We start from the raw sequence: 144,179 nt of genomic DNA, 5'->3' as shown, positions 1-144,179 counted from the left end.
ATTTATGAATATTGACACCATGAAATATAGTACCAAAATCACAATAAATACTAAGGAAGAAGATCCCTTCAAGAATTATGAAACACATATTGTTGAAAATTTGGTCAGTTATACTAATTCCAAATATGATGAAGATGAAAACAAGCAAAAGGAAGAAGAGGAAAAGAAAAGAAGAGAGGATGAGGAGAGAAAGAAGAAAGAACATGACGAGAAAAAGAAAAAGGAAGAAGGATTAGCAAGGACACTGCGATCATTATCCTTTCATTGTAGATATTTATCAATACTGACACCATGAAATATAGTACCAAAATCACAATAAATTCTAAGGAAGAAGATCCCTTCAAGAATTATGAAACACATATTGTTGAAAATTTGGTCAGTTATACTAGTTCCAAATATGATGAAGAGGAAAACAAGCAAAAGGAAGAAGAGGAAAAGAAAAGAAGAGAGGATGAGGAGAGAAAGAAGAAAGAACATGACAAGAAAAAGAAAAAGGAATAAGGAGAGAAAAACAAGAAGGACAAAGAGGAAGAGAAGAAGGTAAAAGAAGAAAAGAAGATAGAAGAAGAGAAAAAGAAAGAACAATAAGAGGAGAAAAAGAAAAAGGAAGAAGAGAAAAAGAGAAAGGAAGAACAGGAAGAGAAGAAGAAGAAGGTAGAAAAAGAGAAGAAGGAAGAAGAAGAGAAAAAGAGAAAGGAAGAAGAAGAAGAAAAGAAGAAGAAGGAGGAAGAAAGGAAGAAGAAAGGGGAAGAGGACAAGAGGAAATGTGAAGAAGATGAGAAAAAGATAAGTGTACCTAGTTCTTCTAGGAAACTCATTACATTAGTAACATTGACAGGAACATATGATGATGATTAGACTAAAATGATCTCATCCCTTAGCAAAATCATAGAGAAAAATAGGAAGGTGAAGAGTCTACAAATCAATTTGATGGAAGCAAATCAAAGACTTGAGAAAACATTGCCTATAAAGATGACATAATCGTATACCCAAGATAGAGTAAAAGATGTGATACAAGCCTTTGATATAGAATTTACCAAGCTATTAGACATTATAGAGATACAAGCACATGCTAACCATGATGCATAAATGTTCAACTCTATTTGTCAGAACATCAAAAATTATTTGGGAAATCTTGATGTATGCATCAAAGAACTAAGAAAATGTGAACCAAAAGGAAACATAGTGTATGCTAAGTGTGCACTAACATTAGGTTCACTAAAGACAAAGATGATGAGCTAAAGAAGAAAAATCAAGAACTTGAGGCACTAGTGAGTCAAATTCAACAACCAAACCCAAAGATTTAAGATTTTGAGGCACAAATTGAGAAGATTTATGATGAGATAAGGCTCATTGAGATGGACAAAGAAATAATTTCTAAGGTATTCTAACTTTTTAGATAAAATCTATCTCTAAAAATTGGAACTTTGGAGCAACAAATAGAAGAATGTCTTAAGGCTAAGACATCATTTGAGAAATTTGTCTATTTAGACTTAAATGTAGTTGAGATTGCATCATATGAAATTTGTGCCTTTCTTAACATATCTAAAGGAATTAGAGATTCATGGTAGAAAAAAATCAAGAGTATAAAGACAAGCTTTGATGACTATATGCTATGACTATCATCCTAATGCAAAGGTATAGATCCAAATTTTGACTTGTAAACATGTTTTTGACATCTTTGTCATTGATGTTAAAGGGAAGAAAAGGTATGGACAATTGTATAGACAAGTAATACATGTATTTAATGAAATATTAGTCAAAGGAGGAGAAATATAATGTATTTAGGAGTTATAAGGATAGATGATTGATATAATGATCCACAATTTTGCAGTTTTGAAATTTTTGACAAGGCCATTTTTGTAATAGTTTTTTTTTTTTTTGAAATTTTGAAGTGATAAGTTTCTGTTTGAGAGTTATCCAATTTTCCCTCATGTTGCCATCAATGAAAAAGGGGGAGATTGTTGACAAATTGTCTAAGGTAATCAATTGATGTTGTCATTTATGGCAACATGACTTTAGTTCATGAAAAAAGTAGACCATAAAAATAAAGTTTGTTGGAATACTTTAGAATAATTAAGAGGTGTGGGGGGTGGGGTTGGGTTGGGGGGGGGGGGGGGGGTGAATCAGTTACCCAAGGTCCAAATGTACAAATAAAACTTTTTAGTGCTTCAACTTATCCTTATGCATGCATTGACCATTCAATATCTTAAAAATATGCATATTGCTATCCCATGACAATAATTTTGTAGAAATGTAAACATGCAAAACCAAAAAATCAATCACATATTTTGACACAAGGTTTTTATGTGGAAACCCAGTTAGAAAAAAACTACCAAATATGCTACCAATTTTTACTCTTCTGAAGTGAGCCCTATGAGGAGCCAACCCTGTTAAAGGTTACAATGCACACTATTAAATGTGACTTGGTTAAAGGATTTCAACCACCTTATTAGGAGTGAGCCTTATTAGAGTACTTTAGAACATTCTATTAGAATATCACCCTGTTAAAGGATTTACTAATTACTATTAGCTCAATCTTAATCCAAAGGATTTATCTAGATTGATATAATTTTTAGAGAGTAATAATGGGACTTGATTTGATAACAATCACATATCACTTGCAAATTATAGATCTCTCATTTAGTCCTCCATTCTACTTGGCATTCATCTGCTTCATCTCTAAAAACTTGTTCATCCTTCAAGCATTCATCCTCTTAAGCCTTCTTGCTTTGCATGCCAATTGTAGACTCTTCTATTCAACCACCATATGAAGCAACACCCTAGACTTCTTGTCTTCTTTAAGTTCTCACACATGAAAACTATTACTTCTAGCCTACTATCTCTATAAATAGAGAATTTAGGTATTTTTCCACTTAACCACAATCGTCCATTCTAGGGTTAGGTAAGATTCACTGAATCTACCCACTTTTCCATTTTATCCCTTTTAGAAATTTCCTCCACAATCCTCTTTGAATTTTCCTCAAAATGGTTTATCTTGAATTCTATGCCACCAACTCATCATAGAAATCTTCCACACACTTCACACAATTCAAGAAATCAACTTAGTTGGATCAGATTCATTAAATCTTTGATCTAACACTTTTTATTGGCACTTGACAATTACAATTTGTTTGCTCGACCAACACTAGTTTGTTCGACATCTTCTTGGTTTTTATTGGTGCTCGATAGATACAGAACTTTCTTTACTCAACACCAACTAGATTCCTCTGCTTGGCTCATACTAACTTTCTTCACTCGACTTCAACTATTTTGTACTCAACTTGCACTAACTTTGCTAAGCTTGCACTATTTTCTCATTCAAGCTTGGCAAACACTTTTCTTTACTTAGCCTCCTTCTAGTGTTTGATCAAGTATACTTTCATTATAGAATTAAGTAGATAGACAATACACTATATCATCAATGTATTTCTTGGTCTTAGTTTTCCTTTTATACACCAAATAACTCAACCCTTCTTTAGGTTATCTTGTTATCACGATTTTCAAATCCTCTTAATCAATCAAATAAATGATAACATTCAGACCAAAGTCATAAATTGTCTCATCAAAAAGTAGTAGGTTTGACATCAGTGACAAAATAATATTTTTTCCATGATATTTTCATCAATATTCTTTACTTCAACAATCTCATTAAAATAAAGGTAGTTGGACTTAGTAAATTGTTTAAGTATTATGAATTTTATTTGGTAGAGTAGATAGAATTTTATTGGAAAGACTTATTGGTTAAACTGTGAAACATGCATAGTTAGGTATGTAAAGTACAAAGTGTCATGATGATGTGTTTAAGTGAGTGTGATAGTATAGATACTATGACAAGTTTTATGGTCAACTTACTAGACAAATAGTTTACAGGAAAGACTAGAGAATGATAGAGAAATATGAATGACAGGTTAAATAATTATTTTGTTTATGAAATAATTATTTAACATCCTAGATGTTAACCCTAAGTTAGCAAGAATTAGTTTTGTATTTTATCAAGTGTGTGAAATCTTGAAGGCCAACAAGGAAAGTTTTTGTAAAATGAAAGATTATATTATGTGTTGTAGTGAGCAAGTTATATGTGTTATGTGAAGTATTACATGAAAGTATGATGACAATTTTGATGTATGATTAGAGTTATGCAAAGAGGAGCAAAACTAATATAAGATATTGAAGATATAAATAGTAAGAGGTTTTTGTATCTATCACTTTTGTACAAAGGAACTATATTGTATAATTGCATGTTTGGCCAATGGGCTCATCTTGCACACATTTTGTAATTGTATTTACCAACTCCTAATAAGGCTGAAGCAACTTTGAACAAAGTTGAGGCTTTTAATAGGGCCTAGTCCTCTAATAAGGACTAAGAAACTATATGTACTCAATAGGCTCTTAACAGGGTCAACATCCTTAACAAGATACTTTTGTTTAGTGGATCATTTTATGGGTACCATCCCTACTAGGGTTTACCTAGTTAAAAAATATGGTGTTATGAGTTCTCTTTGTGTATGGTTTTTAATACTATTCAACACTATTAATTTACTTTCATATGTATGTTATAAAGTAATTAACAATATTCAGTTGTTGGAAAAGTTTGTAGAATACTGATTCACCCCCCCTCTCAGTATTAGCTATTTCTAATAGTTCTATCACAAGATTCATATTTAAAAAGATCTCATGAGCTAACTTGGATGGTAGATCTTCATCCCTCTTCTCCAGCTTGGTCAACATATGACTATCACTTTTGTTCTTAGTTTTAGCCATGAAATTTTCTTCATGTGATACATCCTTCACTAGGATAACCTATGGTTCATATTCAATCATAACTATGTTTTTTTGTCATTCATTCTATTGAACAATTTTATCATTAATGTCTTATGTATTATCCAATTCTATATTTTCTGGTTCAACACCCTCATATTTCTTTTCATCATCTGGCATCAAGCCATATATTTTCTCCCATTTAACCTTGCTTTCTTCCACTACATTTTCTATTTTACTTTTCAAAATCATAAATGCTCTTCTTTTAGGAAAAAAATTATTATTGTAGTCACTGAAAGCTTTAGAAATTTGTTTCTTTTTTAGTTTTGGCATAGTATGGGCAAGTGTGCCTTCTCTAATTTGTTTCTTAGTCTTTACTGTGTACTTCCATTTTTCATCTATCTTTCCATATGGTTCATCAGGTATATAGTTATCTAATTCCAATGGCATATACTTGAATTTTTTTGTCATATAAAGAACTAAATATTCAACCTTAGCCTTATCTACTTTTTCCAATTTATCATACTTCACAAAATTAAATCCTTCCATACCTACACCCCCTAATATTTTCACAAAACTCATCAATTTTATGGGGTGGATTATGCACTATAATTATCAAGTGACCAGTGTCATCTAACTCAATCTTTTCTTCTTCTTCTTCTTCATCATCATCATCATCATCATCATCATCATCTTTTAGCATTATAATCTTTCTTCTTTCCTTCTTTGTATCTTTTCTCAACTCAACCTCTTCTGCTATGTTCTTCCTCTTTGTCAGGATCTTTTCTTGAGAATGCTTAGTTACTTTTGCAACTCCTTTCTAAGGCTCAACTATCCCTACAATAGATGCTCTTGTCCTTATCCTTGTAATGCTTTGGGTTGTAGGGATAGGTTTTGTGACCTTCTTCACAATTTTTTATTCCCTAAGGATCACTACAAACTATTTATTTTTCTTTACTTTCAACCTCTTCTTCTTCATTTCCTTCTTTTTCATCATTAGACACATCTTCTCCTTTTCCCTTGGTGATCTATAATGGCTGTTCTTTTCTTTCTCCTTCCCCCAATGCTCTTTCCAGATTTTCTATCATGCATTTTCTATTATTTATCTTGGGAGCATTTAAATCCATTGTGATCTTTACCTTAGCAGTCTCATATATGACAAATAGCTTGACATCTTTATCAATGGGTTCATCCAATAAATATATAATAGGTGCAATAGAATCATCAATTTTGATTTCATATGCTAATGGTCTTAACCATGAAATTCTAGGGATGACTTCCTATATGTATGATCTGCCTGTGTCCACTAAGAAATAAATTTCATCATAGTACTTGTCCACTAAGGATTTGGGGATCCTTGTCCTATCCTTCATTTTTTTCTTAAATTCCTCAAAATACCCATCCATGACCTTTTCAAAATTGTCATCCAATTAATTAATAAAATCATTGATTTCTTGTGTGACAAGTTTCCTTTTTCTCTAGGTCACATCTGCTATGTTAGGGAAAAAATTTTGAACATAAAAGAAAACATAGAAAAGTAGAGATCAAAACTTACACATACTATTCTTTGCCTTCCTTATGCTCTCTAGGTTCTCAGCTGATTGTTTCAATTGTAGGCAAGAAAGGCATAACTATGAACCTACTTTACAATATTCCACACAACATCTACAACCACACAAGGAATGTTGTCTAGTTGGCTAGATTGGTCAAACTTATGTGCAATTACCCTAATGTCAAATTTAGTCTCTGCATCTGAAATGGTTCAAATTGTCATTTCATGCTTGTTCTATTGTGCCAATATCTTATTATCAATAAACTTCTTTCTCTGGCATCAAATGGTTTTGACCTTGTTTTTAATAGGATACTCAATAACATGGTGAATGATCTTCCTATTGGTTCTCATTCTAACCACAACTTCATATCATGTACTCAACTCAACACAATCTTAATCCAATCAATCTTGAAAACCTTGGGGAAGTTTAGGGCATGTGTAAGCCCTTTCTTGACAATATGTTTGTGTTAATCCTTCAATATTCCATCTACACATAGCTTCTCATTTGAACTTCTCAATTAAAAATCACCAATCTCACCAATATTGTACATGTAGCATGATCACATATCATGGATCAAAATAACTCTCAGTGAGATCTAAGGTAGGGAAATAGAAGAATTTCCCTTTGTTTCAATATCAGGATATGCCTTAAATCTTGGTGGCTTACATACTTAGTTTCTAACCAATTAAACATTACTAACCTTTTCTACCTTTGATTCTATCATCTTCTTTAAAATTGATGAGATGGATGTCATAATATTGATTAGGGTTTGATCACAAGAAATTCTATGTTACTTGGCTATTGCACAATTGCTTACAAATTTGCTTCCAATGTTGATGACAAACACTAAAATCTTCTCAGACTCTCTCAACCACACACAAAAATTGCTTAGGTTCAATTCACTCTTCAAAGATTGAATGCAAAGTGATCAAAATTAATTAAAAAATTTAATTTATGGGTAAAAAATGTGATTTTAGGGCCTCATTAATGTTTTTTATCGAGAGTTGGTACATGATAGGCTATCCCAGCCACTACTATGAAACTTGACAATAACACTTTTCAAACTTCAATAGTGACACTCGACCATTACTAAGTTTAAAAATTAGTACCCAAATACATTCACTTAGTTGATACTACAAATCTATCCTTATGCATCTAATCTTATGCTTATTTTGATTTTTTTTCTTACAATCTTAGAAACTGATGTATAATTTGACAATTTGAAATATAGTTCCATACTTACTTCTTTATTTTAGTTTGTGGTGCTGGAATCAATCGATCCATTGGATTGGGTGATCACAAATGCTTTATTTGAACTATTGTTTCCTTCATATTTCTTTCTAGGTTTGATTCATCTGGCTTCTTACTTCTTCACTGCTAACTTTTCCTTTTCCTTTGTTCTCTTCGTCATTTGGTGCTAATGTTTGGTTCCTATAGTCTCTTCTTAGGTGACTGACCTTCTGAAAGTGAAAGCATACCAAACAAAATTTCTTCTGATTTCCATATCTTCCTCTGAAATGTGTTGTTGCACAATTTGTTGCAATATTCCCATTCATAACTGATAAGTAACCTAAGTATTGTAGTCCCAATTTATTGCATTTCCTCAAATTTTAGGTGTCCACCTATTATTTGCATTAGATCTGCAATATTGCACCTTGTGACCATACTTCTAACATGTATAAAAATCAACTTCAAATCTAGATATAATTGGTGTCTTATTGATTTTTAATTTGCAACCATATGCTTGGTTTCCATACTTTTTTCAATTAAAGAAATAACCATCTAATTTAGGTTTAGGATTGGACTTGCCAATTTTTCTCTTGCAAACATTTGCTATATGACCTAGCTTTCCATAGTGACAACATGTAGGCTTCATGCTCTTTTGTTTCCCATTCTTTTTTTCTCCATGATTTGTTGACTCACCTTGCTTGAAAAACGATATGAACTTGTTATAACTTAATCTAGTAGAATTGGTTAAGAGGGATATTGTTGAAAATAGATTGATAGAAGTATGATAAATGTGTTTCAATCATTATTTTGTCACTGATGTCAAAATGACTATTTTTCTGTTAAGACAACTACTTATATGATTTAAGTATTATCACTTATTTGATTGATGAAGATGATTTGATCAAATGATGTAACAATAGAACCTAGAGAAAAGTTTGAGTTATGGTATGAAAAGGAGTACAAGAATAAAGTAAGATAGTGATATCATAGTGCATTGATAATCTACTTAAGGTTGCAAAGGTTGGTTACACTAAGCAAGTTCAGAAGAACAAGTTAAAAAATATTTGTCTACAAAGCTTGACTGAATGGATAATAGGTGCCAAGAAAAGTTAGTGCAAGCCAAGTAGAAAATTAGTTTGAGCCAAATTAAAATCTATTTTAGTGTATGCCGAGAAAAATATAGGGTGTCGAGTAAATTTTAGTTGATGCTGAGCACCATTAAAATTCAATTCGTGCAGAGTGATTTTTTAGAGGATGCCGAGCAATGCAGTTTGTGCCGAGCATTAGAAAAAAGTTAATGCCTAGATTCAACATTATTAGAAAGATTGTGAATTTGATGGATCTGAGTTGATGAGTTTGTAATCTTGGATTGTGTGAACCAGGTGGAAGATAAAATTGATGAGCTAGTGGCACAAAATTCATGGTAAACCATTTTAAGGTAAATTCAAAGAGGATTGAAGGATAATTTTCAAGAAATAAAATGGAATGAGGGGTAGATTCATTGAATCCTACCTAATCTATCCTAACCCTAAATTGGATGATGGAGAATGAACGAAAAAATATCTTAGTTCTCTATTTATAGGGATGGCTGGTCAAAAGCAAGGGTTATCACGTGTGAGAACCTAAGGATGACAAGGAGTCTAGGGTATTTTCTTCATTCATTGACCTAAACGAAGAGTCTACATTGGTAATTTAAGAAAGAAGGCTTAAGGGTATGGATGCTTGAAGGGTGAAAACAAACTATCAGAGCTGAAATGTGTGAAAGCCAAGAAAAATGGAGGATTCAAATAGAGATCTATAATTTGAAAATGGAGTTGTAAGTTGTTATTAGATCAAGCCTTACTATTACTCTCTAATAACTATATCAGTCTAGGGTAAATTCTTTGGATTAAGGTTGAATTAACATTCATTTGTAAATATTTAACCAGGTGACATTCTGAGTGAATGGTCTAAAGTCCTCTAACAAGGGTCACTCCTAATAGGGTGATTGAAATCCTTTAACATGGTCACATTTAACAATGTGCATTGTAACCTTTAATAGCGTTGGCCTTTCATAGGGCATCACTTCAAAAGAGTGAGAAAGAGTAGCATGTTATTGGTGGTTTTTCCCAAATTGGGTTTCCACATAAATCATTGTGTCAAGGGTGTTGTTGAATTTATTATGTTTCATATTTACATTTCTAAAAATTGATTTCACAGTAACCTACAAGTTTTAAGTGATTGCATAATCTTATGGATGCATGCATGATGATAAGTGTTTTATGGGTTCACTAAGCCATAAGAAGTTTTATTTATACATCTGGACATTGGATAACTTATTCAACCCCCCTTAGTTATTCTAAAAGAATTCAAACAATTGGTATCAGAGCCATCTGCTTATGAGGACTAGTTTGAAGGTATTAGAAGCACAAAGATCAAGATGTCAAAAAGAGAAGTACCCAAGCTTAATAGAGATAAATTTCTTGAATGAAAAAGTCTAATGAAGCTACACCTTGGAGGACTTTGATATCATGCACAATCTACCATTACTATTGAGCATGTTGATCTTGTTGGAGCCCTAACTATTGAGGATTTGAAAAAGAAGAAAGAACACAACCAAACAATGTTGGAGATTGCCTCTACCCTAAGCTATGCTAAGTTTGATGCTATCAACAGTCTTGATAGTGTAAAAAAAATGTGGGATGCTTTACACACCATCTATAGAGGAGACAAGAACGTTCTAAGAGCCAAATCTGAAAGTCTCAGAGGAAAGTTTGATGATATGAGAATGCAAGAAGGTGAAAATATTGCTCAATATTGCTCAAGGATAAAAGATGTTGTTAATGCAATAAGAGGAGCTACAAGTAAAATAGATGATGATACTATACTAAGAATTTTTTTAAGAATACTACTGTCTATATATGCTTTTAGAGTTTCTCATGCAATTCAAGAACTAAGATGTATACTAGGGAATGATCTAACTCTTGAAGGTTTGGTAGGTAGACTCACTACTTTTGAGCTATCTAAATTTGATAATTACAAACCTAAAAATATTGATTCTACTTTCAAAGCTAAGCTATCATTGAAAGAACCTAGTGTGAAGAAGAAAAAGAAAAACCATGTGCCGAGTGATAGTGACACATATGAGAAAGATGTAGATAAACTTGAAGCATTATTGGAAAGGAAATTTCATGGAGGTAAAGGTAAGTTTAAAGGTAAAATGCCTATCATTTGTTTTAATTGCAATGAGATCGATCATATTGCTACTAGATGTTTAGAGAAGAAGAACTACAGAGGTAGTGACAAGTACAAAAGTAGAAGAGATGAAGACAACATAGATTACAAAGAAAAAGGAAAGAAGTCTTGCTACATCACTAAAGAGGAAACAAGAGATGAATCTAATGAACATGATGATGAAGTGGTGTATGTTGCAATGAAGGATGAATCTGATGAAGATAAGGAAACTCCACTTGTATCTTGTGTGAACAAGAATGTTAGATGGATAATTGACAGTGGGTGTTCACATCACATGACTAGAGATAAAAGTAAGTTCATTACCTTAAATTGTTACGATGAAAATAGTGCAAGGTTTGGTAATGATGCACCATATTTGAGAAAAGAAAAAGGTTCTGTAAAACTCATAAAAAATATTTTATGTGACAATGCTTACTATGTTGAAGGACTTAAATATAATCTGTTGAATGTGTCACAAGTGAATAATTTAGGATGTAAGGGTGAGTTTGAAAATAATATTGCTAAGATATATGATAATAATAAAAAATTGATTGGAAAGGCTGATCAAACTAGGAGTAATATATTCTATCTTGATATAGAGAATGATACTTGTTTAGTTGCAAAATTTGATGATGTATGGCTATGGAACAAGAGTTAATGTCATGTTAATTTTGATAACTTGGTTAGTATTAGTAACATGAGAAAAGTTAGAGGTTTTCCTAAGTTGAAAAAGCCTAATAATATAATGTGCAAATAATGTTAGTTAGGCAAAATGAAAAAGTCAAGTTTTAACAGTAAAACTCATACCTCTAAAGGAATACTAGAGATTGTTCATACTAACTTGTGTGGACCAACTAAAGTGCAAAGCTACAAAGGAGATAAGTGCATTATGCTGCTTGTTGATGATTATTCTAGAATGATGATAGTTATGTTTCTAAAATAGAAATTTGATGCTTTCTAAATGTTTAAATAGTAATTAGCAAGAGTTGAGAAGGAAATAGGTAAAAGTATAAAATGTTTGAGATCTTATAAAGGAGGATAATTTACATCAAAAGAGTTTGAGATGTTTTGTAATGACAGAGGAATCAAAAGACAAACATCTACCCCTAGAACCCCTCCACAAATGGAATTTTTGAAAGGAGGAACAAGTTTGTAATGGATTGTGCTAGGACACTCATGATGGAGAAAGATGTGGCTTTAAAATATTGGAGAGAAGCTATAAGTACAACTGTCTATAGCTTGAATTCTGTACAAGTCAAGAAAAGTACTCATTCAACACCTTTTGAACTATGGTATGGATACTCACCCAATGTAAAATATTTTAAGGTATTTGGAAGCAAATGCTTTATTCTCAAAGATTTTAGGAATGGTAAACTAGATGCAAAAAGTGAAGAAGGTATATTTCTAGGTTATTCCACCAGAAATAAAGCTTATAAGTGTTTAAATACTAACACTAACAAAGTTGTGGAAAGTGCAAATATGAAATTTTATGAATATACACAAGTCTATGAGGCTGAATGTATGAAGGAACTAGAAGAATACAAATCATTTGTATAATTTTATGAAGGAATGAATACTAAAGAAGATGCTTCAAATCAAGTTACAAACCAACAACAAGTTTAAGTAACTATCGACTCACATACTATGAATGTAGAATTACATTAAGGAACTAAGCTGCATTTAGGTACCAATTTATAGAATGAAGTTGAGGCACATTCTGATTCTAAGGTTTGTGTACATGAGAGAGATGCTAAACTATCTAATAGAGATGTAAATAGTGACTCTTAAGTTGAAAGACCAAATGAAAAAACCAAAGCTGAACCAAGATTGTCCAAATATGTGAAGAGACATCATTCTACTGTGTAAATCATTGGAGATAAAGATGATAGGAATAAGTTGAGAAGTGATACATGTTTTTTGAGCATGAAAGAACCCAAAATAGTGAAATATGCCTTAGAAGATGTAGACTGGTGTAAATCCATGGAAGAAGAAATTGAACAAATTGAGAAAAACAAGACATGGACTCTAGTTCCTAGACTAGAAGACAAAAATATGATTGACACCAAGTGGGGATACAGAAATAAGCTAGATGAAAATGGTGAAGTCACAAGAAACAAGGCAAGATTAGTTTGCAAATGATATGCACAAGAAGAAGGAATTAACTATGGAGAAACATTCACCCTTGTTGTTAGATTGGAAAGAGCAAGAACTCTACTTGCTTATTCCACATACAAAGGTTTCAAAGTTTATCAAATGGATGTTAAATCTGCATTTTTGAATGGTATATTAGAGGAAGAAGTTTATATAGAACAACTAGAAGGATTTGTTGATGTTAACAATAAAAACATGGTATGTAGATTACACAGATTTATATGGTTTAAAGCAAGTGCTTTATATGGTTTAAAGGAAGCACCAAGAGCATGGTATGAGAGAATTCATAAATATCTTGTGAAGATTGGATTTGAAAGGACTAATGATAACAACAATCTATACTTGAAGATAGAGAAAGGAAAAGGTATTTTGTTATCTAAATTTTTTGTTGATGATATCATATTTGGAGATCAAGATGCTCTATGTAAGGCTTTTGCAAATGAAATGAAGCAAGAATTTGAGATGTCTATGTTTGGAGAGATCAAGTTCTTTTTGGGTTTGCAAGTACACTAGATGGAATATGGTATATACATCACTCAGTCAAAGTATGTCAAGGAGATACTAATTTTTTTTTTGGATTGGAAGATTCCAAATAGTAAGTACACCTATGGTGATAGGACATAAATTGTCAAAGAATGATGATTCAATTGAGGTGAATCAAACATTATATAGGTCTATGATTGGAAAATTATAATATGTAGTACGTAACATACCTGATATTACATTATCTATAGGGATAGTTGCAAGATTATTTGCTAATCCTAGGGAGAACCATTTGATGGATATATAGAGAATAATGAGATATCTAAAAGGAACAAAGAAATATGGTCTATACTACAAGAAAAATAAGAAATTTGAATTAAGAGCCTGTACTGATGTTGATTAGGCTAGGATAATTGATGATGAAAAGAACACCAGTGGAGGAGCATTTTTATTAGGCAAGAGGCTAGTTACATGGACTAGAAAGAGAAAAAATTGTACTTTGCAATGTACTGCTGAAGCTGAATATGTTGCTGCTGTTGTAAATTGTACAAACATTGTATGGATCAAACAACTACTCAAAGGTATGAAGGAAGAGATCACTAAGCCAGTGAGACTTTATTATGATAATACAAGTTCTATAAATATATTAAAGAATTCTATGATGCACACAAAGACTCAACACATTGTAATCAAGTATCATTACATGAGAGAATTAGTTCAAGATAAAGAGGTGAAGATGGAATATGTTAACACAAAAGAGAAATTTTTGATATATTCACAAAAGAATTATCTAAGGATACTCATGAGTATCTAAGAGGTAAGCTAGGAGTGATACCCCAATCAAAAGCTATCTAAGAAACAAAAGGAGTGCCCTACATCAAATAAGTTGATTGACATATGTTACAAATTGATGTAGTGGATCTTACTTTAGGGGATACCTAAAGTAATCAAAGAGATAAAATTACAAATTAGTCATAAGAAAGGTGACTAAAAGAGAAACTAAAGAAGTTCATATCTACATATTAAGATGACCAGTCTTTGGCATTGTTTTCAAAGAGGGAGATAGTAATTGATCAGAAGATATATAGAGGATAAGGGTGATTGAAATTGATCAAAAGAGATATTGCAGATATACATAAAGGAACTAAACAAAGAGGGAGAAATCCTACAACATAGTATGAGGGAGGAATTCTGATTGTTGAGAAAGTAATTGTATCTGCTAATTATATCTACCTAGTAAGAGGAAGATAATGTAGAGGGATTCAAAAGATGAAAGATGTTGATAGAGGGAGATATTTTAATACAAGGAATATTTTTTTTTGGTATTGCATTGGTCTTACTATTTTAACCAAGTTAGTTTGGTTTTCCTTCAATGAAAAAGAGGGAGATTGTTGAAAATAGATTGATACAAGTATGATAAATGTGTTCCAATCATTATTTTGTCATTGATGTCAAACTTACTATTTTTTTGGTAATACAACTGCTTATATGATTTAAGTACTATCACTTATTTGATTGATGAAGAGGATTTGATCAAATGATGTAACAATAGCACCTAGAGGAAAGGTTGGGTTATAATATGAAAAGGAGTACAATAATTAGCTGATACTATTGAAAATATTCAATATATGATAAGTTACTAAGAAGGGAGGGGTGAATCAGTAACTTTAAAACTTTCCTTGAAATTTACCACACATCCATCTATACTAATATATACATTAGTATTGAAAGGTAAGACATTCATCACACAAAAGAACACAATATTTTGGTGACCCAAAAACCTTCCAAATAGAAAGTAAAATTGGGGTGGGGATGATACCCACAAAACTTCAATACTGTAGCATAAAGTTGGCCTGTTAAGGCTTACATTGATCACTTTTGGTGATCTACCCTATTAGGAGCACAAAGGACTGCTAGGTCCACCTTGTTAAAGGATTTACAAACATACAATGAAGTATGCACTCGGTTAAGAGATTTATACAAAGAATGTTAATTCTACCTTGTTAGAGGATTTAGAAAACTAATTCACTTGTTAAGATGAAGCAATTGATCTACTTACAACTAATTACTGATAAGATCATTTATGCACTAATCACCTTATGTGATAGATATAACTTTTTTGCCTCTATATTGACCTTGCTATATTCTTTGAATAGCTGTTGAAAAATCCTTCGCATATCCTTCTCATTACTTTGCTATTTCTTCATACATGTGATATATTGCAATACACCTTACATATATATCTTTCAAATTTACAAAACTGAAAGGTCAGCCAAAACATAAGTGAACAAACACATTACAAAGTTAGCCCAATAGTAAATAACTCAGGCTCGGTGACCTTCTAATACACGACGTCCACTGCATTACTTGGCATCATCATGCACTCAGAAGAAGTGAAGGCTCGGTCCATACCAATCACTCAATGTAGTTCTGAACTCGATAACCACTGATAACTTGGTAGATGTAGTGTCACTTAGTAGATACTACACACTAAGTTTACCTTGTTTCAGTTGATAAACACTACTTCTTCCAATGCTCGATTTACACTCAATATCCATGACACAAACTTACTGCTTGGTAGACACTGCAGAGCATGGTAGATACTGAGAAGCTCAGTAGAAACTACTAGTTTTCACATTGCCTATATTTACTCAGTAGCTTTAGGAATGCTCGGTGTAAATTGCTTAATTGCTAAGCTCACAAGGTAACCACTGAATGCTTGGTATAAATTGTAGACTGAGTGATGAGCTCAGTAAGCATTCAAAATTGAATAAGTGTTGTCACTAATGAAAAATACAACATAATGCTAATAGAGACAATGATATCATAGTACACTAATTATCTACTTAAGGTTGGTTACATTAAGAAAGTTTTGAAAAATAAGTTAAATAATATTTGTCTACCAAGCTTGACTGAATGAATAGTAGGTGCCAAGAAAAGTTAGTACAAGCTGAGAAAAAAATTATTTGGAGCCAAGTAAAATTCTATTTTAGTGTATGGTGAGAAAAATAGAGCATGCTAAGTAAATTTTAGTTGATGCTGAGAACTAGTAATCTTTAGTTCATGCCGAGTGATTTTTCAGAGAATGTCGAGCAATGTAGTTTGTATCGAGCATTAGAAGCAAGTTAATGAAAAGTGTCAAAATTATTAGAAAGATCATAAATTCAATGGATCTAAGCTGACAACTTTGTTTTCTTGGATTATGTGAACCAGGTCAAAGATAAGAATTATGAGCTAGTGGCACAAAATTCATGGTAAATCATTTTAAGGTGAATTCAAAGATGATTAAAGGAGAAGTTTGTAGAAATGATATGGGATGAGGGGTAGATTCATTGAATTCTACCTAATCTATCCTAACCCTAAATTGAATGATGGAGAATGGACAAAAAAATTCTTAATTCTCTATTTATAGGGATGGTTGGTTAGAAGCAAGGGTTGTCATGTGCGAGAGCCTAAGGAAGACAAGGAGTCTAGGGTACTTGCTTCATTCAATGACCTAAGTAAAGAATCTACATTGGAAAGTTAAGCAAAAAGGCTTAAGAGTATGAATTCTTGAAGGGTGAACAAGATATTAGAGCTCAAATGTGTGAAAGCCAAGCATAATGGAGGATTGAAAAAAAGATTTGTAATCTTCAAATGGAGTTGTAAGTTGTTATCAGATCAAGCCTTACTGTTACTCTTTAATAATTGTATCAGTCTAGGGTAAATCCTTTGGATTAAGGTTGACCTAACATTCATTTGTAAATCCTTTAACTGGGTTACATTCCAAGGGGACGGTCTAAACTCCTCTAACAAGGTTCACTCCTAACAAGGTGATTGAAATCCTTTAACAGGGTCACATTTAACAATGTACATTGTAACCTTTAATAGGGTTGGCCTTTCATTAGGCATAACTTCAGAAGAGTGAGAAAGAATAGCATGTTACTAGTGGTTTTTCCCAAATTGGGTTTCTATGTAAATAATTATGTCAAGTGTGTTGTTGAATTTGTTATGTTTCATGTTTACATTTCTGTAAATTGATTTCATAGTAACCTATAAGTTTTAAGTGATTGCATAATCTTATGGATGCATGCATGATGATAAATATTTTATGGGTTCACTAAGCCATGAAAAAGTTTTATTTATACATCTAGACCTTGGATGATTGATTCACCCCCCCCTCAATTATTCTCAAGAATTCCAATAGTATCATGAGGCCTTCTTTTTACTTTTAACTATGCATAAAGTATTCTCACGCTTTATTCAAATCTCTTTAGTCTTTCATTGACTTCTTTTTCATATCTCAATTAAGGTTTCAATTGATTATTTCTGATCTAACATCTGTAGTCTCTTCCACCTTCCTAGCAATTTCAAGACTGACACTTAATATTTGATTGACCATATCAAATTTATTCTGTGTCATCCATTTTATTTAATTGACCCTTTCAATAAAGTCTTGTAGCTATTTGCCTCTTATCTTTATTAGCCATTGCCTTATCATCTTCAACTTTTGTCTTTTGTTCCATGACTTCACATAGCCTTAATGAGTGCATTTGATGTTCTCTCTTTAGTGCTCTTCCTTCTTCATTTAGATTATTGTTCTTCTCCAATATATATGTTGTTTTTGCATCAGATTCACTAGGTCTTCCTTCATCACATAATTCTTCAATGCTTTCTTTCTTGTATTGTGTGTCATTTTTCTGGATTGCCATCTCCTTCCTTGTTTTCAAGGATTTCCTTAGTTCCTCTTTTGAAACCTTAACTTATTCTAATATAATCTAAAAATTAGGATTTTGATTTTCAATCACCTTTCCTAGTTTGTAGGCTTCCATCTCCAAGACCTTTTACTCTCAAGTGGTTAGACTTCTTACTTAGAGACCTGGTCTTTAATACCAATTGTTGGAATTATAATGGGAAAGTGAGATGCTGGCAGGGGGAGGGGGGGTGGGTGGGTGGGGGAAAATCAAAATCTCCAAATTTTTTTATGAAACAAGATATAGTAATGCAAGAACCCTCTAATGTGAAGGTAAAACTGTGACAGGGATGACACCCACAAAATCTTCACTACTGTAATAACAAATTGCCTATTAGGGCTACAATTTGATCACTTATGATCATTTAATCTATGAGAGGTCTATTGAAAACTATAATTGGAACAACTGTTATGTTGTCATTAATGTCAAACCTTATTGGTAAGACAATTTTCTATCTAATTTGAGTGTTATATCTATTTGATTGATGAGGATGATTTGAGAAGTTGCTAAAAACAAAAGAACCTATAGGAAAGGTTGAGTTATGATGGAGAAAATATAAATGAATACTTGATTAGTATGAATTTGACAAGATATACTGATTAATTAAATCATACTACAAGTTGAAAAGATAGTTGTACTAAAGCCTTGAAGAAGTGATCAAAGGCTAACCAAATACATAGGGTTAACCAAGTAATAGAGTAGAAGATTAAGGAACTTAAAGTTTGTGCTGAGTGATGCTAGTGTCAATTGAGTGCTAGTATAATTCGAGAAGAAATAGTGTTGATCGAGCATCAATATTGACTAAGTGTCAATATATGTGTTAAATAAAAAATTTAATAGTGACTGAGTAACATAGTGATGATCGAGTGTTAGAACATAGTGTTGGTTGAGGGACAAATTTTTCACAGTTTATGAGAAATCATAATTTCTAGCTGATAGAGTTGATTTATTGGAATATGTAAAGAATGTTGAAGATAAGGATGGATGACCTAGAATATTTAAATCAAGGGAAATTGTGGTTGTGTATTTATATAAAAGGATTCATGAAGAAGTTTCTAGAAAAGGAGAGGATAAAAAAGAAGGTGGAAAAATTCATTTTATGTGTTGAATCTAATTGTAACCCTAAGATCTAAAGTGGTGTTTAAGCAATAAAAGATCAAAATTACCTATTTTAGGAGGTACAAGGGCTAACCTTAAGGTGTGTTGAGGGTTGGAGTAGTTATTGATGTTATTGATTGGAAAACTTAAGGAGAAGGCTAAGAAGAGTCAAGAAGAGAAGAAGAGTGATTTCTTGAAGGGTTGCCAAGAGAATCAGAGACTAAGACAAAAATGAAGGACTATCAATGAATCAACTTTTGAGCTGAATTGAGATCTCTATTTGAAAAGTGAGTTGTACTTGTCAGATCAAAATCTGTTGTTACTTTCTAACCATTGTATTTATTTTAAAGTCCTTTTATCAAGGTTGACCTAATAGTCATATGCAAATCCTTTAATCAATGTGACATCCTAATAGAATGTTCTAAATTCTTCTAACAATGCCACTTCTAATAGAGAAATTAAATTCTTTAACAAGGTTACATTTAATAGTGTGTTTTGTAACCTTTAATAAGGTTGGCTCCTAATAGAGCTCACTTTAGAAGAGTGAAATAATCGGTGACACGTTACTGGTGGTTTTTCCCAATTTGGGTTTCCATGTTAAATCCCAGTGTAAAATTAATGTGTGTTGGAATACTTTAGAATAACTGAGAGGGGGCATGAATCAATTATCCAAAGTCCAAATGTAGAAATAAAACTTTTCAGTATTACAACTTATGCTTATGCATTCATCGATCATTCAATATCTTAAACATATGCAGATTGCTATCCTATGCCAAAAATATTTTGCAGAAATGTAAACATGCAATACCACAAAATCAATCACACATTTTGACACAAGGATTTTACATGGAAAACTAACTTGGGAAAAAACACTAGTAACATGCTACCATTTTTTACTCTTCTGAAGTGAACTCTGTGAGGAGCCAACCCTATTAAAGGTTACAATGCACAATATTAATTGTGACATGGTTAAAGGATTTCAATCACCCTGTTAGGAGTGAGCCTTGTTAGAGGACTTTTAAACACTCCATTAGAATTTTACCCTATTAAAGGATTTGTTAATGAATGTTAGGTTAACCTTAATCCAAAGGATTTATCTAGACTGGTACAATTATTAGAGAGTAACAACAAGACTTGATCTAATAATAATAAGTCACTTGTAGATTAAAAATATTATATTCAGTCCTCCATTTTGCTTGGCATTCATCCTCTTCATCTATGACAACTTGTTCACTGTTTAAGCCTTCATCACCTTAAGCCTGCTTACTTTATATACCAATTACAAACTCTTCTATTCGACACCATATGAAGCAAGACCCTAGACTTCTTGTCTTCCTTAGGTTCTCACACATGAAAACTTTTTCTTCTAGCTTTCTATCTCCTTATATAGATAATTTAGTTCTTTTTTCACTTAACCACAATCATCCATTCTAGGGTTAGGTAAGATTCAATGAATCTAACCACTTTTTCATTTTATCCCTTTCTATAAACTTCCTCTATAATCCTATTTGAATTCACCTCAAAATGTTTTATCTTGAATTTTGTGCCACCAACTCATCATAGTAATATTCCACACACTTCACAGAATCCAAGAAATCAACTTTGTTAGCTTAGACTCATTAAATCTTAAATCTAACTCATTTTCTTGGCACTTAGTTATAACACTTTGTTTGCTTAGACAACACTATGTTTTGATGCTCGTCCAACACTGGGTTACTTGGCATCCACCAAGTCTTTACTGGTACTCAACACATACTAACTGTCTTCACTCAAAACCAACTAGATTTCTCTTGCTCAGCTCATACTAACTTTCTTCACTCATCACATACTAAAATTATTGCTCAATTTCAACTATTATCTAATTGGCCTGTACTAACTTTTCTTGGCTTGCACTATTTGTTTGATCAAGCTTAGCAGACACATTTCTTTACTTAGCCTTCTACTAGTCTTTTCCCAAGTATCCTTTCATTATAGCCTTAATTTGATAAATAATATATGATATCATCAATGTCTTGCTTGCTCTTAGTGCTCATTTTATACACCAAAATAACTCAACCTTTCTTTAGATTCTTTTGCTATCCTTTCTTTTTAGATCCTCTTCATCAATCAAACAATTGATATCATTCATACCAAATTAAGCAACTGTCTTACCAAAAAGTAGTAGATTTGATGTCATTGACAAAATAATGTTTTTTCCATGAAAGGTTTCATCAATCTTCTTCACTTAAATAGTCTCTATCTTTGGCATTGATGACAAACCAATACCAACAACAATACCAAAAAGAAAATTAATACCTTTTATTGAAATCTCCCCCTCTATCAATATGTGTGCCTCTCTATCAATATGTGTGATTTCTCCCTCATCTGATCATGTCCCTCTTTTACAATCTTTCACCTTCCTTCTTTGATCTAATCTATCTCTGATATCTCCTTGATTCTCTTATATCTCCCTCTTACTTGTATATTCTCCATATCTCCTTGATTCTCTTATATCCCCCTCTTACTTGTATATTCTCCATATCTCCTTGATTCTCTTATATCTCCCTCTTACTTCTATATTCTCCCTTGCTCTTATATCTCCCTCTTTGACAACAATGCCAAAGACTTGTCATCTATACATGCATATATAATAAATTTAGGTTCTTGCTTTGTTACCTTGTATGTGACTATAAATCTTCTATTTTCAGCTCCTTCCTTACTTCAGTCAAGTCCTAAAGTAAGATCCACTACATCAATTTGTAAAATATGTCATTCAACTTAGCTAATGTAGGAAACCACTTTGGCTTCTTAAATATCTTTGGATAGGGGTATCACCCCTAGTTTACCTCTAAGATATTCATGTGCATCCTTAGGAAATGCCTTTGTGAATATATCAGTTATGTTCTTTTGTATTCACATATTCCATTCTCACTTTTTTTTATCTTGAACCAATTCTCTCAAGTAATGATACTTGATTGCAATGTGTTTTGTCTTTGTATGCATCACAAGATTCTATGATATGTTTATAGCACTTTTATTGTTACAGTAGAGTACCATAGGTTCAGTAATTTTCTCCTTTATTCCTTTGAGTAACTATTTGATACATACCACATTTATGCAATTCACTGCATCAACCACATATTCAACTTCAGTAGTAGATTGTGATATACAATTTTATTTCTTACTTGTCCATGTGACCAATCTTTTCCTAAGAAAAATGCTCCACCACTTATACTCTTTTTGTCATCAATGTTTCTAGCCTAATCAACATTTGCATAGGATCTTAATTCAAACTTGAAATTTTTCTTGTAGTATAGACCATAGTTTTCTGTTCCTTTCAAGTATCTCATGATCCTTTTAACAACCATTAAATGATTTTCCTTCACTAGTACAAAAAACACAATCTATTACTAAATAAACTACTAAAAATTGTAGATATGTGACTAATTTTGATTATGTGACCAATGGTAGTTGATTGCGAGACATTTATCTTCCAACCAAATTTATGACTAAACTATTTTAATCATTGATTTAGTCATTTATTATTGTTACTTGGTAGTTTTTTGGGTAGTATATATGGTAGTTGATTTGGTAGTATATTTGGTAGTTGATTTGGTAGTTGATTTAGTAGTATATTTGGTGATTGATTTGTTAGTATATTTGGTAGTTTTTTGCAAAGTATATATGGTAGTATATATGGTAATATTTGGTAGTTTATTTAATCATTAATTTAGTCATATTAGGGCACAATGGAATTGAACCACCATCCTCCTACTTATAAAGCAGGTGCTCTTCCATTGAGCTAGTACCCTTGAAAGAATAATGCAAAAAATTGACAAAGTTGTCTTCCCAAAATTAGATCTACCATGATCATAGTCATTGTAACATGATATACTCTCCTCAAAGAACACAAATTTTAGTTATTATGAAAAACAATAATCTAAATGTTTATCAATAACAATTCAATAATTTTAAATTATTTTGCTCAAGCATTTTACAATTACATTTCATGTCAATTACACTTCTCTAAATTATTGTAGTGATAGACTCTTATAAAATATAATTTGGAGTACTTTGGCCACACACAAGTATTGTTCCTTATGCTTAGGTGGGTGCTAAAAGTGTTCATTACACCTGATGTTGGCATTTATTATATTGAACCTTAGTTTACAAACAACATAAACATAGGAATTTTTTATAAATAAGATAAATGAAAAGAAATTTTTTATCAATGATCTATAATTAAGTTATTCCTACTAATAGGGAAAGTGATGCAAATTCATAAATGTAACAAAGCACTAAATAATATTGTTAGATTTTTCTTAATTCAACTATTGTTTTAATATATTATTTTAGTAGCTAACCCCTAGCCACACCCATAATCAAGAAATAGGCTGGCCATTTGCACACACCCATCTATCTAATCAAATATTTAAGAAACACAATAAAACATTTCTAAATGATGCAAAATAGGTTTGGATTAGAAAATAGCATTACTGGTAGCCCAACTAGGTCTCCCAACCCAAAGAAACCCTTACTATTCACTAAACTATATTATCAATTTATTTATCAGGGCTGATTTCTTACTCCTGAGTTTCAAGTTGTCATGCCCAAACTACGAGGGCAAAAACACACAAATCTTTTTTTTTTAATTTTAAAATTATAATAATTAGAGTGCTCAACATTTTAATCCAATCTCTACAAGAGAAGTAAAAGTTCACTACAATACATCTTAAGTTTAAAACTCTAGTGGAGGAATACATCGTTAAGATTGATATCGATCATAAGATACGTTATTTTATTAGCTTACAATAATATGAAACAATTATTTAAATGATAATGTAAATTTATTCGAAATTTAGATTAATTGAAAGATATCTGAATTTAAAAACAACTATAGATTACTTTGACAAATATTGATTGACAATCTAATTGATATTATAAAGTCACTTTTAAGAAAACAATTAACTAAAATTAAAACTGAATATATATATCTAAAATTTATTAACTTTAAACATTTCAACTATCTAATCTTACTAAATTTAAATTTCATTTACTAACAACTAACTAACTCTAATACGTACTAACTAAATATAAATCAATAATACATTAAAACTAGTTTAAAAAAAAAACATATTAAAATAGAACTATAGTTCCACAAGTTAAATGATGATAGAACCTGTAATCTAGCACGATACATAATTTATAACAAAATTAAACTTACCCTTTAAATTCTAATGAGATCACCATTCAATTAACGCCAAATTAAAACTATAATTGCTACTATACTATATTAAAATATATATCTATTTGAAAATACTAACTAATTAAAACCCAAACTATATTACATTTAATATAAATCTAATACAAAACTAACTTAATTTAATATAAAATAACTAAATTTACCTTCACAAAGATAAACAAAACTTGATTAATATAACCACGAACTTTAATGACTAACACTAAAATGAATATTACTAAATTAAATATATATTAAAACTTAAAAAAACATAATTAAACAACTAACTAATTAATACTAAAACTAACTAAATCTAAACTTAATACTAATACTAACAAACATATCCTAACTAAACACAATAAAACTAACAACTAATACTTATTAATAAAAACAAAATCAAAAGAAACTAAATTAAACTAACATATACTAAATCCTAACAACAACTAACCTACTCCCTTAACTTACTTCTAACCAAACAACATACCTAATCGCCCCCACAAAACTCTCCTCCCAACCAAGCTTGGTGCGATCCCCAACATCCTCCTTGTCAAATCGACCCCCTCCCTGACTTTCTCCCATGCAAAATAAATCTCAAACCAAGGTTTATTTAAACATTTTTTTGTTTAAAGTTTCTTGTTACCTCCAAGCTCGTGCCCCATTCAAGATGGGACCTTCACCCAAGTTGGTGACCAAGGAGGCAGGGGTGACAAGACATTCCCTGACCTATGTCAAGCTTAGACAGTGCTAAATGTACTTAGCAGACTTGGAAGGCATGGGAGGGGATGATGGGGAGGTGGGTCCCCCGTCCTCCCTCTTCCATACAAGGTATTAAATAAAAAAAAACTCCATCAACTTGGTCGCCTATCCTTTAATAGGCAGCAATTGTTTCAACATTGTATATTTTTTTTGTTAATATTTAATTGTTAAATGTCCCATCCATAAGCTGGGTCGACCCTCACTTAGGGAATTCATCATTAGTTCTTTTTGACTCTTGATTTGAATGAAAGAGATTTGTACCTTAGGTGCTTACTTTAGATTATTTTATTATGTTATGTCTTACTTGAAAATTAGGTATTCTCTTACTTTATTTAGAAGATACTACAATATATTCCTTGATTATTATATTGGTCTGTATTAGTAGATATTATTTCCACTTCTTCCATATAAAATAGAGAGAGTAAATTGTGTGTCTACAACAAGCTTTATGTTTTATATCTTATAACTTATATATCCTCTATTTGTTCTTTCTACTACCAAATTATAAGGCATCACGATATCTATTGCAATGATACATTAGAGAATCCTAACTATTGTTTGATAATCTAAAATGATGATATTTTTCTTTTCTCCATTTGGCTAATAGCCTCAATACTAACAACACATAAGGAGTTATATGAAAGAGATCTAACTATGCTCATCCATGGATTTAGAAAAATGGAGATACCTTATGTATATAGCTCACAAATTTTCAAGTATCTTATCATTCAGAATAATATTCATAACATGACTATGAGCCAAATTGCAAATTCATTATCTCATCAATTCATTCTCTATGATAAAAAAAATTAACTCTTCACCTCTATACACTTATATTCAAAACATTGCAAACAACATTACCATTACATTGAATTTGAATTATCCATTTAAACCACAATGCAAGAATTGTTTTAACCCCATTAATCACAAAAACTAATCTTTCATTCATAATAGAATTTTTGTTTCTGTCATATAAGAAAACTTCAAATTTTTCCAAATTAGATCAACATCATTATTTCCATCCTATTTTTGATGCACATCCATCTAAATTTAAATCACGATTAAGTCACATGATAACCAATTATACTCAAACACTAATTTTATTGGCCAACCTGATTCAAAGGCTCAGCCAGGAAAGAACCAGGAAGAAAACTCAGCTTCGTTTCCATTTACAACAAGCTTAAAATACAATTTACAATAGGATATCAATCCCAAATTTCAACAATTAAATTGGATTTTATTCATGACCCTCATCAAGGGATTTATAATGTTTTCTGCAACTCATTATTTGAACCATGGATGGAACAGAATCTGATCGAGTGACAACCAAGCATAACCAAGAGACAATCAAACATACATATTCATACATGGTTTACACAATAGGATTTACAATGAATCAAAATTAGGGAAAGGTGGATTCTTCCAACCAGGAGAAGTCAAGCACAACACCAACAGATGCCCAATCGGGGCTATAAACCAAGAACTTTTGTTCTTCCATTTCAACATACCAAAATCATACAAGGTTTGTGCTGACAGGTAGGGGCCCATAACACCCTACCCTTTTCTCCCTCTTCTCATCCTGAGAAGAGACTCTACACTGGTTGGAGTCTGACTAAACAGACCTTTCCCAAAATTGGTCACTTCTGCCCTCTCCAAGGGTGAGTAATACCAAAACACCCATGCAAGAAAAATATCAAAATTGCAAACATAAACATGAAAGGAAATCATCCAAAAATAACATGGTTTTCAAAGCTTCCCAACATACCCACAAACACACAAACATTGAAACAACAACAAGGTAGCATAAGCATGAAACAAGAATAAAATCTGAACAAGGGAGAAGAGAAATCCAACCTTCACAAAGAGGTAATGGCAATGAAAAAAATTGAGTAGAGTTTCCTTCTCCTTGCTTCAATCTTCAAGAACTCCTCTCTAAATGTAGAGATTGGGTAACCACCTCCACAAGTCTAAGAAGGGCCTCTAAATAAGCCTCAAACTCAACCATCAAAAGGAGTAATAACTATTTCCACCCACTAGCAATTCTAGAAACTCCTAACTCCACCTACACTATGGTTAAACCCTAAGTGGAGATGAGGTGAGGTAACTCAAGATAGCCATGGTCAATTTTCGCACAAAGGCAAAAAGAGACTTTTTGAGTGACCTCAAAAGTCAATAAAAGGGGCTTAGGGGTTGGAAAAGACCCCTAACCCATACCCATACCCTTTGGGTATAATAATTTCATGATTTAAGCCTTAGGAAAAAGGTGTAGAGCCAAAAAAAATTTAGGAAAAAAAAGTAGGACATACTAACTACTCTAACATTGCAAATTAAGCACTAATCTAGATTAAGGGATGACTAACCTCGATTAAGGACCCAATAGCAAATTGACACCAACTAAACCAACTTGGTTCCAAAGGTTAAACAACTAACCCTAATCAGTGCACTGAAGAACATAAACAATTTACGAGTGTCAAGTGACACTAAAAGAACATAGTTACGAACATTAACATTTACTGATCACATAAAGATACATACATACATCTCACAATACAATACTTGAATTATGAACAACAAGGTTTCCAAAATTAACACATAGAGATTAGTTCTGTTCCTCCGTCGATTTCTATGACTAAAATATCTATACACTCATTGCACACATCAGTAGTCCCGAAAATCACATGTACATATATACATATCAGAAATTCACATAAATTGAAACATACATAAATTAGGGTTTCTTTCATCCTACAAAATTCTTAATCATAAAGATTCCAAAATCAATGTGTTAATCCTACATTTTACTTAATTCATCAACATACATATACATAAAGCATTAAATGATGGACATCAACTATCTGAAAATAACATCACACAACATGAAATAATATGATATGTTTGAGTATCTAATAATGTCTCGACATCTCGAGTCATGAGTATCAAAAAGATAAAGTAACAACTAAGACCATGAGGGGTCGGGGTGAGGCCTCACACAAGTTTGCAACTAATATTGTTGAAATGAGATGCATATTATAATTATAATATGGATTATTGGATCAATAGTTAGTCATAGCAAATTTAGCACAAAACTTTAGCTTCTGTTAGTTTTGTTAATATTTTCTTAATTTAACTAGTGATTTTATATAATATTTGGGTAGTTGACCCCCTTCCACACCCATGATCCAAAAATATACTGGACATTCTCACACACCCCATCCATCTATCCTCCAAACTCCAAGAAACATAGTAAAACATTCCTAAAATGTCAAGAAATAGGTTTGAGATGGCAAACAACATTGTTAAAAAAAATTCCTTCATGAAGATCTCTAGAGAAAAATCATTTCAGCCATCTGACATGAAGATAGAAAACTATATACAATAAGAAGATTTTATTTGAAGAAAACAATTTACCATTCCAAATGCCCATATTTACAATTTATATGCTTAATGTCTTTTTGAAATTAATCCATTACAGATTGTGGCCAGGTCCTAAGGGTTCAACCAAGATGCCTTACGTTTGGTGTGACTTTTTTTAGTAATAAAAATTAGCCAATTTTGCAAAAGGAGAGGTGAGTAGGGGGTATGTCTGGGAGTTGGGAAGATAAAATGTCTAAAAATGGAATTAGTTGATAAAATTTACATAATTCGATCGAAATAGAAAAAAATTAGTTATCCTGCAACTATTTCATACATTTGACATTACAACCATACTTCCAAGTGTTTGACCTCATAAAATTCCAATTAGATTAGAATTGAAAATTCCAGATAATTTGGAGAGAAATACATGTATTGAGTATCAATCAAAATGGATCCTCAATGAAAAAAATTAAATAGAGGAAACATCCCAATCACACTTTGGTTGTGCATACACCTCATATTCAATGGGTCCATCAACAATACTATCAATGGTCCATACACCCTCCAGTAAATCCTATTGAAAATTGGTTTTTGTTGAAGATATTAGTTTATCTACACCATATTTAAAACAATAAACTATGATTGTCACAAAAGTACACATAAATTACAACTTGCAGAATCTCCTTGGACTGAGAAGTAAAATAGCATAGATAGTAGGAATAGAATCACACATAGATACATTATTCTTAGAAAGGTTTTCATGAGCTTTTGATAATTTCATACAAGTAGTCCATGAAAATGACACAAAGAAAATTTTTTATTTATCCACCACATACCAATATCCAAAGTAACATGCACCTATAGGTAGCATGAGAGGTGTGAAGATAGAATAAATTAGGGTCATTGAAAAAATTGTAGGATTAAATGCATAATACTATGCAAAATCAAAAATCTAAACCATCTGATGGCGATCCTTTTTGTTAATTGGATAGACTAGTCAATCTCTTCCCTGTAGATCAAGCCCATTTGCACTCTCCCTTTTTGTTGAGCCATCTCCATCATCAAAACTAAAGTATCTTTCTAAAAATAGTGATTCTTCCAAATTATCCTCTTAACTCTCAGTGATGACTACAACAAGCCATTTTTACCAAACTTTTATAGATTTTTCTTTATCCAAGGAATTGGAGCTAACAAATCAAAAGATATGCCTAGAAAAGTGCTTGTTATCATGAAAGCAAGAGAGGATAGAAAGGACCTGGTAAAAAAAATGCACTCATATACTCCTCAATTTTGTTGCAATAATTCCCATCCATATAGCATTGACCCATCCTCAAGAGAGCACCTTCCAATGATGAATCCAATAGTACTCATAGGAAAATCAAATTAACAAGGAAATATAAAAATGTTTTAAACCAGTACAGCTTAATGCTCTTCTAAGATAGGAAAATGTCTTTCAATCTTGGAAAGTGATGATAGAGTTGTGGGAATAATTATGTACATGCTTATAAAAATAAGCATATTTGATAAGAACTGGAAGAACAAAGCTACAGCCTAGCTCAAGCTCTGTACCCAAGCCAACCATGATGCTGCATTGTCCATACCCTCTACATCAATAATTTTTCTAGAACTTTGTAACAAAATGAAACTAATATATTTTAGTAGCTGGTGGTGCTCTCTCTACCTTCCAATGGCTCTTTTCAAGCTGCAACTCCATAATAGAAACAAATTTTCCAATTCGTGGTCTCTTTTTCTCAGTTTTGGCATCTTGAAGAGCCTTGTTTGTAGTGTAGATATCTTTGAAGATGACAAATGCAACCCAAACACCCTGAGCTCGCCCATCTTAAAAAATTTCCAGCCTACTTACAAGTTCTTCACAGTGAGCTTCAAGTCTCCTTAATCTATCTTCATCAGTTAAACCCAAATGGAATGCAACCCACTCCTTGAACCTTTTTAATTTTGTAACAAATTGCTTCCATTCATACTTCAATTTGGCATAGTATGAACCATGATGTCACTCTTCAAAAAAAAGATCATTGTGGGCCATTGTATCTTGCTTGTAGAAATAAAAAAAAAATTCATGCTCCTCAGAGATTTCCCTACCATCAATGTGGGCCTACAACCATGTGATATCATCCCTAATTTTTATAGAAGATATTTATATTTAAAGTTTAAAATTACAATTAACTTAAGTAAGTGAAAAGGAGAGAGCCAATAACCCATTAAGTTATTATAATGGAATAAATTATTGATAACACAAAATTTCAATTGATATATTTATATTGATGAAAGATTGAAACTTGAAACTAAAATTTGCAAAGTCAAGCTGAGAAGTACAACTATTATCTCCAATGGAAAAACACCAAAATAGAAAAATAGGCATGCCATGAAAAGATATGCATAGCCGGTTTTAGTTTTAGCATAAATCTAAAAAATTGGAGTGATCTTCCATTGGATATCTAGGAAATTCAGGCTCATCATTTGAACTATTAGAATGAATTATATCTAGAGTCTACAATGTGAGCTCAACCAATCCTGACTAGACATCCTGCTCTGCATCAAAATATTGTGGCTCTTTGGTCTTTAAATCCCACTTTGTTTTTGCAATATATATATATATATATATATATATATATATAACAAGTTTCTTTTGCTTTCATAGAGGTAAGTTTGTTCCTATTAAGAAACAAGATAAATATTCATTGAGACCAGTTCATCTCAGTAGGAGAGGAATTTGAAACTTGTGAGAGCAGATAAATGGCAAGTGTGCACAATAACTATGGAGCTACATATAGTTTCCATTGACCAACTTATCTTTTGCCAAAGTATACCTGTCAATCCATGCCAAATTGTTGGAATCATTGAGCTCAATAAACCTTATAGTTATACAATCAGTTCTGATAAGTGAAGCTTCCTTTAAACTACATTTTCTTAAGGGCCTTCACAAGATCCTTTCTAGTATTTTTTGATGATACTCTGGTTTTTAGTACATCATTAGCATCGCATTTAGAGAATCTAAATACTGGGCTTGATATTTTGGTCAAACAAAAGTTGTATGCTGAAATCTGCAAGTGCAAATTCTAAATCATCATGGTCATGTCATTTTGTTGAAGGAATACATGCAAACCCTTCCGAAGTAACTTAGGAAATTAGTAATTTCTTGGGCTTGGCAAGTTTTAATCAAAGGTTTTTGAAATTTTTGTCTACCATTGCCCCCTTTTTTAACATACTAAACTAAAAGGGATGCTTTTAATTGGTTTTTAGAGGTGCAAAATGATTTTGAGGAGCTCAAGAGAACTTTTATGATTGCTTGGGTGCCAGCTTGTCCTAATGAACTGAAGTTGTCCACCATCAAATTTAATAAAACTTGGTGTGGAGTTCTTTCTAGATGATACTCCATTGCCTTGAAATGTTAGTAGTTTAATGATAAAAAGGCACATTTTTCCATATAGATACAACGTATAGCCACCCTTTATGTGGTTGAAAAATGGTCTCTATTTCTATTGGGGATCAAATACTTACATTGAATTGATCATTTCTACCTCAAGTACTTGTTGATTATGAACATCCTCATAGAAGAGAAGAAAATGAATTGATTGTTTGCAGGCATATGAGTTTGAGATCATTTGAAAGAAGAAGAAACAAAATGTTCTGGTAGATACATTATCATGCCTATACAAGTTACTTTTTGTTTCATACCTTTTCCATTAGCTGAACTATTATGCCAAGGATTTTTTTTTTGAGAACTACGTAAGTGACCCTATGACAATAGATTTTAGAGGAGGCTGTGGAAGGAAAATGAATGGTCAGTCTGCAGCTTACTTCTTTCACACAAAAAGTAGTTGAGTATGGACATAATTCCCCACCTTCAGATCATGTTGGTTAAATGTTTCTTTTTAATGCACTAGTTATAGTAATCCACGGTTCATCATATTTATTCTGTATAATACCAGCTGCTAAGCCATCGAACTTATTGATTTATACCCATTTATTTATATTTATGTATTATCATATTAGTAATAATATGTAATGTTTCCTCTATTCAATCATTTGTATGACAGTAAAAGAATGTTCACTATGGAGATTTGGAAGTAATCAGTGATGCTCTGCATCACTATTACATGATTATAGTGAAAGAGACGTATATTCAGTCAAAAAATAATGCAAATAGACCATATGGGCATGGAGTCTCATGAATATAATTTATGGATAAAATTAGATAATTTGAAGATGCAATCAACAATTGATGAGTGAGTTCGGTTTTAAGGTGTGGAGTACAATGGGAAATGAGAGGCCTTTCACATTAAGAGGTATTGAGTGTATGCAATCAGTTTGGGAGGATCCTTGTGTTGATCCAAGATCATTGAGTGCAAATAGTGTCTCTGAAAATAACAAATAATGTAAGAAGTTGTATCCCATCATGAAGTTGAAGAATTTATCCTTGAATGAAAGGATGTGTGTTTGGGCCCAATGTGCTTTGCATAAATATGTTAAATATTCAAAACACTTATAGGTCAATATATTAAATATTCAAAATAATCACAAGTGAATATGTTAAATATTCAAAATACTCAGAGGGCAATAGCAGTGATATTATGGAGAATATGTTGTGTTCAAGGTTTAAATATATATGTCAATGCATAAGAGGGAGCTATAATCAAGGCTTGAATCAAATATAGTGAGGTTGATCAAGTTCCTCTTATTCTTCACAATAGAAATGAACAAGGTTTCTTTTGATCTAATTAAATTGAAATTAAAAATTCTATTCATAGAGAAGAGAGTGTGGAAGATCAATGAATGTTACACGTACATTGGTTAGACTTTTGAGTTCTAGATTTTGGCATACATCCCTATAAGTGTATTCACAACTATAACATCTAACAAAAATTTGTATTCAATTATTCTTTGATAGATATTCATTTATTATTCAATGAAAGTCCATGCCCTGTTCTAAAGCTCCTAATTTACCACAAGCTGGGAGTATGTTGGTAAAGTTAGGTTTTATAAATGCCAACTACATTTGCTTAAAAATCAAAAAACCCCTTTGAACAAACCTATTTTCTCAATATCCTACAATTAAAGTCTTTCGTTAAAATACATCTTACTGTGGAATCTATTTTAAAATGCTTCAAGCATCATAACAAATCCAATTTTTGTATATCTGTAACCATTGCATTCCAGGAGAACATGTCTCTTTTACGATTTTTTTCAAACACTTTACTTGTCTTCCATATGCTTACACATTTATTGGCTACTATGAAATCTAAATAACTTCCACTTTTGATTATCATATGGGGAATATCCAAACCCTATTCTAGAGTTCCCATTTTGGCACAAGCTGAAAGGATGCTAGCAAAAGACGTGGAGATTGGCTTTAGACTGATTATATTTTCTTAAATGTGTGCAAAAACTTTTTCACAAACCTATCTTGAGTGTATCCCTCAACAATTGCTTTCCATGACACAACATCTCTTGTAGGATTTTATTTCAAAAACCTCAAAAGCCTCATTAATAATAAAATTTCTATGCATCCTACAATTGGGGTATTCCATGAAAGCACAATTTTTTGAAGTATTTTGTGAAATAGGTCATGTGCATTGTCTATACACCCGTATTTTGTAGACATGTCTATAAGAGCATTCAAAGTAACAACATCACATACAAACCCAACTTGGATTATGTGTCGATGGAATTTCATACCCTGTTCAAAAACTCTCAATTTAGCACACAAATCATCTATTATTGCATCCTCTAACATCTCCATAGAACTTGGGTTATGGGTACAAGACAATACTATAAAAAATAAATCATTTTTTTCCCACTGCTAAATTTAACCAAGAAATAATCAGTGACTAGTGTTTTTAGGGTATTAGGTAGTTTCCCCGTGTCTATTAGTTTTATGGTCATTATTGTTCCACAGTAAAATGCATAGTCTAATTTGGGTCTTAATTTAGTAGATTTTATTTTTTGGAGCACGATAAGAAACAAAGCAGTCTATTTCAAAAAATCTCACCATTTCTACTAATCATTTCTGCTTATAATATAATCACACCAAGTTCCATTTAGTCCATATAGAGCCTGGCAAGGTTCAATGCCTCAAACGCAAGTAAAGATATATTAAAATTAATACAATTCTAAAAATTCCATTGTCCATCACATATTAATGGCTCCTTAAATCCAGACACATGGGTAGGTTTTCATCAACCCTTGACCCCCTCGGTCATGTATTCTTTTCACACATTTATGATTGCAACATGGTCTATATAACTTATACAATTGAATGCATTTTTTAATCATAAAAGTTGCAAATTAAAAGGAAAATATTTTCATTCTTATAAGGATCATTAAAGGTGGGACTTACAGTTAAGTATTACATCCCCAAGAGCAAAGATCGCCTAATATTTTGAAATCTATTGGCAGATCAATTGTAATTGCAGATGAAAAGCCGCTAATAATACAAAACAAGAAACCTCAAAAATTGGGTGTCCCCTGATAGGTATAGATTAGAGTACACATTTATGGAAGAATATAAATAGATCGATGTATAGTATTGACCTTTTAGAAGTGTTGAAGTGGAAAGGAAATATGAGTTGCATAATATTTACTCAAAAATGGGTCGATCAAGTTTGTTTAAAATTTAGTTCTGTGGGGTTTCTCTTGCAACAAAGTTGTGGACGTCAAGCACCGGGTTCGTGTGTAAATGGAGTCATCCCATTTAGTTTGTTAATTTTCCATATATTTTAAGAATATTTCTTTTATTGAAGGGGAATTGAAGTACATAATTTTATTTTATTTTCCTAGATTGGATACATTCAAACTTATAGGAATGGATTAGAAAACTCTACATAATAAGATTTAGAAATTAAAATCTCATTTACATGGATTGTGGAAATCTAATAGATCTGATGAGTTTGCTAGTCAAACATATACCAAAAGTTGTTTACCAAGTCAATATGATAGTTAATAGAAGTTATATGATAAAATGAAGAATTTGATGTAATGCTATTTGTTATAAATAAGCTTCAATAATTATAATTATGTGAATTGTAATTTATAATACTAACTACTGTTAATTAATTAACACTTATAAATAAAAATATAAAAGGAATTGTATATATCTTGTTTTATATGCAAGTATTTTCATTAATTTTCTTATTTTATTAAAGCCATGTATTTTGCTTTTAATCACTTTAGTCACCAAAGTTTAAGATGTTTCTTATTTGTGATTAATTTTTAAAATATTTCACTAGTTAATTATTGAAGGATATAAAAAGTAGTGTCCAAAAGAGTGAAATAATAATTATATAATAAAACTACATGAATGATATACATGCAATCATAAAAATAAAGGGCATATCATTGTATATATAATTCAACATAGAAGTGCAAATAGAAATGTTGCGGTTATTTTATATTGAATGTCTCTAAACTACACTCCATATTATTTTAAATTAGATCGTATCAACTATACTTTCAAATGTTTATAAAATTTCCACAAAGAGTTCCCTCCCATAAAGGGTGTCTACCAAAGTTAATATATTTCCATAAAGGGTTTTGTCCCATTTGTATGTCTTTACATAAGTATGTGCCTATGTAGCATAAATGTGTGTGTGTGTGTGTGTGTGTGTGTGTGTGTGTGTGTGTGTGTGTGTGTGTGTATTTATGTATCTATGTGTATATGTTTATATATACATGTATACATACATATATGTATGCACATACAAACATAAATTAGAAAATAATGATAAATAAATAGTATATGCAAAGCTCTCATATAATTTTATAAATATATCTTTAATAAAATATAAGATAATCTTCTTAAAATTTCAAAAAGTTGAAAAAAATCAATGATATTTTGAGAAAATTATAACTTAAAAAAACATTTTTATAATAAGATATAAAAGTCACTTTTTATTAAACAGGTGCGAAAGGGCCCCAACTCATTCAAATTTGATCAAACTATCAAAACTATAATTGGAGTTGATCTAGTTCTAGAAAGAGAAGTTCAAACCACCCAATCTAGAAGCAACATAGCTACAGATTGCTTAAAGAAAATCAAACGAATCAAATATTATTTCAAAAAATAGTCAAAATAATTTTTTTTTTCACCTTTAATCAAGATCAAATAGGTTAGGACCAAGAGTGCACCCAATAGATATATGTGTTTTTTGATAAGAATGAATGATTCTTTTTCTTTCTATGAATGAATCTAGAGGGGAAAATATCTGTCTTTGAGGGAGTAAAAGGTATAGTGATACTTGGTCCATAAGAACCAGAGTAAGTGAGTTAGGTAAACCAACATCCCTAAAAAAGGAAACCTCTAGTATAGAGAAGAGTCTTAAACTATTGATAATATAAGGCTTGTACATGAGTAGGCACCCAAAGGAGCTAAAGGATCACAACCTACACAAAAAAATTGTATGCAAGAAACTAGAATCATGGTCATCTATAGAAAGAATAATATCAATTGAAAGAATATGGGTCGTGTGATCAGTAACTAGAGATATTGAACCATTGTGAATCACCAAACCATACCTAGGTGACCAAATGGCTTGATTAGGTAGGGTTCCAATGAGGTGGCTTAAACTCTATGTAGTGTGATCAATTTTTTTAAAATATATATATGAGTAATAGTCATTTATCCTTATAAATTAGAAACAATAAGTAGCATTCATTAGAGTGCATCCATTGATCATTAATTTATTCATTTTTTGGGTGACTAACTATTATTGATCAATTATTTAGTCATTTATTTGATCATTTATTTAGTCACTTATCTTTGTCTAACCTTGTGATTTTACCTAATGACCAAAATAGTCATTTATTTAGTCACTTATATTTCTAAATTGCAAAATATTACTAGAATTTGATAAATTTTAGTCATATGACTAAAATTCTTAGACTTGTGACTAAACTTTTTAGTCATGTGGTCATTTATTTGCCAAAATTCTACTAGTGCTTACAATTTTTAACAAACCTTGCAATAATCCCAAAAAATAATGCAATGGTAGGTCTAATATGAAATTCATATTGCAATTTTCCAATCATAGACCTGTACAATGTTTGATTTACTTCAGTAGAATCATCAGTTTTGGATAGTTTGTGTCTTATCACCATAGGAGTACTAACAAGTTTTAAATCCTCCATAGAAAAAGTTTTCAATATTTCCTTCACATACTTGGACTGAGTGATGTAAATACCATATTTTATTTGATATACTTGACATCTACCAAAGAACTTTATCTCTTGAACATAGACATTTCAAACTCTTTCTTCATTTCATTTGTAAATGATCTTGAATAATGCATTTTGTCCTCCAAATATGATATCATCAACAAATATTTCAGCTAGTAAAATTACTTTACCTCCTTTTGTCTTCAAGTACATACTACTGTTGTCATTAATCTTCTCAAAACCAATCTTCACAAGATACTTGTGAAGCCTTTCATACCATTCTCAGAGATTTCTTCAAACCATATAAAGATTTGTGTAATCTATACACCATGTTCTTGTTGCTTAGATCAAAAAATCATTTTGGTTTTTCCATGTAAACCTCCTCTTCTAGTATACCATTTAGAAATGTTGACTTAACATTAATCCAGGAGCATCCTAGGTTTCCTTGTAATTCTGCACTTTTGTTCATTCTGCCAGTTGTTGCCAAGTTACTAGTTTCCAGTTGATGTCGAGTGCCAATTTTCAGTTGATGTCAAGTTGTTAGTTTCCAATTGATGCCAAGTTTCTAGTTTCCAGTTGATGTTGAGATGCCAGTTTCTAATTGATGCCGAGTTGCTAGTTTTTAGTTGATGCTGAGTTGCCAATTTCCAATTGATGTAGTTTCTAGTTGATGCCGAGTTACCAGTTTCTAGTTGATGTCGAGTTCCCAATTTCCAGTTGATGCTGAGTTGCCAATTTCTAGTTGATGCCGAGTTGCCAATTTCTAGTTGATGCTGAGTTTCCAATTTCTAGTTGATGTTGAGTTACCAGTTTATAGTTGCTGCCGAGTGCCAATTTTCCTTCATGTGCTGAGTTACCCAGTGTATGTCGAGTGTCAGCATTTGGACATGATTTCTATGAGCTAACTTGCTAGATTTATTTTGATTGTGACATTTATGTTAAGATCTTTTCTAGGGATGTGTCCATACTATTGTTGGGTCAACCTTCCTCTTATGTAATGTTATAGAATAATTTGTAAGCCATTTTGGCAAGTATAAATAGAGTTCTTAGGCTTAGATTAAAGGCAAAACTTAGAGGATTGAGTAGAAGATGTGAAATTGAAGTTGGTTGGTCTGGATTTGAATCTATTTGTAATTGGCCACAACCTATAAGGCCTTACATTTGGGCATGTATGAAGATGTTTTGATAAATCAATAAAAGTATTTCACTCTTCTTCCTCCTTTGGTTGTTGCTCCTTATGTTTTCTTTCGTTGTGTTAAATATTGTAGGGTGGTTTGGATAGTTGGGTGAACCTTGGCTCGAGTTATTCACCCTTTTCTTGTGTTAGTTTGTATTAGAGCTTGAGGTTCATCCTTGTGGAGATTGGATCATGTAGAACCCTAATTTGGATTTGGTTGTAGGGTTGAAAATTTGCAGATTTGACCTATAACTTGCTAAGGGTTACAATCTTCTAGGAACCTAATTTGAAAAGATGGTTCATGGTAGAAGAAATGATGATGATGCTATATTAGATAGGTTGAGACAAATTGCAGCTAGATTAGATGCTATGGAGATAGCCCAGAAGAGAGGAGCACATCTTGAGGATATAAGTGATGATGAAGTAGCAACACCAAACCATAATCCAGAACTTGAAGAAGATCAAGATGAGGAAAGATTTTTGTGAGTGTTGTCTAGGGAAAATTCAAAGCCTACTATAGAAGTTGTTCCTTATGATGGAAAATTGGATACCAATGCTGTGTTGATTAGATCTCTGATATGGAGAAGTTCTTTGAGTATGAAAACACTTTTGATAATAGAAAGGTGAAGGTTGTAGTCATTAGGTTGAAAGGTCATGCATCACTATGGTGGGAGCCCTTGCAAATTGATAGATAAAGGAGAGGAAAGGAGAAGATCAAAACTTGGCCAAAGATGGTCAAAAAGGTAAAGAATAAATTCCTCCCTGCCAATTACCAAGTTAGCTTGTTGAGAAAGATGCAAAATTTGAAACAAAAAGACATGACTATGAAAGAGTATACTAAGGAATTCTATAGATTGGACATCAGATCTAGACATGTGGATGATGATGTTGAGAAAATTGCAAGGTACATTAATGGATTGAGATCTGGAATACAAGATGAAATAAGTTTTGTGAAGTTGAAAAGTATGGAAGAAGCATACCAATATGCCTTTAAGGCTAAGGAGATCTTGAAAAAGAAGTATGAACAAATAAAAAGAGGTAGAGGTGGCAGATTCTAGAGAGGCAGATGTAGATCTTATGGTGAAGGTGGTAGATCTAAAAGTTCTGTGTAGGATAAAGGCAAATTTGAATGGAAGAATGATGAAAAAGGTAAGACTGAATGGAAAAGTGGTAATTCTTACTGAGGAGGCACTAATTCTTATCGAGGAAGAGGTAATTCTTATTCTAGAGGTGGATTTCATGGTAATTGTTTCAGATGTGGTAAAGAGGGACATAGATCTTTTGAGTGTAGGTCCTCTAAAAGTAGGCAAGGTAACATAAATGTTGTGATTCAAGGAGATGATGAGGGCTCACCAAGTGGACTTGAGGCTGGAGAAAATCTGATGGTGAGAAGAAACTTATGTAATAAGGGAAGTGATGAGGAACCTATTTAAGGAGAAGTCTTTTTAAGACAAGATGTAAGATGGCTAAAAAATGCCACAAAGTGATCATTGATAGTGGAAGTTCTACTAGTCTGGCATCAAAAGAGCTAGTTACCAAGTTGTATTTGTAGAGGCTAAAACTTCCCAAACCTTATCATGTTTCATGGATCAAAGATGAGCATAAGATATTGGTAAATGAGAAATGCCTTGTAAAGTTCAAAACTGAACATTACTTTGATGAAGTTTCATGTGAAATTATGCCTATGTATTTTTGTCATATTTTGTTGGGTAGACCTTGTAAATATGATAGATATGCTGTGCATGATGAAAGATTGAATCAATATACTCTTTGGGTAAATGGGAAGAAACAAACATTGTTGGCTTTGATTGAAAGTCTAGATGATATTAGTTGTACTACAATAAAGGTTTGCATGGTTAATGGAAAGTAATTTGAAAAGGAAATGAAAAAGAATCAAGTCTATTTTTCCATAATTCCTAGAGGACTGAGTTTTGGTAGTAATGATCAAGCAACATAAGCTACTAATGACCGAGTGACAATAGATAGTGATAGTTGAGTACCAAGAGAAATTATAGAATTGATAAATGAGTATAAAGACATTATTGCTAATGATATTCTTGATGGTTTACCTGTAGTAATAAGTTTAAGTCATTGTATGGATCTGATTGCTGGAGCTAGTTTTCCAAACAAAGCACCATATAGATTGACACCTACAGAGAATGAAGAACTTAACAGACAAGTGCATGAGTTGTTGCAGAAAGGTTTGAACAGAGAAAGCTTGAGTCCATGTGCTGTACCTACTGTATTAGCACCCAAAAAGAATGTAGAATGGAGAATGTGTACTAATTCCAGAGCCATTAACAAGATCATAGTGAAATATAGGTTTCCTATGCTGAGGATGGATGACATAATGGATTGTTTGAGTGGAGAAAATTATTTTACTAAGATTTATTTGAAGAGTGGCTATCATCAGATAAGAATCAGAGAAGGTGATGAATGGAAGACTACTTTCAAGACAAAAGATGGTTTGTATGAATTGTTGGTTATGCCTTTTGGTTTGACTAATGCACCTAGTACCTTTATGAAGTTGATGAATGAAGTTCTGAAAAGATTTTTGGGTAAGTTTGTGATTTTTTATTTGGATGATATTATGATATTCAGTAAGACTAAGGAAGAACATTTGAGCATATTAGACAAGTATTACAGAAGTTGAAAGAGGAAAAGTTGCTAAGTAATCTGAAAAAGTGTTCTTTTATGCAAGAGGAGATTGTGTATTTAGGATTTGTGATTTTAGCTAATGGATTGAAGATGGATCTTGAGAAGGTTAAAGAAATTTTGGAGTGGCCTACACCTAAGAATGGGGGTGAGGTAAGATCATTTCATTGTTTGGCTAGTTTTTACAGAAAGTTTATAAAAAATTTCAGTGCTGCTTGTAATGCTATGACTGAGACAATGAGAGGAGACAAAAAGGAATTCAAGTGGACACATGGAGCTGATAAGAGTTTTGAAACTTTGAAACATAAGGTTGCTGAATTACCTATACTAGGTTTGCCTGATTTCAATAAAGTATTTCAAGTTGAATGTGATGCAAGTGGTAATGCAATAAGAGCTATATTAAGTCAAGAAGGTAAACCTATTGCTTTCTTTAGTGAAAATTTCAATGATGCTAAAAGGAAGTATTTTGTTTATGATCAAGAATTTTATGCTATTGTTCAAGCATTAAAGAAGGGGAGATGTTATTTGATTCCTAAGGAGTTTGTGCTGTATCGTGATCATAAAGCTTTACAATACTTGGGAAGTCAACATAAATTGAATCAGAGACATATGAAGTGGGTTGAGTATTTAAAAAGTTTTACATTTTTCATTAAGCATAAGAGTGGAGTTACTAACAAAGTTGCTGATGCATTGAGTAGAAGACATTCTTTGTTGACTGAAATGAAGATTGAAGTTTTTGGTTTTGATGAAATGAAAGAGTTGTATGGTGCTGATGCTAATTTTTTTGAGGCATGGAGAAAGTGTAGAGCACCAAATTTGATAGACCACATAAGTAAGTATGATGAATATTTCATTCAAGAAGGTATGTTGTTCAAAGGTATTTAGTTGTGTATTCCTGGAAGTCCTATGAGGCTGAATTTGATTAAGGAAAAGCATAGTGGTGGATTAGCTGGGCATTTTGGAATTTATAAGACATTGAGTTTGTTGAAAGAGAAGTATTATTAGCCACACATGTATAAGGATGTTTATAACTTTGTAAAGAGTTGTGGAGTTTTTCAAATTGCAAAAGGAGTGAGTCAAAATACTGGTTTATATACACCTATTACTATTCTTGAGAAACCTTGGACTGACATCAATATGGATTTTGTTCTTGGATTACCTAAAATAGTGAATGGTTATGATTCCATATTTTTTGTAGTGGATAGATTTTCTAAGATGGCTCATTTCATACCATGTAAGAAGACATTAGATGCTAAGCATGTTGCTGAAATTTTCTTTAAAGAGATTGTGAGATTGCATGGATTACCAAGAAGTATTATTTCTGGCAAAGACAATAAGTTTGTTGGTTACTTTTGGAAGACTTTGTGGAAGAAGATAGGTATTGAATTGAAGTTTAGTTCTACATTCCATCCAAAAATAGATGATTAGACTAAGGTCATGAATATAAGTTTGGGTAATTTTCCAAGATTTTTAGTTGGGAATAAGCCAAGTAATTGGGAGATGGTATTGGCACAAGTTGAATTCACATATAATAATTATGTGAATAGGAGTATAGGGAAGACACCTTTTGATATTATTACTAGAATGCATTCTAGAGGTACATTAGATTTGAGAGATGTTGCTGGTGCAGAAAAGAGAAGTGACATAGGAGAAGAATTTACTGATTTTATGGAGTCTTTGCATAAGAAAGTGAAGTTGAGGTTGGAACAAAGCAATCAGAAGTATAAGGAGAATGCTGATTAGTCTAGAAGACAGCATGATTTTTAAGTTTGTGATGTGGTGATGGTTCATTTGAAGAAAGGAAGATTTCTAGTTAGAACATACAGTAAGCTAAAGATGAAGAAATTTGGACCTTGTAAGATCTTGAAGAAATTTGACAATGGTAATGCCTATGAAGTTGAATTACCTAATGACATGAATATATCTCCTATATTCAATATTTTTGATTTGTATAAGTATCATGAGTCAGATGATGAAGTTGTTGTATAAGAAGATTATCCTAAGAAGCAGATTGAAGAAATTGAACAGATATTGGATTAGAGAGTTGGTAAGAGTACAAGAGGAAAATATTACTATGAGTATTTGGTGAAGTGGAAGAATAGACCAGTTGAAGATGCTACATGGATTTCTCAATCTTAGTTGGATTCAACTCAGGTTGTGACATCTCAATGATTCAGGAGAATCATTTCTTCAACCCTAGTTATTTGATGTAGTTATTTGATGTTGGAGCATCTTGAGTTTCCTTGTAATCTTGCACTTTTGTTCATTTTGCCAGTTGCTACCGAGTTCCAGTTGTTGCCAAGTTACTAGTTTCCAGTTGATGTCAAGTGCTAGTTTCTAGTTGATGCCAAGTTGCCAGTTTCCAGTTGATGTCGAGTTGCCAGTTTCCAGTTGATGCCGAGTTGCCAGTTTCCAGTTGATGTTGAGTTATCAATTTCTAGTTGATGCCAAGTTGCTAATTTCCAGTTGATGCTGAGTTGCCAGTTTCCAGTTGATGCTGAGTTGCCAGTTTCTAGTTGATGCCAAGTTGCCAGTTTCTAGTTGATGTCAAGTTACTAGTTTACAGTTGCTACCCAATGCCAATTTTCCTTCATGTGCCGAGTTACCTAGTGTATGTCAAGTGTCAGCATTTAGACATGCTTTCTATGAGCTGACTTGCAGGATTTATTTTGATCACGACATTTATGTTAAGATTTTTTCTTGGGATGTGTCTAGACCATTGTTGGGTCAGCCTTCCTCTTATGTAATGTTCTAGAATAATCTGTAAGCCATTTTGACAAGTATAAATAGAGTACTTAGGCTTACATTAAAGGAAAAACTTAGAGGATTAGGTAGAAGATGTGAACTTGAAGTTGGTTGGTCTAGATTTGAATCTATTTGTAATTGACTAGAACCCAAAAGGCCTTATAGATGGGCATGTATGAAGATGTTTGTATGAATCAATAAAAATATTTCACTCTTCTTCCTCCTTTGGTTGTTTCTCCTTATTTTTTCTTTCGTTGTGTTAACTCTTGTAGGGTGGTTTGGATAGCTGGGTGAGCATTGGCCTTAGTTATTATTCCCTTTGCCTATGTCAAACATCCATTTGATAAACTTTAAAATATTTATATGCAGAGTAGGAAAGAAAAGTTCTTACTCCTTCCAATCTTGCAACTGGGGAAAATGTCTCTCCATATTCAATTCCTTCTTCTTGTGCATATCCTTTTCAAACTAATCTTTCCTTATTCCTTATGACTTCAACATTCTCATCTAGTTTGTTTTTGTACTCCCACTTGGTTCCAGTCACATTCTTTTTCTTTGGTCTAGGTACTAGAGTTCATGTTTTGTTCTTCTTAATCTGATTAATATCTTCTTTCATGGCTTTACTCTAGTCTTCATTCTCTAATGCATCCTTCACTAACTTAGGCTCATGCATGCTTAACAAAAATGTGTCATTTATCAACCTATTCCTTGTCATTGGTCTATTTTCTTTATCTCCAATGATTTTTCTAGTAGGGTGATGTCTTCTGGCATACTTTGACAACCTTGGTTCAACTCTCCTTTCTACATTGGGTATTTTAATTTTAGATTCACTATGTAGTTCTCAATTAGGTAACTCAAAATTAATTTCATTTAAAATAATCTTAGTATCAAAATGTACCTTAGCTTCAGACTATAACTCAGCTCTTGATTGCAACTTGGCTCTTGAATGCAACTCAACATCCATTGTATGTAACTCAACAATCACTAATTCTTGTTGATTAACAACTTGATTTGTAGAATTATCATCATTAACATACATGTCTTCATATTAGTACACAAAGGTTCTATAATTTCTAGGTTCCTTCTTTGGTTCATCTTCATGTACTTCTATATATTCATCAAACTTTACATTTTCACTTTCCACAACTTTGTTAGTGTTAGTATTTATACACTTATAAGCTTTACTTCTTATGGAATAGCCTAGAAATATATCTTCTTCACTTTTGGCATCAATTTTACCATTTTTTTTGTCCTTTAGAATGTAACACTCACTTCCAAATACCTTAAAATATTTAACATTGGGTGAGTATCCATACCATAATTCAAAAGGTTTAGAATTTGTACCTTTCTTCACTTGTACTTAGTTCAAGGTATAGACAACTATACTAACAACTTCTCTCTATTATTTCAAAGTAACATTCTTCTCCATCATTAGTGTTTTAGTATAATCCATTACAAATTTATTCCTCTTTTTAGTAATCCCATTTTGTGGAGGGGTCCTAGGTGTAAAAGATTGTCTATTGATTCCTCTATCATTATAGAAGTTTTCAAACTCATTTGATGTAAACTCTCCACCTCTATAAGATCTCAGACATTTCAAGATTTTACTAGTTTCCTTTTCAACTCTTGCTAGATACCACTTAAAAATTTGAAAAGCATCAGATTTTTTTTGTTAAGAACATTACTATCATCATTCTTGAGTAATCATCAACAAATAGGATAATGTACTTGTCAACTTACTAGCTTTGCACAATAATTGGTCCGCATAAATTAGTATGAACTAATTCAAGAATTTATTTTGAAGTATGAGTCTTACTTTTAAAACTAGACTTTATCATGTTTCCTAACTAACATTGTTTCCAAATCACATTATCAGTTTTCTTCAATTTTGCCACACCTATGACTCTTTTCATCTTACTAATGCTAACCAAATTGTCAAAATTTACATGACATAACCTCTTGTGCCATAGCCACACATCATCAAATTGTACAAAAAAAAAAGTAGTATCAATCATATGAAGATAGAATAGATTACCTCTAGTTTGATCTCTACTTCCAATTAGTTTTCCATCAATGTCATTAATCTTAGCCTTTCTATTATCAAATTCAAATTTTGACCTAAACTATTCAATTGTGACACACTCAAAAAATTATAGTTAAGTCCTTCCACATAGTAAGCATTGTCACACATCATCTTATCTGGCAATCTTATTGATTCTTTTCCTTTAATTAGATAGGGTGCATCATTACCAAATCTAACACTATTTCCATTATAATAATAAAAGGTAATGAACTTACTTTTGTCTCCAGTCATGTGATGTGAACATCCATTATCAATGATCCATCTATCACTTTTGTGCACATAAGATATCAATGTAGTTGCCTCATCTTCATCAAAATCATCCTTCATAGCAACATAGACAACTTCATCATCATGATCTTTAGATTCATCATTGGATTCTTCTTCAACAATGTAACAAGCCATCTTGCCCTTGTCCATGTAGCCTTTGTTACTATCATCTTTTCTACCTCTGAATTAGTCTCCATTCTTGTTGTTTGACTTATTAGGACATCTTGCTACAGTATGACCAACCTCATGATAATTAAAGCACATGATGGGTAATTTACTTTTTCCTCTATGAAACTTCCTAGCTAGTGATGCTTCCAACTCTTCTAGGTCTTCATCATCTATATCACTATCACTAGCAATAGGTTTGGCTTTTTTCTTTTTCTTATCTTTAGGACCTTTTAGTGTCAGCTTAGCTTTGAAAGAAAATTCAACATTTTTATATTTGAAATTATCAAAATTTTAAAGTTCAAAAGAAGTGAGTCTACCAATTGGTCATTCATGGGTCAGGTTCCTACCAGGGGTACACTTCAGTTCTTGTATAGAAGAGACTCTAATAACATGGACATGTAGAAGGGTTCTCAATACTTTTTTGATCACAGTTTCATCTTCAATCTATCCTTCAAATCCTTGAATTTTATTAACAATATCTTTGATCCTTGCGCAATGTTGGAAATATAAGAGGAGTAGCTGAGAGGGGAGGGGTGAATTAGTTACTACTGAAATAAATCCTAGATCCCTTAGATGTCAATACAAAATACAAACTAAAAATTGAATATTGTTGAAGCTCGGTAAACACATAAAGAATGTTGTAACTCAGTAAAAGATTGATATATAAACTTTAGATGTTATTTATGATTACCACTACTTTAACTTAGTTGCAAACACATAAAATAAAATATCTTGAACACATTTGACACCAAGATTTAATGTGGAAACCTAATTTGGAAAAAACCACCAATTGTAACTAGTTACTGTTTTCACTTTTCTGAAGTGAGCCCTATTAGGAGCCAACCCTGTTAAATGTTACAAAACACACTATTGGGTGTGAACCTATTAAAGGATTTAATCATCCTATTAGGAGTAGCCTTGTTAGAGGTCTTTAGAAAATTCAATGAAACTGCAACCTTGTTAGAGGATTTGCAAATAGCTGTTAAGCCAACTCTATTAAGAGATTTAGATAACTGTTACAATGGTTAGAGAGTAAAAATGATATGATCTAATTTGAATGTAACTGAATTGTTGATTATAAATCTCTATTCTAACTTTTACTTGATCCTTCTTGATCGAATATAGATTTTCTACTTCATAAGGATATTCTTCTTATCCTTCAAATTTGCTTCCTCTTCTCATCATTAGATCTTCAATAACATCTTCATGCATTACATCCACTTTTTACATTGAAATCACAAACTTGACCTTATACTTATATCTTTGACTTTGTCAAGTCAGCTCAAATACAGCTTAGAATAATGAATATTCATCAACTCAATTGGCTAGAATCGTTAGATAAATCAATTAAGCTTAATATGCCAAAATTAAAAAATCCTTTGTTAGCCGACCTAGCTTGATAGAAACTAACTCAGAAATGGTTTCCTTTTTTAAACAAAAAAAAATTAGTTAACATTATAAACTTCATGAAAATCCTTTGGCAATCGAGTGAGCTCAGTTAACATTGGTTCCATCCAACTTTCCTTCATTAACCGAGCAAGCTTGGTTAACACTCACTTTCTGCATACTTTCCTTTGATGCTTGAGTGAACTCAGTAGACACTGCCTTCTGAACTAGGCAATCATAGGAATGCTTAGTAGATACACAAAATTTTTTTCATTGCCTAAGTGATCTTGAAACATATTGACTGATAATGATGTGACATTTGTGTAACATCAAAGATAACATATAATTAATCAATTGTATCCAACAATCTCCCTCTTTGGCATTGATGACAACACAACATGTCATAGCACAATGAAATTTTGGATTGGTTCTTTGGGAACTCCCTCTATCAGTGTGGACTCTTTCTTTCATTGGATTCTATCTACAACAACTACTACCAAGTTCATTTAGAACTTTCTCCTTCTTTCAACAAAATTCTTCTTTGGAAAACTTCTCCCTCTTTGGTTCCTTACTTTATTCTGATTCCAAAAATTTCTCAGAGATATGATAGTAAACTTCTCTCTCTTTAATAAAACATGCCAAAGATAATAATTCTATTAATACCAATGTACCCTAAGTAATGATTCATTTGCAATATGCCCTTGCTAAGTTTGTACCAACTAATTAATCTTCAACAAGTTCTGGTTGATGCATCACTAAGCTTCATTTAGTGAACTTCAGATAGGGGAATAATCCCTAGCTTACCTCTTAGATATAAAAATGCATCTTTAGGTATTGGCTTGGTAAATATGTCTACAATTTGTTCCTTTGTATTAAAATATTCCAATCTAACTTATTTTTCTTGCTCCAATTCTCTTAAGAAGTGATATTTTATTACAATGTGCTTTGTTTTGGTATGCATCACTGGAATCTTTGATATGCTGATTGCACTGGTGTTATCACAATATATGACTATTGAATCCTTGATCTCTATCTTCATTCCTTCCAATAATTATTTACACCAAACAATGCTAGAACAATTAACTACTACTGCCACATATTTTGCCTCTGTTGTGGATTGAGATGTACAATTTTGATTCTTGCTTGTCCAAGACACTAGTCTTTTACCAAGAAAGAATGATCCACCACTAGTTCTTTTTCTGTCATCAATACTTCCTGCCCAATCAACATCAGTAAATACTTTCAAGTCCAAATTGCCTCCAAGTTTATACCATAAACCATAGTCTTTAGTACCTTTTAGATATCTCATGATTATTTTGATTGTCATCATATGATTTTCCTTGGGATTTGTTGAAAATCTTGCCACTACTACTAGAACAATATCAGACCTTGTGTGTACTACTACAATTTTCCAATCATTGATCTAAATGTGGTCTAATCCACTTCTTTGGAATCATCATTTTTGGAGAGCTTATGTCTAGTAGACATAGGATTTCCAACTGGTCTTGAATCTTCCATTCCAAACTTTTTTAGTATTTCTTTGATATACTTAGATTGAGTGATGTAGATACCATTTTTGTTCTGCTATATTTGCAATCCAAAAAAGAATTTTATCTCACCAAACATAGACATCTCAAATTCTTTATTCATTTATTTTGAAAATGCTTTGAACAAGTCATCATTTCTTGTAAATAGAGTATCGTCAACAAATATTTCTGCCAACACAATCTTCTTGTTTGGTCCTTCCTTGATATACAAATTACTATTATCATTTGTCCTTTGAAAGCCAATCTATACCATGTAATTATGAAGTCTTTCATACCAAGCTTTGGGAGATTGTTTGAGACCATATAATGCTTTGTGTAACATCAAAGACAACACACAATTAATCATTTGTATCCAATAACACAATACTAGACTATAATCTTACCATCTTGTATTCTCATTTCATCAAATTTTCTTCTTAGGCTTTCAACTTTGGCTCTCAACACATTTTTGTCTCCTCCATAGATATTTTATAGGGCATTCCACATATTCTTAGCAGAATTACATTGTTTGATGTCATCAAACTCTAAGTAGCTTAGGGCAGATGAACTCTCTAACATTGCCAAATTGTGTTTCTTCTTTTATTTCAATTGTTGAATAGTTGGGGCTCTAGCTGAATCAACATGCTTAGTAGTGATAGTTGATTGTGCATAATCTCCAAGACCTCCTAGATGTAGCTTCATTAAACTTTTCCATGTAGGAAAGTTTTTCTTGTTTAACTTGGGCACCTCCTTTTTGTACATCTTGATCTTTAGTTTTAAGTACCTTAAAAGTTTCTCTTCACAAGCACTTGGTGCTCTGATACCAATTATTGAAATACATAAGAATAATTTTAGTACTGCAACTTATCCTTATGCATGTATTGATTATTCAATATCTTAAACATATGCATATTGTTGTCCTATGTCAAAATAAATTTGTAGAAATGTAAACATGCAATACCACAAAATCAATCACACATTTTGGCACAAGGATCTTATGTGGAAACTGAATTTGGGAAAAACTAGTAGTAATAGGCTACCAATTTTTACCCTTCTAAAGTGAGCTGTGTGAGCAGCCAACCCTATTAAAGGTTATAATGCACACTGTTAAATGTGACCTGGTTAAAGGATTTCAATCACCTTGTTAGAAGTGAGCCTTATTAGAGGACTTTAGAACATTCTATTAGAATTTCACCTTGTTAAAGGATTTTCTAATGACTATTAGGTCAATCTTAATCCAAAGGATTTATCCAAATTGATACAATTTTTAGAGAGTAATAACAAGACTTGATATGATAACAATAAAAATTCACTTGCATATTATAAATCTCATATTTAGTCCTCCATTCTACTTGGCATTCATCCTCTTCATCTCTGACAACTTTTTCACCCTTCAAGCCTTCATGACGTTAAGCCTTCTTGCTTTATATTCTATTTGCAGACTCTTCTATTTAGCCACCATATGAAGCAACACCCTAGACTTCTTGTCTTCCTTATGTTCTCGCACATGAAAACTTTTTCTTCTAGCCTACTATTTCCTTATATAGAGAATTTAGGTCCTTTGTTAGTTAACCACAATCTTCCATTCTAGGGTTAGGTAAGATTTAATGAATCTACCCACTTTTTCATTTTATCCCTTTCTAGAAACTCCCTCTACAATCCTCTTTGAATTTTCCTCAAAATAGTTTATCTTGAATTCTGTGTCACCAACTCATCATAGTAATCTTCCACATGCTTCATAGAATTCAAGAAATCAATTTTGTCAGCTCAGATTCATTAAATCCTCAATCTAAATAATTTTCCCAGCACTTGGCAATAACACTTTGTTTGCTCAGAAAACACTATGTTTTGATGCTTAGCCAACATTGGGTTGATCAACATCCACTAAGTCTTTACTAGTGCTCAATACATACTAACTATCTTCACTCAACACCAACTAGATTTTTCTTTCTTGGATCATACTAATTTTCTTCACTCAGCACATACTAAACTTACTACTCACTTTCAACTATTTTTTTCTCAGCTTACACTAACTTTTCATGGCTTGCACTATTTTCTTGATCAAGCTTGGCAAACAAATTTTTTTACTTAGCTTTCTACTAGTCTTTGCTCAAGTATCCTTTCATTATAGCCTTAAGTGTATAAACAATAAAATATATGATCAATGTCTTTCTTGGTCTTAGTGTTCCTTTTATACACCAAATAACTCAACTTTTCTTTAGATTCTCTTTTTATCCTTTCTTTTCAAATCCTCTTCATCAATCAAAAAGATGATAGCATTCACACCAAAGTAAGCATTTGTCTTACCAACAAGTAGTAGGTTTGACATCAATGAAAAAATAATGATTGTTCTATGATAGGTTTCGTCAATATTCTTCACTTCAACAATCTCCTTTCAATAGTGTGGATGCCATTTATAGTAATTTACTATTGATGTTTACATTCTAGACCTTTGATAGATGATTCACCCCCCTCTCAGTTATTATAAACATTCTAACAATTAGTATAAGAGAAATTGGTGTTTTTAGAGAAAAGTTAGAATGTACTTGAAGCTACAGATCATGATGTATAAAAAGGAGGTGCCAAGGTTGAACAAAGAGAACTTCCTTGCATGGAAAAGTTCTACAATGCTACATCTACCAAGAATTGGATATGGTGCAATACATTTTGTGGACAATACATATGTAGAAATAACAATTATTCCTATAACAACTTAGTAGCTAAAAGAGAAGCAAGAACACAACCAAGCTATGCTAGAGATTGCATCAGCCCTAAGATATGTTGAGTTTGATGACATTAAAACATGTAAGAATGATAAAGAAATGTAGGATACATTGTAGACCATTTATGGTGGAGACAAGAATTCCCTGAGAGAAAAATCATAGATCTTGAGAGGTAAGTTTGATGAAATGAAAATGATAGAAGGTGAGAATATAATCCAATATTGTGGAAGAATCAAAGAGGTTATAAATTTTATAAGAGGAGCCAATGGAAATATTGATGATGCCACTATAATAAGTAAGTCATCAAGAACTCTACTTCTTATCTATGCCATTAGGTTTTGCAATACAAGAACTGAGTTGTACTACAGGTAATGATCTAACTCTAGAAGGTGCAATTGGTAGGCTTATTTCTTTTGAGATGTAAAATTTTAATAATTTCAATTCTACCTCTATTGAATATGATTTTCAATAAAATTTGATTGTATGTGAAAAGTGACAGTGATACTTCTGATGATGAACTTGGTGAGCTTGCAACACTAATGGCTAGAAGCTTTCCAAAAGGAAGATGAAAAATACAAAAGTAAACTTCCTATAATCTATTTTTTGTGCAAAAAAGTTGGTCATATTGCTACAAGATGTCCTGATAGAGAAGACAATGATGATAAGAGAGAAAGCAAGTATAAAGGAAGAAGAGATGACTGAGACAACACAAGAAAAAAGGAATACAAAGACAAAGGTAAGAAATCTTGTTACATTGATAAAGAAGAAACTAATATATAATGAAAGTAATTATGAATAAGTAGTCTATATTTCTATGAAAGAATATTCTGATGAAGATGAGAAAACTGCATTAATTTTATATGTTAACAATAGTGGAAAGTGGATAATTGATAGTGGCTATTCGAATCACATGACTAGTAATATAAGTAAATTTGAGAAAATTGGACCTTAAAAGGGTGGCTATGTTAAATTTGGTAATGATGTACCATGCCTTGTGAAAGGTAAAGGATCAATATAATTGACTAAAAAGATCAAATATGAATTTTTTTATTGAGTTGAAGGACTTAACTATAACTTGTTGAGTTTTTCGCAGCTAAATAAATCAGGGTACATAGTTGAAATTGATCATAGAAAGGCCAATATATTTGATGCTGATGGTGAACTCATTGAAAGTTGTGATAAAAAAAGAGGTAACTTGTTCTATCTAGATTTATCTAATGATACATGTTTGTTTCCACAATACAAAGATATTTGGTTATGACACAAGATATTATGTCATGTAAATTTTGACAATTTGGTTAGCATTAGTAAGATGAAAAGAGTAAGAGGTTTTCCAAAATTAAAGAAACCTAATAATGCTATGTATAAACAATGTCAACTGGTAAAAATGAAAAAGTCTAGTTTCAAAAGAAAGACACCTTCATCTGATGATATTTTGGAATTAGTTTATACTAGCCTATGTGGACCTCTTGGTGTTCAAAGCTATTGTGGAGACAAATATTTCATTCTATTTGTAGATGAATATTCTAGAATGATGGGTGCAATGTTTCTTAAAGAATTATCTGATGATTTTTAGTTATCTAAGTGGTATTTGGCAAGAGTGGAAAAGGAGACATGAAAGAGTATGAAGTTCTTGACATCTGATAGAGGTGGATAATTTATTTCTAATGAATTTAACATATTATGCAATGATAGAGGAATCAAAAGGCATATGCTAGCACCAAGGACCCCTCCTGAAAATGGAATAGCTAAAAGGAGAAATAGATCAATCATGGATTGCGATAAAATACTAATGATGGAGAAAAATGTGTCACAAAAATATTAGAGAAAAGTTATAAGTACAACATTTTATACTTTAAAAATAGGGCAAGTCAAGAAAGCTATAAATGTTATGCCTTTTGAATTATGGTATGGACAAGCACCTAATGTAAAGTATTTTAAAGTTTTTGGAAGAAAATGTTATATACTTAAGGATAATAGAAATGGAAAACTTGATGCTAGGAGTGATTAAGGTATATTCCTAGGTTATTCCACTAAGAGAAAAGCTTAAAAGTGTTTGAACTCTAACACTAAAAAAGTTGTGAAAAGTGCAAATGTGAAAGTTGGTGAATATGGCAAAAAGAATGAAGTTGAATGCAAGACTGAACCTAAAGACTACAATGCATTCATATATGCGAATGATGGTGCTCCCAACACCCCATCTGAACAAGAGAAGATAATTGCAAATCAAAAAATAATTAGGAATGTTGAGTTGCAACAAAAATTTTTTTTTGAGTAGTAGACTATGGGTGTTGAGCAACAAAAAAATGATGTTGAGTCACATATAGAGGAGTTGAACATTGGGATGAAATTGCTAAGCAAGAAGAATATGAACTAGAACTTGAACCAGAGAGAGTTAATGAGCTTGAAATAATTATTCAAGATGAACCTATAGAAGAAGAGAGAAGGAAAGAACCTATATTAGAAAAATATGTAAGAAGACATCATGCACCTAAGAAAATTATTGGAGATAAAGAATCTAGTGTCATGACTAGAAAGAGACTTAGAAGTGAAACATGTTTACTTTATGAGTTTGAGCCTAAATTAGTGAAAGATGCTTTGGAGAATGAGGATTAGATATAAGTAATGAATGAATAAATTGAGTAGATAGAAAAGAAAAAAAATGGTCAATGGTACCTAGACCTAAGGAAAATATGTTATTGGAACAAAGTGGGTTTTTAGACACAAGTTGAATGAAAAAGGTGAAGTGACAATGAACAAGGATAGATTGGTATGCAAAGCATATGCACAAGAAGAAGGAATTGACTATGGGGATTTTTTTCCCCCTATTGCAAGACTAGAAGGAATTAGAACACTATTTGAATATTCTTCTTATAAAGGATTTAAGGTATATCAAATGGATGTCAAATATGCATTTCTAAATGGGACAGTGTGCATAGAGTAGCCTAAAGGATTTGTTGACCCCAACAAGAAGAATATAGTGTGAAAGATGTATGAAGCCCTATATGGTTTGAAGCAAGCCCCTAGAGCAGTCTATGAAATACTACATAATTATTTGGTGAAGATTGGCTTTGCAAGAACTATTAACAATAATAATTTTACTTGAAGATTGATAAGAACAATGAGGTATGTAATGACCTGTACCAGTAGGCCACTAAACAAACCCTAAATTTAATACACTACTAAAATATATTGCTGAAATAAAAGAAATAGCAATGCCAATGTATTCATTCAATGAAAATAAAATGCTTTTACAAATGATATGGAAAATTTCAGCACCAAAACATTATGACATAGCACATTACAAAGAAACTCTAATTGGCTGTATACAATTGAGAACTTGTTACAACTATAGATTGAAATAAAGAACCTAGATTGATCAAATGGTGGAGACTGAATGCTGTAGATGATATGGTGAAAGTGAAACTCCACTAGAAACTCCAAATCAGCAATTAAGCACAAATGAAAGGACTAAAATATCCTTCCCCCATCTGCAATAATTTAGGTGATCTCTCACACCCTCAAAATTGCGTACCAATTGAGAGTTTTCATTCTCAATGGCTAATTGTGACTATTTGCAGAAACCTAGGCTCCACAACGCACATAAGAAAAAATTAATAATAAATCTTGATGATAGACAATGAGCCCTCAATGCCTATTTATTCTTTTTTCCTTGATAGGTCGGCCTCCCTTTTTAATGTTTCTTCGCTTCTTCCAGCAACCTCTAGAAGCTTTTTTTTATTTAATTTATAAAGTTACCTTATAATATATATATTTTAATTCATAACTTTATAATTAATTCCTCCCAAAAATAATAAATTAAAAAAAATTGGACATTACAGGTTCGCCCCTCCTAAAATTTCTTGGCCTCAAGCAATCTTAATGCTGGATGTTGCAAAATCACTTCTCCCTCCCAAGTAGCATCTTCAATAGGAAAATATTTCCACTTAACTAGATACTCTTTGATTACTCTCGTGTGAAGCTGCTTCTCTCTACTATCCAGAATGAATTCTGGCACTAAGATCAATTTTCTTTCATCATCCAAGGGAGGTAATACTATAGAAGGCATCACATTTTGACCCAATGTCTTTTTGAGGCATGATACATGAAACACATTGTGCACTCGACTATCTGTGGGAAGCTCCAACTCATAAGCCACCTCACCAACTTGTTTGATGATCTTGAATGGTCCATAATAGCGTGGCTTGATTTTCTTTGTACCACTCTTCTTGAGAGTGGACTGCTTATATGGATGCAACATGAGGTAAACCATATCATTTACCTCAAAACTACACTCAGTCCTCTTCTTGTCTACATACTATTTTTGCTAGTTCTGAGCTCTAACAATGTTTTTTTTGAGAGTAGCAACTATATCCTTACTTTCCTGCAATAGTTCACCTGCACAAGGTACTCGACTATCTCCCAACAACAAATCTAAGAAACTAGGTGCCTCATAACTGTAAAGTGCCATGAAAGGTGTCATTTGTATAGTCATATGATATGTAGTATTGTAACAATACTCGCAGAGATATATCCATCTAACCCAAGCTCGCCGTTGATTTTCCACATAATTCCTCAAATACCCTTCCACCCATTTGATTACAATCTCTATTTGACCATCAATCTGTGGGTGATAATTGGTACTAGGTGTAAGCTTAGTGCCAGACAACCGAAATATCTCCTGCCAAAAGTGACTCATGAAGCGGCTGTCCCTGTCACTCACAATGCTCCAAGGTAACCCGTGTAATCTAAAAATCTCCCTGAAGAAGACCTCTGCCACTTGAGTTACTGAGTATGTAGTAGTGATAGGGAAGAAGTGAGCATATTTTGTCAGCCTATCCACCACCACATAGATACAATCATGCCCTTGGGTCCTAGGCAAGCTCATAATAAAATCCATAGAGATGCACTCCCACTTCCTGTCAGGAATAGGAAGTGGCTGTAGGAGCCCTGCTGGATAAGTGTGCTCTTGTTTGTTTTGCTGGAAAACATGACACTCATGCACATACTACAAAACATTAGCCTTAAGTCCCTTCCAAGTGAATTGTTCCCATACTAACCTGTAAGTCTTGAAATACCTAGGATGGCCTGCTGTAGGTGAATTATGGAATGCTCTCAAAATCAACTGCTTCACTTTCAATCCTCAAACTAAGTAAATCCTATTCTTGTAAATGATCAAATAATCTATGAGAGTGTATCTAGTGTCAATTATTGTCCCCTCCACTATAGAAGAGGCCCACATGTCTTTGGAAAATTTTGCTACAATCAAGTGTCACCAATCCTCTGATATCTGAATCATAGAAGTGAGGTGTGGCTTATAGGATAAAGCATCTGCAACAATATTCTGTGTCCCCTTAACATATGTGATATCAAAATCATATGCCTGTAACTTACTCACCCACTTTTGTTGACGATCATTCAGGTCCCGCTGTCCCAAAAAGTGCTTCAAACTATTATGATTAGTTTTAATACAAAATTTGTTGCCCACAAGATACTATTTGAATTTGGCCAAGGCATGCATGATGGCCAACATCTCCTTATCATATATGCTGAATGATCTCTCAGCCCCTTTGAGTTTCCTACTCTCATAAGCTATAGGATGCTTGTCCTGCATGAGTACACCACCAACTCCCTCTCCAGAAGCATCACATTGAAGCTCAAATGGCTTCGTGAAATCAGGCAATGCTAATACTGGGCATGTAGTCATTATTTCCTTGAACTACATAAAACACTCCTATGCCTCCAAAGTCCACACAAATGCCCCTTTCTTCAGCAAGTCTATCATGGGCACTACATGTCATGAGTAGCCACTAACAAACCTGCGATAGAATCCACATAAACCAAGGAACCCTCTTAACTGTGTAAGGTTCTCTGGTGGTGGCCAATCAACAATAGCACAGATCTTTTTAGGATCCATTCACACTCCTTCTGCACTAATGATGTGTCCAAGATACAACAATTCTGTCATCCCCAAATCACATTTGGACTCCTTGCAATACAAGGACTCGCTCTGTAAAATGCTTAATACTGTCTCCAAGTGCTCTAAATGTTCCTACCATGTCTTGCTATAGATCAAAATATCATCAAAGAACACTAGCACAAATTTCCTCAATTGATGGTGGAAGACATTGTTCATAGTGGACTGAAAAGTGGTAGGTGAATTAGTTAAACCAAAAGGCATGACTACAAACTCAAAATTCCCATAATGACATCTGAAAGCAATTTTTTCAATATCCTACTCTCGAACTCTGATCTGGTGATAGCTTGATCTCAAATCAATTTTTGTGAAATAACAAGCCCCATGCAATTCATCTATTAGCTCATCGATGCATGGGATGGGATACTTTTTCTTTATAGTTCTCTTATTCAATACCCTTTAATCAATACACATTCATAGAGTTCCATCCTTCTTTTTAACCAAAACAACAAAAGATGCAAAAGGTGATTTACTTGGTCTGATGTGTCCCATTTCTAGCAACTCATTGATGGTCCTCTCGATCTCATCTTTGAGTCATTTTGGGTGCTGGTATGGTGTGATCATGATAGGCTTAGCACCTTCCTCCAACTCGATAATGTGCTCAATACATCTATCTGGTGGCCTGCCTGGTGGAATCTCACTAAATACCTTCCCATACTTGATTCTCAATTTTTGAATATCTGGATGATATTTAGTCTTATGTTGCTCCCCTTAGGTAGGAATCAAGGCACATATTGCTGCCCACTTTATATTATTATGCCTAGCTAATTGCTCCAACCACCTAAATGAGATAGTCCTAACATCACCATTACGGATAGCCTTCAGCACATGAGTCTTGCCATCCACCACGAATTGTATCTCCATATCCTCTAATCTTAGGGTAACCTCCTTCAAAGAATGTAGCCCTTGCATCCCAAGTACTATGTCCATGTCACCCATGTTGACCACATGATAGTCTGCCTTAAACTCATAGTTGTTTAGGTGCAAAGGTAGATCTCGCACCATCCTATCACAACAAAGAGTATATCCATCAGCTACCTTAACTCTTAGTCCCTTGAACTCCTCAGTAATGAGTTCATGCCTCTCCAAAAATCATGCACCAATGAAATTATGCATGGCACCTATATCCAACAGAGTAATAAACTTTTGTCTTGCCAAGACTCCTCAAAATTTGAAAGATCCCTCTCTTTGAATACTAGACAGACGTGCCTCCTATAAATGTATCTCTAGAGCCTCTTTTTTCTTAGCACTATCTACCTCTTGTTCACCCTCTACCTCATTAGGATCCTCATCAGGGTGCTCTGATATGTCTGAATCTAAACCTTCATAATAAGCCCACATCACCCGGTTAGCCTTCCCCTTAGGCTTCATAGGAAAATCATGACCAAACTCATAGGGACCTTTGCAAAAGAAGCATAGCTTCTTCCTATGTAGGTCATTAAGTGTTTCCTTATCCCAAGGTGTAGCTAGCTTGTCTTTTGAGTCATTAACCTTCTCTTTACCCTTGTTGAATTCCCCTTTGTTATCTCTAAATGGTGAAGAACTCTTTGAACTAAACTAGTTTGCTGGAGCTGCAAGTTCCATACTGTGGGCTTTCTTCATGGATTCCTATAATGTAGGAGGATCAAAGGCCTTTAACCACCCCTTGAGTGGTTCAATTAATCCCTCTGTGAATAAATTGACTAGCCTCCTTTCTAAAATGTTAGGCACCATCACTGCAAGCTTCTGGAAGTCATTGATAAATTGTTCTAAGCCTCCTGACTGTCTCAACTGGGCTAACTCCCAAAAATAAACTTCAAGATTTTTTTTATCAAACCTTTCTATCAATCTATCCACAAACTCTTGATAAGTGGTTACCTAATTGTGTTGCAATGTGATCATGCCATGTGTCCACCAATCATGTGCTGCCCATCTATAAAGTGGCATACTTGAGTGCTTCAATTTTTGTCATAGTCTTCAGAGATAGGAAAGTATCCACCTTATGAATCCAAGCACAAGTAGTCATTTTTCCACTGCCATCAAATGTGGGTAATACCAACTTGTTGGTGACCTGTTGCAACTCACCATGTTTATCTACTTGCTTCTGCTTGGCAGCTCTATAGTTCAGGTACCTATCAAATGTCCATCTATCCTGTACATATTTTAGTAATGAATCCCACTCATTCCTCGCTTGTCAAAGTTCATCTACAATATCTGTTACCATAGCATCAAGTGTGCATGCTGGAGTTTCTTCTCTAAATGTACGACGTGTGGGTCTATCAGCTGTTCCAGACCGTGTCGTATGCTATGATCCTGCTATGCTTCTGTCATCCTGATCATGATTATTTCTCATATTTTCCCCAATCAAATGTTGCATCATAACCATAATTGCCTGTGTACTTTCCTCTATTGACTGTAGAAGCCTCTCCTATTGCTATAAAGTCTCGTCATCTCGCACACTTTTGGATGGGCTTGGAGAATGTCTCTTAGCCATATTCTTAGTTATGTTGGTTCCTTTGTAAACTAAATTAAATGGTGACTGGGTAACCCTATTTTGCTGGCAGGAAACCACTCTGATACCACTGTAATGACCTATACCAGTGGGCCACTAAACAAACCCTAAATTTAGTACACTACTAAAATATATTACTGAAATAAAAGAAATAGTAGTGCCAATGTATTCATTCAATGAAAATCAAATGTTTTTACAAATGATATGGAAAATTTCAGCACCAAAACATTATGACATAGCACATTACAAAGAAACCCTAACTGGCTATATACAATTGAGAACTTGTTGCAACTACAGATTGAAATAAAGAACCTAGATTGATCAAATGGTGGAGACTGAATGCTGTAGATGATATGGTGAAAGTGCAACTCCACTGAAAACTCCAAATCAGAAATTAAGCACAAATGAAAGGACTGAAATATCCTTCCCCCAGCTACAATAATTCAGGTGATCTCTCACACCCTCAAAATTGCGTACCAATTGAGAGTTTTCATTCTCAATGGCCAATTGTGACTATTTGCAGAAACCCTAGGCTCCAGAACGCACATAAGAAAAAATCAATAATAAATCTTGATGATAGACAATGAGCCCTCAATGCCTATTTATTCTTTTTTCCTTGATAGGTCGGCCTCCCTTTTTAATGTTTCTCCGCTTCTTCTAGCAACCTCTAGAAGCTTTTTTTTTATTTAATTTATAAAGTTACCTTATAATATATATATTTTAATTGATAAATTTATAATTAATTCCTCCCAAAAACAATAAATAAAAAAAATAGGACATTACAAGGTATTATTAGCTGAAATATTTGTTGATGATATCATATTTGGAGGCAAGAAAGAATTATGCAAATCATTTGCTGATGACATGAAAAAGGAATTTGAAATATCTATGTTTGGTGAGTTCAAATTCTTTGTTAGATTACAAGTATATTAAATGAAGAAAGGTATCTTCATTACTCAATCCAAATACATCAAGGAGATATTGAAAACTTTTGGAATATAAGATTCAAGACTAGTTAGTACTCCTATGGCCACTAGATGTAAGTTATCTAAGAATGATGATTCTATTGATGTGAAACAAACATTGTATTGATCAATGATTGGAAAACTATAATATGTTGTTCACAATAGACTTGATATTGCATTAGCGGTTGGGATAGTTGTAAGATTTTCTACAAGTCTTAGGAAAAATTATATGATGGAAGTAAAAAGAATACTGAGATATTTGAAAGGAACAAAAGACTATGGATTATATTAAAAGAAGAATGATAAGTTTTAACTGAAGGTGTTTACTAATTCTGATTGGGAAGGAAATATTGATGATAGAAAGAGCACAAGTGGATGTTAGAGTAATTTTTTTTTTTCACTTATTAATTAAATCACTTTGATTTAATTAATTAAATTGCCTATTACTCTAGTTTTCTTAAGCATTCTTGTAGGTGCATATAATTAATATTTTATATTAATTATAATGTGCAACCTAGCCTTTTTAGGCTTTAGGTTGCCCTTTTCGGGTTTTGATCTCCTTTATAAGGATTGATCTCTTTGTAATTCATTGAATCCATTGAATAATATTTTTCTTCATCTGAATACAGTTTTGCATGTTTTTCAAATCAAACCCTTGCCTCTTCTTGTCTTTTTCCTCTTCGTGACAAGTTTTGTACATGCAAGTATTCTTGGGCTTTATGAATTTGATTGGCATATTTTCTCAAATCCTACATGGTATCAAAGCTAGATCTGCTGTAACATGTTTGGTATTTGAAGAAAAAGGGAGAACAAGGGTTTGGCAGATAAGATCTGGTGTATTTTTGGGTCTTTTTTGAGAAAAGAGGGGGGTCACCAATTTTTGGAGCTGTTGAGGCCAAAAAAACCTCATTGATGGATTTAGAAGGCATCAAAACCCCCATTTCCATATAAAATTTGTTTGATTTGGACAACATTGATGTAGGAGGCAAATTTTTTTTGCCAGGCAGGGCCGTACAACCCCTGTTACACAGATCAAGGCATAAAATTTATTAAAATCACAAAAAAAAAAAAAAAATGTAGTTTTAAATGTGTAGCAGATAACTAACCATAGTGAAGCCGCTAGTGGTCACCACTAACGGCCACTACGAGCGGTTACCGCTAGTGATTTTCTAGTGGCCTGTAGTAGCTCTGCCGACAGCCTCCGCTACGGCCCCAACACAACTTTGCCCTCCCTCTATAGCCACTAGCGGCTAAGCCACCTTTCTCTACTCCACCTTACCCATGTGGTGGTGCATTATTTTGTGGAGATTTTTTATTTTTTTATTAATTTTTTTTTTGCATGCATTTCAGAGGGCCCGTTGGTTTTTTCTCTGTAACTTGAGCATACAGATGTATTTTTTCAATCCAAAAAATGTGCCAAAAATTTGGTTCCAAGATTGAGATAGTTGTGTAGGTGTTTTTGATTTTTGATGTAGTTTGGTTGCCTATTTTGGTAGTCAAAGCCAAATGTTCTATTTTGCACTCCGGGAGGTGTATCTTGAGCATCTAATCTCCAATTTTGGACTTCTTTACATTGTTGGAAAGCTATTTTTGTGATATTTCTAGTGATGCTAGTTGTTGTTTTATATTATACTCTAGGAAAGTTTTATTTAGTCTTATGCATTTTTTCATTCTCTTGGACATCCTAGTTGTTTTAGGTCTAGGGATCAATTTTGTTGCTTTAGATGCTTAGTTTTGGGTTGTACTATCTTTTGTATTAGTCTTATGTCTTTTCTAATAATTTTTGATATCATTTGTAAGCATATTTTTGCAAACACACTGAGATAAAGTGCTACTCTTGCATTTCAAGATCCTTTTCATCATTGTGGTTTGTTGTACTTGCACTATTTTATAAAGTGCCATGGGGGGGATAGTTGTTTGCTAGTTTTGTGTCCTCTTCCTCTTTTGCCTCATACAATATTAGTGACACGTGCCTTTATAGGTGTTTTTAGCTCACTCTCGATGTGTCTGGTTCCTATGTTGTAGGAGATTTTTGGCCGACCTTTGTAGTTGCTTGTCACCTCACCCCATATGCATTAAGGGGGGGTTATATTGTTGGTTCTAATGCTTCCTTGGTTTGATGGTTCATTAGTGTGAGCTATGTATTTAGTACCTAATCCTACATACTAGGAAATTATAGTGGCTGGCAACCTATGCATTTCAGTGAGATAGATCGTCTACCATATAGACATGCCCAGTTCGTGCCTCCTATTTCTGTGGAGGTTCTATAGATCAGCAGTTTCTTTTTGACAAAGTTTGCATCTTCTTCATGCTTCAGTAGTTCTCTTCATGATCTCTCTTTGTTCCTATCTTCTGGAACATTCTTTGCTATCTCTTTCTGGAGTAGGGTTTTTCCCATTTGGTTTTCTCTATTTCTCTAATTTACAGAGATTTCCTTGTATTGGGTACCTGATTAAGCCTTGTTATTGGGACCCATTTTTTTGCTTTCATAGCTATGTTAGGTTAGCTTACCTCCAAAGCTTTGCTTGGGGGGGGGTGTTAGAGTAATTAGTTGTTTTCACTTATTAATTAAATCACTTTGATTTACTTAATTAAGTTTCCTATTACTCTATTTTTCTTAAGCTATCTCGTAGGTGCATATAATTAATATTTTATATTAATTATAATGTGCAACCTAGATTTTTTAGGCTTTAGGTTACCCTTTTTGGGTTTTGATCTCCTTTATAAGGATTGATCTCTTTGTAATTCATTGAATCTGTTGAATAATATTTTTCTTCATTTGAATATAATTTTGCATGTTTTTCAAATCAAACCCTTGCCTCTTCTTGTGTTTTTCTTCTTTGTGATAGGTTTTGTACATGCAGGTATTCTTGGGCTTCATGGATTTGATTGGCATATTTGCTCAAATCTTATAGTGGAGGCACATTCTTTCTCTAAAAGAGACTAATTTCACAAAAGCAAGAAGCAAAATTATATTTCTCAATCAACAACTAAAGCTTAATATGTAGCAACAACAATAAATTGATCAAATATCATATGGATCAATAAATTATTGAAAGGTATGAAGGAAGAGATCATTGATCCAGTTATGAGAGAGCTAGTTCAAGACAAAGAAGTGAAATTGGAGTATGTAAACACTAAGGAGAAAATAATTGATATATTCACTAAATCTTTACCTAAGGATGCTCATGAATATCTAAGAGGTAAACTAAGGGTGATTCCCCTAGATAAGGATACTTAGGCTGAGATGGTGCTCTGCATCAAATGTGTTGATCAAAATATTTTACAAGTTGATGTAGACGGTTCTACTTTAGGAGTTGTCTAAAGTAGTAGTGAAGGAAGAAGGACATAGTGTTGTATTAGTCATATACAAATGACACATAATGAAATCATAATTGACATGACGATACCTACATGATAGCAATTCATAAGATAGATAAAATTATCTTTGGAATTTTTTTCAAAGATGGAGAAGATGAAAGTTAGTTACCCATGTAGAAAGATGAAAGAGTTCATAGAAATAGAGGTGTTTCATGGATGAGAATCATAATGAAATTAAGGATATTAATGAAGATATGATACTATACATAGATGGAGTTTTCTTGATTCAGTACATATTTTGGATTGCATGGTAACTAGAGGTGTTGCCATCAATTCCAAAGAGGGATATTGTTGGAAACTACAATTGGAACAATTTATATGTTTTCATTGATGCCAAACATTATTGGTAAGATATTTTTCTATCTAATTTGAGTGGCATATATATTTGATTGATGAGGAGGATTTAGGAAGTTCGTTATAATAAAAGAACCTAAAGGAAAGTTTGAGTTATGAAGGAGAAACTACAAATGGGCATTTGATTAGTTATATCATAATATAAGTGGAAAAGATAGTTGTACTAAAGCCTTCAAGAAGTGATCAAAGACTAACCAAATGCATAAGATTGACTGAGCAACAAAGTAGAAGATTAAGGAGCTTGAAGTTTGTGCTGAGTGATGCTAGTGTTGACTAAGTGCTAGTATAAGTAGAGTAGAAATAGTGTTGACTAAGGATCTATTGAATGAGTATCAATATATGTGCCATTTTTTAAAATAATGACTGAGTAACCCAACGATGAATGAGTGTTATAACACAATGTTGGTTAAGGGACAAAATTTTGACAATTTATGAGAAATCATAATTTCTAGCGGATAGAGTTGATTTCTTGGAATATGTAAAACATGTTGAAGATAAGGATGGATAACTTGGAACATTTACATCAAGGGAAATCATGGTTGTGTGTTTCTATGTAAGGATTCATGAAAAATTTTCTAGAAAATGAGAGGATGAACAAGAAGGTGGACAAATTTGTAGTATGTGTTGAATCTGATCATAATCTGAAGATCTATAGTGGTGTTTAAGCGACAAAAGATCAAAATTACCTATTTAAGGAGGTTCAAGGGCTAAACTTAAGGTATGTTGAAGGATGGAGTAGTTTTTGATGTTACTAATTGGAAAAATTAAGGAGAAGGATGAGAAGAGTCAAGAAGAGAAAAAGAGTGATTTCTTGAAGGCTTGCCAAGAGAATCAAAGACTAAGATGAAAATAAAGGACTATCAATGAATCAAATTTTGAGCCAAAATATGATCTCTATTTGAAAAATGAGTTTTATTTGTCAAATCAAAAATTGCTATTGATTTCTAACCATTGTATCAGTTTTAAAATCCTTTTATCAAGATTGATTAGAAATCATATGTAAATCGTTTAATCAAGGTGGCATTCTAATGGAATGTTCTAAAGTCTTTTAACAAGGCCACTCCGAATAGGGTAATTAAATTGTTTAACATGTTCAAAATTAATAGTGTATTTTGTAACCTTTAATAGAGTTGGGTCCTAACAAAGCTCACTTTAGAAGAGTGAAAATATTGGTGACATGTTACTGGTGGTTTTTTCCAAATTGGGGTTCCACATTAAATCCTATTGTCAAACTTGTGTGGATGTCATTTTTAGTAATTTACTATTGATGTTTACATTATGCTAGTCTATTATATTTAGGACAATATGTTGGAAATAGCAATGGGAAATTAAGTTCTGAGAGGGGGGATAGGGGTGAATCAACACTTAAAACTTCTACCACTAAAACATTTCACCATAATCCATCTCATAACTTAACATGTAAATTGAAATATGTTAGCATGCATCACATCCATAGCATACGGTAAATTAACACATAACATAAAAGATTTTGGTTACCCATAAACCCTCCAAGGAGAAGGTAAAATTGGGGTGGGGATAATACCCACAAATCTTCACTACCATAGCAATAAGTGTGTCCAATTATGGATACAAAGTTTTGATCATAATCTATGATCTACCCTATGAGAGGTCTGCCTTGTTAAAGGCTTACAAAGACTGTTATGTCTCACCTTGACTAAAGGATTTAAACTCACAATTAAGTAAGTGCTTTTTTAGAAGATTTACAAAAGTCTATTAGGACTACTTTTTAAAGAGATTTACCCTACATCACCTATCAAAATGATTCAATACCTAATCCTTTGGTTGGCACCTTTTTTCTAGATGTTAGATCTCCTCTTTAATGTCTGCATCTTGACCCTCCTAATCTAATATATCTTTTCTAACCTTTCACTACTTAACTTCACAATTGATCTATTCTCCTTAATTGATTCCACTCTACTTCTCATTCAATTATCCATCTTCTCCATACTTCTTTTGCACAAGATACTCTCTTTAGTATCTCTTTTCACACTCTTACTCCCCCTTAGGGTTTACCTCTTTTTATAGGCATTATGGAGATGACCTTAGGTTAAAATGAATGGCTCTATTTGATTTCTATTGCTGCCTAATGCTCCCCTTTTTCTAATTGGTTGAATGTATTACATAGGGATGCATGATATGAATCCATCCTTATCTCTTGATTTTGAAAATTCAAGATTATGTCAGCCAAAAATGGTTTATATAGAAGTTTTTGCAATTAAAAACATCTATGTCATTGACTAGTTACTCAACATCAATAGACTTCTAATGCTTGACCTTCACTATGCTCTTATGCTATCTACTCAACTTTTGAATCACTCAAAATGTACTACCTTTTTGGCATGCATTGTTTACTTGACACTTGAGTGGCTCATCACATATTGATTTCTCAACACCTACTAGTGCTTGACACTAATTGTCATATCACTCGACATGTATTGTCTGGAGACTTATGCTTGACATGATTTGATCATTTGGATCCCACTAATCACTTGGCTTGCTTTGTTCACTTAGCACACACTATGCACTCAGTCTTTATGGTAGCTCAGTCACAGTGATGACCAACTAACTATGCTAGATTATGACTAAGTATTTTCTCACTACTTTGTTAAAACTATAATGAGATTAACGATCTCCCCCTTTGACAGGAGTGACAAAAACACTTTGTCATGGCATATATATTCTTTCTTCATGTAGAGTTATACAATGTACACATTCTGATCAATCTTCATAAAATTTTTCAAAAGCTTCAAAATTTTCAAAAAAATGTTGTTTTTACCTTTTTATGTTACTCCCCCTAAGTAAATACTTCATGTTTGTTCTATGACTCCTTCTGAGTAGATATTTGCCTTGACAATATCTTCAAAATATTCAAAATCCCCTTTTTTTGACACTTATGTCTATGAGGGTTTTACACTTACTATAAATTTATTTAGGAGTGTCTTGTGTACTTCTATTATGATTCCCAATGTGGAATCCTAATTCTGTCTTGCCACATCAAGTGATTGAATCTATATTTCTAAATGTGCTACCATATCCACTAGACCTTCATGTTTAGAAAGATGAGAACTTTTCTTCATCAATGTCTCTACAAAGGCTAGTTCCTTCTATAAAATTTCCATGTGTGGAGTCAACATGGATTTTATGGTGATAAGAATTGATCTTATATTTGCATCTTTTTCTTGCAACTTGGAAAGCCTTCCCCGTGTTAGCATTAATCTCTGAAAATGTAATTGACAATTGCCAGGAGATGTCTACAATGAAGATCCAATAGACCTTAGATCTTCTTGTAACTTATCAATTTTTTGTTGAATCTCTTACGTAAAGATATCAACATTGCATAGTTTACTATAAAGAGTAAATTTTCTCCAAAAATTTCTTCACACTATCCATTTTAGTGGATAAATCAACTTGTCTCAGTTCTATAGCACTGTTTATCTTATCCATGACCTTAGTGTGAATTTTATTCTTAGACCATCCCAATAACTTTACATTGGTCTCTATATCATCATCTTTAATATTATTAACTATATTTACAAGTTTCTCTAAGATAGGCTTATTGGACAATGAGTCTAAAATATCAAAAGCATCAATGAAAATACCTTTATTTTCATGCAAAACCTATTTTTTCTTGTGCTCTATTCTGAGCTTCTCTTTCTTTGATTTCCTTTGTAGGGCTTCTTGTAGTATCTCCATCTCTTCCAATGTGATTATTGTTGGATTAAACTATGCTAGAACAATCACCTCATCTAAAATCACATCCTCCAGTGATGTAGTTTCGACACTCTTTGTTGTGCTTGCACTTGGCATTGATATATGGAATAGTGTGGCCTGAGTACTCTGTGTCCAAAGAATTTGGATACTAGGAGGACTTGAAATGATTGACAAAGTGACCAGTGTCTAAATTGCTACTTTCTCCTAAGTCTTAGTAGTCAATATTATTCTCTTGTACTTGATAATCCTCTTTTTGATTTTCAACATGCTTTGGTGAGGTGGGTACATGACTGGCTTCCTTACCCTTATTCGCTTCATTTACTTCCTTGTCAATTACCATAAGTACTAGTATGCCTAAGCTTTGTAGATTAGGCAATGATATAGCTGGTGTATATTCCTCTTTCACTTTCATCTCAATGGAAATTATTTGCATTGAAGATGGTGTATTGTTAAGCTCATCTTTCCTCTGCAAACCTTATCCTGTGATATTGTTTGTTCATTTGAATCTTTCTCTTTTTCCTTTGCAACAAGTAGGGGCACAACAGATGTGTCTTGCTATTGCATCTCAGTGGGTGCCTTTGTAAATTCATCAATCCTCACCAATACAAGATTAATGCATGGTATATCTTTATTGGTGGATTCTTGCTGCAATTTCATTAGATCATCTTCACTTAGTGGATTTACATTCTATGTAGAATTATCACGGACTTCCTCAATAGTTATAGAGTCTTGTTGACTCTCTTCTCTCCTTTTGGAGTACTGGTGTCAAGAAAATTAACATTTGTGTTATTATGTATGTCATCCTCTGTTTCATCCTTAGCTGGTTCTTCCTTCTCCTCCATAACTGCTATTGTCTCACCTTTCTCTTTTACTGACTCGACCTTCTCTCCCACTATATTTTATTTCTCTTCTACAACCTATGTGGTTAAACCATAAAATTGATTTCTAAATTAGTGTAATTTGGTTTACCACCTCTTCAATTTTCTTCTTTAGAGTATGAAAAGCTCTTTGTTTAGGAGTAAACTTCCCTTTATACTTCTCTACAACTTTGGCAATTTTCTTCTTTTCTATCTTAGAGTAATTAGATATTTCCTAATTAACTCTAGTTTTCTTAAGCTAAACTTTAGGCATCTAATAATTAATTCTTTTATTAATTATTATGATGCAACCTAGGTTAGATCATTTTGGGTTTTGATCTCCTTTACAAGGATGATCTCTCTTTGTAATTATTAAGATAATTCACTTTTGATAATAGCAATTTCTTTTTTTCTCATCAAAAATGTCTCATCTATGTATTTGGGAATTCTAGCCTCCACAACTTTTGCTTCTCTCTTTCTGTGATAGGTATTTACATGTAGGTGATTCTTGGGAGCTATGAGATTGATCTTTCATCAACTTCAACATGGCATCAAAGCTCCATATCTTCATGCCCCTATTCTATTTATGAAAAGTTTGGCTTGGCTTTCAGATCTATTTTTTTTCCTTTTATTGATGAAAGATCAACCCCACAACATGGTATAAGAGCTTTAGATCTTCATGCCCCTATTCTATTTATGAGAAGTTTGGCTTGGCTTTCAGATCTGTGTTTTTTCTTTTAGAGGATTTCATTTTTTAGAGACTTTTTGTATTGAATATGGGGGGTAACCATTTTTTGGTGCACTTTCAGCCCAAATAGACATCACCATTGAGCTCAAATGCGCAAAAAACCCTATTTTCATATAAAATTTGTCTAATTTGGACATAGTTGGAATTTGAGGCAAAATAATATTGCTACCAAATTGGGCACATTTCCTGATGCAATGATTTTTTGATTTTTTGACATTTTTCTTTAGGCTACAATTTTTTAGATTTTTGGCATGCAAATTGAGATTTTTTAAATTAAAAATCAAGAATTTTGGTACATTTCCCGAGGTGGTGATAATTGAGATTTTTTCAAAAATTGAGATTATTTGGCGTGTTTTCTAAGGCAAAGATTAAGTGATTTTTTGGCACAAAATTTGATTTTTTTTTGGCATACAAATCAACACAATTTTGGTACAAAACTTGCATGCTTCTTGAGGTAATTTCTAGTGCTAGTGAGCACACTTTTTGAGGCATTTTGACATTGATCTTGAGGTAGTAAAAAATATTTTTCCTTTCTAGCACTTTCTTGACCTACACGTGGTTGTTTGGCCATAACTTACTCATCCAGATTTTGATTTTTGATGTGAAAGAAGTGTTAGAAAGATGATTCTAAGACCATCATAATGGTTTAGTTTATTTTGATTTTTGATGCTATTTGGTGGCTTGTTTTGGCTATCAAAGTCAGAAGTCCTATTTTTCACTCTGAGAGACATATTTTGAGACATTCTATTTTCTAGATTTTGCTCCAAGTAAATCACATTCAATTTTTTGCTTTTCTGCATTATGATGGATATCTTGGTTGTTTCAGGTTTATGGATTGATTTTACTATTTCATATAATTTTTCATGGGTAATACTATATATTGTATTAGCCTTATGTCTCTTTTGATCTTTGTTGACATCCTTTTGTAGTATTTTTGCAAATGCGCTGAGATAAAGTGCCACTCTATTGCATTTTGGGATCTTGCACATCTTTGTATTTTTTTGTACTCACACTACATTATAAAGTGCCTGGGGGGTTTTAATGTTCTCCATATTCACCATCTCCCTTTGTCAAGTGAGTGTTCCTTCCATGAAATTAGCCTTATGTTGTGTCGATGATACATGCCATTATAGGTGTTTGTACTTCTTTTGCACTCTCGACATTCCTGGTTCTTGTTTGTGCAAGAGATATTGCATTTAGTTTTAATCTTCATGTCTTATCTCTTAGCATTATAGGGGGGTTATGTTGGTTCTATTTTTTCTTGGTTCAATGGAGTGAGCTATGTATTTAGTATTTGATCCTATGTACTAGGCGATTACAATGGCTGGATACCTATGCTTTTTGGTGAGATGGATCATTTACCATATAAATATTCTTTCATTCATATTTTTGGAGGCCATGAAGATACCTTCTATCTTTGATTGATCATCTCTTTAGACTTAGTCTTCTCTACTTGGTCATGTTCTATACAGTATAGGTTCTTTAGATTAGTAGTTTGGCAATGTTTGCAGCTTAATGCTTCAGTGGTATTCTTCATGATCAACCTTTTGTTCCTATCTTTTGGACCATTTTATTTCCATCTATCTTTGGAGTAGGTTTTTTCCATGTGGTTTTCTCTATATATCTTCTTTATAGAGATTTGGTTGTGCTTGGGTACCTCATTAGGCCTTATTGTTGGGACCCAAATTTTCTTTCAGTAGTACTTTCTAGGTCTTTAGCTACTTCCTAAGTTTATTTTAAGGGGGGGGGGGTGTTAGAGTAATTTTTTTTCTTATTAATTAAATCATATTTGATTTAATTATTAATTCACTTATTATCTCTAGTTTACTTAAGCTAAATTTTAGGCAAATAATAATTAATTCTTTTATTAATTATTATCATGCAACCTAAGTTTTACCCTTTTAGGGTTTTGATCTCCTTTTATAAGGACAATCTCTCTTTGTGATATTAATTCACTTTTGATTATAGCAATCTCTCTTTTTTCACATCAAGAATATCTCATCTATGGATCTGATAATTCCAACCTCTATAGCTTTTTGCTTCTCTCTTTCTCTATGACAGGTTTTTGTATGCAGGCAATTTTTGGGAGTTGTGGGGTTGATCTTTCATCAACTTTAACATAGTTTTACAAGGAACATATTTATCCTGCTGATTACCACCTTTTATGTGGTAGTTTTAGTATACACGTAGGAGATGATTTTTCCACTATGCACTATGGTTGATCATGCTCCTCTGACTACCACATCAGTGATTTTATTGGGTTTCTTTATTTTCATATTGAAGCATGAGAAAAATTCTAGTCCCCAATCCTTTGTAAATGGTTTCTCTTTACCAAGAGACTCGTTGCACAAGTATTTTTCTGTTGATGCTTTACAACAAACACATTTATGTAAGAACTATCCTATCATTTGGTACTATAGGTCCATTAAATGTGAGTCTCATCTGCCCCTTTTTTTTTGAGCTATGAGTTTGTGATGACCATGTAGCCCCCACTACCTTTCTTGGTTTGCAATTTTGATTGCCACCACACTCACCTTCAATGACCTCAACATTAGTTCTGTGCTTGTGCATGAGTGGTTTTATTTCACAACCAATCTCATTTTGACATGTGGAAACCATTTTGGCCACTAAATTTTTATTCTAGCACCAACCCTTTGATCCAATGATAGTGTCTTTTTTGTCATCCTATTTTGTTTTCAGCGACTGGATTGGGTGTTAGAGTAATAATTTTTCTGTTATTAATTAAATCATATTGATTTAATTATTAAGTCACTTATTATCTCTAATTTACTTAAGCTAAACTTTGAGCATATAATAATTATTAATTATTATCATGCAACCTAGGTTAGTTAGCTTTTAAGGTTTTGATCTCCTTTTATAAGGATTGATCACTTTGTAATTAAGTAGCTAAAAACCTAGAAACTACCACTTAAAGGAGAAACAAATGGGTCTTGGCAACAAAGGCCTAATTAGGTACCCAAGTGCAAACAAATATTTGAATAGAGGAGAAATAGAGAAAACCTCACAGGAAAAACCCTACTCCAAAAAGAGATGGAAATAATGTTGAAAGAACTAGTGAAGAACTGAAGAAGCCTCCAAATAGTGTGTGACCAAAAATTTGATATGAAGATTTGGAGGTAAAAATCACCACCATATTTAGAGGGAAATTTCAGCCCAAAGATGACAATGCTGTCAGTGTTGATAGGTGATGAGGCCAAAGGCTACAAAAACATATGTCTATTATAATTCTTTAGAATAACTGAGAGGGGGGGGGGGCGTGAATCAGTTATTCAAGGTCCAATGCCACTTTTTCAAATCCTTAATAGCACATAACTAAAACTATCATGCATGTAATTTGAACATTCAAAAAACTATTGAAAAATAATCATGCATCACACCATAACACTAAGACTACTGCTGCCACATATTCTGATTCTGTAATGGACTGAGATGTGCATGTTTGCTTCTTGTTAGTCCAAGTAACTAGTCTTTTACCTAAAAATAATGCTCCTCCACTTGTGCTTTTTCTGTCATCAATATTGCCTCCCCAATTTGCATCTGTGTATACATTGAGCTCAAACTTTTCATTCTTTTTATAATATAGGCCAAAATCATCAGTTCCTTTGAGATACCTCATTATTCTTTTTACTGCTATGAGATGATTTTCTTTAGAATTTTTAGAGAATCTAGCCACTATTCCAACTGCTAATGCCATGTCTGGTCTACTATGTACAACATATTGTAGTTTTGCAATCATGGATCTGTACTTTTTTGATTAACTTTAGCTAATACATCATTTTTGAATAGTTTGTGTCTTGTTGCCATAGGTGTGCCGACTGGTTTGGAGTCTTCCAATCCAAACATTTTAAGTATCTCTTTGATGTAATTTGATTGTGTCATAGATATACCATGTTTTAGTTGATGTACTTGCAAACCAACAAAAAATTTGATTTCTCCAAACATAGACATCTCAAACTCATGTTTCATTTTGTCTGCAAAACTTTTGCAAAGCACTTCCTTTCCTCCAAACACAATGTCATCCACAAAGATTTTAAATACAATAATATCCTTACGTTCTTCTAATTTGATGTACATGTTGTTGTTATCATTAGTTCTTTCAAATCCTATTTGTACTAGATACTTGTGAAGTCTCTCATACCATACTCTAGGTGCTTGTTTCAGACCATAGAGTGCTTTATGTAGTTTACAAACCATATCCCTATTATTTTCATCAACAAATCCCTCTAGTTGTTCAATATAAACTTCCTCTTCCAATATACCATTCAAAAAAGTAGACTTTACATCCATCTGATAGACTTTAAAACCTTTATATGCAGCATATGCAAGTAAAGTTCTTACTCTTTCCATTCTTGCAAGAGGGGCAAATGTTTCCCCATAGTCTAATCCTTCTTCTTGAGCATAACCCTTACATACTAGTTTGACTTTGTTTCTAGTAATCCCACCCTTCTCATCTAGCTTGTTTTTGAATACCCACTTGGTGCCAATCACATTTTTGTCAACTGGTCTGGGAACAAAACTCCAAGTTTTGTTCTTCTTTATTTGATCAATCTCTTCTTACATAGCTTTATACCAATCACCATCTTGTAATGCATCATACACTATCTTAGGTTCAAATTTTCTTAACAAACATGATTCATTTCTTAGTCTATTCCTTGTCATTGGTCTTGCATCTTTATCACCAATTATCTATTTAGTAGGGTAATGCCTCTTCACATATTTGGACAATCTTGGTTCTATTGTTGTTTCCATATTTGATCTTTTAGATTTAGGATCACTATGCACTTTGTTGTTAGATAGTTGTACATCTCTGTCATGTGTATTGACTTCAAAGTTAGAATGAGCATTTTCTTCATTCTGTAACTCAGCTTTTGAATGTAGATTGACATTCACTGGTCATGACTCAGCTGAGATTGAAATTTGTTGTTGAATCCCAATTTGATTGGTGGTATCCTCATCAAAAGAATACACAAAGATTTTGTAGTCATCCATGCTCTTTGGTTTTTCAACTTGAACATCTACATGCTCATCAAAGTTTACATTTGCACTTTCCACAATTTTTTCAGTGTTAGTATTTAAACACTTATACGCTTTACTTCTAGTGGAGTAACCAAAAAATATGCCTCCATCACTTTTTGCATCAAATTTTCCATTTCTAGTATCTTTAAGGATAAAGCATTTGCAACCAAATATTTTGAAATGCTTTACATTGGGTGAGTGACCATACCATAATTCAAAAGGTGTTGAATTTGTACCTTTCTTGACTTGTACTCAGTTCAGTGTATGAAAAACCACACTTATAGCTTCTCCAATATTTTAGAGCAATAGTCTTTTCCATCATTAATGTTCTGGCACAATCAATCACAGATCTATTTCTTCTCTCAGCAATTCCATTTTGTGGGGGAGTTCTAGGAGCTGATGTTTGTCTCTTGATTCCTTTGTCATTGCAAAATGTCTCAAATTTATTTGATGTGAATTCACCATCTTTTTTTGATCTCAGGCACTTCAAACTCTTTCCTATTTCTTTTTCAACTCTAGCCAAATACCACTTAAACATTTGAAAAGCATCAGATTTTTGTTTTAAGAACATAATAGTCATCATCCTATAATAGTCATCAACAAACAAAATTATATATTTATCTCCTTTGTAGCTTTGTACTTCTATTGGACCACATAAGTCAGTATGTACTAACTCAAGTACTTCTTTAGATGTATAGTTTTTACTTTTGAAAATTGACTTGGTCATCTTTCCTAGCTGACATTGTTTGTACATGATATTGTCAAGCTTCTTTAGTTTAGGTAAACCTCTAACTTTCTTCATTTTGTTGATATTGACTAGATTATCAAAGTTGACATGACATAGCCTTCTATGCCATAACCATACATCATCAAATTTTGCAACAAGATAGGAAGAATCTTCCATATCAAGATAAAATAGATTACTTCTTGTTTGATCTCCTTTTTCTATCAATTTACCATCAGTATCATAGATTTTTGTAGTTTTGTTTCCAAATTCTACTTTGCACCCTACATTGCCTAACTGTGAGACACTTAGCAAGTTGTAGTTTAGTCCTTCAACATAATATGCATTGTCACATGAAATTTGTTTTGTTAGCTTAATGGAACCTTTTCCTTTGATTTGACATGGAGCATCATTACCAAATCTAAAACTATTTCCATCATACTGAGTAAAGTTAACAAACTTACTTTTGTCTCCTATCATGTGATGTGAGCATCCGTTGTCTATGATCCATTTATCATTCTTGTTCATACATGTTACTAGTGCTATAGGTTCTTCTTCATTAGATTGGTCCTTCATGGCCACATAGACAACTTCATCATCATTATCATTAGAATCCTCTTCAACAATATAGTATTTCTTGACTTTGTCTTTGTAATCTCTCTTATCATCTTCTCTTCTATTTTTGTACTCGTTTCCTTCCTTTTATTCCTTTTTTTGTGTACACCTGGCAGCAATATGTCCTACTTCATTGCAATTGAAACAAATAATAGGTAGCTTACCTTTGAATTTTCCTTTGCCTTTGTGAAATCTTCTAGCTAGTAAAGCTTCCAATTGTTCCACATCTTCTTCATTAGTGCTACTATCACTGGATACATATTTCATCTTTCTTCCCTTCTTTGAATTCACCTAATCAGCATCTTTCAATGATAGCTTGGCTTTGAAAGCAGATTCAACATTCTCAGGTCTGTAGTTGTCAAAGTTAGATAACTCAAATGCAGTGAGTCTACCCACTATTCCTTCAAAACTTAGATTGTTTCCTAGCACACATCTTAGCTCTTGTATAGCTGATACTCTAATAGCATAGATAGGGAGAAAGGTTCTTAGAAACTTACTATTAACAATATCATCATCTAATTGATCATTTAAGCATCTTATTGCACTTACCACTTCCTTTATTCTAGTAGCATACTAAACAACATTTTCACCTTCTTCCATTCTCATATCATCGAACTTTCCTCTCAAACTTTCTCTTTTTTCTCTTTGAACATTTTGATCTCCTCCATAAATGTCTAATAGGGCTTTCCACATCTTGAACGCAGTGTCACATCCTTTGATATCATTGAATTTAGCATAGTTGAGTGCAGAGGCAGTTTCCAACATTGTTTGATTATGTTCCTGTTTGTTTTTCAAATCTTCTGCAGTTAAAGTACCAGTTGGATCAACATGTTCAGTAATAATTGAATTTTGGGCATAATCTCTGATGGATCCAAGATTTAGCTTCATCAAGCTTTTCCATGTAACAAATTTGTCTTTGTTGAGCTTGGGAACTTCTCTCTTAGGCATTTTGATCTTTTCTGCTTCTAGTCCTTCTAAACTAAGTCAGTAACAATGCTTTGATACCAATTGTTATAATTCTTTAGAATAACTGAGAGGGGGGGGGGGGGGGGGGGGGGGTGGGGTGAATCAATTATTCAAGGTTTGATGCCACTTTTTCAAATCCTTAATAGCACATAAGTGAAACTATCATGCATGTAATTTGAACATTCAAACAACTATTGAAAAATAATCATGCATCACACCATAACACTAAAAATTTGATGACCCAAAAACCCTCTAGGAATAAGAAGGTAAAAATGGGGTGGGGATGATACCCACAAAATAACTGCACAATTTGATTTCAACCACTTTTGATGGTCTGCCCTATTAAAGACCTGCCCTGTTAAAAGCTACAACACATTGTTAAATGTGACCTTGTTAGAGGATTTCACCATATTGTTAGGAATGGGCTTGGTTAAAGGAATTTGGAAGATTCACTTGGAATGTCACCTTGTTAAAGGATTTACAACATGGCTATTAAACCAACCTAAGTTCATAGGATTTATCTTAACTATTACAATTGCTAGAGAGTAACAACAATGGCTTTTGATCTGATACAACTTACAACATATCTTGTAGATTACAGATATCACTTCAGTTCAATCCTTTGCTTGGCTTTTAATCACTTCAGATCTGTCATCTTGTCATCTCAAGCTTCATCACCTTGAGTCTTCTTACTCATCATACCAATGCAATCATATCTATGGTCACCTATTGAAGCAGAGTATCTGTGCTCTCTTTCACCTTAGTACCTTCTTCAGCACTTCATGATTTCATGCTTGACCACCTCTCCTTACTTTACTTCATGAACTTATGACTCCTTAAATAGAAATTTGGAATCTCTTTTTATCTTGATTCTCCCTCTCTAATTTTAGGGTTTCAATAGATTAGGTAAGATACAATGCATCTATCCCAATATCTTGCTCTTATCTAGAAACTTCATCTAGAATCCAATTGTATTTGCCAAAAATGGTTTACATAGTGTTCTATGCCACCAACTCATCATTCTTATCTTCTATCTAGTTCATAAAATTCTAGATAACTCCCATGTCGGCTTAGATTTGGCGAATCTTCAATTTTCAATTTAATGCAGCAACTCGGCATTATTGATTTATTGATGCTCGGCACCCTCTGTATTACTCGGCTCCTATATTTTTCTCGACATTTGTATCTTGCTCGACACTTGTATCTTTTTTGCTACTCAGCACCTGACCTTCACTCAGCACCTAAAGACCACTCATCACACTTTAGAGGTGAACTTGCTCAGCTTCAACTAAGAATCTGTTTGGCACTAACTAGCTTTCTCGGCACTCTCTTATGAACTTAGCTAGGCTACACAAATGACTTAGCTAAACCTTACATCTTTGATATGTCTTGGTGTGTCTATCCTCTGTGTCTTAGAGTATGTCGTCAATACACTATTTCATCAATAGCTTAGTTGATCCTTATACTTCATTACAACATCATAACTTCAACTTTTCTCTAGGTACTCTAGTTACATCTTATTGATTGCCACCTCCTTATCAATCAACCAACTTGTAGTATTTGGATTACTTAAAGAAATTGTCATTCCTACAAGTAGCAAGTTTGACATCAATGACAAAACAATGATTGAAAACATTCTTTATCAGTTCCATTACTCCTCAATCATGAGCTTTTCAATTATTTCCAACAACGTCCTCCATAGTTTCTCCCAATAAAATCTATTGCACAAAATGCCTCCTCATGCACACAAAATTTGAGCACAAAAATATCCACAACAAGTTGACATATATTTATTAAAATAAAAAACAATGCTGCCTCATTTTTTGTGCTAGGGCCAATATGACCTAGGTGTAAAAATTGTTTTGCCTAAGATTTTAACAAGGTCCAAATGAGACATATTTTATATGGAAATGGGGGTTTCTGAATGCTTTAAGCTCAACAATGATGTCTGTTTGGGTTCACAATGCTCTAAAAAATTGATGCCAAATCTCTTAAGAACAAAACAGGGGCATGAAGATCTGGAGCTCTGATACCATGTTGAAGTTGATGAAAGATCAACCCCATAGCTCCCTAGAATCACCTGCATGCAAACACCTGTCACAAAAAGAGAGAAGCAAAAATCTATGGAGGCTAAAATTCCCAGATTCATAGATGAGACATTCTTAATGAGAAAAAAGGAGATTTCTATTATCAAAAGTAAATGAATTAGTTAATAATTACAAAGAGAGATTGTCCTTATAAAGGAGATTGAAACCCTAAAAAGGTATAACCTAGGTTGCATAATAATAATCGATAAAAAAATTAATTATTATATGCCTAAAGTTTAGCTTAAGCAAACTAGAGTTAATTAGGAAATATCTAATTGCTCTAACACCCCCCCATAACATAAACTTAGGGAGTAGCTAAAAACCTAGAAACTACTACAAAAAGTTGAATTGGGTCCCAAAAACAAGGCCTAATGAGGTACCCAAGCACAACCAAATCTTTAAGAAGAGGAGAAATAGAGAAAACCACATGGAAAAAACCCTACTCCAAAAAGAGATGGAAAACATCTTGAAAGAAACTAGTGAAGGATTGAAGAAGCCTCTAAACTAGGGAATGCCCTAGAAGATAGAAACAAAAGGAGCTACAAAGCTCTATCAAAAGTAACTATTGATTTGAAGAACCTCCACTAAAATAGAACTTGAACAAGTAGAGAAGACTATAATCTATATCAAATTAGAAGGCAAACAAAGGCAAACAACTAAACTTGAAGATACATATGGCATGAAAAACCAAAGCCTAAAAAGCTGATCAATCAAACCAAGGAAGCACAAGAAATAATAGAAGAACCCCCCTAATATAGAAAAGGGTGGGGAGACATGAAAATATAAAAGTGGACCAAAAGAAAGAACTACATGTCAAGGAACCATGATCAAGATGCACAAAAGAGTACATATGTGTGTACTGAGGTGATCAATTTCAGACATGACATGAGGCTAATGACACTGAAGGGACACTCACTAGACAAATGAAGATGAAAAACAAAGGAAAAAAATCAACCCCCCATGGCATTTTATGTTGGAAATATAAGGTAGGAAAGGTTACTGAGAGGGGAGGGGTGAATCAGGAACCAATAAAACTTTATCTTACTTCACCAATTAATCCTTCATATAATATTCTGATCTAATTGCATGCATGAAAGAAAGAATGAAAATAAAAATTCATAACACTTTGACACAAGATATGGTGACCCAAAAACCTTCCAATTAGAAAGTAAAATAGGGTCGGGGATGATACCCACAAGATTTAGTACTGCAGTATAAAGTTTGTTAAAAAGGATAGGGTTATTGTTGCACCAAAAGATCAACTTGTTAATGCCTAATACAACCAATAGTCTTATAGAACCATAGGAGGTGGTTAATCCATGTCATGAATCCTATGAGGGATGCTGACCCACTAACAAAATCCCCCTCCTAGCATCACTCACCATAGTCAACAAGATTCAAACCTATGACTAAGCTCTAATACTGATTGTTAGAAAGGATAGGGTTGCTGTTGCACCAAAAGATTGACCTGTTAATGCTCGATACAACCAATAGTCTTATAGAACCATAGGAGGTGGTTAAGCCATGTCATGAATCCTATGAGAGATGTTGGCCCACTACCAATAAAGTTAACCTATTAAGGCTTACAATTGACCAATTCTAGTGATCTGCCTTGTTAGGAGCAATAAGGATTGTGAGGCCCACCTTGTTAAAGGGTTTACAAACATACAATGAAGTATGCACTCAGTTGAGAGATTTAAAAAAGACTATTTAGTCTACCCTATTAAAGGATTTGACTGATGCACTTGTTAGAATGAACCAATGGTTGATATCTAATTTGCAACTCTGATATGCAAGCTGAGATTCATTTTATTACAATGATCACCTGACTATGATAGATAAAACTTTGCTATCCCTTATACTTCTTGTAGCCTTCTTTAATTCACACTTCTATTCATCATATTCTCTTCTCATACATACTTGGATATGATAAAATGCATTACATATATACCAATCCAAATTACAACATACTAGTGCCAAAGTTAATACCAATTTCATCATAACCCACAAAGTTAGCCCAACTGCTGTAAATCAAGTTCAGAAGACAAACATAGTGATGTTCTGATACATGAAAAACACTATCAATGTTTGAAAATCTTTGGCACTTAGTTGAACTCAAAGCTAGGTCCATATTATTCACTTCCAAGTAGCTTGAACTTGGTTAGCACTGCGTGACTCAGTGAACTCTAAGAAATTTGATAGCAATTGGATCACTTGGTTGACACTGTATGACTTGGTCAACATTAGATCCACTTCATTAACCCTGTGAGCTTTGTAGACACTATTGGACTTGGTTAATACTATAGAGCTCAATTAACACTATGATCTTCCTCACTTTCACTAACTAGCTTGATAGCCTCTGCTACACTTGGTTTGCAGTGAAATTTTTCTTTGAAGCTTGGTAAACACTGTATAGGTCAATAAACACAACAAACTAACTTAGGTGCTAGGTAGACATGTATTCTAATTACTTAGCTTGGGAACAATTGAATCACTTGGTTAACACTACAAATTGAGTAATAATCTTGGTAGAAACTATAGAGCTCAGTAGTAATGTAACCAATTGACTAAGTGTTGAGTGACTGATTGACAAATTGAACTTAATGTCAACAATCTTCCCCTTTGGAATTAGTGACAAAACCACTTATTAAAACAGAAATCTTATCATTCAAAACTATAAGTCAAAAATTCCTTTGCCATTATTTTGTGTCTTCAACTTAGTTTTGACTTTCATCTACTATGGCTTGGTAACATGCTCTATTTTTCTAATTTTTCAAAATTGGTTTTGTAAAAGGTATTTTTTTCTTATTCATACTACACTATACTTCTCCCCCATACATATATATTCATTATATACATACAAATGGAGTATAGTATACTTCTGCTCCTTTACATATAACTTCTCCCCATTTTTATTCATATTCACTTCTCTCCCTTTCTCCATTCTTAATCATATAATATTCACTTTTCCCCCTTTTTGAAATAAATGCCAAAGGTGTATATTAACTATATGATAATACCAAAATGTGATAGGAATTCAAAATGTACCTTCATAATAAGTACCATTGTCTTGTCCCAATTTTCATGTAGCACCTTGCTTTCATGCAATGCAATTTGAACTTTTGCTAATAACTCCATCATGTGATCAACTATGGAGAAGTTGTTATAATGGAAAAGTTCCTTTGCATGTGTAATATGTTTCTACAATGCATCCATGTTTGGAAGAATCATGCCTTGGATTTCTACAAGTGCAGCCTTGATCCTGGATTCTTCCTTCAATAATATTGCTTGCAGATTTGTCAAATATCTGATCTTTGAATAATGCGCATAACTATAGCTTGGGTCAAGTGATAGCTGGTGTGCACTTGTCTTCATGTCTTCATCTATCTTGGATAATTTATCCTCAATTTACTTTGTAAAGATATATGTGTCATTTAACTTGAAAAATAATGATACAATACTATTAACAGATGTTTCTAGTATAACAAGAATAGTAGCTAACTCTACTTGATCTATTGAAATTCTTTGTACAAATTTTTCTAATACTCTATTATCAAAATTCCTTTCTTCTCTCTAAAGTAGCTTCTCTTGTCCATTCAAGTCTTCATTGAATTTGTGGACAATTTCTACTAACTGATCAAGAATAGGTTGAGTATGATCAACCTTAATACTTAGAGCATCAACAAATATGCTCTTTATGTCATCAAAAATTTGATTTTCTTTCTACTTTTCTTCTCTAAGCTTTTGCTACTTAGCTCTCTTCTTCATTAGTTCTCCCATGGTATTCATTTGATCAAGTGTGAAGGTAGAGGTATCCCAATTTGGAATAACTATATCCTCATCCATATCAATAGTTTCAACTTCTTTGCCCTTTTCTTTTAGAATGGTGGAAACAATTTGTTTTCCCTTGTCCTAGAATTTAGTACTTTATTGAGACTCTTTCTCAATTGTCATTGTACTAGCTATGAATACATGTGGAATAGAAACAATTGCGGAAATTGATGGACTAGCAAAAAATGTTGAAATAATACTAACAACAAAAATACCTTGTTAGTGCTGAATCAAACTTGATGATGAAGGACCTTGTTACTTGACATATGAAGTGCTAGGCACTTCTATCAATGTAACATTTAGTTGAATAGATTTAGAGCTTGGTTGGGTGCTTGGTATAGAAATGGTATCCACAACCAACTTGATAGAAGCTATTTCTAAGCTAGATTGCATGAAGGCTATGTTTGGAGAGTGAGGAAATGAGGCCATGATTTCTGCTACAATTTTCTCTGCATTAGTTTCCTCAATACCTTGTATCTCTAGAAGAATTACTCTAGTAGCTTCCTATTCTTCCTCCTCATCATCCAGTTTGACATCATCAAGTTCATCATCTTTTATTTCTATTTCCTCTTCCTAATCATCATCATCATCCTTGACATCAACATGAAAAAAAAAGTTAGTAGGTTGATGTAACTGATAGATGTTCTTCCATGTAGTTGTAACTGCCTTTACTACATATTCAATGTCCTTAAGTAGTATCATACAATTGTTCATTTTGAGAGTGAATTTCTTCTCAACCTGCTTCAAGGATTCTTTGACCTCATTTTTCCTAAGATTAGGCATGAGTTGTTTCAAGATCTACTCAAAGATGTCCTTGGATGTCTTCTTTGCATGCTCCCACCCAGGCTTTATTTCCTACATAAGTTCATTAGGAATCTACTATGCAAGCTCATCTAGAGAGTACTTCCATTTACCTAGATTGGTCATAACATCTTCAATTTTCCTTTTCTCATCCTCATTTCCTATCTCATACTTGAGGAATTTGAAGTTTTCCATGCCAACCCCTTCTTCTCTGTTCTTTAATGTTTCCTAAAGTGTAGGTAAATATCTCTTGAAGATTATCTGCTCATCTTCATCTTCACCTAACTTTAATTTCTTCCTTGACTTGGCTACCCTTCTAGTGAATACAGAAGGGGATGACTTGGAAAATCTGGTTATGATAAATTTTCCTTTCTTCCTTAGAGGCTCTTCTTCCTCAGATTTTCCTTCTTCTTCTTCATCCTCTACATCATCTTCTTCAATATCATCACCATTTCCCTGGTAATTATTACATGAGAACCTTCTTGCTTTGTGTCTTTTAGTAGCTTTTCTACTCTTTTTCTTCCTTTATTTACTACTTGAGGTAGCTTGATCTCAAGCTGTATTCTTTTCTTAGCCTCATCATATGTGCTAAAGTGTGTAGCTTTGGGATACACAAGCTCATTTAGTAGAGACTCTATGATATCCTTGGTGTCATCAATGTTAACCTCATAGTCTAGAGGCTTAACCCATGCCACTCTAAGTTTGACTACTTGAATGTATACTTTGTCATAGTCCACCATGAAATAGATATCATCCTTGTAATCTTCTACAAGTTTCTTGCAGATCCTAAATCTAGTATTCATCTTCTCTTTGAATCTTTCAAAGTAGTTATCCATGATGCTATCAAAATTTGAACTCATCTTTGCTATATATTCATAAAGATGATATAAAATAGTAACATCTTTTCTCCATACTATTGTACCTTTAGAAGGGAAGAATTTTTGAACAAAGAAGAATAAACATGTTAAAAGAGATCTAAACTTACATGGATTATTCTTTGGTCCTCTAATGCTTTCCATATTCTTGTTGAACCGATTCAACAATAGCTCAACAAGGTCAAAGCCTGATAGGTTATTCTTCATAGCCTTGTATGCGGGATCAACAACTTCACATGACATGCTATTTAATTTGCTAGAATTATAAATCTTGTGCACAATAACATGAATGCCAAACTTTAACTCCACACCTGTTATACTACTAATCTTCATACCTCTTCCATCCCACTCAACAAGAGTTCACTTTTCCAGTTTGACATGACCTAGGGTTTTGGTTGTCTTTGCTTTATTTAGCATTGCTAGCCCAGTGATTCTATGAATCATTTTCCTCATTATCTTAATAGGTTGTTCCAACCACAACTACCCATTGTGTACATGGCTTAGAATATATCTCTTCCACTTACCCTAGACGTCTCTTGGCATATGAGAGATATGTATCAAGCCCTTGGTTTCCAAATGCTGATGTTTAGGTTTTAATGCACCATCCACACACAATTCCTTGATTTCCTCATTCATCTCTAGGGTTCCAAGTTCCTAGATAGAACAGTGATAAAAAAAAAACAAATTTCATGAATGAGCAATACCTTAGGCAAAATTTGTGACTATACATTAGCTGGGTCAAGCACCTTTGCAATTGCTGCACTCAACTTGAAATTTGGTGCCTTGCAGTTGACTCGACGAATCAACATTTTAGAACCTTCCTTTTTTTTGATAGTTGAAGAGGCCATGCTCGGTAGTGTTTCTAAAAACTTCAAAAATCCTTTAATAACAAACACTTAAATTTTTTAGGGGCTTTGAATTCTTTCTTCACAACTAGCTCTAGAAATCCACGGTGAAATAATACCTTTGATTTCTTCCTTGTAACAAATTTCCACCTTTCAATCGCCATTAATTCTTCATACTTCATTCTCTCTTGGTGATAGGTTGTCCTCCTAATCAGTTTAGTCTTTAATACTTGAAAGAAATCTACTGCTCAGTAGAGTCACCATCACTCAGTAGGAATGATGAAGAGTGCTCCACTTAATACCATAAACTCAAAACAAAGAAATAACAACAAATGTGAGAAAAAAATGGACTTCTTATTTGTGCTATAAATGTAGAATTACATAATTCAAAAGTACAATATGCTAATCCACATGGGCACCTTCATTATAGTAATCTATGAGACTAAGCTATGAACTACTACCCAAAGCTATTATAGACAATGTTCAGGCTTTTCTTAAATAGGCAATTTTATGCTACCCAAACATTCTAGATGCTCAAATTTAATACCTAGGGCCAACAAACCCTAATAATACATATAGAGTTAGTTAAATACATTTTTGACAAATTATTTTAGATATTTCAGTAGCCTAACATTGGAAGGCCATAACTCTTGAATCGTTTCTCTAATTGGCTATTATAACCACTTTTCAGAAATGCCAGCTCATGATCTATAGGCTCAAAACCATGCAAACACCCTTTCATTGAGTTTTCAGACCTCATCCGAGCACTCTAAGGCCTCCAACGGTGAGCCTAAAGATTTTTCTACAAATATTTCCATCAAAAATCTGCAATAACTTATTTGATACTTAAGCTAGAGGAATGAGATTTTTATGGTAGGCTTATAACTCTAAAATGGAACTTCATGTAGAAAATGAGAACATTCCAAGCTCGTATGACAAATTTACTAAAAATAGAAAGTTCCCATAAATAGTAATCACTCTGTCTAGTAGTCCTTATCAAAATAGAAAAGACTAAATTTTTCTTTTTTGGATGATGCAAGATTTCTCTTACACTTAGGATGCTCCTACATCAGACACTTGGGGTAATTTGAGAATTTACTTTGTCACGTTTTAGGTGTTTAGAGGAAAACCAAGATGGTTAACCTCCTCTCTTGCTAGTCATGATGAATCCTCTACTAGTCCCCCTTTCCTTTTGACTAGATATTCCTCATAAGTTTTGTTCTTTGTACTTTTGCCAATGTGACTGTCTAGTATCTCCTCAATTTCCTTTATAACTGAACTAGCTACTGGAATACTCCACTGTGCTTCTACAACTTCATCTCCATCACCTCCTTTATAATACTCTATCAAATCTAAAATGTTAAATACTGGTGAAATATTCAATTCAGCATACAACTCCACTTCATAAGCATTTCTAGAATCATGCCTTTTCACTATCTTGCACGGTCCAAACTTCTTCATCTTTAGCTTATTATATGAACCCACTAGAAAAATCTCATTTCTCAAATAAACCATGACTTCATCTCCAATCTAAAATTCCTTATGCCTCATTTTCAAATTTTCCTTAGCCTTTTATTGTGTATTCATCTTTATAATGTGCTTCCTCACCTCCTCATGGATGTTCTTCAAATGTTTAGGAAATTCTTCTACTTCAACACTACTTATCTCTCCTTTATCTAATTACCTCAATTCATAAGAATTTTTGTAAGTAATCCCATATAAAATTTTGAATGGTGATTTACCAATACTCTTGTTGAAAAAATTATTATATGCAAATTCTACCTATGGCAAAATCATATCCAATCCTTTTGGCTTATCTCCAACCAAACATCTCAGCAAGCTTCCCAAATTACGATTCACAAATTCTATCTATCCATCAGTTTATGGATGATATGATGATATGAAATTAAAATATATCTTCAAATTCTTCCATAATCTACACCAAAAATACCAAACAAATTTGGTATCTTGATATGAAACAATACTCTTTAGCAACCATGTAGTCTCACCACTTCATTGAAAAATAACTCTGACACATGAACAACATCATGTTGACAATTAGCTATCAGTGATATGTAATTTTTGTCATTTATGAAAACAAATGATTTACATGTTGAAAGGAAACCTTGAAAATAAAGATACTCAGTGTTTGGCTATCATAAAATTGTCTAAGTATAGAATTTGGTTTACAACAGTGTATTTTTTTGTTTATAACATGTTGCAGACATCATAATATGACAAGAAAAGTTACATGGAGATAGTATACATGTTGGTGATGATGTGTATAACCTTGGAAGTTTGTACATACTATATAGAATAGGGTTAATTATGTTTTGATGATGTAGGGCAGCAAAATTGAAGGAAAGAATTATTTTGGTTGCAAAACAATTACTTGTCCAACTAGGGCCGACATCCTAGATGTTTACTCTAACTTGGAAAAGTGAATTGTGGTCTTAGCTGACCCAACAATAATTTGTGTAAATGCATGGTATTCATGCAAAGGAATTCTTTTGATAAAAAGTGTTCTTGTGAGATTGTAAAAGAATATGAATTGCAAATTGTGATGAGAAAACTTTTGTGAAAGTGATGTATGAAAAGTTTTGTATGAACTATCTGGTGATCCAAAATTGAGCTAAAGATCAGAGATTATAAAAGGAAGGAAATAATAATATATTTCTTGTTTGAGTAGTGAGCTCTTCTTTTAGTAGAAATTGCATGTTTGGGCAGTGGGCTCTTCTTGCATACATTATACTACAATGCCAAACAAGGTTGGAATCTCCTAACAAGGATTCAAAGTCTCCTAAAAGGGACTATTACAAACTAGAGTTGCCATTGCACCAAAAGATCAACCTATTAATGCTTGATACAACCACTAGACTTATAGAACACAAGAGGTGGTTAAGAAACATCACAAGCCTCAAAGGGGAACATTGGTGATTAGCCCAACAATCCCCCCTTCAACATTATTCGAGGAGATTCAAACTTGTGACCAAGCTCTAATACCACTTGTTACAAACTAGAGTTGTTGTCACACAAAAAGATCAACCTATTAATGCTCGATACAACCACTAGACTTATAGAAGGTAAGAGGCAATTAAGCCACATCACGAATTCTAAAGGAGAACATTGGAGGTTAGTCCAACATGGACTTCTTATACTAAATTTTCTCATTGATTCCTAATAGGGTCCATCCTCTAACAAGAAACATATATATCAATATATTATCTAATGGGTATCATCCCCACTGGGGTTTTCCCTTGGCTAGAGTTTCCCTAGTTAAAAAAATATGGTGTTATGAGTTATCTTTGTGCATTTTTATTGTTACTATTCAACATTAATTTATTGCTTTGTTATGCATGGTTCAAAGTAAGTAATAATATCTAGTTGGTGACTAAGGTTTGTAGATTACTGATTTACCCCCCTTCTTAGTAATCCCTATTTCTAACAATTGGTATTAGAGCACAATTACTTTGAAGAGGCTTAACAACTTAAGTAAGATCCCTATGGATATGGAATAGTTGATGAAGAACATTAAAGAAGCTCTTGAACAAATTGATCTCCTTACTGAAGAAAGAGATAAGATAACGGACATATATGAAGACTCCAAAGTATACATTAGTCAATTGAAATAAATAGTGAACATCTAAAATCAAAGCCTGAATTTACTGAATCTAGAACTAGTGATGATGGATATTCAAAGTTGAAGACGGAGTACAAGATCTTGAAGCATGAGTAATTAAAGATTAAAAATCTGAAGTTAGCTTTGAGAAATGATCCTAGCAAAGTTGAATCTAATTTGAAGACTAAAAATGAAGATCTAAGAGCAAGTCTAGTAAAGAAAACATCCAAGTTTGAAACATTGAAAGAAGATCATGAAGAACTCCTTAAGTACAATACTATTGTGAAAGGTGAATTGACATAGTGCAAACATCAGCTTGAGAAACTTTATTCTAGTAGAGAAAAGCTTGATGATTCTATGTCTATACAAGGAATTTCTTATGACAAGGTTGGTCTTGGTTATCTAATTAACATGTTTGCAAAGAAACTTGAAATTAGATTAGATCCAAAAGAAAACGACAAATCTGATGATAAGATTGAATCTAGTCAATCTTCTGAGAAACCTAAAGAAGTTGAGCAAAACAAAGAAGTTGAAATATTGGATGAACCAAAGTAAGTGGAAACTCCTAAGACAACTAGGTATGAATTTAGAGGTAAGTGCTTTTTATGTAATGAAATAGGTCATATGAAAAGAGATTGTACTAATAAGTCATGCAATCATGTTAAGGACTTTTATTGTCATAACTGTCATGGTATGGGTCATAAGGCAATTGATTATAGGAAACCAAAGTATGATAATGATAGGAGAAATAGTAGAATGTCTACAATACTAACCCTACAGATAGAAGAAGATCTTATGAAGATAGAAGATAGATTATGTGTTATAAGTGTAACAACTTAGGACACATTGCTCAGAATTGTCATGCACCTGATCATTATTAGAATCCTAGAAGTAGAGCACCTGTATGTCAGTTATGCAATAAATTCTAACATACATCAAAGTACTACAAAATAGACAGAAACTTTAGAGATAGAAGAAAAAATGGAAGAAACTTTGGGAACAAAAGGAATGATAGAAGGATCCAGGAAAGAAACTCTAGAACTAGTAGAAACAATGATGAATAAAGAAACATTGTGAGTGAACTTTGATAAGAACTTAATGAAGCTTTTGTGAAAGGAATAGACATCTCAAAAGAAAAGTTAAATGATGATGAGATAGAAATAATGAGGTCAATTGTTGAGTTTGATTGAATCAAGTTGAATTGAGCTTGTTCACAACATCATTATTTGAGAACTTCATTCAGAGACCAAATTAGAGGTAGTGAAGTTAGGAAAAGGTGTATTCAATTGTATTTAGGTGGTACCTAAGCTCACTTGTGATTTGGAGCTCATCTAAACAAGTTATGAATGAATTTAGAGTTATTGGTATTATAGTAAAGGATAATTCTATAATAGAAGATGAAAATAAGTTCTTGCAGAGAATTTTGTAATGCGAAGTCTTGAGGATGATTTTCATGATAGGAGCCTACAGTAAACCTTGGGTGCCATTTGGAGATTGGATAGATAAGTTTGAGTAGTTATGTGATTATATATTTGATAGTTTTTGCATATTTTGCAAAGTATGCAATTAATGCAAGTTTCAAGTTGATGCATAAATGGAGTACAAAATTGATTTTACTTCATTGCAAACACATTCTAAGTAAAGACCATTTAGAAGCAACTTGTCAGAGTGATTCTGAAGCACACCCTATTTTTGGAAAGAGGATTTTATCATTTTTTCACAAATTTTCTTGGTAAAAGTTCATATTGATAAGAATTATGGATATGTCAGTGGTACACAATGTTGAAAATGAGGGTAGACCTAAGTTTAAGATAGTTTCCATAAAACCTAGTGATGGAAACCCTAACTTTGTGTTGTCTATCACTCTGAACAATGTAGTTTACCTTGAAGATGTAGAAAATTATTTGAATTGAAATTTTGAGTCAATTGGGAGTGAATATATGAATAAATATATGGAACTAGTCTTTAACCACGACATGACTATGAAGCCTAGATTTGATAATTTAAAGGAATTTGAATTTTTTAAGTATCATTTATACCGTGAGCTAGATAGAGATGAATGGACTCAAATCATATTGAGTAGGACACATGATGGAAAATTGTGGATGCAAGATTATCTAGTAGACATCTTGGCCAACCTTATTCATGAGGCAACTTGTCTTAGCAAACAAGGTAGTGTACCTATAGGTGAAAAGATGGTTAAGAAGAAAGTGGAAAGTTATACTAAGGTAGTATACAATGGGAAAGCTATGGTAATCAACTCCATCAAGTAGGATGATATGAGATTTATTAGTAGAATTATTGCTTATTTAGTTTGTACAAGTTCTAAGATAGATGAACTTTCAAAAGGATTTATTTATGCAGCTTATAAGATATGTGTTGAGAAAAAGCAAGTTAATTTGAGTGAAATGCTGAGAATGAAACTCTTGGAAAACCTTGAAAAGATTAAGAGGACAAAGAATGGTGTGTTTAGATTCTAATCATTAATAAATCACATATTTTTTTATGTGTTGAAGAGATTCCCTTACTTATCAGTAACAAATATAATGAGTAGTGATAGATGCACTATGGAAAAGATTATAGAGGTATACAGAAGGAACCTTGTAGACAAGATTTTGGACAATGGTAATTTGATTATGAAAACATTCCAAAATGAGATAAAATAGAGATTTAGGATTTCACCTAAAATTGTGGATAGAATCAAGGAGCATATAGGTATTCTAGTTGATAGAGATCACACTTACATTCAAGCAATGGAACCTCAGGAGACATTTCTTGATCCTTTGAGCTATGAGTTGACTGATGATGTTGTAGTTGGTTACATTGATTTATTGCTAAATTTAAAAAGAGATAAAGTAGAATACAAATTTGGCACATTTCATGAGATTACATAGTATGTTCATCAAGCAACCTTGGAGAATGCATCTCACACTAAGGTTTAGTCAATCATGAAGAAGGCACTATCTGAGGCTGGAATGACAGAGAGTGAATCTGAGGCCATGAGATAAAAATGAAACAAGGTGTACTAAACATACAACCTTTGTCAATTTTAGTTACTGAGACATCTTTGGAACATAACATCCCATATGCCATAGTGTCTAATGTTTAGCCTAGTGAATATAAGAGAAAATTAGAAACATTAGTTGAAGTAGTGACTACAAAGACAAAGAGAGTCAAATAGATGGCCACAAGACTTGGTGAGAGGTAGAAAGCATTGTTGAGAATTTAATCTAGTGATGATAAAAGAGGCTAAGGAATAGGAAACCAAGAAAGCAGAAAAGGTGACTCCACTTAAGAAAGCAATAGGAAAATCTCGACAACCTTGGAAGCCAAAGATTGAGAAGATTAACACAACTATTGCAAATATGGGAAACTTTGTTCAGATGAACAAGTTTTATGATTTTTATAATAAATTCAAAAAAGATCATATTGATATATCTATTGTAAGACATATCATTGTAAATGATCTTAGTATGAAGGATATCAAAGGAGTAGTGAACTAGAAAGTCTATGAGAGACTCATAGAAAAGAAGACTACTACAAGGGAAGAAGACCCTAAACTTTAGAAGTCTATGCTAAGGACCATTTGCAAGACTGATGAAGAAGATGAGATTAAAAGATTGTTGAATAACATTGCTCCATACTTGAGGAATAAGTTGAGGCCATTCTTATTTATGGTTGGTGAGAAGGATAAGTTGAGAAAGGAGATGACAATAGCTATTAGTCAGATGTTGTTAAAATCATAGGCAACATCTCCTCCAGTTCCTAAAACCTCAAAAGTATTAGTAAGTGGTGATACCATGAAGATTGATCAAACTAATGTTACAATTAACATTGATGATACCAATCCATTTGGTGGTTTTGAACCAAATGTACCTAATACTAAAGATGTTGAGGAAAATTTGCAACAAATTGAGGAAGAGAAGAGGCTAATAAAAGCTGAGAAGAAGAAGATAGAGTAAGCCAAGAAACAATTGCTTAAAGAAGATTGAAAAAAAGGAAGATGAAGATAATAGAAGATTTGTAGAAGAAGAAAGGAAAATAAAAACTTAGGAAGAAGAAAAGAAAAGTTCAGAGGAGAAAAGAGAAAGAGAGGAAAAGGAAATGAAAGAAGAGGAAGAGAGAAAAGCTAAGGATGCAATAAAGAAATAGAGGGGGGATGAGACTAAACCATCTAGTCCATCTATTTAATTCTCTCTTCAAAGTTTGGCTACTAATGGTGATGATCAAAATGATCTAATTTCATCCTTATCTGAACTATTATAGAAGAATAAAATAATGAAGAGTTTACAAAGGACACTAATGGAAGTGATTGATAGATTGCATAGTATGTTGTCAATACAACATACTAAGTTAGATCCCAAATAGAGAGCACAAGTAGTGCTAAAGTCTTTTGATGAAGAGCTTACAAACTTGTTGAATGTTTCCAAGGTGAAGGCTCAAATTTCCCATGATGCTAATTTGTTTAGCACCATCTGCCAAAACATCAATACTAACTTAGTCAATCTTGATACATGCATAAAAGAACTTTGGAAATGTTAGCAAGAAGGGAAAGATTTGTATGTTAAGTGTACTTTATCATACAAACTAACTAAAGACTTGGACAATTAGATAGAGGTAAAGATGAATGATCTAGAGGCTTTATCTAGCCTAATCTAACACCCATCTAACAAAGTTGATGATATTGATAGTTAAGTTGCCAGTGTTCATAACAATATCAAGAAACTGGAACTTTGGAAAGAGTAGATATTAAAGAGAACATCTAATTTCAGAGAATCCATTGCTCTAAAGTTTTGATTTGTTGAGAAGTAGCTAAAGGAATGTGTCAAGGCCAAAGACACATATACAAACTTTTTGTATTCAGATATTAATGCAATTGAGATTGCATCATATGCATTATGTGCAATTCCCACATAAGAAAAGTCTAAAAAAGAGACATGGACCAAAGGTACGAACAATTTGAAGACTATTTTTGATGATTGTATGAAGATTATTTCAGCATAAGGAAAGACAATAGTTTTGGCAGTTTTTGGATAGAATCTTGAAATTTTGACCTTTTTCATTGATGTCAAGGAGGGAGAGATGTGAAAATTGTGTTGTATATATGAAAAAAGGAGAGATTGTTGGGAGAGATACATGTAGAGATTGTAAAAGTATGAAGTATTTTTTAAGGGGGCACATATATGTAAAGTTGAACAAGTTGTAATAGATGTAATGTTCATATGTTATTTATGTTTGTTTTTGTCTCTTAGCCAATTTTCCCTATTTTGTTTCCATCAATGCTAAAGGGGGAGATTGTTGAAAACTAGCTATCAATGATATGCAATTGTTTCCATTTATGGCAACACATGATGTACATGTTGAAAGGAAACCTTAGAAATAAAGATACTCAGTGTTTGGTTATCAGAAAATTATTTAAGTATAGAATTTGGTTTACAATAGTGTATTATTTTGTTTATAACATGTTGCAAACATCATATTATGAAAAGCAAAGTTACATGGAGATAGAATACATGTTGGTGATGATGTGTATTACCTCAAAAGTTTGTACAAATTGTATATAAAAAAGTTAATCATGTTTTGATGATGCAGGACAATGAAATTGAAGGAAAGAATTATTTTGGTTGCAAAACAATTACTTGTCCAATTAGGGTTGACATCCTAGATGTTTACTCTAACTTGGAAAAGTGAATTGTGGTCTTAGCCACCTAGTAGTAACATGTGTAAAGGCATGGTATTTATGTAAAGGAATTCTTGCGATAAGAAGTGTGCTTGTGAGATTGTAAAAGAAAATGAAGTACAAATTATGATGAGCAAACTTTTGTGAAAGTGATATGTGTGAAGTTTTGTATGAACTATCTAGTGATCTAAGATCAAGATAAAGATCATAGATAAAAAAAGGAAGGTAATAATAGTAGATTACTTGTTTGAGTAGTGAGCTCTTCTTGTAGCTAAAATTGCATGTTTAGGTAGTGGGCTCTTCTCGTATACATTATACTACAACTCCTACTAAGGTTGGAATCTCCTATTAGGGATTCAAAGTCTCCTAACAAGGACTTCTTATATTGAATTTTTTCATTGACTCCTACCAGGGTCCATCCTTTAACAAGGAACATATATATCAGTATATTATCTAGTGGGTATCATCCCCACCATAGTTTTCCCTTGGCGAGGGTTTCCCTAGTTAACAAAATATGGTGTCATGAGTTATCTTTGCGCATTGTTATTGTTATTGTTTAACATTACTTTGTTGCTTTGTTATGCATGGTTTAAAGTAAGTAATAATATCAGTTGGTGACTAAATTTTTTAGATTACTGATTCACTCCCCTCTTAGTAATCCCTATTTCTAACACATCACTAGTCTTCTTACAAGGAATAAAATGTGCCATCTTTGAAAACTTGTCAACCACCACAAAAATAGAATCATGCCCATGCTGTGTCTTCGATAATAAAATAACAAAATCCATACTAACATCCTCCCACAAATTCTCTAGTACAGGTAATGGCTGACAAAACCATGTATTTTGCTTAACTCTTTTCACCATCTGACACACTCTACAACTCTGTACAAACTTCTTCACATCTTGTTGCAACTGTGGCCAGTAATAATTCTTAGCAACCAAAGCAATGATCTTATCTCTACCAAAATGCCTAGCCAATTCTTCACTATGCTTCTCCTTGATGAGATTCTCTCATTAAACTTCTTGGAATGCACAACTGGCTTCCTTTGAACAACATACTATCTTGGATCATGGAATCCAACCACTTTGTCTTGCCAAGTGTAATAGGTTCTGTAGAAGCCTTCCACACTTCACCAAAATTAGGGTCATCTAGATACAAATTAATTAGTTCCTTGAACCCAACCACCACTATCTACATTTGTGTCAAGAAAAGTTATCTTCTACTAAAGGCATCCACAATTATGTTAGACTTCCCACTCTTGTATTTCAAAACAAATGTATAACTCTATAAAAACTCAACCCACTTCAAATGCCTTTGGTTCAATTTTCCTTGACTATTAATATATTGCAAATCTTGATTATTAGTATACAAAAAAAACTCCTTAGGAAGAAGATAGTTTCTCCACTTCTTCAATGCTTAAGCTATAGCATAAAATTCTTGATCATAAATAAAATATTTTCTTTTTGCATCATTCAGCTTTTCACTAAAATAAGTAACAGGTCTACCTTCTTGGCTCATAAAAAATCCTATTGCAGTACCACTAGCATCACCGTCTACTTAAAATACCTTGTTAAAATTAGGAAGTGCTAAAATAGGCTTCTTAGTAACTTTCTATTTCAACAAATTAAAACTCTTATCTGCTTTTATAGTCCACTTAAATTCTTTCCTATCCCCTCTCATTGTTTTAGTCAAGGGTCCAAAAATACTGCTAAAACCTCTTATGAACTTTCTATAAAAACTAGCCAATCCATGAAAAGATCTTACCTCAGTCACACTCCTTGGAGTAGGCCATTCAAAGATAGCCTTCACTTTCTCTAGGTCCATTTTTAGACCTTCTGCTAAAACTACAAATCCCAAGTACACTAACTCCTTTGCAAAACTGCACTTCTTCAAGTTTATCAATAAATTTTCTTCCCTCAACTTATCAAACACCTTGTGAATATGGATAAAATGCTCCTCCAATGTGTTACTAAAGATCAAAATATCATCTAGGTAAACAATGACAAACTTACCTAGAAAATCCTTTAGTACCTCATCCATAAGCCTCATGAAAGTGCTCAGTGAAAGACATGACTAACCACTTATATAGTCCTTCTTTGGTCTTGAAAGTAGTCTTCCATTCATCACCTTCTCTGATACAAATATGATGGTAACCACTATTTAGATCTATCTTTGTGAAATACTCAACACCACTCAAATAGTCCATAATATCATTCATCCTTGGCAATGGAAATCTATACTTGATTGTGATCTTATTGATAGCATGAGAATCTATGCACATCCTCCATTCTCCATTCTTCTTTGGTGCTAATATAGTTGGTACAAAAAATGGACTCAAAATCTCTCAAATCAACCCCTTTTGTAACAACTCATGAACTTGCTTGTTCAACTCTTCACTTTCTACTAGTGATATTCTATGCACTGCCTTATTTGGAAAACTGGCTCCTGGAACCAAATCCATTTGGTGATTGATCTTCCTCATTAGGGGAAATCCATTAGGTACATTATCTGATACAATATCAAAAAATTCTCCCAACATATCTACAACTTCTGCAAGTAACTCCTTTATTTCTTCTTTACTATCTTTTGGAATTATAGAAAAATACACATGCTCATGCTTTTATGCCTTTGAGAAACTCCTTTCCATCAAATAAGCATGTTATGGTAGGACTACATGCCTTTTCTTCTTTATCCTTCAATGGTTTCAACTTATGTTTCACCCCATCCTTGGTCAGACTGCAGGTGTTTTCTCACCCATCATGTACTACATGCTTGTAAAATTTCCATGGCCTACCCAACAACATATGACATATGTCCATAGGTATGATATCACATGGTACCTCATCATGGTAGCTTCCAATCTTGAACTTCATGGAGCACTACTCATCGACCATGACCTTGTGGTCATCTTGCACCTAAGCAATAAGGTATGGATGTGTGTAATTTTGTCTCTTTAGCTTTAACTTGGTGACTGTCATTTCTAATATTGGATTTTTAGTACTTCCACCATCAATGATCACATCAAAACACTTATCTTCACATTTGCACATGTGTGAAACAAGCTCCTTCTTTGATCAGGTTCATGCTCACCACTCAACATGACTCTTATGTTAACTAGGACTTCTCCTCTTTCAAAATCTTTAGAATGTGATGATCTGGCATCTTCATCAACATGTGAAACTCTGGCCTAGCCTTCTATTCTTTGATTTGTCCTTCCTTGGAATTGGGAACATTCAAATACTCTATGCCCTTCTTCTCCATAGTGAAAACATTTCCCACAAAAGCCTCCTCTACCAAATCCTTGTCCTCTACCTCTTCCTCTTTGATCTCTATTGTTCTGATGATATCTAAACAATTTGAATTATTTCCCCTTTGGTTCTAATTTCCATCCTCATCCTTGTTCTTCTAACTATCATTATGACCACCATAAGATCATCCACCAAATCTTCCACTATGACCTCTTCCACTATTCTTTTTGTCAAATTTCTTGCTTAGCTTCTTCTCAACTCTTAGGAAAAATTGGTATGCCTCCTCAATAATGTTCATTTGAACCTGACTTAGCTCATCCTGAATGCTTGGCCTTAACCCATAGAGGTAATAGACCACTTTCTCCTTATCAGATTCTACATGGTTGGTTCTAATGAGAACTTAATAGAACTCCTTGGTATACTCTTAAACATATTTTTTTGCTTGCAACAACCCTTGCATTTTCTTCAATAAATCAAGCTCATAATCTACAGGAATGAATTGTCACTTGAGTTTAGCTATCACCCATTCCCATTTGGTGATTTTGTCCTTTCCCTTTCTATTTATCTCTAACTAAACCTCCTACCACTAGATCTTCACATGTCCCTTTAGTTTTTCCTTTGCAAACTTGACCCTATCAGGATCCTCAATATCTTCATACTCAAAGTATTCCTCCAGTTCATTGATCCAATCAATCAACTCCTTTGGGTTAAGATTTCTTTAAAATGTGGTAACTTCAAACTTAAGTCTTTTTCCAATCTTGGAGATGGCCCTAAAAATCCTTTCTTCCTCTGGGTTTAGAACTACCTCTACTTTGGCATTTTCATCTACTTCATCCTCATCCTCACTTTCATCTCTCATAGAAAGATTTACTCCTTTGTGCATTTGTTCCTCCAATGCTTGCATTTATCTTTAGAGGGCTCAAAAAACCTTAGGTGTAACACGTACAACTCTTCTACCATGCTCTCTTCATCGAGACATTTTTGTGCTTCCATTTAGACTACCTCACAATCAATCATCTATCTATGCACTCAACCCAAACCATGGTCCTAGTGCAAATTGCCTCATAGTTGGTGATCTATCCACAAAATCAAGAAATCTAGCTCTGATACCACTTGATGAAGGGCACTCCCCTTAATACCATAAACTCATAACCAAAATAAAGAAATGAAAAATGTGAGAACAAAATATGGATTTCTTATTTGCATCACAAATCTAAAATTATAGTATTCACAAGTATAATATGCTAACCCACATGGGTGCCTTCATTACAGTAATCTGTAGACTACTACCTAGAGTAGTTCTAGATAATGTTTGGGCCTTTCTTAAATAGGTAATTTTATGCCACTCAAGAAGGTTCTAGATGCTCAAACTTAATACCTAGGATTGACAAACCCTAACAATACATATGGAGTTGGCTAAATACATTTTTGATAAATTATTTTAGATATTTCAATAGACCAACTTCAAAAGGCCATAACTCCTAAACCGTTGCTCTGATTGGCTATTATAACCACTTTTCAAAAATGTTAGCTCTTGATCTATAGACTTACAATCACGCAAGCACCATTCTATCGAGTTTTTGAAACTCATACGGAAATTCTAAGGCTTCCAATGGTGAACTTGAATATTTTTCTACAAATATTTCCATCGAAATTCGTAGTAACTTCTTTGATACTTAAGCTAGAGCATTGAGATTTTTATGGTAGGCTTATAACTCTAAAATGAACCTTCATGTAGAAAATGAGAACATTTTGAGCTCGTATGAAAAACTTACTAAAAATAGACAGTTCCCATAAATAGTAACCACTCTATCTACTAGTCCTTATTAAAATAGAAAAGATTGAAAATAAAATATTTTTGGGTGATGGAAGATTTCTCTTACACCCAGGATGCTCCTACATCAAGGAACTACCAACTTGAGTCTGCAACAATATGTAATCTAACCTTGCTCGGTGAGGTCTTGTGATCTGACGTTGTTCGGTAAGGTCTCCTACTTTACATCATACCCAGTGATCCTTGTGCATCTTAAATGTTCAATGGATTATTCTTTTTTTTGGTTGGAATTGATGTTAGATCACTTCTTTTGAGTCACAGTTCTAGTGCTCTCCATAAGGAACTAAGTTGAAATGTTTGAACCACCCAACTCATTGACTTGGGTGTCATTCACTTCATGATCTTGGTTTTTATTCTCTGGAGATTTTGTTACCCATTTTTGCCTCAGTTTCTTTATGATATTGTTAGGTTTGGCTTTCTTTTCATCTTCAATTCTACCTTTGTTCATACAGTTCTTGGTAAGATGTCCAACTTCTATACAAATAAAACATCTTTTTGTAGTATCTTTTTTTCTCATGTGATGTTTCACACAATTTGCTCCAATGTTCCCAAATTCACTATAGTAGTGAGATCTACACCATGTATTGTAATCCCATCCAAATATTGCTGTCACAATTTTTTCTGCTGGGTTCCACTACTTGGTTTTGCACTCTGAAGATTTGTGTCCTTCTTTCTTGCAATTGTGACATTTACCTTCAAACTTAGGTTTCTCTTTACATTCACTTGCTCTATGAACATGCTTATTGCAACTGTAATATTTTCCATTGAATTTTTCTTTACCATTACTCCAACATTTGTTTGATGTATGACCTATCTTACCATAATGACTGCAAGTAGGTCTTTGATTGTTTTGAGCTCTTTGTTGAGATGATTCACCTTCTTTTGTGTATCCTATTCTAGCTTTTCCTTTGTGTCTATACTAAATTTTTTCATTCAATTGATTCATGATTTCCTAAGATTTCATCATTCTTTCATAGGTTTTCTTTTTAATGTTGAGATCATTCTGGTAGTCTTTCATTCTTTGACCTTAGATTTATAAGTTCTTCATTTGCATTGGTGAGATGATCAATTAATCCTACTTGTTGAAGGGATAGTTGTTGGATTTCATTTTTCTTTTCTTTTATCTCTTCTTTGACTTTGTCTTTTTCTTCCATGACTTCACATAGTCTAACTGATTGAATTTCTTTTTCTCTTCTCAACTTTCTAAATTCTTCTTGAAGATTGGAATTCTTTTCTAATAAATCTTTGATTGCTTCATTAGCTTCATCTAAATTTATTTTAGGATAAATATCTTCAATTATTTATTTAGTTTAGAGATTTTCATTCATTTGTACTAAAAAAATCTTTTCTTCTTTTCAATGATTGAGAGAGTTGTTCCTTTGCTTTCTTGAGTTTCCCAATAGCTAATTCAAGATCCAATTTTTCATTGTCAATAGCCTTATCTAGCTTGTATACCTCCATTGCCCCAAATCTTTTATCAAGCTATTAAATTTCTAATGTGAGAACCAAATCAGCTCTAATACCAATTGTTGTAAATATAAGGTAGGCAAGATTACTAAGAGGGGAAGGGTGAATCAGGAACCAATAAAACTTTATCTTACTTCACCAATTAATTGTTCATATAATATTATGATCTAATTCCATGCATGAAAGAATGAAATAAAATAAACATTCATAACACTTTGACACAAGATATGGTGACCCAAAAACCTTCCAATTAGAAAGTAAAATTGGGGTGGAGATGATACCCAAAAGTGATAGTACTGTAGTATAAAGTTAACCTATTAAGGCTTATAATTGACCACTTCTAGTGATCTATCTTGTTGGGAACAATAAGGATTGTGAGGTCAACCTTATTAAAGGGTTTACAAACATACAATGAAGTATGCACTTGATTAAGAGATTTAAAAAATACTATTAAGTATGCCCTATTAAATTATTTGACTAATACACCTATTAGGACGAACTAGTGGCTGATCTCTGATCTACAACTCTAATTTGTTGGTTGAAATTTCTTGTATTACAATGATCACTTGACTATGGTAGATTAAACTTTGCTATCCCTTATACTACTTGTAGCCTTCTTTGATTCACACTTCTGTTCATCATATTTTCTTCTCATACATACTTGGATATGATAAAATTTATTACATATATACCAATAAAAATTATAACTTACTGGAGTCGGCTACAATACCAATTTCATCATAATCCACAAAGTCAGCCCAACTTTTATAACTTGGGTTCCAAAGGAAAACTTGGTGATGTTTTGATACATAAAAAACACTGTCAAAACTTGAAAATCTTTGACACTTAGTTGAACTTGAAGCTTAGTCCATACTAATCACTTCCAAGTAGCTTGAACTCAGTCAACACTGTGTGACTCAGTGAACTCTGAGAAAATTGGTAGCAACTGGATCACTCGATTGAAATTGTATGACTTGTTCAACACTAGATCCACTTTGTTAACCCTATGAGCTTGGTAGACACTATTGGACTTGGTTAACACTATAGAGCTTGGTTAACACTATGATCATCTTCTCTTCCACTGACTAGCTTGATAGCCTCTGCTATGCTCAGTTTGCATTGAACTTTATCTCTGAAGCTTGATAAACATTGTGTAGCTTCAAAAACACTACAAATTGACTTAGGTGCTTGGTAGATATGTATTTTGATTACTTAGCCCAAGAATAGCTAAATCACTTGGTTAACACTACAATCTGAGTGATAAGCTTGGTAGCAATGTAAGAAATTGACTAAGTGTTGAATTATTGATAGACAAATTGACCTTAATGTCAACACTTTAATCATGATTAGTAAATGTACAATAAGGCATAAGACATAATGAATTCCAAGAATATAATAATTTGCATGAGTTTCCTCAGTGAGACTATTTGAATCAAAAGGAAAAACAAGGCAAAACAACTGATATGAAAACACAGATGTAGTATGACACTTTATCTTAGTGTGTTTGCAAGAATCTATACAAATGATGTCTAAAGAGACTAGAAGAGACATAAGACTAATACAATAGATATTACAAGTCATGACGAATCATATAAAGTAACAAAATCAATCCCTAGACTTGAAACAACCAAGATATCCAATAGAATGCAAAAATGAAAAAGATTGAAGAGAATATGCCTAGAGAAAAATCTAGAAAAACAACCTACATCACTAGAAAGATCTAAAAAAAGACCTTTCCAATGATATAAAGATTTCTCAAATTAGAGATTAGATGCTCAAGATATGTCTCCTAGAGTGCAAAATTGTACCCTTGACTTTGATAGAAGAAAAATCTATCAAAAAACATCAAAATTGAAAACTATCTGTACCATTGTGATGGGCTCGTAACCAACTTTTTGATGATATCTTGTTTATGGAAAATAAAGTCTGTATGCTTGAGATATGAGCAAAAAAGTGAAGGTAGGTCCAAATAGAGCCTAAGGAGGTAATAGAAGTGTTGATGCAGTGCTAACATGGCACTGACATCAGCAAGTGACGAGCCCAAATTTGATAGTCAAATGGCCGTCAAGGCAAAAAATGCCATAAAAATGACCCCTGATGTCAGAAAAAACATCCAGTCTGTTAGAAAAAAGTTCCCTAGAAAATAAAGGGTCGGCTCTGGATTGAAAATTAGTGGGCAAAAAGAGCATGTGCCAAAAACATGGTTGGAAACTTTGAAAAAAAATGCCAAAGACTATGTGTATGGTTCCACAATTGACATGGAAAAATAATCTACATGGGTTTGAAAAAAATACTTATTGAACTCCAGAGTTGTTAAAACACATACACATTATACCCCAAAAAAGGACATGTTGACTTTCCTCAAAAAAGGTTAGCTCTCCCCCAAATAAAAATGCTTACCAAAGAATTCTTCCATGTAATCCTACAAAAAAATGCAATCCTCATAAAAAACATAGGGCCAATGGGAAGTGCATCTTCCAAACCATAAGAATGCTACGTGTCTTGAAAAAATGCCCCCCCTTTACACAATTCTTTTAGGAAAAAGTGACGTCGGTGATTTTGGAAGACCACCACATGGATAGCATGGAGTCCAAAAAATTCCCATGTGTTGGTTCAAAAACAAACTCTGACGGCCAAAGGAGAAGTCACTTGGTATTGTGGGCTTGAATGTATGATTTTTGAAGATCAAAATATTCAATGGAGGGCAAGGGCCTGAGCATCTATCATTCTTCTATGAAAATATTTGTTAAGGAGCTTTTCACAAAGTCCTTTTCTTTAGGAGACACAGATGGCCAAATTAAAGCATGTGTCAAAATTTTAATGGTGTGTGACTTGCAATATGTCATGAAAGGCAGTTTGACAATAGCAAAACTATAGATTGCAAGATCATAAAGATACTTGATCAGCATTCTAGCCACAAAAATTTGATGGAAGAGAATAACCAACCTTTCATCTACTCTCTCCACCAAAAAAATGCTCATAAATATCTTTGCTGATGTGCTTAAAGGAGAGACCCAATACACCAAGCTTCCTCTAGAAAGAACATGTGAACCATGTTGAAGATGAAACCACTATCAATGCTAAGAAGCAATGCCAACTCCAAGAGAAAGTTTCTCCACAAATGCTTCACCCATTAGTTCTTGGAATTCTATGCATGCGTCAGTTTGGCCTCCAAAAATCATGGGGCTTGCTCTCCAAAACACCACCAATAAATAGTCCATAACATATGCTAATGATACCACCAAAAGTCACTACTTACAATAAAATGATGCCTTCCAAAGTAAAGGACAAAACCACATTTCACAAGTGACACATAGAGAAGGTGAAAACAATGAAAGAAGGGCACTATTCACTAAAGATGTGGTGACATATAGGGGAGAGCCTACTTAATTATCCCAAGAAAATTGCATGGGGAGAAGGCTAAATTTTTTGGCCAAGACAAGTTTATTGTGAGAGGAGGTAGAGATCTATTTGAGTTGCTCTCTAAGGCTTTCAAGGGCATCAAGTAGATTGGAGTTGGTTGTGACCATGTAGATAGGAAACCTAACCATTCTCCATGAAGACACACCCCAAATTGTTCCCTTCTAGCTCAAGCATTTTGAAGAAGAAGAAAAACTCCACATTAAAAAAAGATGAACTAATGCCTTTTCTCTCCACATTTGTGTTCACAAGTCCATTTCTAATATTTTGAATGATGCCTGATGCAAGAGTGGATATCATGGCCAAGAGGCACAACCCTCTACTGATTTAATTCTACAACTCACAAAAGAACTGCAAGTCAAGGAACCATGACCAAGATGCACAAAAGAGTACATATGTGTTAGAGTAATTAGATATTTCCTAATCAACTCTAGTTTTCTTAAGCTAAAATTTATGCATATAATAATTAATTATTTTATTATTTATTATTATGTAACCTAGGTTATACATGTTTAGGTTTTTGATCTCCTTTATAAAGATGTTCTCTCTTTGTAATTATTAACCAATTCATTCAATTTTGATAATATCAATCTCCTTTTTGCTCATAAAAAATGTCTAATCTATGGATCTGAGAATTCTAGCATCCATAGATTTTTTCTTCTCTCTTTCTGTGATAGGTGTTTGTACAACCTTCTCTACCTGGTCAGGTTCTATTTTAGTGGAGGTTCTTCTGATTAGTAGTAACTTTTGACAGAGCTTTGTAGCTTCTACATGTATTAGTGGTGTTCTTCATGATTATTTTTTGTTCCTATCTTTTGGGACATTTCCTAATTTGGAGGCTTCTTCATTCCTTCACTAGTTTCTTTTAGCATGTTTTTGATCTCTTTTTGAAGTAGGGTTTTTCCATGTGGTTTTCTCTATTTCTCCTCTTTTCAGAGATTTGGTTGTGCTTGGGTACCTCATCAAGGCTTGTTTCTCGGGACCCAAATCTACCTTTAGTAGTAGTTTCTAGATTTTTAGTTAATCCCTAAGTTTATCTTGAGGGGGGTGTTAGAGTAATTAGATATTTCCTAATTAACTCTAGTTCACTTAAGCTAAACTTTAGGCATATAATAATTAATTCTTTTATTAATTATTATGATGCAACCTAGGTTAGACCTTTTTAGGGTTTTAATCTCCTTTATAAGGATGATCTCTCATTGTAAACATTAATTGAGATTAATTCACTTTTGATTATTGAGACATCCTTTGTCAAGTGAGTGTTCCTTCCACAACATTAGACTCATGATGTGTTGATGGCATGTGTCATTATAGGTGTTAGTACTTATTTTACACTCTCTATGTTCCTGGTTCTTCTTTTTGGAGTAGAGTTTTTCCCATGTGGTTTTCTCTATTTCTCCTCTTTACAAAGATTTGGTTGTGCTTAGGTACCTCATCAGGCCTTGTTGCTGGGACCAAATTTTCTTTTAGCAGTAGTTTCTAGGTTTTTAGCTACTCTTTAAGTTTATCGTAAGGGAAGGTGTTAGAGTCATAAGATATTGCCTTATTAATTAAATCATTTTGATTTAATTATTAAGCCACTTATTATCTCTAGTTTACTTACGCTAAAATTTAGCTATTTAATTATAAATTATTTTATTAATTATTATCATGCAACCTAGGTTTTACCTTGTTAGGTGGAGGTGCAGGCTTCATAGAAGCAATACTAGAATGCTACATGACCTCCTCTAATGCCTCAAGATGTTTCCAACACCTAGAAACTATATGTCCTTCCTTTCCACAAAAATTTCAAGACATACATGATGGGCAGTGGAAGCGTGGTGGGTGTTCCTCAATTTTTTGATAGGCCTCCAATCTCCATGATTGGCTCCAATTATTTCAAAATAGAATTTTCTCCATGATCGGCCCCTTCTTTCACTTGATATAGAGGTCCAAATTTTGTGGGGTCTCCTCTGCCTTGCAAGTGGGGAAGTGAAGGTTTTGCATGAGTCTAGGTGCTATGCACACCATCCATAGGCTATGACTTGTGGCCACTTCAACTTTGGTATTGATCACCCTTAACTAGCCTTTCAATTCACCTTGTATGCATGAATCATTGCCATCAAAATTCTATATTCTTGGCTCCCATCCAAGATTGACCACATTTGATGGAGAATTGTTTTTGGTGTGTGTGATTTCTTGGTGAGTGGGAGTGATGGCCTTATGTGCCTCTCCCAAATTGCTTTAGGTTTACTAGGAAACTGGCCACATGACACATTTACAAGCCACATATTTATCTTTCTAGTTACCACCTTTTATGTGGTGGTTTTATTATACACATAGGAGATGGTTTTTCCGCTATGCACTATGGTTGATTGGGCTCCTTCGACTACCACATCAATGATTTTATTGGGTTTTTTTCATTTGTATTTTGAAGCACAAGCAAAATTCTAGCCTCCAATACATTTTAAATGGTTTTTCTTCACCAAGAGACTTGTTGCACATGTATTTTGGTGTTGATGCTTTACAATAAGCATATTTATGTAAAAACCATCTAGTCATTTGGTGCTACAGGTCCACTATATGTGAGTCTTATCTGCCCCTTTGTTTTGGGGCTGTGAGTTTGTGATGACCATGTGGCCCCAACTACCATTTTTTGGTCTTTGATTTTGATTGCCACCACATGCACCTTCGATGACTTCAACACTAGTTTTTTGTGCCTATGCATGAGTGGATTTATTTCATAACCAATCTCATTTTTCCATGTGGCAACCATTTTTTCCACTAAATTTTAGCACCAACCCTTGATTTGGTGATAGTTACTTTTTCATCATCCTATTTTTTTTTTGGAAGCTAGATTTTTTTTTCTACCATGGGCCATTTTTTGGCATTTTTTCCTTGATAACCATTTGACCATCAAATTTGGGATCGTCACTTGATAACATCAGTGCCATGTCAGCACTGTATCAACACTTCTATCACCTCCTTGGGCTTTGTTTGGACCTACCTTCACATTTTTGCCCATATCTCGGGCATATGGACTCCATTTTCTACAAACAAGATATCATCAGAAAGATTGCTCCAAGCCCATCATAGTGGCATAGTTTTTAATTTTGATGCTTTTTTTTATAGATTTTCCTACTATCAAATTTAGGGGTACAATTTTGCACTCTGATAAACATATCTTGAGCATCTGATCTTCAATTTGGGAAATCTTTATATTGTTGGAAAGGTATTTTGAAGCTCTTTCTAGTGATGATGGTTGTTTTTCTAGATTCTACTCTAGGAAAATTCTATTTATTCTTTTTCATTTTTGCATTTTGATGGATATCTTGGTTATTTTAGGTTTGAGGATTGATTTCATTGCTTTAGATGATTTTTCATGACTTTTCCTATCTACTATATTAGTCTTATGTCTCTTCTAGTCTATTTAGACATTATTTGTATACAGTCATGCAAACACACTATGATAAAGTGCAATACTACATCTATATTTTTATATTAGTTGGTTTTCCTTGTTTTGCCTTCTGATTCAAGCAGTGTTATTTGAGGGCACTCATGTAGATTATTGTATTGTTGGGATTCATTAGTCTTATGCTTTATTGTACATGCACTGATCATGATTAAAGTGCCATGGGGGGTTGATTTTTTCCTTTTTTTTCCATCTTCCTTTGTCCAATGAGCATCTTTTATGTGATATTAACCTCATTTTGTGTCTAAGATTGATCACCTTAGTACACACATATGTACTCTTTTGTGCATCTTGATTGTGATTCCTTGAGATGCAGTTCTTTTCACCCACTTTTCTAGTTTCCTGTCACCTCACCCTTGTTTTCATTAGGGGGGGTTCTTCTATTGTTTCTCATGCTTCCTTGGTTCAATTGATCAGCTCTTCAAGCTTTGGTGTTTCATACTATTTGTATATTCAAGTTTAAATGTTTGCTTTTGTGTGCCTTTTGATTCAATGCAGATTATAGTCTTCTCTACCTAGTCAGGTTCTATTTCAATGGAGGTTCTTTAGATCAATAGTTACTTTTGACAGAGCTTTGCAAATTCTACATGCTTCAATAATGTTCTTCATGATCATCTTTTGTTCCTATCTTCTAGGACATTTCCTTGTTTGGAGGCTTCTTTAGTCCTTCACTAGTTTCTTTCAACATGTTTTCCATCTCTTTTTGGAGTAGGGTTTTTCCCATGTGATTTTCTCTATTTCTCCTCTTCTTAGAGATTTGGTTATGCTTGGGTACCTCATCAGGCCTTGTTTTCCAAGACCTAGGTTTTTAGCTACTCCCCAATTTTATCTTAAGGGGGGGTGTTCGAGTTTAGGCATCTAATAATTAACTCTAGTTTTCTTAAGATAAACTTTAGGCATCTAATAATTAACTCTTTTATTAATTATTATGATGCAACCTATGTTAGACATTTTTCAAATTTTGATCTCCTTTATAAGGATGGTCTCTCTTTGTAATTATTGAGATAACTCACTTTTGATAATAGCAATTTCTTTTTTCTCATCAAGAATGTATCATCTATGGATTTGGAAATTCTAGCCTCCATAGCTTTTGCTTCTCACTTTCTGTAACAAGTGTTTTTATGTAGGTGATTCTTGGGAATTGTGAGATTGATCTTTCATCAACTTCAATAGTCTAGACTAGGCATAATTTGAGCTAGAGTTGTCTCTCTTATCTTCCTTTTGGTAGCCATACTGAAGTTCCACTTCTGCTCAACTCTCTCATATAGACATTTTGAAATAGAGTTAGCAATATCTAAAGGAGTAGTCTTAAAAGTAGCCATCATATCATAAATATCTTCTTCAACATTTTTCTTATCTCCTTTATATAACTTATCAAAATCAATGTCTGTAAATCCAGATAAATCTACATTATTCTTGACATTCTCACACATATTGACAATATTATATGAAGGCTTGTGTCTTACCACTTTGAATTGATTGATGTCATCTAATTTAGTCTCTGCATCATCTAATTCAGTCTCATCATCATCTAATTCCTCTTGTGGCTTATATTTCCTTCTTAATTTCTTAGCAGGCATGCTCAATTTTATTGTGTCATCCTTCCTTTTCCCTTTGGAAAATTATGCTTCCTTGGCTTGTAGAGCAACAACCCTTGTTCTTGAGCTTGTCAAAGTTGCATATGGATTTATTATGTTTTCTTTGTTTCCTTCTTAGGTTTATGCCCTTTCTTCTTCTATTCCTTCCTCTTCTTTCCCTTTTCTTTGGGTTCTTGCTCTGCTTCCTCTTCATCCTCTAATGCTTGATCTTTACCTTGTCCTTGTGTTATCTATAGAGGTCCTTGACCTTTTTCTTCTACTACTACTACTACTTCTTCTCCTTCTTCTTCACCTTCACTAAACTTCTCTTTCAGTTTCTTCACCATTTTGTTTGTCTTTCTGATGATTGTGGTAGTTTGCGAGTTTATAGTAATCCTTGACTTGGCTTCATCATAATTTCTGAATGATTTAGCATCCTTGTCAATTTCTTCTACTACCAATGTATTGATGGCTACTGATGTTTTATCAACATTTACTTCAAAAGGTAATGGCCTCACCATATAACTCTTGGAATAGTTGCCCGAACATATGTATAGTTAGAATCTACTAGGAAATGAATTTCATTATAATGTTGCTGCACTAGAGACACATGAATTCCTGATCTCTTCTTCATAGACTTCTTAAAGTCTTCAAAATAGCTAGTCATTACTGAATAAGAATTTTCACCTAACTACTCAATATACTCTCCTATCTATTGGTAACTAGTTGACTGGTCTTCCAAACTACCTTGCCAAATGTAGGAAATATATTTTGGATATAGAAGAATATGCATATAATGACTGAACCAAACTTACATTGTGAATTCTTTTCCTTCCTGATAGCTTCTAGTTTTTCTGACAATTTTTGAAGCTATAGCTTGGCTAGGTCATAGCTATGATCTATCTTAACAATTTTATAACCTAGGTCCATGACATCACATGGTACATTGATGAGTTTTCTAGAATGATAAAATTTATGTGCTATCAGACGCACTGCAAATGCAATTATAGGGTCTGTAATAGTACCAATTGACATATCACTCTTATTCCATATTGCTCCAATGTTCTTCTCAATTGCTTCCTTGGCATCACTCCTTATGGTCTTGGGTCTATCTAGGGTAGGAAACCTTGTAACCCTATGAATAATTCACTTATAAATTATGATAGGAAAACTCTCTAACCATAGTTTATTATCATGAATTCTACTCAGCACTATCTTTATCCATTCTATCTTGAACATTTGAGGGAAATCTAGGGCACATGTCAACCCTTTGTGCTCTAAAATCTTGTTCTCCTCCTTCATGACTCTATTTTAACATAATCTTTGGTAGGTCTACCTAATCTCTAGGTCTCCTACTTTACCTATTTTGCACATATAGAAACACCTAACATTGTGAATTATCAAAACCTTTGCTAGGATAGTTGATAAAGCACTTGACGAGTCTACCTTGTAAGCGATTTTTGGTATGGCTTGCAATTTGGGAGGTCTACACACATCATTTCTTATTAGCTAAACATTCATAACCTCTTTTCCTTCCCTTCTCTCTATTGTTAAAATGCTCATTGCCATTTTCTCTATCTAGGGTTGGAAAACTTGAAACAATGCAACTAGATACTAGTGAAATACCTTTTGAATCGATGGAATAGTATCATGTTGTAGTAGAATTTTGTTTGCAGCCATTGAAATCCTCTTCACAATTCACCTTCTTTCTCTTTGAATTCCTGGTAAGTGCAAATGACTCAAAAACCTACTATATAACCTTGAAAACCTTGCAAATAATGCTTAGTGCTTACATAGTTGTAAGCACAGTCGCCATAGAATTTTCAAAATGCTTGGTTAACATAATAAGCTCAAAAACTACTGTGACACCTTCATTAATCAACAATAACTATAATTCTTTCTTTACTTGACAAGAACACAAAATATATCACAATAATAGAATATTTCTTTCTTCTAATCACTTCATTGCATCTTTATTCATGTTGGTAAATCTTTTCATTCCTCAAATGATTGGAACTAATGCAAAATATATCATTTTAGATATCAGTTCCACACATACCTTTGATTGCCTAGTTGGGGGTGATGTAATCACCTAATCCATTGGATGAAGTGACCTCATCTTGACTTGATGTACTAAAATTTTGTTTCTTTCTCCATGCCTTGTTCATCTGCATCTTTGTCTTTTCAGTATCTACCTTTGGTTTTCCTTTGTTGAATTCATTGCTTGGTGTAGGTGATTGAATTGGGCAGTTTCTTCTTACATGACTGACCCTAAGAAAAATAAAGTATACAATCTCTCCATTTAACTACTTTTTGTAATTATATCTAAAGAGAGTCCTTATGAAATTTACAACAATGTGACCATATTCTCCACAACAGTGAAAACTATACCTTTTGTTGTAATCCCAATTATAAGAATTTCCATGATGATGTACCTTTGTTTTCTTGTTTGATTTCCACTTAGATTTAGGTTTGCATTCATATGATTTATGTCCATACTTCTAATAGTTGTAACAATATCCTTAAAATTTATGAGTGTTGATGGTCTTTGTCCTACATTCATGTGCTTGATGTCCTTGCTTCTTTCATTTATAACAATGTTCTCTATTTATAATAGTGTCCAAGGAGAAGATAAAATTGGGTGGGGATGACACCCAAAAATCTTAACTAATACAACAACAAAGTGTGGCCAATTATGGCTAAAAGGTTTGATCATAATCTATGATCTACTTTGTGAGAGGTTTGCCTTGTTAAAGGCTTACAAAGACTGTTAGGTTTCACCAAGTGAGTAAAGGATTTAAAATCATAATTAAGTAAATACTTTGTTAGGAGATTTACAAAAGTCTATTAGGACTAATATGTTAAGAGATTTATCTTGTATCACCTATCAAAAGAAATCAATACCTAATCCTTTAGTTATCACCTTTCTACTAGATGTTAGATCTCCTCTTTATAGTTTGTATGTTGATCCTCTTGATCTAATATATCTTCCCTAACATTTCACTTCTTAACTTCACAACTAATCTGTTCTCCTTAATTGATTCTGCTTTGCTTCTTATTCAATTATTCATTTTCTCCATACTTCTTTTGCATAAGATACTCTCCTTAGTATCTCTCTTCACACTCTTGCTCCCCCTTAGGGTTTAACTCTTTTTGTAGGCATCATGGAAACAATCTTAGGTTAAAATCAATGACTTTGGTTGATTGCTATTGCCACCTAATACTTCCTTTTTTTTTGATTGGTTGCATGTATTACATAGGGATGCATGATATGAATCCATCCTTATCTCTTGATATAAAAAATTCAAGATTATGTCCACCAAAAATGGTTAACATAGAAGTTTGTGCCATTACAAATATCTATGTCATTGATTGGTTACTTGACATTAATAGGATTTTGGTACTTGACCTTCAAAATGCTCTTATGCTATTTAATTGACTCCTGAATCACTCAGTATGCACTAACTATTTGACATACACTATCTTCTTGGCACTTGAGTGACTTGGCACATACTAACTACTTGAAACCTACTAGTGCTCAACATTAACTATTATATCACTCAACATGTATATTCTGGAGACTTATGCTCAACATGCTCTTATCACTCAGCTTGTAGTGATCACTTGGTTTTCTTTGTTCACTTGGCACACACTATGCACTTAGTCTATATAGTAGCTTAGTCATAGTGATGATCAACTAACTATGCTAAATTATGAGTACATGTTTTTTCACTATTTTGTGAAAACCATAATGAGATTAACACAATGGACTACTAATTTATGTTTCTAAAAGTTGACTATGGAGGCCAAGCTATTGAATGTTAAGATATGAAGTTGTTTAAGTGTTTATTTTTTTAATTGATACATCTGTACCTTGCATAACTGACTCAAGCCCCCTACCTCTTAGTTGCTTTAAAAATTCTAACAGGGTCTTCTCTACTAAAAGTATATAATAATTTTAAGTCTACCTTTACAAAGACTTTAAAATTCATAATTAAGTGAGTACTCTATATGGAGATTTACAATAGGTCTATTAGCACTAATCTATTAAGATATTTACCTGATACACTGGTTAGAATGTAACAATACCTTGATCTTTTTATCTCCACTAATTTTTTGATAATGGATCTTCTCTTTCTAATATCTGACCACCTCACTATGATTGATCTGCAATAACTTCTCACTGTATTGCTTGGTCACCTTTAGATCTTCACAAATTAATAATTCTCCTTCAAATTTGCATACATGAATTCTTCCAACTCGCAACAACATATTCAACCTAGAAACCTTACTTATATATCTATCTTAAGAATTTTCTAGAATGAAGTCAATGATTCTCATCAATCCTTTTTTTCACTTAAGCTTCCAATTCTTTGATTGGTTCTTTATATTGCATAGGGATTAGTGATACAAAATTATAGGTGTATTTACATCGTTGATCTTTACCTCAATTGTAGAAGCACATTTCATTCTTAGAAAAATGGCTTACAAATGATTTTGTGCCATTCCAAAAGTCATAGACACAAATTTCATAACTCAACATATATAACCTTTGACACTCAATCGTGCTTGATTCTTTCGACTGATCCTTGACATATACTACACTAAGCTTAAATTTTTTTCTCTTTGAATTACTTGACTCATGTAGCACTCAACTTATATCACATGTTTCCTTCTCTATAGCTCAAAAACCATAGTATGCTTGGTGACTATTATGTGTTTGACACCTATTAAACTTGTGTAGTTCTCCTCTTTATGGATCGAACTTCATTATGGCTTGGTCATGGTGTTGACCAACCAACATTTCCTTGTAAATGACTAAGTTTTTGGCACTAATAGACAATACCAATATTTACTTTAGATTCAATAGCTTGGTGGTTAGTTTTCTAAAGTATCCTTCAAAAGAGTGCAACTTTGGTAGAGAACCATCATCCTTTGTTTTCAAAGGGTGAGTTTGCTTAGATTAAAGAATGCTCATGTGTTGCATGTTAGTGTTCTTGGATATTTTTTGAGGGTTATCCCCTTTGAATTTGATTTATTGTTTAATTTCTTAGTGTTTGACCTTGGTTAGTGGTCACTTGGTAGGTGCATGTTATAGTTGGACACTTGTTGATTAGGTAGAGTGACTTGTTCCATGCCTCATAGTTTAGATTTTGTGGCTAGATGCATTTTCCTTTTTGAAGAAACTTATGTCAATGTGACACCTTTTTTCTTGTGGTTGACCTATTTGGGGGTTGATGAGATGATTTCTGAGTGTAGGCATAATTTGGTTTGACTTATGGATAAGTCAATGAGGTTTTATTGAGTGTTGATGGTTTTTATTTTTCTCTTGGTGTGCTTGGTTTCTATTCTTGGATTGCAAGCTTCTCAAAGTAAGTCTAATATTTTGGGGGATGATGTAGTGCCTCTCCATTTGATTCTTGTAAATCATCCTAAAGGGTGAAACTTTGATCCTCTTTCTTTGTGAGTGATCTTGTTGGGACCTGTGAGTGGTCTATACCCTTGGGTTGATTTGATTTATGTTATTATACTCACATGTTTGATTATTCTTATGCCTAATTTTTGTAACTATGATGTATTAGATGGTTTAATTGAGGTTTTTTCTACTGAGGACTTGGATTTATATGGTAGCATGATATTGTTTCATGAGTACCCTTGAGATGTGAACAATGGTTGCACTGCATATTATTTGGTCTACTACAACTAATTTGGCTTCCACAATAGTGTTTACTCATGTGTTTGACCATGTTGACTTATATGTTTATGGTTCCATTTATGTTGTTGAGTATTCTATTATTATCCATTCATTATTAAATGCTTCAAATAAGTAGAAGATAAGTTATCCACATTGAATTTATGGATTATGGTGATACAAATAATTATCTTGTCTCCTTCAGTAAATTTATGCAAATGGAAGTAATTAGATGCTTTAATAATGTGATTTACATATTTATTTCTTAGGCTATTATATGTTTTGCATCTACACTTAGTTGTGTCTATTTTTTATGTAGGTCTTACATCCTAGGCTGTGGCTCATGGAGTTAGGGATTTGACCTTTCATGTTGAGCCAATATCATCCTTGTTTGGGCATTGTATCCTTATATTGATTATTTTAACCCTTTGATAATTGGTAAATATATATTCATTATGCATACGTGTCTAGATCCATGAGTGTGTCAATGCATTTAGGAATCCTCAATGGTTGCATATAATGTTAATTAAATTATGATTTAATGGGTTAGAGGGATTTTATTTAATTATTTTATTTACCAAATAATTTATCCTAGTTGGATTCTATTTAATTATAATTGATTCATTTAATTTGGGAAATGACCAATTAGTTTATTAAGTTATCTTAATATTCTAATTTACAAGTCACTTGATAAAGTGCTTAGATTAGGAAAAATGTGATTTTCTATTCTTACTTCTTACTTTGTAATATTTTGGAGGAAATTCCTCAAAACCTTATTGTGAGAATTCAATGTTTTTCTCATTGTGGGAGTTTGGCTTAGTGGATCTTCATGAGATTGGTCTCATTGGATGTATAAGAATTTCTCCTCTATGCTAATGGTTTCATCCAATTTTGCGACCCCACTATTTTATGGTGGTATTTCTCATTTTTCCCTTTTGGCTATGAGGTAGGGCTTGGTTTATTTAGTTTTAGTTCATTTTAGTTCTCTTTTTTTTTTCTTCTAAATGTTAGGGAATGTAGAACTAGTGTTCCCCTGTTTTTTTATGCAATACCACCACTTGGTTGGGCATGTGTGAGAATTTTATGTTTTTAGCAAGTGGATTTGTAAGCTTTCTTACTATTATTGTACTGGATTTTCATTAAGTGTTTGGATCCAAGATGTTTTTTGAAAGGTGTGATGTTGGGTGAATTTAGACCAATGGGTTTTAGTTTTGTTGATTTATTTAATGTTTGAATTTTGGGTGTTTTTGGCATCTTCTCATTTTGTATGCCATCTAGTTTTTGTCCATTTCTATGTTTGGGTTAGTTAGAAATTGGATCTTGTAGCCCTTGGCACAATGATTATGATCGTGGATTCAAAATGGTTATAGGAAAATCTAAGGTATTTTATTTCTTGATCCAAAGTCATGTCTTCATATTGATTTTTGAAAATTTTATTGGACCCTTGGTTTTTTGACCATATTGTAGAGTTTGTTAGAAAAAAAATAGTTATCCAAGATAACTGAGAAGGCGGGGGGTGAATCAGTTATCCAACAATTGAAACATTTATCTTCTTTAAAGAAACTTAACCATTCAACCAAAGTAAAAAATGACCATATAAAGATGCACATAGATAATTATACCATATTTGTTGACTAGGGAAACCCTTGATTAGAGGGAAAACCTCGGTGGGAATGATGCCCACAAGATGATGTACTAATATTTAGAGGATGGACCCTGTTAGGAGTCTATTACAACATTTAGTACATATGAGTCCCTGTTAGGAGACTTTAAATCCTTGTTAGGAGATTCCAACCCTGTTAGGAGTTGTAGTACAATGTATGCAAGATGAGCCCACTACCCAAACATGCAATTTCAACTACAACAAGAGCTCACTGCTTAAACAAGTAATTTACTAAATTATGTTCTACTTTCCTACGTTCTATCAACTAAACCAATCACTATTAGACCTTGTAGACTAGGTCATGAACCTTGGATCCAAATATCAAACCTCAGATCACTCAAAAAAACATTGGCAATGAAGTTTCTTTCACTTCCACTCTGCTCTTCTCACTTTTACATCCTTCTCTTACTGCTACTTATCATCAATCTAAAATCTGCACTTATGATAAAGGAAAAATGTCCTTCCTTTATACCAAGTCCATAAAACAATTCCTTGAGTCGAGTGTTAGACCTTCTCAATTAATCATTATTGGACCACATTAAGAACATGTTACACTTAGCGATAACATTAGTCTTCTGCTTTGCAAATTCAATAACTTTCCATACACACAATATTATGATGAGTGAACTTAGCCATGTCATCAACAACATGTCTTCTTCATATCTCAACCTTGATTCTTAGAATAACAACTCTGCTAAGTGATATAACAAGTTTACCAGAATATGCCTCTGTAAACTCTATCTCAGAATAGACATCACCAAAACATACATAACTTCTTCTAGACTTATCATTTCTTCATCCAACATTAATTACATATACTAGATACTTAGATGTATTTCTCACAATTTTAGATAGTTAGAATACTCAACTAGCCATCCATACCAACTTGATTTTTCCACTGTTCTTCTATCAGATACCACATAAAACTACTATGTTGACATCGATGACAAACTCAATCATGAATGTAAAATATCATCATAGTAACATATCTACAATACTTCCCCATAGGGAATACCTTCAACATTCATGCTTTCAACAATATTGCAATAGAGTTGGGGTTTTAATTTTGTTTTTATTTGAGAAGTTTGAATTTTGGGCTTTTTATTCTTCCTTGATTTTGTGTACAACACATATTTTATTGGGTTTTGGTAGTGTCTTATTGTATTTTAGAAATGGATTGTATTCCATGTTCTATTTCATGTTATGCTTTTATTTCATGGATGTTGAGATCTGTATCAAATACATACTCCTAGATTTAGGCCTATTGACTGTGTTCATGATGCTTGGTCATTTGTTGCCTTATTAATATTCATGATGAATCTGTACTCTCAACATGATGCTTGGTTAAGTGATTTCATCATACTTGTATCATTTTTTCACTATCATGTCCAATCCTTGCATTGGTATTACTTGATTATATCCATGAAGTTGGTTGTGCCCATATACAAGCACATGTAAGTTGGCATGATGGGATCTTGCATGACCCAAACTCTTGGATATAGGTTAGTTGAGAGATTTTTCACTTGGGGGTTGGGATGGAAATTCATATTTCCTATGGGAACTCATTGTGTGATGAGCATGGTATGTAGGGTAGAGGTGCGAAGTGGCCACTCTCATGTATCGTGGCCTTGAAGTGGCCGACCAAGTAATGTGAAGAGGTTCTAATAAGTGATAACCAAATTAACTAATGGGATAATAACAATTAATGATAAGATAAGTGAAAATCTATACATTTTTGAGCATTATGAGGGATCTAGTGCAAGGGTGTACTGTTGGGCCTCTTGTAGGAGCATGTTACCACACTAAGTGTTATGCCTCCTATGGGAGCATGTTACCACACCAAGTAATTAGCCTCCTTGGGGGCGCATGTTACGATACCACATATATATTGGGTTTCCCAATGCCAAATGACCTACACTCCACTAGAGTCCCTACATAGTTATCCTATAGTAGGTCTGACCAGTGACCTAATGTACTGCATTGTCTTTATAAATATATAGATGTTGGTACAGTTAGAGTAATTATTTGTTTACACTTATTAATTAGATCACTTTGATTTAATTAATTAAGTTGTCTATTACTCTAGTTTACTTAAGCTATCTCTTAGGTGCATATAATTAATATTTTATATTAATTATAATGTGCAACCTAGCTTTTTTTTCCTTTTAGGGTTTCGTTCACCTTTAAGGTTGAACTCTTGTAATTATTGTTGGAATAAATTATTCTCTCACTCTACTAAGATTTCCAAGCTCTACTTTTTCCTCTTTGGTTTCCTTTCAGCAACAGGTTATTTTGCATGCAGGTGTTCTTGGTAAACTGTGAAGTTGATTTTCTCAAATTCTACATGGTATCAGAGCTTCCCTACTGCTACCTAGTCTAGAGATCCTAAAGCTATGATTCAAAGATGAAAAAACTAGCTTTTTGTGGTTGTTTTTCTTCAATCTGGAGGAGGCACCTTTTTCTGTGCACTTTGAGCAAAAATGGATGCCACCATTGCACTTAGAAAGCTTGGTTTAGCCAAAATCCATATAAAACTCATGGTTTTTGGCCACTATGACCCTTGGGATGAATTTTTTCATGATGCCACCAATGCACCACCATGGCTTGACTCTTGCTCTATCCCTGTTAGCGCGTCACCTCAACTTGACCTACACTCCACCCTACCAGTGCACCATTGTCCTATCACCACTGACACTGCCACAGTGCCACCCAACTACCACCTTGGCCTGCTAGCGCCACTCTATCATTGCCTGCTAACTACCAATAGGTGATGTTAGTGATCCAATTGCTGATGTCATGTTACTGGTGGATTTTTCAATTTTTTTGGTGACTAGGATTTTTTCTGGCAACCAAATTTTTTTTTAGCAACTGAAATTTTTTCTTGGCAGATAGTCATTTGACAGTCATACGGCCATCAAAATTTTTTTTGTCTTTGTATTTTTCTAGAGAGCTTATTGTTTGGAGGAGCAGTTAGTTTTTTGACCATATCTTTTGCATATAGTGTCCATTTAAAAAAAATGAAATATCGTCAAAGAGCTATTTTCAAGCTAGAGATGATGATGCTAGTTCTATTTTATGATTTGGTTATTTGAGCTCTAGTTTTTAGCATTGAAGTAGAGGCTTCAGTTTCCTACATCTGTACATTTGGCATCTAGGTTTTCTTGTGCTTTCCTTAGTTGTTTCTTTGGTATATGAGGGATAGATTTATAAATTATGGGCGGTGCATCTTTCTTTCTGTAATTAAATTTAGAAATGACCCTTCTACTTCTGTCTTCTTCTCTCAATGTCAGAACCCTCTATGGCTTGGCTGGCACCAAAAAAATACCACACTTGGAAAGAACACATGACTTGACTTCTTATGTCATGTGGCTTATGGTCATGTCTGGGTGAAAATCAACCTATCTTGCAGTGCCCCTTTGAGGTTCTTAACACAAAAAAAAAAAAGATGAAGCCATGAGATTGATTGCATTAAATATCTCCAATAGTCTCCTATTTCACCTAGATGGTTTGACCACTCCTCTAGCTATTTGGACCAAGTTTTTCAACTTGTTTGGCACAGTAAATGAGTTTTGGGCACTATAGCTTGATGTAGAGTTGACTACTTTGACTCCTACTAGCTTTCTCACCATGGAGGACTTCTTGATGAAGTTCAAATCTCTACGTTCAATTTTGCAGGGATGTGGGAAAACCAAGATAGATGATGAGTGTATTTTTTTGATACTCTCAAAGTTGAGAGGATAGTATCAGATTTTTTCTTCCACTTTCTACTCCACTATGGATGCTTTGGGCAACAGACATGTCATGCCTTCTTTTGAGACATTCTGTGATTGTTTGACATGGGAATAGGAAAAGATCCAATAGATGGATGCTTCTGGCTCTTCCAACCAAGCATTGGTTGCTAAGTCTTCATAGGGGAACGAAAATCGAAAGCCAAACCAAAGAAAGTTACATAGAAAATTGATTCCAAACCTCTAGCTAACCCTTCCAAGGGTAAATCTTCTTCAAAGTTTGCTATGTCTACCTCCAAGACTAAGAAGAAATCATTTGAGACCTATATTTTTTGTGGAAAGGATGGACATCCCATTTCTAGGTGTTGGAAATATTTGGAGGCTTTAGAGGAAGTGATGCAAGAGCATCACATTTCTACTCCTAAGTCTTCAACCCCCTGTAGGGAAAGGTCACACTCTTACTGCATGAGTAATGACCTTTGGGCCTTCCTAGATTCTTGATTCGGGTACCTCTCACCATATGAATCACACTTAGTAGTTGGTCACCTCACTTGCTCCTTGTGCTACTTCACAAATTGCTATTGGGAACTTAGACAATTCTTAACTTTTGTCAAAATGCTATCATTTGATTGATTGATGAAGAGAATTTGAAAAGAAAGGATAACAAGAGTACCTATAGAAAGTTTGATTTATATAAAAGAAGCACTAAGACCAAGTAAGAATTTGATGATATATTATGTTTTTTATCTACTTAAGGTTACAATGAAAGGATACTAAAGAAAAGACAAGAAGGAGACTATACAAAAAGAATGTGTTTGCAAAGCTTGACCGAGGACATAGCATTTAGTTCAGGCCGAGAAAAAAGATGGTTATGATTGAGCAAAGAAAAACTTAGTATGTGTTGAGCATCAAAAATGGTAGTATTGACTGAGCAAGATTTAGTTTATGCCATGCAACCTAGTGTTGACCAAGCATTAGAAGTCAATTATTGTTGAATGACAACATAAAGAGTTTGAATGAATATTTGACAAATCTGAGCTAACATAAGTTGATTTCTTGAATCTTGTGAATCATGTTGACGATAAGGATGATAAGCTAGTGGCACATAATTCAAGATAAACTATTTGAAGACAAATTTGATGAGGATTATAAGAGAAGTTGTTAGATTAAATAGTCCACTGATTAATTGAGGGGGGGGGGGGGGGGGTGAATCAGTTATCCAACTAATATCACAATTAACAACCTTAAACAATCTAAACCATATGAGTAATATAAATTGAAAATACAACAAGATAGTCATACATAATAACACTAGATATGTTAAGTAGGGAAACCCTTGATTAGAGGGAAAAATTTGATGGGGATGGTACCCACAAGATGATGTACTACAATTAATATTCCTTGTTAGAGGATAGACCCTATTAGGAGCCTGTTACAACATTTAGTACATATGAGTCCATGATAGGAGACTTTGAATCCCTACTAGGAGATTCCAACCCTATTAGGAGTTGTGGATGACAACTAAACCCACTGTCCAAATAACTTCAAGGGAAAGACCAATGAACTTACTATCTAAATGATCTCTATATTATTCCTCATAGAATAATAGAACTAAAATGTACTTAGTTCCTCTATCTCTATCCTGTCAACCAAACTTCTACTCCTTAAGATCTTGTAACTAGATCTTGAATCTCACATCTAATAATCTCTTAGATCTCTTACATACATTCAGTAAGAAATCTGCTTCTTTTCACACTTCACACTTAAACAATGATATCAATACACATCATATATTTTACAATTAATGAAAACATCTTTCTTTTATACCATATCTTCATAATAATTCCTTGAGTCAACCTTGAGGCTTTCCCAATTAATTAAAATAAGATAATTAATTAATTACAATTACAATAGCATTGTCAGCTCACATTCTATACAAAACTTCACACATGTGATACTGAGGCTTGCATACTCACTGACATAATTAGTTGTCTATCCTCTAACACTACTTGAATACACATCTCTCCATTACATCTTAGATGTAAGATATCCAACAATAATCAAGAACTACTTTCCTAGTACTCTATCTTTGAACTCCTCTATAAATTAGGTGCAACTTTTGTATGCCTTTGACTCATACTCTGCTCATTTAACGACATCATCTAGAAACTGTGCTAAATATGTCCATAACTGTGCATGACCAGAAAATCAAATCATTTTCAATACCAAAAAGATCTCTTTCTTCTACTTAGCCATTCTTTACAGTAATAATGCTATGTTGACATCAATGATAGACATAGTCATGAATGTAACATATCAATACTCTCCAGTGCTCAAGATACTGTATACGAGGATTAGTAATGCAAAGAACACTAAATATAAAATCAAAAGTATTCATAAAACTAAATAAACATAACTTCAAGATAGACTAAGATGAGCTCTCAATTGAGAATATGAGCCATTAATGGGCTCTCTCAATGAGAAGCTCTCTTGTTGAGTAGCTTTGTCTAATTAGATAGGATGTATGCTCGATTCTCCAAAGGCTTCAATGGTGTTCTTGATGGATTTTGGCTTGGGTGAATGGATTTGATGTAAAATGGCTTCTCAAAAATGGCATTATGGCTTTACTTCATGATCAAAATGGCATTACTTTGTTACTATAGGTGATTGTGTTAAAATGGCTTGGGAGAGGATTCCTTAAATAGGCAAAGGGCTAGGATGCAAGGATGGGAGAAAGCTTATGGAAGGTTTAGATTGACTGAGAGGAGAGCACAAGGATTGAGCTTCCTTACAACCAATAAGGGAGTGACACATGTCACAGGGTCATTGGTTAGAGCAAGAGGGGTTGAGGGGTCAACAAAGGAGGCTCAAAGTTCATAAAGACCCTCATAATGGCTTGTAAGAGCAATGAATGGGCTTGTAAGAGTCATTTATGGCTTTGTGGGCTTCATAAAGTTTAATGGTTGGGATTTGTAAGAGAGTTGAGATATTTTGACTTGGGTTGGATTAAGAAAGTCTTAAGCTTGACTTAGGAATGTGCAAATGATTAAGGCTTGGATTAGGCTTGGGTTAAGATTAGATTAGGCTTGTTAGAGATGGGCAAGTGGATGAAATTTAATGAGGGTGGGTGAAGGAGGAGATATTTGTTGGCTTTGGCTTGGGTTAGCAAGTCTTAACCCATGTTTAGGGAATGTGACAAGGTTAGGGGGGGATTAGGATTAGGGTCAAAGATAAGGATTGACATCTTCTAGAAGAGTCTAGGCTTTGGATGAGGATGAAGAATTTCTAGAAGAGTCTAGAACTTCCTAGGATGAGGATAAAAAAGGTTTTTAGGGAATAAATAAAGTTTTATTTATTTCAAGGGTTTGGGTTGAGGAGATATTTATTAAAGTATTTTTAATAAACATGAGGATTAATATTTAATCTTAATTAAATATTTTGAGTTGGGATTAGGGGTAGGAAATGATGGGATTAGCCTTTAATCAAAATTAAAGAAGGATTAGAAGATTTTGGAAGAGGTTAGTGGTTTTAAGAAAATTGGCCAAGTTTTGGGCAAAAAATAAATAAATAATTTATTTTGGGATTTTTGGTCAATTTATTAATTAAATAATTAATAAATAAAGAAATAATGTTTAAATAATATTTAAACATTTTTGGGAGGGATTCCTTAATTAAATATTTTCAATTAAGATAAAGGGATTTAATGGCATAAAAATAAATAAAAAAAATAAATAATTAATTAATTAATAAATGATGATGTCATCAGGGACTTTTTTAGAAAATAAAAATACTTTATTTTCTAAAGGATTTTTAGGTCTCTACATTTTGCCCCTCTTTGACATAGTGTTGAGATAACACTATTTCAAACAAGTTTGAATAGAAATGACACGAGGAAGATGTTTTAGCAACAAAGTTGCCCTAGTCTTGGATACGAAGGAGAGACTAGACTAGAGTCTCACTATGGGAGAATGATAAAGGATAATCAGATGCACAAGAGGAAACAAGCTTAAGACTTTAGGGAAGGTGGAGGATGAAGGAGCAGAGTGCTATAAAAAGGAATCCAGGATAAGGGAAAGGATGAGGGGATTATAAAGCTGATGTAACAGGATTTCAAAGAGTCAGATTGGTGGAAGATGGGTTTTGAAGATCCCTAGGACTAGGATTGTGGATCTCAAAAGATGAGGCTTGGTGGATTGATTGGATTGGTGGATCCCTAAGACTAGGATTGTGGATCTCTAAAGCTAAAAGTGAAGATTGATTCAAAGAGATACTGATGCATAAGATGGGGTAGGAGAGACAGATGCTGGATATGGATGGGGGATAATGGAGATGAAGGGAATCTATTGAAGCTTTTTGAGTAGGGGGATACGTCAAAGAGAAGTACCACCATGTAGTTGAGCACTAGATTTGCTATAGGACTGTTGGTTAATTGCCAAGGTTACCAAGAACATCAAGGCTATGTCACCAACCGTCTAGAGGACTGAAAAACTCACTCGAAACAAACACACAAAGATTGCCCCAACATCACACATGAAACCCAAAGGAAATAGTGTGGAACCAATACTGGGTAACCCACAAGCAAAAAAGAAACAAAAGAAAGACTTGATCAAAACTGTACGCTTAGAGTGCCCCGTTTGCAGCAGACCATGATATGGAAGATCGTGGCAACCTTGAGGAGGGAACAAAAATATTGCTTGGAAAAGATACTTCAAGACCCAAAAGGGAAGATTCAAAACCAAAAGAAAGTGAAAATCCAAAAGAGAACCATTTTCCAATGAGATGGATAGAACAAGGTACTAACAGACCAAGATTAGACATGAGGAAAGCTATATCCTGCAAGGATCTATTGGAGAGCACCTAAGTTGGTAGATTTGGATGAGTGATGCACTAGGCAAGCTGAACTGAGAAGGATAACACTTTGATGATAGGATATCTAACTAAAGGATGCATTGGAATAGCTAACCAAGATTTGTGTGGTGTTTGCAAGATGTTTATCAAGGATGAATTGACACAAAAGCTGGATAGATACAATGGTACTAAGCTAAAGAGGATGTACAAGCTAATAGACCAAGATATGTTACAAATGTACAAGTTGTTTTGGACAAGATTGGATATAAAAGCTATGATACAAGGTATGATACAAGCGTTGAATACAAGATTATTTACAAGCTGTACAGGAGCTCTAGATGATAAGATAGCGGGATGGCTCAAGTTGGTTCAAGATGCAGAAGCTAAGGATGAGGTGATAGCGAAAGATATGGATTTGGTAGGATGCATCCAATGATGATGATAGATGTATGACCAAGGATGGGGACAATGCTAAGGTTGGTGGTAGCTGAGCTGATAGATGGCGCTAGAGTGAATGGCTAATGAGAGGATGACATTGGATTTGCATGAGGATAGCCTAGAGCAAGATACCAATGAAAAGGGAGGATGGACAAGACAAGATCTCCAAGGAATATAGTGCCCCCATTTAGAAGATGACATGGAGAAGGAGGGCTTATGATGGATGTGATAGGAATGAAGCTAGGATCGAAAAGCTAAAGGCACTAGGGAGATGGACGATAGTGGGGATGATGGGGTGAGGTTGCAAAAGATAAGTGGATAGTGATAGATAAAAGATGGAGGATGAAAGATAGGTGGATAAATTGGAAGATGGAGTTGGATGGCAAGATGTGACCAAAAGCATGAGGATGATAGGCTAAGCTAGGGATGGCTGGATTATGCATGATGCTTGTTTGCCAAGTTTTCATCATGGTACTTGTCCAAGGCACTTGAATTGCCAAGTTTTCACCAGTGGACACTTTATTTTTTTTTATTTTTTTTTGACTTTGGAATTAGCTGGAATGATTTTGGCTTTCTTCAAATGTTTTTGGCTTTTTTGGGATTTTTTACTGGCTGTTGGAATGTAAAATTTTGTTGCTAGTTGTTGGTACACCAGATGTGTGATTTATGCAATAGATTGGATTAGATGGGATTGATGGTAGGAGATGGAGGGATGAAAAGGCTGGAAAGGAGCATGAGATGGGGATGCTTGCAGGATCAACATTGGCACATGTTGGGACGGGTGTGAAAAGAGCATATGGGGGATAGATGGTAGATGCGGGCTTGATGTAGGATTTTTGAAAGCATGCTTGGGGATATAGGCACCCAAGATGGAGTTAGGAGATGGGGGACACAAATCACTGGATGGGGGATTAGCAATGGTGGATACCATTATGCATTAGATTTCAACCTTTTTCTTTGGGATCCACATGGTTTTGGATTTTCTTTTCATAGGCTTTTGCATTGTTTTGCATTCTTTGATTGAATTTTTCCTTTTTGGAGTATGTCTTTTAGAATAGACATATGATTGCTTAGGATGTGGATTTTTAGCTTTATGCATTTTGAAGCTGGCATTCACATTGTTGTGGTAAGCTTTGGGAAGATGGTTAGGAGAAGCTTTGTGAGATGGAGAGGATATGGAAGAGTGTGTAGGGGGGTGATGATGGATGATGTGCCATGATATGTGCCTTTGTTGATCTTGCGTAGGAATGGAGGGAATATGATTTTTATGATGGCTGATAGGAGGATGGAGGATGGTAGATTTTGGGACATGGGGACCCAAAATGGAATTAGTGGATGAAGGGGGGATATGGTAGGTTATTTTGGGTTGCAAAGATGGTGGAGGGGAGATGACGTAAGCTTTCTTGAAGGAGTGATGGGAGGCTGGCATGGTGGGCTTGGAGATAGGCTTGGTTTGGGGATGACGTGTACCAATACTTTTAGATGGTGAGCCATTGGATACATATCCAAGACCATGAAATCTTGGATTCTTTTGTGTAATAATAGGCTTTTTGATTCCTTGCTCTTATGGTCCTAAACCTTGACCTTGATAATGCCATCGATTGAGCATTTGAACGAGCTGAGGAAACTTTTTGCTTGTAGAAAATGGTAGAAGTGCTTTATTAGATGTATTGCAATAGGGAGACACTGCTCTTAATTCTTCTACTGAGAGGGGGCCACCATGGATGAATGTAAGTGAACCAAGAGGGTAGATTATAGATGGTGGAATAGCTTGGATAGGTGGTAAGATGGAAGCATGGAGCGGAGGAGATGGTAGGATAGGATCTTGAATTAGCTGATGGGATGAAAAGATATCCTATAGTAGAGGAGGTATGGCTTGAGGTTTTGGAGATGGAGGGGATGGTGACTGCACTATGGATGGAAGACATGGTACGATGATATCTTCATTTATGCTTTGGGGGATGTCAACATGCTTTTGGGTAGGATCTTGATAGGATAGGATTGGAGTGGATGGTGCGATAGGAGGTGAAGGGATGGATTCTTCAAAGGCAGTGGATGGATAGATGGGAGATTCGGTAGTGGAGATGGGTGAGTAGAAGATGGATGCATAAGGGTCATTATGGGAGATTTGGGAAATGCTTGGAGGTGATGTGGATAGGATTTGGAGGGATTTGACAGGTGGTGGGATTTTGATGCTTGCGGGAAGTGGAAGGATTTTATGCAATTTGATGGATGGTATGGGGATGATAGCTATGGGAGATGGAGGTGATATTATAGATGGGGAAGCTTCATCACTGACTACTTCACATGGTTGGATTAGATGACATGGCTTATCGACTGTTGGAGGTGGCTTTTCTTGTATTTCCTCTAGGAGATTCCTGGGAGACTCGTGTGTCAAAGGTGGAGGTGGTGGATTGATAGGAATAGCTAGTGTGATGGGGGTGGAAGATTGGAAGCTTGGTTGATTGGGTGATGGAGGAGAAGCTGGGATATGAGATGGCATGACTAGATAGTTTGGAGGAAGGCTTTGATTTTGGGGGATGGTTGGCGGAAGGCATCTAAGGCTCTCAAGATACCCGTCATAGTCAACAAGATTTTCATCATCATTGGAATAGGATGTAGTGGGAGAAAGGACAATGCGACCAAACTCATCATGATAGGGTTGGGATTTCATGTTTTGATGATGAGTTGGATGGAGATGGGGTCTTGCATATGGATGAACAAAGAAGCTCATGGTTGGATTTAGATTAAGCACAAATTTTGGATTGGCTGATGAAAGATTTCCTAGGGAGAGTCAAAGCTACATGACAAACCTAAGGAGGATTGGCTGGAAATTTTTGGCTTTCCTGTGGATGGAAGACTTCAAGGGTATGTTGTCAAAAAGTGAGAGTTTTACTTTCCTATGTTCAGGATTCATGACTTTTGGTGTCAACTTGAGGATAGAACAATGATCCTATGGGCATGACATGAGATTGACCACTTGTGGATCCCAACCTTTAGCTAAAGGTGATGAGGGATGACAAGTGACAAGGCTAGATTACCCTAGATAAAGCTCTGTCAAAGGGATAACCTTGGGGAGATTGAGGGATTTGGATAGATTGATTGGATAGCAAACTCTGGCAGAGTAACAACAATTCCTTAAAGGCTTGGGTGATTTTGGATTGGGTTGCTAGTTGGCTAGGGGGATGATTTGGATGGACTTTGGATTTGGGATTGTTCTAAAGCAAAGAAGTAGATAGATTTGGTTGTGGTAGGGTGCTTGGATGATTTTCTGATGAGGCAGTGACTACGCTAAGTATGCCTTGAGCTAGGAGATTTTTACTTTTCTGGGATTTTGACCAAAGTTGGCAAAAATTCATTCAAAATCTATGAACAAACAAGAAAACAAAAGTTTGGAGCAAGCACGTCAAATACACCAACATCCTAGGAAGCTTTCTACAAGGATGAAATTTGGTTTAGCTAGGGAGTCCTCGATATACACAAGGTACGTGAGGCCCAAATCCATAGATGAAACCAAAAAGATGTCACACAACTGAGAGGAGCAATAACCCACTTCTCCTCTTTCACTTCTCAAGGGTATAAAGTTCCTTAAGGCTTAGCCCGAGTGACAAAATTTTGATCCCAAGAGAGGTGTCTTTGGATTCACCTCCCAATTTTTATACTCTGTCAGAATGCTGGAGTTGAGGTCATCCCAAGGGGTGATGAAATCCCCGAGCAGGCCTCCTAAAACTTAAACAAGATTTTGGATCCTAATCTTATGCACCCAAGATGGCCTTGAAAGACGACAAGGGGAGAGAAGACTTGGATGATCTTGGGCTAAAAGATATAGTTCCTTTCCAACTGATGCTTAAGTTTTTTGATCTAGACTTTTTGAAAACACATGTGATTAAGATGCAAAGGTTCAATTCCAATTTGAAATGTGCCAATAAAAGAGAAGTGATCAAAGAATGACTACACAAAGGAGAGTTAGGGTCAACAAAAAAGTAAACCCACATGCCCAGAGGCCCTCCATGTCAAGTATTGATTAATTTCCTTTAAGGCATTCAAGAGTTGGTGTTTGTTTGTTTTAAGGCCAAAACAAAGATGTGTGTAAAGCTTGATTTCAAGTGCGTTCCTGAAGGCCCTCCATGTAAATATTTGTTCAATTTTTATGCCCAAATGAAGTGTTAGCGAGACTAATGTGCATTCAAGAAATTTTCTATTTTAGAAAAACCAATAAAAACTCAAGTGAGTGGAGTTTGATTTTTGTGGAGCATTTAACACCTTCTTAGGTAGACCCATCCCCATATATGGCACTGATATTGCAACCAATGGTTAGAATGATGGGTGAGTCCAACAACAAACTCACTCAAAGTGTCTTTATTTCTTTTTATAACTTAGAAAGTTTCTAAAATGTGGATTCTTTTTATGCCCCAAAAGATGAAGTGTGATGTATGACAATGATTATTTGATCTATGACATTCAAGATTGGATTTTTTATGCATTCCAATGAAAAAAACAAATTTTATTTTAATCAATGGCACTCAAGAGTGATTTTAGCAACATGCATTCAAAGACAAGTGATTAAACATTCAAATTTTTTTCTTTGAGCATTCAATATTGAGATTTTGCGTGCTGTTTTAAGAACTTTGAAGTGCTTTGTTTTAATCTTAGATCATTCAAGATTTTTTTGGACTCAAAAGTGAAAATGACTCTTTGGACTTTGGTTTTCATTCAAGATTTTCTGTTCTAGTTTGCATGTTTTAAGCCTAAAAAAATGATATTCCTAGATTGTTTTGATGCATGAAAAACCTAGGAAACATTCAAGATTTTACAACAAGACATTTATTTGGAACAAATAACAAAGCTTTTAGGACAATTTTGGCAACCATTTAGGACTCTTAGTTTTCATGAGATTTTTAAAAGAACTTTAAAATATTTTCAAATGAGGTTCATTTTATCCTTGATTGATGCTTTGAGTTTGATTTAGATTTTAGTGTGCACTTAGTGTTGATTTTGAACCTTTTTAAATGGAAACTTGAAGTTCTTTTTAAATTTCCAAAAATGAAGTGTTCCTAACTTTGCATGAATGCATCTAAAACCTTGATGTTGCAAGGATGCAAATGATTGGATTGGTTTAGTTTCACTTGTTAAAAGATTTATTTATTTTTTGCAAATTTTTAGTTTTTAATGGATTTAAGTATGATTTGGTGGTTCATTTTAAGCACTTAAAAAAAGAAGTGTGTATGATTTTGCTTCCCTAAAAAAAAAGGCCAAGATCCCTTAAGAAGAAGAAGAAGAAGTAGATGGAATAGAAAAAGAATATAGACAAGAAGAGGAAGAAGAATTCCAAGTGCTCCATCCACCTATAAGCTTGAAAAATCTGCAAACACTATGAGATAGACTAAGAGTTCCTTTGTCTTCTTCATGCTCATATGGACTTGCAAAACCAATTTATACAATCCTACCAATCACAAAAATAAATAAAATTAGCCAAAATTAGCAAATGACATACAAAACTTGACTAAAAAAGCTAATGAAGATGACCCATGCGAGGTCCCACGAGGTGTGCCAGAATGTATATGAGGATTAGTAATGCAAAGAACACTAAATATGTAATCAAAAGTATTCATAAAATTAAATAAATGTAACTTCAAGATAAACTAAGATGAGCTCTCAATTGAGAATATGAGCCATTAATGGGCTCTCTCAATGAGAAGCTCTCTTGTTGAGTAGCTTTATCTAATTAGATAGGATGTATGCTCGATTCTCCAAAGGCTTCAATGGTGTTCTTGATGGATTTTGGCTTGAGTGAATGGATTTGATGTAAAATGGCTTCTCAAAAATGGCATTATGGCTTTACTTCATGATCAAAATGGCATTACTTTGTTACTATAGGTGATTGTGTTAAAATGGCTTGGGAGAGGATTCCTTAAATAGGCAAAGGGCTTGAGGGATCAAGGGCTAGGATGAAAGGATGAGAGAAAGCTTATGGAAGGTTTAGATTGAATGAGAGGAGAGCACATGGATTGTGCTTCCTTATAGCCAATCAGGGAGTGACACATGTCATAGGGTCATTGGTTAGAGCAAGAGGAGTTGAGGGGTCAACAAAGGAGGCTCAAAGCTCATAAAGACCCTCATAATGGCTTGTAAGAGCAATGAATGGGCTTGTAAGAGTCATTTATGGCTTTGTGGGCTTCATAAAATTTTATGGTTGAGATATTTGTGAGAGAGTTGAGATATTTTGACTTGGGTTGGATTAAGAAAGTTTTAAGCTTGACTTAGGAATGTGCAAATGATTAAGGCTTGGATTAGGCTTGGGTTAAGATTAGACTAGGCTTGTTAGAGATGGGCAAGTGGATGGCATTTAATGAGGGTGGGTGAAGGAGGAGATATTTGTTGGCTTTGGTTTGGGTTAGCAAGTCTTAACCCATGTTTAGGGAATGTGACAAAGTTAGGGGGAGGATTAGGATTAAGGTCAAAGATAAGGATTGACATCTTCTAGAAGAGTTTAGGCTTTGGATGAGGATGAAGACTTTCTAGAAGAGTCTAGAACTTCCTAGGATGAGGATAAAAAAGGTTTTTAGGAAATAAATAAAGTTTTATTTATTTCAAGGGTTTGGGTTGAGGAGATATTTATTAAAGTATTTTTAATAAACACGAGGATTAATATTTAATCTTAATTAAATATTTTGAGTTTGGATTAGGGGTAGGAAATGATGAGATTATCCTTTAATCAAAATTAAAGAAGGATTAGAATATTTTGGAAGAGGTTAGTGGTCTTAAGGAAATTGGCCAAGTTTTGGGCAAAAAATAAATAAATAATTTATTTTGGGATTTTTGGTCAATTTATTAATTAAATAATTAATAAATAAGGAAATAATGTTTAAATAAGATTTAAACATTTTTGGGAGGGATTCCTTAATTAAATATTTTTAATTAAGATAAAGGGATTTAATGGCATAAAAATAAATAAAATAAATAAATAATTAATAAATGATGATGTCATCAGGGACTTTTTCAAAAAATAAAAATACTTTATTTTCTAAAGGATTTTTAGGTGTCTACAGATACTACCAAAGTAGTATCATTAGCATTCATGCTAACATGAGTTTCTAGAGGGAACATAATAGAAAGAATTAAGGATTTAATGGATGTAACCTAACACTAAGATGGACGATTGTGATTAAGCAGAAAAAGATCAAAATTCTCTATTTAAGGAGATACAAGGCTAAAAGAAAAGAGTGTTCTAGAAGCCAAAGTCCAATTATAGAATCTAGAGGTGTTGCTTCATGTGGTGGGTAAATGAATGAACCTACAATTGGCATACTAAGAAATAAGGCTTAAGGAGGTGAAGGCTTGAAGGGTGAACACACAATTAAAGATGAAGGGGAATGAATGCCAAGTCAAATGGAGAGTTGAATGAGAGTTCCTAAATTTCCAAGTGAGTTATTTTATTATTAGATTAAGTCCTACTATTACTTTCTAGCAATTGTATCAGTTTGGATAAATCCTTTGGATTAAGGTTGACCTAATAGTCATGAGTAAATCCTATAACTAGGTAACATTCTAATGAAATGTTCTAAAGTCCTCTAATAAGGCTCACTTTTAATAGGGTGATTAAAATCCTTTAATCAAGGTGAAATTTAATAGTGTGTATTGTAATCTTTAACAAGCTTGTCTCCTCATAGAGCTCACTTCAGAAGAGTGAAAATTGGTAGCATGTTACTAGTGGTTTTTCTCAAATTGGGTTTCCATGTTAAATCCTTGTGTCAAAATTGTGTGATTGAATTTGTGATAACTTATGTTTACAGTTTTGCAAAGTTCATTTGACCTAGGATGGTAACATACAAAGGTTTGAGATATTGGATGATCTAATCAATGCATGCACATATACTTGCTAAGTACTAAATTTTTTTATTTGTAGACTTGAACTTTGGATAATTGATTCACCTCCCCCCACTGTCGATTATTATAAATTATTTCAACAATTGATATCAAAGATTTTGGTGCTTGTGAGGAAACAGTTTGAAGGTACTTCAAGAAAAAGATCAAGATGTACAGAAAAGAGGTGCCTAAGCTAAATAAGGAAAATTTTCTTGCATGGAAAAGTTTGATGAATATGCATTTAGGTGGACTTGAAGAATTTTCATATTCAAATATGACCACTAAATATATGGAAGTGGTTGGAGCCCTTACTACTGAATAACAAACACAATCAGGCAATGTTGGAGATTGCATCTTCCTTGAGCTATTCAAAGTTTGATGACATCAAAGAATGTACTAATGTTAAAGAAATGTGGGATGCTCTACAAAAAATCTATGGAGGAGAAAAGAATGTGCTAAAAGCCAAGGTAGAAAGTCTAAGAGAAAAATTTGATGATATGAAAATACAAGAAGGTGAAACTATAGTTCAGTAATGTAGAAGAATCAAAGATGTTGTAAATGTAATTAGAGGATCAAATGGAATAATTGAAGATGGAACTATGATAAACAAATTATTAAGAACCCTAGTGCCTATCTATGCTATTAGAGTCTTTGTTATACAATGTAATGTCCCCTTTTGGACATTAATTGATTTTCCCTCTTATTTGTAGAAGTCTTGTCATATTCTGTATGATATCCCTTCCAACATTTGATATTCTATATTTATAAGTTTATTTCAAAGAGTCATGTCCTTTTAATAGTAATTATATTAATGATAATATAATTAGTTATATATTTACATCAAATAAAATTAGTTTGATTAATTAATATCATAATGTATACTATATACATTATTTAATAATATATCAATTATATATATACATATATATATATATATAATTGTATTATAATGCTTTATATTAATCACATCTTAATCATAATAATAATAATATCATTATTATATAATCAATTTCATACTTCCATATTGTTATTATTATGTGATAATATTATTATATAATATTACTTATAAAATATTATTACTTTAATATTATTAACAACAATACTTTATATATAATACTAATTTATTATTTAAATTAAATGTTGGAGTAGGGACATCACAGTCCTCCCCTCTCGAATTTGCTTGCCCTCAAGCAAAATCTTTCATAGACAAACTTTTTCATAGACACAAAACACATTTGCATTCAAAAAAACCAAAAAGATTTATGAAATATAAATTGAATGAAAACATGAAGCATACACAATGTAGACAGATCATGAAAACATGAAGTAGACATGACACAGATAGATGAAGACACGGAGAAAACATGATGCAAACACATAAAACACACATTATGCATCTCCTTAATTGTGAACCTGCAACCAAAAAAAATCATTAGTACACATTATATATAAATCAATCCCCTGATAAGGTGTTTATAGTCTTAATCCAATTATTAACTCATCATTTTCTAAATATGGGAGGAGGAACCATAATAGGGTACCCTGTTACCCAACCAGTGGGCCTCATCGTTCTCCCTCATTATCGTTACCTCTCTCCGATCATCATTTCCAAGAAGGTGCCTTTGTATGATGTACTTTGAGATGTCCCATCACCGAGGCCTTACCTGGTACCTGTAGGCTTTATTTGGTACCTCGTGTGATGTACCCCAGTCCATTCCACCGCAAGCCTTATCTTGACTTAGAGAATCATGATCTTAAGGTGATTCTATCAACTATTTTCCAATAAGAAGTCTTTTAAAGCATAATCTTTGAAATATCAGATACTTATCATTCAATTATGGGAGGAGAAACCATAATGGGGTGCCCTGTTACCCAATCAGTGGGCCTCACCATTCTCCCTCATTATTGTTATCTCTCTCCAATCATCATCTCCAAGATAGCACCTTTGTACGATGTACCCTGAGATATCCCGTCATCGAGGCCTTACCCAGTACCCATAGGCTTTATTTGATATCTTGCGTGATGTCACCCAACCCATTCCACCACATGCCTTACCTTATCTTGGAAGATGATGACCTTTTAACAATATTCTTTGGTTATTGTCAACTTAAAATCCATGTCATTTCCTTGTAATTATTTGATTAGAACCATTGATAGTAAATATTTAAACTATTCAATATTCATCAAAATATCCAAATGTGTCCATAATAACATAGACAATAACAATTATTTCATAATATATGAAGAAAACATATAATTTACCTCATTACCTTTATGGTTGAAGTGGCAATTTATGAGTATGAAGTAATCTTCATATCTACTTAAGGTATTCTTCTTGTATAATCCTTGTTTCCACCTTTCATCTTTCATGTGCTATATTGAACATCTTTCAAATTTACCTCTTTCAACCTTTGATTGGTAAGCGATGGGTCCCACTCTATGTGGCTTTCAAGGCACTGACCCAATGGCTTAACATTCCTCTTAAATATTTTATTTTCACCACTGGCTATGTGATAACGTAATGACCATGTACGCCACCTTTTTCCACTTTAATAATTATTGTTCTTGTATATGCCTCAGCCTTGTGATATGGTAGACATATGATTGCCCTCTGTATTCGATGCAACTCCTGCAATATGTCTGCAGCTCTTACTTCTATTACGACATCAATTCATGATCTATTAGCGAATGCCTCAAGTCTGAGTTGGAAATTAAAGTGAACGTCTATATATTTTTGTGCCCATCATTGAATGGTTTTAATGCTTATTATTTTTAAACGTTAGCCCAATAGCGCAATGTATTTAGTATGCCTATCAACGCTGGCCCAAGGTTGTTAAACATTCTTGGTGATAGTATGTGGCTGATGCTCCCATCAAAAAAAGGGTTCCCACGAATAAAGATTTCTTGCTATTTGGAAATTATTCTTTTTAATACTTCTAATGTAGTCCATTGCCTTTTCTTCCTCAAATCTTATTCACAACTCTATCCCAAATGCTTATTTGATCTTTCCATTTTGTTGCCATTTCATTTTCTGTTGTATTATTCCCATTAAGCTTGGATTCTGTGACCATCTAAAGAAGGGTGGGACTCTCTACTATATCTATTACGAGGGTGGGATTTCCTCTTACCTTTAACAATATAACATGTTTACCCAAAATATTTCAATTATTGAGTTCACTAATTCTTGGAATTAAAGGCATGTTCAAGTGGGAGGTGTGAGCTTTGAAGTCAATAAGGTCATTGGAAAAGCCACTGGGATGATCTATTACAAGGAAAAGAGTCCAACAAAAAAGCAAGACTAACAACATAAAGAGTATGGGGAAATTCTTAAGAGAATGAAAAACTTGTCCAATGCAAAAATGGGTTTTTGCACCAAAATTTTTGGAGTCATAAAACTAGGTATGCCCTCCCTCAAAGTCCATTATATTGCGAGTGAGGATTTATCAAGTGCTTCTGTCACGAACAAGCATCAATTTGAGATTTATTTCTGATTTACAAAGGGTGTGGAAAAGATGAAGTTGAAACTGGAAGATGAATAAAAGTATGGAGGTCATGATGAGGTTCCACACCAAAGCATGCATAGGTTGGCCACCAATCTTTCAGTCTTGGAGAGTCGGTTTACTCATGTTGTCAAAGACTGCGCAAGCATTCTAAACTGACCAGCTTATCATACATACTAATAAGTTTTCTTTGTAAATTAGTGGGGGTGGATAACTTCAAATTCCTATCATTTCCATTGACATGAAGGTGGATTTGCTTTGCCTCTGAAAGGGAATTCTTGCAGGTCTGTAACAACTGAATATATGTGGAGGGGTCTACATAAAGCTTGTGTGTACTAAGTAGAATGTGCATTTCTTCCTTTGAAGAGCCCTCCCTATAAAAGTCTCTGGGCTTTAGTTTGAGATTAGGCATAGATTACATTATGCGTGTTTTCATTCACAGTTTGAGGGAAGACTCTAAACAATTTTTATTTTTTTTTGGATTTTCTTCTCTATATTGTTGTTGTCTTTGTTTGATTAATTTTTTAATCTTTTACCTTGTAGGATGGCAGGATCATGCTCTGATACCACTTGTAATGTCCCCTTTTGGACATTAATTGATTTTCCCTCTTATTTGCAGAAGTCTTGTTGTATTCTGTATGATATCCCTTCCAACATTTGATATTCTATATTTATAAGTTTATTTCAAAGAGTCATGTCCTTTTAATAGTAATTATATTAATGATAATATAATTAGTTATATATTTACATCAAATAAAATTAGTTTGATTAATTAATATCATAATGTATACTATATACATTATTTAATAATATATCAATTATATATATATATATATATATATATATATATAATTGTATTATAATGCTTTATATTAATGATATCTTAATCATTATAATAATAATATCATTACATACTAAACTGACCAGCTTATCATACATACTAATAAGTTTTCTTTGTAAATTAGTGGGGGTGGATAACTTCAAATTCCTATCATTGCCATTGACATGAAGGTGGATTTGCTTTGCCTCTGAAAGGGCATTCTTGCAGGGCTGTAACAACTGAATATATGTGGAGGGGTCTACATAAAGCTTGTGTGTACTAAGTAGAATGTGCATTGCTTCCTTTGAAGAGCCCTCCCTACAAAAGTCTCTGGGCTTTAGTTTGAGATTAGGCATAGATTACATTATGTGTGTTTTCATTCACAGTTTGAAGGAAGACTCTAAACAATTTTTTTTTTTTTTTGGATTTTCTTCTCTATATTGTTGTTGTCTTTGTTTGATTAATTTTTTAATCTTTTACCTTGCAGGATGGCAGGATCATCCTCTGATACCACTTGTAATGTCCCCTTTTGGACATTAATTGATTTTCCCTCTTATTTGCAGAAGTCTTGTTGTATTTTGTATGATATCCCTTCCAACATTTGATATTCTATATTTATAAGTTTATTTCAAAGAGTCATGTCCTTTTAATAGTAATTATATTAATGATAATATAATTAGTTATATATTTACATCAAATAAAATTAGTTTGATTAATTAATATCATAATGTATACTATATACATTATTTAATAATATATCAATTTTATATATATATATATATATATATATATATATATATATATATATATATATATATATATATATATATATATATATATATATATATATATATATATATATATATATATATATATATATATATATATATATATATAATTGTATTATAATGCTTTATATTAATGATATCTTAATCATTATAATAATAATATCATTACATACTAAACTGACCAGCTTATCATACATACTAATAAGTTTTCTTTGTAAATTAGTGGGGGTGGATAACTTCAAATTCCTATCATTTCCATTGACATGAAGGTGGATTTGCTTTGCCTCTGAAAGGGCATTCTTGCAGGGCTGTAACAACTGAATATATGTGGAGGGGTCTACATAAAGCTTGTGTGTACTAAGTAGAATGTGCATTGCTTCCTTTGAAGAGCCCTCCCTACAAAAGTCTCTGGGCTTTAGTTTGAGATTAGGCATAGATTACATTATGTGTGTTTTCATTCACAGTTTGAAGGAAGACTCTAAACAATTTTTTTTTTTTTTTGGATTTTCTTCTCTATATTGTTGTTGTCTTTGTTTGATTAATTTTTTAATCTTTTACCTTGCAGGATGGCAGGATCATGCTCTGATACCACTTGTAATGTCCCCTTTTGGACATTAATTGATTTTCCCTCTTATTTGCAGAAGTCTTGTTGTATTTTGTATGATATCCCTTCCAACATTTGATATTCTATATTTATAAGTTTATTTCAAAGAGTCATGTCCTTTTAATAGTAATTATATTAATGATAATATAATTAGTTATATATTTACATCAAATAAAATTAGTTTGATTAATTAATATCATAATGTATACTATATACATTATTTAATAATATATCAATTATATATATATATATATATATATATATATATATATATATATATATATATATATAATTGTATTATAATGCTTTATATTAATGATATCTTAATCATTATAATAATAATATCATTATTATATTAGATTATTATATAATCAATTTCATACTTCCATATTGTTATTATTATGTGATAATAATATTATATAATATTACTTATAAAATATTATTACTTTAATATTATTAACAACATTACTTTATATATAATACTAATTTATTATTTAAATTAAATGTTGGAGTGGGGACATCACATACAAGGAATGAGGTGTACTCCTAATAGTGATCCAAATCTTGAAGGACTAGTTGGTAGACTCACTGCTTTTGGACTTCCAAATTTTGATAATTTCAAATATGAGAATATTGACTCTGATTTCAAAGATAAACTAACACTCAAAGAACCTAAAGATAAGAGAAATAAAAAGGTCAAACATGTTGCTACTGATAGTGAAACAAATGATGAAGATCTAGAAGAACTAGAAACACTATTGGCTAAGAGATTTCATAGAGGTAAAGAAAAATACAAAGGTAAGTTACCCATCATATGTTTTAATTGTAATGAAGTTGGCCATATTGCAATAAGATTTCTTAAGAAGACAAACAACAAAAATGAAGACAAATATAGAAGTAGAAAAGATGAGAGTAACAAAGGCTATAAAGACAAGGGAAATAATTCTTTCTACATTGCTAAAGAAGAATCTAATGATGAATTAGATGATCATCATGAATAATTTGTCTATATTTCTATGAAAGATGATTCTGATGAAGATGAAGGAACTACATTAGTATCTTATGTGACCAAAAGTGATAGATGGATCATTAATAGTGGATGTTCTCATCACATGACTGGTGACAAAATTAAGTTCATAGCCCTTGAGCATTATAATGGAAATAGTGTTAGATTTTGTAATAATGCACCCTATTCAGTGAAAGGTAAAGGATCAATAAGATTAACAAACAAGAACATGTGTGACAATGGTTACTATGTGAGAGGAATTAATTATAATCTATTAAGTGTATTACAACTGAATAGTTCAGGATGCAAAGTTGAATTTGAACACAAGAAGTCTAAGATCTATGATGTTGATCATGAACTCATTGAAACTATGATCAGACAAGATGTAATATGTTTTATCTTGACATGATTGAATCAACCTATCTTGTTGTACAATTTGATGATGTGTGGCTATGGTACAAAAAATTATGTCATGTAAACCTTGACAACTTGGTTAGTATCAATAAGATGAAAAGAGTAAGAGGTTTGTCAAAAGTAAAGAAACCTAATAATGTGATTTGCAAATAATGCCAATTAGGAAAGATGAAAAAGTCTAGTTTTAAGAGCAAGACTCATACTTCAAAAGAAAATTTGGAATTAGTTCATATTGATCTATGTGGACCAATTGATGTGCAAAGCTACAAAGGTGACAAGTATTTTATTCTATTTGTTGATGATTACTCTAGAATGATGATAGTGATGTTTTTTAGAGAAAAATTTGACACTTTTCAAATGTTTAAGTGGTATTTGGAAAGAGTTGAAAAGGAAACTAGTAAAATTGTAAAATGTTTGAGATCTGACAGAGGTGCAGACTTTACATCAAATGAATTCAATAATTTCTACAATGACAAAGAAATCAAAAGAAAATTTTTTCCATTGAGGACCCCTCCACAAAATGGGATAGCTAAAAGGAAAACTAGATATGTGATGGATTGTAAAAGGACATTCATGATGGATAAGAATGTTTCTTTGAAATACTAGAGAGAAGTTGTTAGTACAATTGTCTATACCTTGAGTCGAGTACAAGTCAAGAAAGGTAAAAATTTCACAACTTTTAAATTATGGTATGGATACTCACCCCATGTCAAATATTTTAAAAGATTTGGAAGAAAGTGTTACATTCTAAAGGATAATAGAAATGGAAAACTTGATACAAAAAGTGAGGAAGGTATATTCCTAGGATATTCCACAAGAAGTAAAGCTTATAAGTGTTTAAATACTAACAATAATAAATTTGTGGAGAGTGTAAATGTAAAAATTGATAAATATATAGAAATGAATGAAGATGAACAAAATAAGGAACCTAAAAATTAAAAAGCCTTTATTTACTACTATGAAGGCATGTCTGCTAATACAGACGATTCTAAGAACCAAGCTGCTAATCAATAAGAATATATGACTTCCAAGTCACATACAATGAATGTCAAGTTACAATCAAAATTTGAGTTACATTCTGATGTCAAGATTACTTTATAGGAAATGAATGTTGAGATACCTAACAAAGAAGTACACAGTGAACTTGGGATTCAACTTCATGAACAACCTATTATTGAAGAAAGAAGAATAGAGCCACGATTATCAAAATATGTTAGAAGAAATCATCCTATTGAATAAATCATTGGAGAAAAAGAGGATGTACCAATGACAAAGAATAGATTAAAAAATGAAACATGTTTGTTAAGGATACATGAACCTAAATTAGCGAAGGGTGCACTAGAGAATGAAGGCTGAATTCAAGTCATGAATGAAGAAATTGATTAGATTGAGAAGAACAAAACCTAGACACTAGTATTGAGACTAGAGAACAAGAATGCTATTGGAACAAAGTGGGTATACAAAAAAAAAATTAGATGAGAATGGTGAAGTAACAAGGAATAAGGAAATATTAGTCTACAAAGTTTATGCACAAGAAGAGGGAATTGATTATGGAGAGACATTTTACCTAGTTGAAAGATTGGAAGGAGTAAGAACTCTGCTTTCTTATTCTTCTTATAAAGGATTTAAAGTTTATCAAATGGATGTTAAGTTAGCATTTTTGAATGGCATACTGGAAGAGGAGGTTTACATTGAACAACCTGAAGGATTTGTTGATCCAAGCAATAAAAACATGGTGTGCAGATTGCAAAAAGATTTATATGGTTTAAAGCAAGCTCC

General features: G+C 33.3%; 1 pseudogene; it reads right to left on the bottom strand.

Annotated features, from left to right (window-relative positions):
• Positions 1-29,019: 29,019 nt before the first annotated feature.
• LOC149533212 (hyperosmolality-gated Ca2+ permeable channel 4.1 pseudogene) lies at positions 29,020-111,036 on the bottom strand (annotated as a pseudogene).
• Between the last annotated feature and the right edge of the window lie 33,143 nt (positions 111,037-144,179).

The sequence above is a fragment of the Cupressus sempervirens genome, chromosome 10 (genome assembly GCF_028749045.1).
Source record: "Cupressus sempervirens isolate cs-2001-9-10 chromosome 10, ASM2874904v1, whole genome shotgun sequence".
In the NCBI taxonomy this organism is placed as follows: Eukaryota; Viridiplantae; Streptophyta; class Pinopsida; order Cupressales; family Cupressaceae; genus Cupressus; species Cupressus sempervirens.
Note: the sequence above shows the minus strand (reverse complement) of the source record. Positions and strands in the feature narration are given on the sequence as shown.